At 38.5% G+C, this 122,826-nt stretch overlaps 5 protein-coding genes across 12 annotated transcripts; 3 read left to right on the forward strand and 2 right to left on the reverse strand.

Moving 5' to 3' along the window:
- Positions 1–6,272: 6,272 nt before the first annotated feature.
- LOC148301950 (solute carrier family 53 member 1-like) lies at positions 6,273–15,484 on the reverse strand. The gene is made up of 10 exons (XM_088272464.1): positions 14,923–15,484; positions 13,485–13,644; positions 11,841–12,046; positions 11,043–11,304; positions 9,998–10,365; positions 9,423–9,573; positions 8,661–8,831; positions 8,424–8,593; positions 7,961–8,094; positions 6,273–7,539 (listed from the first exon to the last, which is right to left on the reverse strand). Exons 1-10 carry the CDS (start codon positions 14,989–14,991, stop codon positions 7,326–7,328), a joined length of 1,905 nt encoding a protein of 634 aa, XP_088128590.1. The 5' UTR covers positions 14,992–15,484; the 3' UTR covers positions 6,273–7,325.
- Positions 15,485–17,590: 2,106 nt separating this feature from the next.
- LOC148301951 (trypsin-5-like) lies at positions 17,591–18,903 on the forward strand (the record flags this gene model as incomplete). Its single annotated transcript, XM_088272473.1, has 3 exons — positions 17,591–17,802; positions 17,989–18,235; positions 18,616–18,903. Coding segments are annotated over 3 exons (747 nt in total), but the record flags the coding sequence as incomplete, so codon positions are not given.
- A 571-nt stretch (positions 18,904–19,474) lies between these two features.
- Ubr3 (Ubr3 ubiquitin ligase) lies at positions 19,475–66,851 on the reverse strand. The gene is made up of 27 exons (XM_088272474.1): positions 66,332–66,851; positions 37,198–37,411; positions 36,096–36,224; positions 34,909–35,047; positions 33,650–33,771; positions 33,128–33,269; positions 32,820–33,048; positions 32,553–32,732; positions 31,904–32,474; positions 31,554–31,821; positions 31,309–31,472; positions 30,789–31,231; positions 30,449–30,678; positions 29,886–29,997; positions 29,279–29,466; positions 28,292–28,481; positions 27,060–27,308; positions 25,899–26,023; positions 25,420–25,575; positions 24,747–25,064; positions 24,041–24,260; positions 23,261–23,524; positions 22,268–22,642; positions 21,359–21,567; positions 20,665–20,796; positions 20,442–20,581; positions 19,475–20,256 (listed from the first exon to the last, which is right to left on the reverse strand). The coding sequence occupies exons 1-27, from the start codon at positions 66,546–66,548 to the stop codon at positions 20,139–20,141; spliced, it is 5,844 nt and encodes a 1,947-aa protein (XP_088128600.1). The 5' UTR covers positions 66,549–66,851; the 3' UTR covers positions 19,475–20,138.
- Positions 66,852–70,335: 3,484 nt separating this feature from the next.
- orion (chemokine-like protein orion) lies at positions 70,336–94,066 on the forward strand. Of its 8 annotated transcripts, none has more exons than XM_088272428.1 (9): positions 70,336–71,084; positions 71,217–71,475; positions 82,146–82,287; positions 82,448–82,585; positions 85,871–86,088; positions 86,688–86,780; positions 89,413–89,540; positions 91,659–92,045; positions 92,531–94,066. In XM_088272428.1, the coding sequence occupies exons 1-9, from the start codon at positions 70,795–70,797 to the stop codon at positions 92,886–92,888; spliced, it is 2,013 nt and encodes a 670-aa protein (XP_088128554.1). In that variant the 5' UTR covers positions 70,336–70,794; the 3' UTR covers positions 92,889–94,066. The 8 variants fall into 8 exon arrangements, with proteins under 8 accessions (XP_088128554.1, XP_088128553.1, XP_088128555.1 ...); XM_088272427.1 differs by lacking the exon at positions 89,413–89,540 and adding an exon at positions 87,410–87,534 and having other exon boundaries at positions 70,582–71,084; positions 91,656–92,045; XM_088272429.1 differs by lacking the exon at positions 89,413–89,540 and adding an exon at positions 87,410–87,534 and having other exon boundaries at positions 70,582–71,084.
- Positions 94,067–97,268: 3,202 nt separating this feature from the next.
- Positions 97,269–111,090, forward strand: LOC148301954 (ankyrin repeat domain-containing protein 13D). Its single transcript, XM_088272463.1, has 12 exons — positions 97,269–97,545; positions 100,373–100,508; positions 101,533–101,703; positions 102,437–102,580; positions 103,881–104,058; positions 104,370–104,598; positions 104,895–105,056; positions 105,136–105,253; positions 106,122–106,283; positions 106,593–106,693; positions 106,968–107,047; positions 108,034–111,090. Exons 1-12 carry the CDS (start codon positions 97,447–97,449, stop codon positions 108,245–108,247), a joined length of 1,794 nt encoding a protein of 597 aa, XP_088128589.1. The 5' UTR covers positions 97,269–97,446; the 3' UTR covers positions 108,248–111,090.
- The last annotated feature ends 11,736 nt before the right edge of the window (positions 111,091–122,826 follow it).

The following is a 122,826-nucleotide window of genomic DNA, read 5'->3' on the forward strand; positions in this document are numbered from 1 at the left end:
TAATACGGACAAAGATCTCGATGAAAAGTATCTCAGATTTTGAACAGAAATTCAGGTCACAAATGGACCGAGACCTCGGAGTAGTATCGCAGAACTCGAACAATTTCATGGAATGAGTTAGCCTGAAATGTTATTTTATAAGTGGACATTTCCGCTTTCCCAATTATTTGTTGTTAAAAACCGAGATTCCATCATAATAGGCTCGAGTAATCATGAAACACGAGGTGTTCGCAAAATAATTGCCCCCCCAAATTGTGATATAAGTTGATATTAAGTTAATGTGTATTTAAAATATTTAAATGTTTTACTTAATCTGTGGCCATAATAATTTAATTTCACTTTACGAAATATTATTATTTTCATTCGCAATGAGGTGGTTTCGTTTTACACTTTCGATTGTTTGATCTCATTATTTCTGTAAAACAATATAGTCTGTTAAGAAATATACGTAATTCATTTTTTTCAAGACTACAAACAAAAAATTGTCACATGTTAGAACACATGTTAGAAATTAGAATTTGCGTACGCAAAATCTTACGATTTTGTTACGATTTCATGTTGGAAAACTCCAGGACAGGACAGTACAGTCCATCCAGCCATCGCACGAGACATTCCATTCCGAGATGTCACATTCACACATAGGCCAATAAAGAACAGCACTATAGTGCTGTTCTTTATTGGCCTATATATATATATTTGAAATATATATATTAATAATATTATATTCTACAATGTTTCAAATATAATATATAAAATATATATATTTGAAACATTGATGTAAAATGCAGCATTTATGACTGTCATATTTTTTTTTATTCTCCTTAAGTAGGGTCCTTGCAAACTTTTTGTTTATTTGTGTTATAATCTGTGATGATGATTTGTCCGCCTCCGTAGTGTAATGGTCATCACGGTCGGCTACCATTCTGGGTTCGATTCCCAGGGGGGGTCAAATAAATATAAGTGATTTTTTCACTCTAATATTTATTCAATATTACTCTGGACTGGTACCTGAAGCGGAGGGCTGATCACCTTTCCTTTGTGTATCAACGATCAAGATAACTCTGTGTTTATATAGTGCAGTGTCCTATGCGCTATTGGGGTGCGGAAATTGTGTTATAATCTGTGATGACAGATGACTGACGTATCAGTTATGCACCCGGCAATGGACCGTCCCGCTAAGTGCTAGGAATGTGCATTTATAAAAGGCCAGTAGCCTATCCACCGCGTGAGTATTGGGGAAGATATCGGCACTAGGTTTTCTTAAGGTTGTCTAACTCATCAAGCTGTCTCGAGGACATTACACCATCTCGGAATGCTTATATACATTAGCCCAGTAGTCTATCTTATTGAAGTGACATACTGGAATGTCTCGTGCAATGGCTTCATATTAATAACGCCTCATGTCTTGTGATAGTAGTCTGTTGGTATTCGCGGATGTTTACATTTCTAGAAAAGATCAAGAATTACAAAATATTGCATGGATTTTTGTAATATTTGTACGGAAAATAGCATTACTATTTTATTTCTATTTTGTTGTGATATATGATTACCAAATTTCAGTATCATCGAAATAATGTATAAAAATATCCGCAAATAAGTAATACCATGTATTTTGGGGACTATACATCCTGAGCATACTGCAAAAACTAAACAAAAAAAAAATATCCAATCGAGTCTCAATGTATTGTAAATTCCAAATTGTACTTTTAAGATCAGAATATAGTATTAACCCTAGATTCGTAACCTCTCCTTTGTCAGACCTAACAAATATTTGACATGGGTCTTTTAATCACTTAATATATTTTTAATTCCTACTTTGGATGTCATCTGAGAGATAAAGGGTTACGAATAGTGTACTCTCGAATAGGGCTATCTGCTATTAACCCTTCAAGCAGAATCTAGACTCGAGTTAGTTTTGTCAGTACGCTTGTGATATTTACGCCTTACGCCTTGACGATACACCTTATATAAAGCCAGTATAAATAGTTCTTCGGAGCTATCATTACCATCGCATATTGCCATAAACTTTTATACAATAAAACAGGGAATTTTTTTCTATATTATTATTCTTAGATAGACCTTAACTAATTATGTAAGCATGCTGTAAGGTATTGTTTGACTACTCGTAACGTGTACCGTTTGTGTGCTGGTATAGATAGAAATAATTGTAGGTTAAAATGTTTTAAACATGGTTTAATACGTAACGTTTTATTAATAAGGAATCTTAAAGATATTTTTTTCCACTCTCATTATGATTATAAACTCACATACTCTATTCTCGTTTTAAAATAATATATATAATTGAATATTTCTTTATTGTATTTTAAAAAATAGATTTTAAAAATATTAAATTTAGACTGATTTATTTTTCCGACGGTTTGTAGATAGACGATGTTGTAAAATGCCATACTAGAGGAATAACGCTAGCAAAACGTGGAAGTATGCGGGTAAGTGCTTATGTGTTTGCTATGGAAGTAAGGAGAGAATTCAATTTTATGCTTAGACAAATTATTATACACGCATAAATATAATTATCATTCATCTTTATTATTCCCGAGAATTGGGAAGCTTTTGGTTAAAATATAAAAAAAGTATAAATCCAAGAATCGTGCAATTAAATCAATGTTTATCATTTTTTGTAATGAGAATAGGCATTTCTTTAAAACAGTAAATGTGGGAATACATGTATCGCTGGTTGAGAATTGGTTTGTACTACGTTTGTCCACTTTGATCGAAACGGGAAAACGGTCCAAATTTTCCAATTTTGGATGAGAAATGGTATAAATAATATAACCCAAGTAAATTGTACCTTTGTACGATTGTAGCATTATAAAAGTACACTAGGATCGTAGTTAAAAAGTTAAGTAAAGTTGAATTGTAGCTTAACACCATTCAATGCTATACAGATTTAAATGTCCAAAGTTCGCGATAGCAGGTTATATAAGTCCATCACACACACACACATATACAAGATGATAGGGAATGTTTGGGAAACTCGGTTAACTTAGCACGCATGAGCCACACACTCCAAGTTCCCGCAAGTCTTACACATTTGAGGCATTTTGTAACACCTCGCAGATAACCTGGAATTGAGTATCCACTACATCACAAACATATAACATTGTGTTTCCAACAACCCAGAAAACGCGCGCTCCGCAGCAATGTTCAACACCGGTTGTCTGCGAACCAAGTGGATACATAGCTTTAAACCATTTGATATTAGTATTGGTATAAAATCGTGTTACAATGTCAAATGAACTATGGGTCGCGGTGTACTTTAGTAAGCAAATTAAAAAGGGTCTAATCGCTGGTACAAAGCATTTCTCGACTAATTTTATCATAATTCATGTTGTAATTCCTGCGTTGCGATAGAAACAAACGATGAATAATGGTGTTTAAAAAGTGTTGTTGTTGCTGTGGCAAATTGACCATTTATATGGAAATACTTTTTTAGTGTATTGTGGAAATGTCAATTATTCTCACATAGAATAATAATAATAATGTACCAATATATAATGGTGTTCATATGAGCTTTATTGAGTATATACTACGGTTTCACGGTTCACCAATATGTCCGATACTTGCCTACATTGCCGACATAAACCTTCATTTCCTCGCATAATATCGTATTATCCGGGTAAAGGAACTGTCACAATATCACACAATACATTTTAACAGTCTGAATATTTTAAGAAGATAAAAATAGAATACCGATGTTTTTAATTCAGTATTCAACATTTTTATTGTTATCTTAACAGATGCAAGTCATGGGATGGGAATATGGAAGTTATTGGGATGGCAATATGGAAGTCTAGATATTTACTTAAAATTTTAACAGGTGGTAGCGTTGAAATACATATATATGAGTATGTTTGTATGTTCCCATCCCGAAGAACTTATTCATATTTGTTAAGATAGATATCAATTTTTAAAAAAGGTTTTCAATTCTTGATAAATGTACCGGTGGTTTGTGATGATAAAATTTGTATCCGTAGCATCCTGTACTTCCACAAATGAAGATCCGGGTTCGGTACCTGCCTGAATCCACCTAAATAGTGGACAAACTGGGTCCTAGAACGGCACCTCTTGGGGTGCCTTCTAATGCCTTGGCATTTGCGATCAAGATTACCCCACATACATACATTATAAGATAAACAAATTCGTATTCCATTCTTGTAATTGCTACATTTTATTTAGATAAAAGCCTTGTTGTATCAATTGTCGCCATGTTGACGTGTTTCTGTGTTGATGTGTATATTAGTATGTATATTGTCGGTTTTATATGCTATACATATATGGGAAGGGAGGGATGTAGAAATGAAAATAAAATGTGTAATATTCGTAAAGATGTTTTTGGTCATTTAAAATAATATAAAGTTTTTAATATCTGTTTCAATAACATTTTATATACATTAAATATATTTGTTTATTTATCGAGTTTGTTTGTAAACAATCCAATGTAAAAGTTCTATGAAAATAATTATCAGAAAAGGAAGAAAGTTGTACAGTTTTGTTTAAATTATCTTATATATATATATATATATATATATATATATATATATATATATATATATATATATATATATATATATATATATATATATATATATATATATATATATAATATATATATTCGATGCACATTAATCCTTAACCTGATCACCTCGGTGCTCACATACGAGGATGTAACATTTCTGGAAAAATATGCCACATTTTGAAAACCAAAAATGATTACAATCTGAATACTCCGTCTTGACAAATTCGGGTTTGAATCTTGGGGATATCGGCAGCGCGTAAATGCTACTCCTGTGGTCCATACGCGTATGTGAGCACCGAGGTGATTGGATGAAAAAAAAGTAGGAAATATTTCATTCATTGTTTGACTGTTCCGAGGGAGATATAGATATTCATTTATTTCGTCATATATATATTTCACACAGATCCTTAAAAGTAGGGAATTTCTCTTTGGAAAATTAACAATTTACTAGGGATGATTGGTAAATTTGGTAAAAAAAAAACTACAAGATAGTGCTGTAACTTGAAGGCGTCACCATTATTAATTTCATTCTTAAAACTGACGTGAGTTCAAAATTTTCCCTGACGTGACTGAGGCACCATTTAACCAAAAGAAAATACCGCACCTAAAAAGTATATCAAACCTCATGTACCGTACCATTCAAGGTGATATGGAATATGTAATTAGTTAAAATCACAGATATTTAATTTAACAGATACAAATAAAACAGATTATTTCTTCCAAATAAACGGTTTAATGTTATTGCGGTTAAGTTTTTGACTTGGTCTTTTACCATACTTATCAATCAGCCCGTGTATTCCAACCTACATTTTATCTTTATTTAAGACTAACAAAAAATCTTTTCAAATTCTTTATTTCGGAGTTTTAAATTCTCTTATTAAATATTAAAATCTGTAAACTATTGCGATAACTTTTTTTCAATATTTCTGTCATCAATTAAAAATACCAGATCTTGGACTTATCATAGTTTAAAACTAGTGGCATGATTTTTCATCATGCAAAACTGTAACAAATGCATTTTTATATATTTCCTTAGTTTCTCGCACAAATGTTTTAAATATAATTAGTTTAATTTGTACATAAATTAGTAGAGTATTATACAAAACTGGAGTTGCAAGTTGCGTCATTAGTTAATCCACGGAATGTTCAACTACATAATAATATTCAGAATTCCGGGAGTATTCTTCCACCATCTCCGTTAGTGTTAAAATGCTAAAAATTATAAAGAGATTAAGACGAGGATTAAATCTTATTCAAATGCATTTCTTTACCACTTTGGTGGGTTCAAAACCCATCTACACTGAACTCTCTTTATTTGCACCGTGTTATTATGAAACTGTGTGAAAGGGGAGTTCAGTATATAAATATTCATCGCATACAATAGCTTTTGTTATTGTTGCGCATTCAAAATGAAGACTCGATACTTGTTTTTCAAAATGAATGATTCTTTCCTCAGAATAAAATTTTAGTTATTTTTATTTGAACAATTTTTCAGCAAGCTCCTTAGCCCGATGTGTCCTACTGACCTGTTGAATCAATTTCAAACAATATAAAAATTTATATATTATTTGCATTGTTTGGTATAATTTCATGTAACAATAATTAATTCTTGTTTGAAATATCATATAATAGTCGGAGGAGTCAAAATTCTTCAAAATACTAATTGATACCTTGATATATACACTATGTATCGTGCATACATCTTCAGTTGAAATAATGACAAGTCTCAGTCTCAGTGAGGCGCTTAAATACTTAATAATATCTTATTAATTTTTCAATCCACAGTGAGAGATTGCTACATTTATAAAAATAAAATAAAATCTGAGGAAAGAGAGAATTTCAAATAATTAAAAAAGATCCTTAATTTCTAAATGATAACTTAAAATTAACATTAGCCTTATTATGCGCTTGTGTGCGTATCGCTGATAATCGAACACTAACGTAGAATAGGAGAATATTCCCACTAGTATAACAAATCACAGCGAAGTCCTACCTCCTTAAATTATATATTTTATTGTATAAACTATTCAGAAATATACAACTTAATTACAAATGAAAACAATTTGGTTTTATTTCCTCCCTTACCGCTAGTGTTACCGCTAGTGACTAGCTAACAGGAACATTTGACATTTACAGATCCCGCAGTCGAATAAGGTAATCCGAGAATTTGAAAAATTGGTCCAGGCATTACGATGTACTTTGATACCTTCATTCCCCTTTACCCGATCACTGTGATGTTCACATCTGTGAATAATTTCATGGAATGAAGTTTTGTGCTTTTATCAATAATCCACTTTAACATAATGAATTTAAATTGGGACATTCTCTCAAATGAGCGCATAATCGCAAGTATAATATTTGGCATCGAAGAAAGTAACATTTTACCTCATTTTGGCATAACTTAATACTAAACTCTTCTCGCTTGTGGTATTATACTAAAAGTCGGCAATATTTCTTATATTTCTCTATACATGTAGCAGATATGGGTATAATTTCTTAACCAACTTCTTCCAAAAACTCTTGCCCAATTCAAAGGCAAAGAAAACACATACCTACAAATGTCAGATACCCTCTCTTGGCTTAGTATGTTAGTAAGCGTAGTATTTGTACTTTACGTATCTGCTCCCTATGTGAAGAATATGGATCCACAAACTGCTTCTAGGCTCCTGTGTCGGCTGCCGGGTCCTTTACGCCCACCGGAGTCAAGGACTGTCTACAGCAAACACGCCTTTCATTTGCTAAATCACTCTCAGTGATCGATATAGCCCTATTCCGGTGGTGAGACATCTCAAGCCACTCGGTCCCGGCGCCAGTTGCACGTGGGGGGCCTTGCTTGCCCCGGGCCCCCGTGCAGGGGCTCGCCCGGCAGGTCCATGAGGCGCAGGATGGCCGCCTGGTCCCCCGAGTCCACGGGCGCGATGGAGATGTCGCGCACGGCCCTGAACTTGCCGCAGTTGTTGAGGTGCTCATTCTCCAGACGGAAGAAATTCCAAATGAATCTCCTGGAATATGATGACAATATTATCGACTAAACATATGTCTGTCGTAATAGATACCTTTATATAACAGGTCGCAGTGACGTTGGAAACCTCGAATAGCACTGACCCGTAATCAGTATCAGGAAACTGGATCATGACACTCCGCTTCTAAGTGCAAATGTAAGTCCAAATGAAAAAGTCATGAAAAAAAGATTTTTGTTAGTCTGAATAGCATTATGCCAACAGGTGGTATTGTCCTAATCGGTGTGTCTCCTGAACAGTGAAAAGTCCGTTGTTATTTTCCATTTATTCTCCTTTTTTAAAAAAATCTACTTTCAACATAGATATTAAAGAAAGCTTTGAGAACAGCAAACTGTATCTTAATCATGTTTTCTATAAAAAATCTAACTATATTATTTGTCAAATTAGAGTCATGTGTGTTTACCTGAAGACTTCTAGAACTCCGAGAAGAGTGACAATGGCATCAGCGTGACGGTAGCCGGTTTCTGTGAGAGACACTCCCACCGCCCAGCAGAGCCGCAGCACCAGATCCTCAACCAGACCGAAGTAGTAGAACCACTGCAGCGGGGAACCAAATTATACGTGTCGGTTCATAAAGGTAGCAAAACATAATGAATGGTGTTTTATAATTCAGCTAAGACATCATCTGTGTTGAGGTATCAATAAAAATCTCAATAAAACTGTAATAAATGTTTTTAAAATCATTAATTTGTCTCCTGAATATTTAGGATTTCTGATTCTTCATTTGGCACCTACAGAATTAAAGTATTTGCCATAGACAATCTGAATTCTGCAGAATGGGACATCGTAGAACATGATGCCTGATAAGATATGGGATAAAATAATGTATGATAAGGGATAAAGTAACGTATGTGGAGAGTACTAACAGTGGATGTGTAGACTGTTTCCTGCCGCAGGAGGGGCGTGTCCCCCGGGTCGGAGTCCAGCAGCCCCCAGTCCAGCCGCACGTCCCACACGTACCCCCCGAGTGCCGCTAGCGCCCCGAAGCCCAGCCACACCGGTAGCCACGGGCACCAGCGCTGGTCGGCGGCGCCATCTGCGGACACAAGGCAGAGTCAGTCGGGCCGCCAGACCGCCTGCGGCGCGGGGCGCGTGTCACGTACCGGCGGGGCAGGACGCCACGAGGGAGGCCAGGAGCAGCAGCAGGAAGGAGCAGGCGTACTTGGCGGTGTTGGGCAGGTGCGGAGAGGGCTCTCCGGTGTCGCGCAGGCGCCGCGCGCACTGTACGCAGCGCCACCACGCAGGCAGGGCTGCCACCACACTACTGCCCCATGCTGAAGTTCAACAAAACTCCCGATAAATGATTACTTCAAATCTTAACTTAAATGCAAATCTTATTGAAAATGTTTCTTTATATGACTGGTGAAACGAGAGGGGCAAGTCTGCAATATGGTATATGTACCGCAGGACTTGTGCCCCTCTTCCGTGTCACCACAGATAAATAATCATTCTACATATTGACAGTTGGCAGCCAAAATGGCTAATTTTTAGGAGACGCATTTGAAGCGCTATTATAACCTTGTTCTTTACTTTATTACAAACAAGGTTGCTTTACCATTTTATAATATTCAGATGGAATGAAATTGTTACTTTTGGAGTCAAACATTCTTTAGCTGCGTTCGAAATAAGTTTTCAAAGACAAAAAGAAATGCGACCAATAGTAAGAGACTCCTATCTTTTGCTGAGAATTAAGGTTTGTATCAGTTAAAAATGTGAATTTACGTATTAACTTCTAAAAATAAAATGGGAAGTGTATTGTGTTTATTAATTAATAATTTGGAAAAATGAAAGGATTTCCAAAAGTTTACAGATAATAGGTTTCGGAATTTCTTCAAAGCTGATTTGTTTCTGTATGGAATACTCACACGGGGCGGAAGAGCAGTAATCGGCCGGGAAGAAGGCGTAACAGAAGGCGAAGTGCGCATCCAGGAATACGGGGATTAGGGAGGTGAGCTGCTCCGCCACCCAGAAGTCTGCAAACCCCACATAGAAGAATGGTGCCATGATTATTCTACCCTGAAACATCCATCAATTATACAGTTGTCCCGGTTTTCTCGTATTTTATAGAAAGATATAGACCATAAAATATAGGCTTTTCCGACCAAAGAAGATAAACTTTTCGGGCTAATATCGATCAGTTTAAATATCAATCATGTCAAAATATGTATCAAAAATGTGACACCAATATTGCGTATATCTTCGCAACCGTACTACCCGCTCTCCTTACTTTGGTATTATTGTGTAGAGGATAGAAACCATTACTCCATCACATATGTGACGTGTGTGCAGAAGTTTAACAATGCTTCTAATGCCACAGCATTAGCTAATTTAATGAGAATTCACATTTTATGGCTCTCAATATAAATATGTGGCCGGTTTAGCAGCGACAGGGATCAGTAGTCAGCTGATGGCGATGTCTGAGGATGAAGGGATAGCTCACCAGGACTCGGAGCAGCCAGAAGCGGCTCTCGTGGTGCAGAATGCGCAGCGGGTTGAGCAGGAAGGCGGCTCCCGCGAGGTAGAAGGCGAGCGGCGCGGCAGAGGGTGGCAGGTGCAGCGCGGCGCGGTGCAGGTGAGCCAGCGCGGCCGCGGCCGCCGCAGCGCCCGCCGCAGCCGCGAGCGCGCCCGCGTGCTGCTCCGACAGGTGGCGCCGCGGGTCCAGCGAGAAGATGAGCACGTGGTTCACGCCGGCGGCTCGCCAACCGCGCACGTTGGCCGCCCACAGCGCCAGGAACAGCGTCAGCAGCGCGGGCCCGCGGAACAGGCGCAGGAACACGGCCCAGTCCTCCTCCGCGCGGTGCCACACGCCTGCAACCACACCCTGTTCATCATGCGTCTTCTACCGACAACTTCTAGCTGTGTAACAACTAAAGAAAAAAAGTTTTTTGCAATTAATTTTCTTTTTTGCAAAAAAATTTTCTTTTTTGCAATTTGTACCAAATTGTCCAAGTTTTGCTTCCTAAAAGGAAGCAAAACTTGGACAATTTGGTACAAATGTACAAGAAAAAATATGTTTCAATCGTTCTCCTTTTCTTTTTTGGCTCATTATTAAATATATGTAGGAGGGGTCCTGCCGACGATGACTTACTAACATTTATTTTTGCAGCTTGATCTAACATACTTTTTAAGTCGTATGAAAATCTTTTTAACTCTTTGTTTTAAACTATCTCGAGATGGTTATTTGTAAGTTTCCATTTAAAATCACATCTACCGGGAGACATTTAAAAAAAATATAAGTACAATCTCTCTCGAGGAAACAGCAGGTTGAATTAGTGACCAGGTAGGTGTTACTGCATAATCAATACAGCTGCCTGGTATATTTTATAATGGTAACCGTGGAACATGGATTCAACCAGACCCTGTGTAGGGAAAATTAATAATAAGCCCGAACTAAAACAAAAATAGCGAGTTTAAGGGGGACTTCATTTAATAACATGTTGTATCGAAGTGTTCCTATAGGTTGTAACAAAGGAGAAATGTCGGACCGGAGAGTATGGTGGCGACGACCAGTGTGAGGAAGCAGCCGCTGAAGAGGCCGAGGCGGAAGGTGGTCCAGGGGCCGCGGTGGTGGCCGAGCGGGGGCACGCGCAGGCGGCGCATGGCGCGCGCGCGCTCGCCGCCCTCCAGGCGCGCCGCCACGCACCCCTCTACCTCCGCGATCAGCCGGTCGATGTCCTTGTTGGTGTAGAAGTGCGAGCCCTCCACGTGCTCCGCGCGCCACGCACCGCCCGCCGCACTGCTCAGCAGCTGCGCACAACCACACACTTATTTATTGTAACTGCAGACAGTTGCTAGAATTCCATTTTAAATTGTTGGCTAATATATCCAAAACTAAACAAGGTTATTTGGATTGAATTCTACTTTTATTTACATATATATGATAATATGTGACGCGTTTCATCTCATTAAGACATTATCAAATACTCGGGTGTAAATAATTAGGTGTAGAATTCAATGCAATAGCCTTTTTTCATTTTTTACCCAAAAAAATTTAACTAGTTTATGACTCTTCTTAGTGGATTTCCTTAATTTTTTTTATAGCAGTAACTTTAACCATGAATTCATAACCATCTATACTTTATCGTTTTATGTTGATGTAATAAAATTTCTCAAAAATAAGTGTTTAAAATTATATTAATTAAAAGTAGTACGTTTCACGCAGTTTAAATGTCACAACCGATTTGAAATGCAGAGATTGTGTCGAACTAAAAGTTGGATAATTTCGGTAGAATTTTATCCAGTCAGAAAAGAATCTCACATTCAAAGTACAAAAAATTCCACACCTTATCGTGCTTCTTCAAAATCTTGCGGAAACCGGTGAAGTTGAGGTTCTGGTAGTTCTGCAGCAGCACCAGACTGAGGTAGAACTCGGAGAAGGCGAGGCGCATGCGGCGCGCGCCGCGCTGCGCCCCGCCGCCCCCGTGCGCCGCGCCCTCGCCCATCTCCGACTGCAGACCCGCGTACTTGCGGCTCGCCTCCGCTAGCTTCTCTGCCGGGAGAAACCAGTCGTCAACACCCCGGGTCGGAGGAAGAATGCTAGCAAAATCTCAACAGTTGAGAAGATCTCACAAATTAATCTAATAAGGTTTAAGCGATCACTTAAACCAGCCTATGACGGTCGTAAGCCACGTAAATGCCCAGACTTCCATGGTCTTCTTCATCTATGTTGAGATGTCAAAAAAATATGTAAAAATTAACTCCTAATTGGAGATAATCGAGATTTGTGAACAAATATTTGGATACATTCAAAATATTATAATGTAATAAATCTTCTTCTAACCCCTGTCCGCATATATGGTGCATAGGGCACTGCATCGCATTGACGCAGTGTTATCTTGATGTTTACTTATTTGAAGGCAAGGTGATCTATCCTGCGGTTCAGGGACCAGTCCAGGGTAATATCAATAGAATGAGTGTAAATTCACTAAAGGTGGGACTGACCGGACCATTTCGTTTTAATGTTGCTCGTCGTGAGCATCCGATTACGGATGGAGCACTCGGAACGCTGTACTGACTATACCAAAGCTCGCATCGTAACGTGTTACGTTATGACGAAATGACTCCGGTCAGTCCCCACCATTATATTTATTTTCACCCCCCCCCCTGGAAATCAAACCCGGGACCTCCAGCATGGTGGCTAAACATGCTAACCATAACACCACGGAGGCGGACTATATCTAATAAATAGTACACAGTAGAGAAGGGTAATTTATCAATTACATACAGAAGTTAATATTTGAATTAGGTAGCGTAAGTAGCTTTAACTTTATTTAAATGATCCATTGATCCAAATTGTCCGGAAGTCAAAGCTACTAGTTTTTTACAAGAATAATTTTTCTACGAATAGTGATAATGTTAAATATCTACAAATGTAAACATCCATATGGAATTGATATCCAGGTCAGTAGGAAATATTTGTATTATTATGGTATATATACGAGTACCTATCGCAATGCAATATTTTCATGTCAAGCAGTTTGTGTCCGAATTTAGGAATTAAGTTGTGTACCCCAACCTGACCATAAAAGTGGTACGGTTCGGACCTTTGTTATATTATCGAGTAAACACACCTTTATTTTATTAATTTTAATTTATTTGGGAATAATACAGCTTGTATAATAGTTAGATTGATAATGATAAAAGCCAATTAAATAATTCCACATTTATGTTAAGTATGCTAATAAGTTTAAAATTAAGCGAGAAAAAAAGAGAAGAGAGGGTGGGTGGCTGTGTGTGTGAGAGTGGGAGTAAAAGGGTAAGGGTGTGGTATCAAAAGAATGTACAAGGGTTTCTTACACATTCAGTCGCACGAACCCGACTCCCTCAATCGTGAGTAAAAAGAGGTTTACTTTAAAAATGTTACATGTTGAAATAGTCTTTACTGAAAGAAGTGACTATTGTTTTGATTTGTTGTTAGTAACGTTTACCCGAGTAGAAGGTGTTGATCTTGGCGAGTTGTCCTTCGCAGTTGTGGAAGAAGATCTCTTCGAAGTTGGTGAGGAAGCGCTGCCGCACGGCCGCCTCCGCCGCCTCCTCGGACTCGGGAGGCGCCTCCTCCACACAGCCATACAGCATCGCCTTCATCTCCTGATCACGTCATCCGACTTATTAGCTGTGGCGTATCTAACTTTACAATTTCGTTCAGTCCTACGCATCATGCCAGAGGACAGCGGTCTATCTGTAATCTATTCCCTAATCATCCGGGAGAGTGTGTCACTCCAATGGGCTCTTCTTCGTGTTCCACACTCCATGTACCAGTTAATACAACTCGATATTGTCTCCGCCATGTCTTACATCACAAGTATAACAGAGCGATACGGGGGTATAATTTATGATCTTACTTATAACTTTTTTCTTTTTCATCTTTTTTACTTATTTATTTTTTTTTTTTCTGTTAAAATCAAGTATCTGTAGTTTATATTAACACTTTTAATCTAATTTTACTTCTTATAATATCTATTGTATACTTCCCAGTTCTATGACAGTTGCCCTTTACTATGACCTAAATATAATGTATACCCACACACAGACCATGCCTTTGTGGGATCTTTTTTTGTATTTATATTATATGTATATATTTTTTGTACTTGTGTTTATATTATGTTGTGAAATGCAAAAGAATTAAAATAAAGAAAAAAAAATTATATACACAAACAATAATTTGCAAGTGCTTGTTGCATGTTCTTATTATTTCTTATAAATATGTATTACTATTGTTCTTCTTCTAAACCTTATCCACACCTAATCGTGCGTAGGGTGCTGTATTGCATCCATGCAAAGCTCTCTTAATAGTTTTTTCTTCTATTTTTCTGGTTTAAGATTGCTATAATTAGCTTAAGACCATAGTGTATATTGTATACCTATGCACAGGTAAGCCAATGTGGGATTTTTTGTTTATGTTGAAATATATATAAATAAATGGACCTACTATGGAATGTGATCTACTATGGAAAGTGAAATGTAAATAAAAAAATCCGGAGTGATATAAAATTAATATTAGATTTAAAAATCACTTTATTTTACCCTCCTATGGACCTGAAGCCATGCTTGCGGTAGCCAAGCATGCTTACCACTACACCACGGGGCAGGCAATACAGCAAGTACAGGCAAGTACATAGAATTTACTTGTTTCAGCAGGATTCCATTTTATAGGATTTATACAAACACACAAAACTAAGATTTTCCTGGTATATTAAAAAAATATATACATAACATAAAATACAAAACGTTTTATTTTATAAATCACTGATTTTCCTTGTTCCTACAACATTTTATTATCACTAAATAAATAAGTAATAGAATTAATATTATTTCGGTAATTATGAATGAAAAATAAATGTGTTACAAGTTGCAGACATGATTTACCTCGTAGTTGATATATTGCTTTCTCCATTCGGGAGTAATGTGCGCCGAGAGATGTTCCGCAAATTTCATCTCCGACAGGTGGTAGATGGTAGTCGGTAGTGGTAAAAATGTCAACAAAACAACGCGGCGAAGCGTGATTCTTAAGCGCTATTTAATATGATATACAATCGGATAAATAGCTCGCGGGGCGTGCTACAGCGCCGATCTCGTTTGACGGACTCTGTCGAGTCTAAAATTAAATAGTTACTAGCGAAATATTCACTAAATCCGTCTCAAACGCGATTTATATTCTAGCCATTTGTCTGTCAAAGCACGCCCACGGCGCTATAAACTACCAAAGCTCCGCGGAAAGTGAATAAATACGCGCAAAACTGAAGAAAATGACAGCGATGGGGACAGCTAAATATTTTCCCTCGGAAGTTGGCGTGCTTGAAAACCACCCGAACCACCCCCTAAATGCCGCGCGGACTCTAAAATACCGGCTATTCCATTAGGAATAGCCGGAAATCATAATCTAAATTATGTAAAAAACTACATGCATATTTTCATTTAAAGGGCCAATTCTCGGGAATAAATGTAAAAAGGATATATATAATCCAGATTTCCACTGTAGGTATCTAACTGATATCGCCTTAAAAGCGCGGGAACGATCTGTCAAAATGTAATTTCTCGCGAAATTATATGAAATCAAAACACATTTGGTTCATTCAATTTATTATTAAATCATTGGAAAATAAATCAATAATTGAAAATGTCTAGTATTAAATTATTTAGTAATTTAAGAAAAATGTATTAGTAATATCATTATTACGGATACGTTTTTCTTCGTCTAAATCCTTGTTGCACCAAATGGTGCATAGGGCACGGCATTATATCGACGCGATGTTTTCGTGATCGTGATACGAAGGCAAGGTGGTCCTCCGCTACATGTTATAATATATTATTCCCCTGGGAATCTAACCCGGGATCTCCAGCACGGCGGGCAAACGCGCTAACGACTACACTACGGAGGCGAGCATATATTACACAAATAAAGAGAGAAATATCGGACCCTTTTCTGGCAAATTATTGTTAATGCTGGTCCGCTGCGCTTTAGTACTATGTATATAGTCTGAAAGAAGAATGTATCCTCGGATTACTCCGCAGTTTATGATTAATACCAGATCATGCGTACATTGATTAGTGCAGGAGATCCATTCTAAAGGGAAGATTACCCAAAAAAAACTATTGTTAATTTCATTTCTGGACTTTTATTTCTCACAAATTTGACATTTTAAAATCAGGCGAGTGCTTATTATCAGGAAATAAATGTTTTCAATTATTTTAAATGAATATTCGTTTATTATACCGAATAGAAGTAAAATTAAAGTTATGCGGACTATGAAGTTAGTTGCATTATTATTATATTATTTCCATCGTAATCGACCACTGAATTTTGTAAACAAAATGATTTTATGTAACTGATGTTAATGATAAATAGGTGGGTATTATGAAGATATGATTACAAATAATGATTGATAGCAAGAAAAGGATGTTATGATATTATTATCATATGAAGATAATATCTTCTTATGAAGATAAATTGAATAAATCCTTCAAGTTATCATTTTTGATTAAAAATTTGACTATACAAGTAGATAAAATTACAAATGATAGTATCAGATAATTCTACCAATTAAAAAACAACAGTTTGCTAATATTTTGGCACCATGTTGTCCTTCATCATATTGTTTCTATTCAGCCTTCAATCTTCACTTGGTGAGATTTTTAAAAACATATTTCATTATCCAAATAGCTCGCTATCATCTTCTTTTGAAGGAGTTACTCACCCACAAATGTCTTCCCAGTCAATATAACAGTAATAATAGGGGATTATTAATTGAAAGTCCATATTTAAGGAAATAATTTTAATCATATTTTATTTGTATTCAAATTGTACTCGTAAGTATTTCGGCTCAATACAGGCTACATCTAATAAGCCAAAATACACATGTTATTTTCTTTGTAAATAAATAGGAAATTTAGGCAGATTATCATACAGACGCAGAAGCGTGCACTTGTGGGCTTCGAAATTGACCTTTTCTAAGAAATACATTTAAAAAAAGGTTATGTTTAATTTTTATAGTTGCATTTTAACATATTCAAAGGTTATGTTTAATTTTTATAGTTGCGTTTTGACATATTCAAAGGTTATGTTTAATTATAGTTGTGTTTTGACATATTCAAAGGTTATGTTTAATTTTTATAGTTGCGTTTTGACATATTCAAAGAACCAATTATTTTGCCGACCAGTGATTTTTTTCAAATTAAATTGTCCAAAATTTGAATTGCACTCGGGGCCTCCAAAATGCTTAATCCATCACCGGTGCTGTATGTAATTATATGGGCAGAAAAAACTCCTCAGCTAATGTAAGGTAATACTAGGCTTACCTTACAATGGGCATGATGCATATAAAAGCTTGGTAAAAGTTACATACATGTAAAGCACCCATCTGACAGATTTATCCTCATATTGTTATTTTGTTCCGTGAATCTTCTTTGTGGGTTATAAAATCTTTAGGATAATTGGTTCGCTTCTTTCATAATCAGTCTAAACCCTTTCCTTCAACTCGCGTGTCGGAGATAATTTGGTCCGTGTAATATAATACTTCATATATAAATATGATAAATATTTACATTTCACATTGTTTTCCATTTTTTAGGAAGAGTTCAGCCTTCGGTTCCTGAGGGAAGAATATTTGACGGAACTATTATTGACATCACGGAGTCTCCGTGGTCGGTTTCAATCCATGTTTTTTACGAAGGAACTTCCAAGCTACTGTGCAGTGGAAGCATTATTACTCAGCATGTAGTTCTCACAGCGGCCGATTGCTTTCATCCGTAAGTACCTAGTCGATATACACAGCTCCTACCCCATTCCTAGTGGCGCTTCTGTGGACATGATACGGGTGTTATCAGAAGTAAAGGGTTTCCTAGAGAGTAGAGAGTAGAGAGAAAGAGAGTAGACTTAATATTTGCCACTTTTCCAAGTAAACTCACCTTAACTGGCAAAGTATAATTTTGTAGAGACAGCGATATCAGAGTGAGAGTGGGATCCAAGACTTTGCACACCGGAGGTCAACTAATCAGAGTGGCAAACCACGTCACAAGGAACGAGTCCCAGTGGCCGGACAACAGTATCACCCTCCTACTCTTGGAACGGACTATCGCTCTAAGTTCCAAGGCATATCCCGTCGCATTGCCATTCAGAAATACACCAGTGCCCTATGGATCGAGCTGCTCCATCACCGGTTGGGGCTTCGTTGCTTCTAATGTAAGATATAACGTTTTGTTTTACAACTGTTATATTATGTTATATTATTAAAGCCTGTCTCTGTGTAATGGAGTATAATGGTACATACTATGCTGGAGGTCCGGGCTTTGATTTCAAATCAGTAAGAATCTGGTTAATCTCTCTTTTGTGTGGGCTTTTCATTACAAAGTCAAATTTTTGACAGAATTTGTGAACGGATGTATGTCGGCTAAGCGGTTATTGTAAAAAGTCCAATACGATTAGTTGATGACCACTTTAATAATTAAATGACCCATTTTTCCAGATTGCTTACAATGTAGATACATATCATCTCCGTACTCGGTACGAGCAGTGTATTTTTTGTGTGCATAAAGTCTGTTTAAATTAATTTATTTTTGTAGGTAGTATCGCTGGAATTAAGAAAATTGACCACCGAAATTTGGAATGACCAAGAAATGTGCGAGACATACTCCACGGATTACGTCAGTAGTACATTCTGCGCAGGCGGTATCGGGGACTCCAGTCCGTGTACCGCGGACGAAGGAGCACCTCTCGTGATCCACGAGCTCCTGGTAGGAGTGACAATACATCCTCACGGCTGCCTGGAGAACCAGACTTCTACATTCCTCTCCGTATCTAGCCAAGTGGAGTGGATAGAATCCGTGCTAAACTCTAATTTTACCAACTAAAGTCGACAGTTAATTATTTTGTTATCCAAATATTTATGTAAATAACTTTTCATTTCACCTTTTAACCAAAAATAAAACTATAAAAATAGATTATTGTGTTTATTTATAAATGAGTAAGTTCAAATCAAATAATAAAGGAAAATATTTATCTTTGAAAAAAAAAGAGAAATATTTCAATTTCATACTATTACTGTGCTGAGCCTAAGCGGCTCATTATAGAAATAGGTATCAATTTGTGGTAGAGTGGGTTCCAAACGAGAAACTCTGGCTTAAGAGTTCGCGACACTAACCACGCAACCACAACCTGACATTTTAGAGATAAAAATGTTTTTCTATAAGCTCAAAACTACAAAAATGGATATATGTATGTATGTATCATGTTTTGATTAATGAGTCAATTATCGATTAGCATTTCAAATGATAGATCATCTCTGAGCACACAATCAAGTAGGTTTAGTAAGAGTGTAAACAGGTTTTGAGGCTATTGCTTCTTTGCAATCTACCGACTGCACCACTAAACAGATCATGTTGGATAGGATTAGAGGAGGAAGGAATAAATTGAAGGCAATGAATAAATTCAATATATAATTTGATGCTTTATTTCACATTTGAATTTACAAACTCGAGCCAACATGGCTAAAGAAACAAGTAACAGTGACAAATCCTCGGCGGCAAATCTGGTTCCAGATCTAGTACCGGCAGTTCTCCAATATACTCGGACTAATCTAGATACTGTCGGGTCGCTAGTTCCCGACTGTTATTGTGTATTTGGTATAATACATTACCGTACTACTGTCCATTAACTGCGGTATTATTATATTATCTTTGACTTAAATCCGTAATAATACAATTACAAAATAATAATATAAGCTCAACAATTTCCAGAAAATAAATAGATTTAAAAAAAGATAAAATTCTGTCAACAAATGTAAAGTATTGGAAATGTTAATATAAATACATTATTTACACATAAAACCAGCGACGAAGGCTAATTTACAGAATAAAACACAATGACGGCGTCTGGGAGTCCAGAGTGGAAAGGCCGGAGTCGCATCAGCGGTGTGATGTGACGGCGTAACGGTCGGTCGGGAGTAGAGAAGCTCTATATTAATATAATATTAATTGAAGCGTAAAATCACATTTAATGGGCACCCGTCGGCACGCGCCCGTCGCAATTGATTAATTAATTATTTACCTAGCTAAGCTAATACAGTGAGCGGGGAGCGGGGAGCGGCCTACAGCGAGTCCCGGTGCCACACCCACGTGCGCTTGGTGTGGTCGAAGCGGTGCGCCAGCCACTGCTGCTCCAGCAGCTCGAAGCGGTCCTCCGACAGGTACAGCGGCTTGCCTCGTCTGCAACAACATCGTGTTACATTCTCCACTCAAGTCCCGGAGCTTTCCCCACCTAAACTCCGTACCTCCGGGTTAGGTGGGGATGATACAAATACAGGATGAACAGAAAATCTTAAAATTGACCATTTCAGATACAGAGATGAACTATATAGGATTGATTTTGGACTATTTATAGAATATCTTACTTCAGGTCGCGGTCCTCCTCGTCGTAGTCGTCCAGATAGAGCGACCCCCAGAGGCACGCGCGCCGGCCACGCACGATGATGATGTACGTGGAAGTGACCACCAGGAAGATGCCCGTGCCGCCGCCGCAGTCCACCGAGTGCTGTAACAGGGAGAGCGCGGTGAGAGCGTGTGGGAGCGCGTGTGGGGAACGCGGGGAGCGAGTGTGTGGCGCGTGACACCTACCTGCACCGCCTCGCACACGTCCTGCTGCCGGCAGCACTGCTGCTTGAGGCAGACGACGGTCCCGCACAGCAGGCAGACGGAGGCCTCCTTGGGCACGGCGCCGCACTGCGAGCAGATCCTCTCGTGGTAGTACTACGCGGGAACAACAGAAGACATATTAGACACACATTCACAAATACAAAGCGGACAACTTTCCACTGAAAAGCACTCCGGCATTGGGTAGTGCGTGGCCTCCTTTGTGATATTTTTTGTATCACTTCATAAAGGCTGGAAATATGGCTGATATTTTTTTACTATCACACCGTCAAAAGTAAAAATACACTAAAAAGATGGTAAAAATAATATGAATTTTACATTGTTTTCCAATTTGTATTATCAAAAGAAAGAAAGCGCATAGTGTTTTTTAAGGAAATTATATTTCAACATATCTCCTTCACACTAGTAGAATTTACAACAAATATGAACCCAAAAATGCAAATGTTCCTCTTGTACTGAAAGAGGAGGTAGTTTTTTTTAGCGTGACAAGAAAGATTTTTTTTTATGAATTTCACGGAAGTATAATTAATATTTGAAGTACTAACCATAACTTTACTAATAACTTTGTTTATAATGACAATTTATCTCATTACAGTTTATTGTAATGGCGACAGGTTTCGAAACAAGCGTTATATTAAATGAAAGTGGTGTGACTCACTGTGAAGAGGCGATCGTAGTCCCGTGGCAGTCGCAGCAGGGCGGGCTGGCGCCAGGCGTGGTGCTGCGGCAGCAGGCGGCGCACGGGGCCTGGGAAGCGCGCGCCCGCCGCGCTCAGCTGCTGCGCCCAGCGCGCCACCAGCGCCGCCTGCGCCCCCGCCCCGCCCTCGCCCCAGTGCAGCCCCGCGCCCGCCGTCACGCCCTCCGCGTCTGCACACACAGTACACTCTACACTTCCGCTACATGGGATATCAGGATGCACTACAGGGCTTCTGCCCTGCGGTGCTTCTCCGGGAGACGCCGTGAGGAAATACAACAAGTTACATAACCGAGTTCCTGGGCTGGAATTGCAGTGAAAAGTTGACGAATCGATTACATAATTTGGATAGCATTAACTCTACTGCCGGACTTGTATTTTGTATTATTAACAACCTCGGCATTGGTTACCGGCTGAAGCTCAGTATTGTTAGTCAACACATTTAGGACGGGTAAGGTATTTCTACCCGTTGGGTCAATTGATGCTTAAGGACGGGAAGGGTATTTTTACCTTTTGCGCCAGCAGCGTTTCATTATATGAAAATTATGTACCAATCTCTTTGTTAAGGTCTAAACTATGTGTAAACAATTATCAAATCCCGTCGCCAGCAGTCCGCAGGCGTAAAAAAACACTCGTCCAAAATGTGTAACTCGTACAATGAAAAGAAAATTAACGCTTATTGGTTATTTACCAAATAAAATTACTATGAATAAAATAACTTCTGTGTGAAATTGATGCCCTTACATATGAACTGCAATATATAATATATTTCAGATTATGTATTATCAAATTTGTGAGAATTGGGTAACGTATTTATTATGCGGTGGGTTTTTAAGGCAGCTTTTATGTATTTAGTTAGTAATGGCAAATTACCAGATGGCACGAACTCCAGGAAGCGGAAGAGGCTGGAGAACTCGAGAGCCTCGGAGTGTATGCGCGGCAGGTCCTCGCCGCAGAGGTGGTGGCGCAGCAGCGCGGCCACGCGCAGGTAGGGCAGCAGCTGCTCCTGCACCTGCAGCTCCAGGGCGGGCCAGTCGGGCGCGGGCGCGGGCGGCTCGCCCTCGTCGCCCGCGTCCAGCAGCGCGCCCAGGTGCTGCAGCAGCGCGCGCGCGGCGCCCGCCAGCGTGCCGCCCGGCGCGCCTGCCAGCACGCCCGCGCGCGCTCGCCGCCCCAGCGCCACCAGCGCCCCCCCCACCGCCTGGTAGTACGCCAGGTTGTACAGCGCGCGCACCATGCATGTCAGGTAGGCTGCGGACCAATGGGAATACATCAAATATAGCTTAGTGTGCGTCAGAGAGGTACTAGACATTTGTTGTATCTGTATACAATGCAAACTGTGCCATGTTGTCTTTGATTCTGCAGCTTCACATGTTAGCCAACACTTCATGTCAGATTTATTTAATTTATTGTTATCCACCTTGAAGTCTGTACTTTCTCAGCATTTCTTCTCCATGTTATATAATGGATACATTTAAACATTGTGTTTCACTCTCTCTCACTGCTCTCTGATAATGATGATTTTAGTTAGTTAGTTCATTCTTTATTGATATTGTACATATTTATATTATCTTGTTAAAGGCATTAGCTGTTTTTAAAATAGAATAGTGATGGTTCTGTTTCCACATTCATACAACATACTTCAACTATACAATATAATATGTATATAACAATACAGCCCCACAAGACCCCCTTGCAGTCTTTATTTATTTACTGACACATTCTGGGAATAAGGTTTTTCCCTTTTATAGTAGTAGCTTACATAATGAGGGTAGTTGTCTTCGAGGATATTGAAATGTAGTCCATTTTATGGTTGGAATGACTGAATGAATTTACTGACCACCATCGGGTGTGGACAGAGAGAGGTACCTTGTTCCAGATGAAGGGGGGTCAGCAGGAGGAAGTGCAGCAGCACGGCCACGGGGTCCTTGAGCAGCAGCGGCAGCAGCAGGCCGTCGGGCCCCTCGGGGGAGTCGGGCGCCGCGCCCGCGCCCGCCACCAGCGAGCGGGAGCAGCTCTCCGCGCCCGCCCCCTCCGGCTCCTCGCCCGTGCCCGTCAGCTGCTGCCACCACGGCGCGGCCGACCAGCGCGCCAGCACGCGCGCGTGCACCGACAGCACGTGGATCAGGGGAACTGCAAAACAGAAAAACAATATTCACAAATCCATTACTAATTGCTACTCCTAGGTACGTTCCAACCGTGACATAGGATTAGTGTTACATGCACCATTGTGAAGAAAAACCTAAACTCTGTATGCGGAAAATGCAAATGTAATAACACATTAACAGTGGGAATAAGTGAACACTCTCCTTTTAAAGATCCCTACTTTCTATTTAATGTCAAGGGCTGTACAAAAAAGATTCAAATTAATTTAATAATGAACTAGAGACGCCTTCCATCGAGAAGGGGAAAGTTACATGATCTTCAAGAAAGAGAGAATTTCTCCTCGTGCGGGCAGAAGTTCTCACCTGCAGAACATATCGGTTACTGGCAGTCAGCGTCGAATTAATAAGTCAGATTTATAGTAGACAATACTGACATTATCACACGCTGTCCTCATTTTCACATTTGTTTTCTTCTGACTAATTTGAAAATTGTTAGCAATTAGTGTGTTATGGGAAGAGAATGGGAAGGGGGGTGCGGTCTCACCGATACAGTCGGGTCGGGGCTTGTAGCGCGGCGGCGTGGAGGCGAGGGAGCCCCCGCGCTGCACGAGCTCGGCCTCCAGGTTGGTGCGCGCCACGGAGGCCACGAACAGGAACAGCGCCTGCGGCCCGGGCGCCCCGCCGCGCTGCTTGAAGCGCAGCGCCGTGCTGTTGGTCATGTCCTCCATGGCCTTGCTCATCGCCTCCGACAGCTTGGACGAGCTCTGGAATCACATTTTGTATAAATAAATAATACAAATACATTTTAAATTGGAATCCCAATGATTTATGTAGAAAAAATGAACAGAAAACTAAAATTATATTTTCTAGCATGTGGAATAATTAGGGAAAATAATCTCAAACAATCAAAGACACGCGCCAAATGGATTGGCAGGAGGGCTTCCTGCACCTGGTAATAGAGGGAACAAACGCCCGAGGACGCGGGGACATAGGCTGTTCAACGTATGGGGGAGCTGTGGAGGAAGGTTTCGCATAATGGATCGAAATGGCAAAGGCCGCAGAAGAATCTCACACACCTAAAGTAAAGTTTCAGCTATCATTACTTGGAGAAGAGTCATTGATTCCGCAAGGGTCACAACCTTCAGTAATAAGGAATAAGACGGAGATGTATTGGATATGTCGAGTGTTTCTACCGCAACTTCTATATTCTCTTCTCCGTCTGTGTGTGTTAGATATAAATAAGTACTCACGGGTTCCCGGTGGTGGTTGGTGAGGAAATCGAGGATGTCGGTGCGCAGGCGCCGGGGCGAGGGGGGCGCGGGGGGCGCCAGGCGCGCGGGCGGCGCCGAGCGCCCGAGGCCCGGGGACAGCGGCAGCACGGAGTTGGCGAGCTGGCGGCACACGGGGCACAGGAACTCCCCGCGGTCGATGTGCAGGTTGTGCGGCCGCTGCGGGTTGGTGAGCGAGCGCAGGTACGCCTGCAGGCACGCCAGGTGCACATGGTGCCCGCACGACTGCACGTGCACGCCCCCCTCCCACCCCACGTTCACCGACACCAGCCACGACTCCTGCACACACAGACACAAATTATGACAACTACTCCATTAGTAGAGTGAGAATCTTTAATTTCATTCGTTGATTCGGCAGTCACTTTGTGGTATCTATCCATTTTTTATTTATGTTTGGTAAATACCACCATTTCTTGAAATCTATTGTGACGCATGTTTTGTTGCATCAAATCACGTGTCACAACAGACACTAAGAAAAAGTGGTAATTACTAAGTAAAACCTTAATTAAAAATGAGAATCTTTACTTGAACCGTAGAAGAAGGTAATATAATTGTGCCCTTTGGAATAGTGAAGTTATTCGCAGGATGCTGTGAAGTACTGTAGCGTATAATTACAGTCTCTGTGTGTACTCACGCTGTCGAAGTGCTGGTCCATGTCGTGGTGCCTGCGGAAGTGGTGCGCGGCGAGGGTGGCGTCGCGCGCGGGCAGCTGCTTGGCCCTCTCCGCGTCGCTCAGCGCCAGCGACGCGCGCTCCGCGTCCCGCCGCCGGTGCCCCACCACCGAGCTCGACTGCAACATGGAAGGATCATCAAGGTATAGCATATTACCGATGATGAGTGATACACTCCTAACAATGAGTTCAACAAGGTGCTCTCCAGCATGACCGTCGCTCGGGGAAGCGTCCTGCCCAACACCTTGGCCATTCTCCAGCCCATCTTTTCCCCGCTCCAGACTCAGCCCACTTGATGTCCCGAGACTGTTTGACGAATTTTTACTATATTTACTTTTTGTGTATCATTATCATATCATATTATATTTATCCAAGTCTTTATAAGCGCCCTTGAGGTAGTATTGCGCTATACAAATTATCCAAATAATTATTATTAGTTTACCTGTAAAAGTACAACCAGGCCGATGGGCTTGTTCTCCGTGCTGGGGGAAGTCGTGTTGCAGATGATGCAGTCGTACTCCTTCTCCAGGACGCACTCTTCCTCCTGCCAGTCCATCCCGACTCCTTCTGCAATGGTAACGCGGGTGTGACAGGACGCAGTCAACACAAACCCATTGGAGAAATACGGTGTCAAAGTGAGTTTGGAAGGGTAGCACATCGGGTAAGTGTTTATCTCGCCTTGTATACTACCCTCAACCACTAATATGGCTTTTTTTGTTTTTTGTTTTTTAATTGGTTCATATATATAGAACTTCCAAGAATTTGAGTAGTGTGGTTGTCAATAATGGGTAGAATTGGTGAATGTTACACGTGTGTAAAGTGATCACTTAAATCAGCCTATGACGGTCGTCAGCCCCGTAAATGCCCAGACTTCCATATTCTTCTTCATCTTTGATGAGATGTCAAAAAATAATATGAAATTAACTCCTGTAATTGGAGATAATCCAGATTTTTGTGAACAAGTATTTGGACTCACTCAAAAACTAATATGGCATTTACCAGAGGACAGTTGCGATGCCAGTCTACTGAGCCATGCTAATGACAAATCCATTTCAAGATGTCACCTTTAAACATAATCCGATGAGATACCAGTAAAGATGGCCATTATTACATTTTTCCACTTTTTTTGCTGAAAAATCCTATTCCTGTTCTACCTTCATGTTAATCAACATAAATTTCCTCTAAAAAATAAGGGGTGATTTGCGCTATTATAATATATTTTAAAAAGTGAAAAAAGACATTTTATTTCTTCACTTTCCTCTATTTTATACTGTTTTTCAGTCCTAAGAAAAAAATATAAAAGAAGTTTTACTGTATTTGAAATTTTTTTAATGTGACATGTTGCCAGTGATAAAATATTACATTCGTGGTTGTTTTTTTACATATACCTATTTTAACATCTTAAGAAGATGGTTATGTAAATGTTATTTTGCTGTTTTTAATTTATATAATCTCTAGTAGCTGATGATAAGTTTAGCGTGTAAGTATTTCTGCTCAACACAGGCTAACCTAAAGAGCCAAAATACAGATAAGTCATAAGCACATGCATATTTCATAAATAAATAATGGAATGTACTGCTCGGTGAGGTAATGGGTGTATTACCAGTCTCCATGGCCCGCTTCATGAAGGCGTTCTGCCTGGAGGCGAAGTCCTGCATGAGCGTGCGCTGCCGCTCCCGGGCGCGCCGCGTGCGCTCCTCGCGCTCCCGCTGCTCGCGCGCGCGCTGCTCCGCCTGCCGCTCGCGCTGCCGCGGCCACAACGCCGCGCGCACCGCGCTCACGGCCGCCGCGCACGCCGGGTCCAGCGCGCACAGCTTGCGCAGCACCAGCCCGATGAAGTGCGGCCCGTCACCTGCCACACATACACTCACACATAAAGACCATAATCATTCTACAGTTGGCAGATTATTTTGTAGAACTCCATTTTAATTTATATATTCAATATTAAAATCAAACAATTTTTTATTTAGAATCTACTAAATTATATTTAGTAGTTTAAATTTTAATTCTGTTTTTATTTTTTTGTTTTTAACAATAAAATACACTTTAGTAGACTCTAAAAATTTTCAATTTTCAGTTGTGCATGTTTTCGGAATGTCCAGAGAATGTAACATATCCCAGCAAAAGAGGCATATTTTTTATTTAATATTTACCCGCTACAGGGCAGAAAATGTTGTTTTTGCATTTTGAAGAAAAGGTATAATTTAATATTTTTTTTAAATATATTAAATATTTTTCAAATGGAGAAAAAGCCTTCAGGTTTTACCTAAAAAGGTTTGTTGCACAGTAAAAAGTTCAATAAGTGGCTTGATATTTATTTTTAATACATTGTGATATATTTTTTTTAAAATCAAGTTTTTTATTTATTTATGACGTTCTTAAAAGGAGTGAGCGATATATGAATGTAAAGATGTTTATTTAAAAAAAAACTTTTAACCCTTTCAATGCCCTATGGTATTAATATGGCCGTACCCAGCAGGCCGTGATTTTTTTCTATAAAAATGTGAAAGCTTTTAAAAAGCTGACTGTAATTTTGATAATATCGGTAAATTGTAATATTTTAGAATTTCTTGATCTTTCTAATAGATGTCTCCGTATATTCTAATAAAAAATATCCAAATGGATTTGATATTGGCTCAAACGAGAGATCATTTAGTATGGTCGGCCGGCGAGGACAGAAATGGAAAGCGCGTTAATGCGCTCATCGCAGCAAACCGGTTAAAGAATGAATGAAGTGAATAAATTAAGGTGATGATAGTTTATTTGAATAAATGTTGGATCGCTCCCCTAATTACTCTCCTTTTGTCTAGAATAGATGGGACACCGGGCACTGACCTATCCTGTTCTCGCAGGGCGGCGGTGCGGGGGGTGCGGGCCCCTGCATGGGCTCGGGGGCGCCGGGCGCGGGCGCCTCGTCCTCCAGGCTGAAGCTGTCCAGGCAGCCCGACAGCTGCGAGTGCAGCTTCAGCAGCAGGGAGATGATGGACTCGTTGACGGGGATGGTGTTGGAGTCTCCCGCCGGCGCCTGGAATCACCACAGAGTCGCTCACCACTATACTCTATTCCAACGTGTCACGACTCTCCACAACGGATCAATGATCCATGGGAAAGCAATAACAAGATGCTTTTGTGTTATATCTATAAATTTTCCATTACAACCTATGTACAGTGAAATGTGCATTAATTCAAAATTTCATTTTTTGTTCTCATTCTTCATATGCAAACCGATGTTTTCAAAGTATTTTTATTTTTTTCAACAATATAACAAAAGCAGTGAATGTAATGAAAAAATTTTAATAGGTTAAAAAAATATTTCTTTTCTTAAGTATTTTTTTAAACTTTTGATGTAGTTTTATTTCAAAACGTAGAATTAACCAATTATCGAAAATAAAATTGAAAGTATCAAAGTGCAAAATTTGAATTGCAGTTTTTTGCATCGAGGAGCCTTTCTTTTATGTCAGCGCAATTGGATCATTTTAGTTTTAGTACACAGAAGTCTACACCATCCCAATTTGTGAATGATTAATCAAAAGTTTATGTCGGCACTAATATTGAATAAATATTACAGTGAAAAAAATCACTTATATTTATTTCACCCCCTTTGGGAATCGAACCCGGGACCTCCAGAGCGGTAGCCGAGCGTGCTGATTATTACACTACGTCCAATATCAACATGGACTGGTACCTGAAGCGGAGGGCTGATATCACCTTTCCTTCATGTGTAAACGATCAAGATAACACTGCGTTTATGACACAGTGCCCTATGCACCATTGGGGTGCGGATAAGGGTTTTATTATTATTATTATGTCGGTACTACTCACTTGTATGGGCTTGGGCTGCGTCCGGGGCGCGGAGGCTTGTCGCAGGCGCGGCGGCGGCGTGGCGGGCGGGGGCACGGGCTGCACGCGCGCGTACGGCACACACAGAGCCGCGCCGCCCGCCCCCGCGCCCGCTCCGCCGCCGCCCGACCCCCCGCCGCTGCCACCCTCCACCGAGAACACCATGGACACTGCAACAGGTTGACACTGATTTAACAGGTTGTTTTGTTTTGAAAAGAAATAAGTACATTGGCAACCATCCAAAAACAGACTAGTGATTTTGGTCAAAACGTTTGATACCATATATAGCTGTTTGCAATCAGAGGAAGATAGTACTTGAACATAAAAAAAATAGATGATAATAAAGAAGGGAAAAGAAAAAAGGAGTTTATGGAAGGAGGTAGAGGGAGAAACTAAGGGAGGAGGTTTGATGGACAGTTAGGATTGTAATAGGTAATGTCTCAGACGTTTCTTAAAAGATATTAGAGAAGGTGCATTTTTTACAAGGCGAGGTAATTCATTCCATAGTCTGGCATGTCGCAGCCCTTCCCCAGTGGGCTAGAAGGCTCTGCCTGCCATTACATGCAGAGCAACATTGCGCGGGTGTTACCTTCGTGCGTGGTGGACACCAGGGTCATGTCTCCGGGGATGGCCACGGCCATCTGCGTGTTGCCCCCCTCGTCCGACTCCGCGGGCGGCAGCGCCAGCTGGTACGCTTCCTCCTGAGGGATAGCAGACAGTATTGATCATTTATTTTTAATATTTGTAAACATTAAATTTAACAGACACTAAGGATCATTTCGTAGTAGGAGATTTAGTCTTTGGAAAAAGCTACCAAGAAATGGCAGACGGCTATGTTAGTTTCAACTGTCAAAACTAACAGAGCAAAGCAGATGAGAGCAGTTGTAAAGATACTGCATATGTATATACATCTTCCGCAGATTAGCTATAGAATCGTTTAATAATGGGCAGAATCTTCATTGTTACAAAGTATACTAAGTGACCAACTGACAACCAGCCAATGTCAGATAGTATAGCTTTGATTGTCCAGACCTCCATATTCCTTTTGTATAAAAAGATGCTATATCTCTCGAGACCAAATGTTACATAATATCTAGGTTGGCTTAACACTGACTGGTTCATTCTGCGATCTGACTGTGTGTGTGTGTATACCTGCAGGCTGACTTCGTCGTCCTCCCGCATGACGTAGTCGTGGTGCAGCAGCAGCTGCGTGCCGGGCCCCGCGCCCTCTGCGCCCCCCGCCTCCAGCGCGTGCGGCTCCTCCTCCTCCCCCTCCTCCTCGCCCCCCAGCCCCTCCCCCTCCAGCTCCCCGCCCGGCAGTGGCGAGCGCACCAGCACGCCCGACACGTCCACCGCCTCCGACACGTCCCACTCCGTGTCGCCTGGAAGCAGAACTACCCGTATGAGATATCATAAAGTCTGACCTTCATTGCGAGATGAGAGGGCCTCGAGTCACAGTGATTGGTCTAATTGGTGGTACAGAAACACTTACTGTCGGAGTTGTAGGCGGTGGGGAAGTTGTCGGAGGGCGCCGGCGGCGCGGGTGGCGGCGCCGCCACCAGCCCGATGTGCGTGCGCGCGTTCTCGGCGAGGCTGTCGGAGGTAAAGCTGTCGAGCAGCGCGCGCGGCGTGGCGGGCGCAGTGCAGGGGCGCCACGCGCACAGCTCGCCGGCCGGCCGCTCCGCGCCGCGCGCCTCCAGCTCCAGGTCAGCGGCCGCCTCCAGCAGGTGCAGCGCCAGCGCCAGCACGTGCTCGGGCGGCGGGCGCCGGCGATGCGCCGCGCGGTGCAGCACGGCCAGCAGCGCGGCGTGCAGGCGCCCGCAGCGCACCAGCCGCCGCGGATCCCCGGCGCCCGGCGGCGGCGCCGTCGCGCTCCGCAGCGGCGGCCACAGCGCGCCCTCCTTGCTCTGGGGGAACAGTCCCGCCGACTTGACGCTGGACAGGAAAGGATACAGGTGAGACGAGCTCGGTCAGAGATAGGAAATATATCCGTCGTCGGATTGTGGACTCACTAGGCGGTGAAGCGATCCATGGAGCTCTGGAAGTCTCGGCGGTGGACGGCTCTCTGCAGCACATGCAGCGGATCGTAGTGGGAGGTCCACACCACGGCCTTGGGAGCGAACTGACCCTGCTCCAACGTCTCTGAACCTCGCGGAGGTGCCTTATAATACGAAAGCTGAAAGGGAGGAAAGGACGGATTACGACTTTTCATGATTGGAACGGCAATAGGCTGTTCAGAAAGGCGATGTTGGCTCACCTCCTTGAGGACGGTCTCGAAGTTGCGGGTGTGTGCGTTCCCGGAGCGCTCGGGCATGAGCTCCAGCAGCTGGCTGTGCGTCTTGTCTCCGGTGGCGAGCAGCGTGGCCACCTCGAGGCGCGACTGCGTGAGCTCGTCGTGGCCGAGGTTGCTGCGCGAGCACGCCAGGCTGGCCAGCAGCGTGAGCAGCCCCTCCAGCATGGCATCCTGCTCCTGCTCGCGCGCCGCCGCCAGCTTTACCAGCCCCAGCCACTCGCCGACACCGAACCTGCAACGTATCGGGCGATGCAGGGGGCGCTAGTAGACTCGAGAGAGGGGGAGGAGAGGAGACGAGAGAAGAGAGCACTCACGTGTTGATGCAGATGTCGAGGAAGCGGTGCGTGGGCAGGTGCGCGGCGCACACCTGCAGGAAGTAGATGTCCATGTCGACCATAGAGTTGCAAAAGTTGGCCTGGATGTAGGTCATGGCCTGGCCCTTGATCTGCAGGCCGTTGCGCACCCAGATGCCGCTGAGGATCTCGTAGAAGAGCGCCTGCACGCGCAGCGGGTGCATCATGAGCAGCAGCAGCGTGTCGGCGTCGGGCAGCAGCTCGGCCACGGGCAGGCGCATGTGGCGCACGGCGGCGCACAGGAAGGCGGCTAGATAGCGGTGCAGCGGGAAGTGGAAGGAGGCGCGCATCACCTCCGCGCGCTGCACGGCCGGCGCCGGGAAGTGGATGTCGGCCAGCCAGGCGCGCAGGTAGCGCAGGCAGCACTGCACCAGCTTGCGCGCCAGCGGCGCGTGCTCCGGCCCCGTCAGGTGCGAGATGATGGACCACATGGGGTAGGCCGACGCCTCCAGCTCGCACGAGAACGCCGCGTAGTACGATGACGGCTCGAACTCCACGTGGCTGCCCAGCTCGCGCTCGTTCACGTTCATGCCTGCAACACGACACGCTCGCTCGTTACGCGCTCGCTACCGCCACCGCAGGGGACCGGAGGACCGGGGACCGTACGCACCTTGCAGCATCGACAGGAACTGGAACCACATGTCCATGAGCGTGTCGTCGCGCAGGAACACCAGCGCCACGCTGCGGTGCGACAGCACGTTGTTGAAGTCGGACACCAGCGGCCAGTAGCAGTGCTCCTTCATCACCCGGCGCGCGCAGTCGATCACGTGGTGCCGGTTCTTGTACTGGTCTGGCGGGCGCAAACAGACGGGCGGTCAGATCACTCGCTCGGGAGGGTCGCGAGGCGGGGGAGGTGCGGGGAGGGAAGCATACTGACCGTGCAGGGTGTTGCGGACCAGGATCTTGGTCATCATGAGCTTGAGGGAGATGACCATGACGTGCAGCAGGGAGAGCTGGTTGACCATGCGCAGGGCGAGCGCCTCGTTGGAGAAGAGCTGCACGGACATGTGCACCACGCGGTTGCTCAGCATGTCGGGGTCGGAGGACAGCTCCAGCACCAGCGGAATGCGCGCGTAGTGCATCACGAACGTGCGCGTCAGGTGCTCCTGTAAGGGGAAGGCTGCGTTACTGACCGCCGACATGGCCCGCGTGCGCGGCGGGGAGGGGGTGGGGGAGTGGACGTACCTTGTAGTCCTGATCGGGCAGCATATTGAGCAGAAAGCAGACCACATTCTGGGGGAACTCGTACTTGAAGGTCCAGAAGATGAACTCCTCCAGCAGAGTGCTGTGCGTCATCTTCATGCCGAGGGCGGGCAGGTGCTTGTACCTGTCGACAACATGTCACAACCATTACGCGCCAGTCAGGCCGAGGCAGAGAGACTACTGATCAGATTTATTATTCATATGATTCACCTTTCATTCGGTTGGAGGGAGTTTGTAAAGCTTCCGGGATATATTAAATACCTGTTCTCTGACAGTATAGAGGAGCCTTGTTGTACAAACAAAATTAATGTCAAAAGAGTTTGGAAATAAATGGTGTAAATAGACTTGCAGTGATATCAGCGTGTGGTTTCTTGAAGATCTTATACAATTTTCTGTAACACCACCTTTGAATTTTAACTTTTACCAAAATGAAATCCTTAATTGTTTGAGTCCGCTACTACTAATTCTGTTTATATGTAATGTTTGTAATAAAATGATACTCACTCAGGGGGTGGGTCGGGAGCAGGAAAGGATTTGACGGCTACTTCGTATATGAGGTGGGACATGGACATGTAGGTGCCGTAGTCAGTCTCGGGAAATGGCGGCTCCACCATGTTTTTGTACATCTGAAAGTGGACGCACAAATAGATTGTGTATCAAATATAAATTTTCTCAGAATTTCACAAATATTATTGCATTTATCAGTTTTACAAACTATATTTTAACTGATATTTGCCATTAGTAAAAACAACTACTTTTATTTTTTTTACTATAGTTATTTTGTGGTGTTTTAAATTATCAGCTTTATTAATATTTGGTAGGTGTAGTGATACTTTAAGGCCCAGTATTCGTTACTTAATTTTCTCTAATTCTAGGTAACATTTTAAGTAATTGTTATTTCTTATTAAAACACCACTTTTGCATTGAAAAGATAAGATTTTCTTCGAAATAATTATATGGTTTTGAAAAGAAAAAAGAGTTATTGAAAAGTTCGGAGTTAAAAACATAAAAATATCCCATGTCGGGCGTCAACAAATATGTGACCTCTCGGGTGGTCTCTGGTGGAATGAATTTTGTCTTGCGTTGTATCGCCTTAACGGGAACATAACTTCCAGTCACATTATAACGTCATAGGCAGTATTTAACTATCGGTAAAGTTGTCCAAATAGTCTCTAATTATCTGTGATAATGCCTTTTTCAGTAGCGTATAGCATTTAAGAAGTGTCCGAGGCACATCCGTTTGTTTGCTTGTTTATTTATTCATGGTGTGTTATGGTGCTATTGGTATATAGATGACATTCACCACAATAATAATAAGTGCTTACTATTATCAAGAGAATAATATCACTAACAAGATTTAGAATTGTCCGAACAGGACAAGCGAATATTATAGCCTTTTAATAATTACATATGATTGTTCAGTCAGAAATTTTGACACGAATAGTTATCTTTATCAAATTTCTCTAAATTGGCTACTTACCAAATAATACAAGAATGTAGCTGTTTGTTGACTGTAGTAATTTTTGTAAAACATCAAAATAGCATGTTTAACCATATACTACATAAAAATGATACCGAGGGTTTTTAAAAAAAAGTTCTTTTTAAAAAATGGAATGCGACTTGTGAGTTCCTTGATTCCGGCTGCTGAACTAAGACATGCGATGTTAAGAATTTGAATTGGAATTATTTTCAAGTTGTTGAAAATAACCGTGCCATTGAGCAAAGCCGCTGTAACAGTTTGTGTGGAAGAAGTTTGTGTATACCTGCGGGTTGATGAGAGCTTTGGTCATGGCCTTCCTCATGAGTTCCCCCATGTTGTTGAACTCCATGAGCATGGACACGTAGCCCTCGCACTCCTGCACGGCCTTCCGGTACGTGTCCGAGTTGGACTCGGTTCCCCAGCTGACAATATCGTAACACACATTGAAGGAACGAGTGAGATTAGACATTTGACATAGGACTAGAATTTATTATCAGTTCATAGCAAACAAAAAGAGGGAAAAATCAGTATGACAATACGGATTCATTTTACACACCTAAACTATGCAGACACAAGTCGGCTGTCTAAACTCAAAACACAGTGAGGGAATTTTTTTTGTAGTATGTTTTTTTGCATTTTTGGAATAAGTAAATTCTACTTAGTCCAAAAATGCAAAAAAAACGTACTACAAAAAAATGTCCCTTACTGTGTTTTAAGTTTGGACAGCCAAAGTGTGTCATAAAATAACCTAGAAATTTACAAATACATCTCATCAGAATAAGATTTGGGAATAGTACCGTGGAATAACATAATTAGAAAAATAAAACAATAGTATAAGACCAGTTTTGAGTTTAAATATGTTAACGGACTAGTTACGAGAAACTTCTAAATTATTAAGAAGCAGAAGGAAATTCTAGTGTTTTATTTTCAACAGGTGAAAATATAAACTGTTATTTAATTACATTAGAACTCATTTTATTTACATGACAAATACATACACACAATTTTTATTTTTTCTCTCTCTTTGTAAAATATGCTCGTTAAATGTTAGCATGCTAATTATCACAAGTATTTGTAAAAATGAGATAATTATTGAAAAGAGTGTTTGGGCGTGAACATTGAACAAATGACGAGTGATCTAAGACCACAAAAAATTGAAATAAACATACATTACTATCTCCTATGTTTTTTTTATGGCAATCCTCATGATAATTTAAATACTTTTTTACATAATTTAACTTAATTAGTAAGATTTTCCTCAAAATGACAACAGTACAAAGCCATGACTCTTGAAGTACAAATCTTGTCATACTGGTAGAAAAAACATTAACATCGTGTGTAGGTTGAGTAATATTGTTATCAACAACAAAAAATACAGAAAATTGAATAATAAATAATGAAATAATAAATGATACAGGGGGAAAGTGTTATGGTTTATTAAAGTTATGTTTACGGCGATCAAGTCGGTACCTGTTCTCCCTGAAGTGCTGCAGCAGTCGCAAGATGACGCGCGGCATCATGGCCTCCGCCACGCACATGAGGTCGCTGGGCGCCGGGCTCTTGTTAGCGCAGTTGTTGATGCCGTGATTGCTGCAGAACCTGCACACCGACATAGATAGCCATAAGATAAGGGGAATAGAAACAGCGAAAAAATACAACGCAGAGATTTGAATCGAGTGTTAGCTATAACATTATTCAATTATCAACTAAATAATACGGAAATTTTATGTTATGACACGCACAAATGCTTCTGATGCATTGTGTCAGTTTATTTTTGAACCAATGTAGGGACTATTTCTGACTTTAAGGAACGCCTCCGTGGTATAATGGTCAGCGTGTTTATCTCCACTGCAGGAGGTCCCGGGTTCGATTCCCAGGGGGGGATGAAAATAAATATCAGCGATTTTACACTCTAATATTTATTCAATATTACCCTGAAGCGCAGGAGTGATCACCTTGCCTTCATGTAAGTAACGATCCAGATAACACTGTGTCAATTCAATTGGGAGCAAATAAGGGTTAGAAGACGAATAATTAGTTTCACAAGCTAGTATGCAATTTCGAGTCCTAAACCGATTATTGCATTTCTCCTTTTCCTACCCACCATTTCTTCTCCATTTCCTTTCCCATCCAGAATTGTCCTTCGCTTTTGTCATCTATATCTCGTTAACTACATATCATGGGTATTCTGGCAAAAAACATTGACTTTAAAATCCCTGTTTGAATAATCCACGTGTTCTTTATTTAAAGCTTTTAGCCTGCATAAAATACCCGCTATTAAACTTAAAATTGAATTTAAATATGACATTTCAAATTACTTAGTGTATTTTTCCAGTTTATAGAAAGTTGAAAACTTTATAATATGCATTAATGATATCAAATTTTAATTAGTATAGTCAACATTTCATATTTTCGAGTTTACGTTTTTTGCCAATATACCCTCGATATATTCCACTTGTAAATCCGAGAATATGGAAGGGCGGGACTCGTGACATGACCTCCTTATGATGAGGGATCATAAGGAGGTGACGTGACAAGTTAACAGTGCGGTCGGGTAACGGGGGGCACTCACCCGTCCTCCTTCATGACGGAGGTGTCTCCGCAGTCGCAGGCGCCGCCGGCTTGCGAGAGGAACATGTTGAAGTCGTGCGTGGAGTGATTGCCGCGCCGGAAGCAGTCCCGGCAGATGCTCATGCACGGGGAGATCCCGCACGTGCGGCAGCGGTACGCCACCACGTGCGGGATCCACACCAGCCCGCACTTGGCGTGGTTGTCGTAACTCCGGACTGGAACAACAAACGCATGCCGTGATAATACAACATGATACAACATAATAAGTCATAATAATTCTAGATTGAAAAAAGAAGAAATCACTACTTGTTTTGTGAGTTTTAACTAACTAACTAACCATCACGCTACACCACTCTGTCCTATCCTCATACATACCTGCCGATTATTTCTCGACTCGTAACCTGACCGCTTTCAAGTGGCATACCCGATCGTGGCAAATTTTTACTCGGTTTTCCTCCGCTCCTTTTTCCAACTACATTTGTCTCGTAAATTTATTTTACCGTTTTTCCTCACCTCATTCATTCCACATGTCCAAACCATCTCGATACACATTTCTTAATTTTATCAATAATGCTTATCTCAGCTTTGCATTCCATCCTTATTTCACTTTTCGAACATTTCTCATACATCGTTTTGCCGCACATTCTTTTCAGAGATGGCATTTCGACTGCATTCAGTCATTTGTGAGTTTTGAATACTCCATGTACAAATGATGCCCCTGTGTAAGTACTGTGTGAAAGGCAAATTGAACCATTGAAACATTTCTTCGCAAGAGTTAAGTGGTGTACAAATCCGAGACAATTTTGCAAAGGTAGATGGGTCAAATTTGCCAGTTGTTTTTGTTTGCTCCATAGAACGATTGATAGCGTGTTTGGCTTCCTTGCCATGATATCACTGAGGACGAGGCAAGGCAAGCGCACAACTAATCATCTTCACGCAATTATCCATCAAGTTAGCGCCGCGTCAATTCAATGCGGTGTCATGCAAAAGCAAATGTCAGTTTGATGAGGAAATGGATTCATGCGGTCCAATGTTTATCTTATCGGCACAGCAGCATTCGTGGTACTGTTTTGCAAGATAAAATATCCCAGATAATATCCAAACATATATTAAATTTTGGGTATAATGATAAAGGCGAATGAAAAGGGGAGTAGAAGAAGAGGAAGTTTTGTGGAGCAGTTCAAAGAGAAGGTAGACTTCTAAAATCTGAAAAATAATCGTAGATCTTTTTAAAGACAACTAATGGTGCAGAGGACATCGGATGAAGTCGATGCGGCGTTATCTTGTTTACAAATCAGATAAAAACAAGTTCGATTTTCGTCCAGTCAACTTACAAAAAAATAGTTTGTCATTGCATTGTGATTGTCCAACTCGGGGGCCCCGGGTTGGATTCCCAGGAGGGTCAATATGTTAATGATTTTTCACTCTTATATTTATGTAATATTACCCTGGACTGATCAAGATAACACTGCTTCCATGCAGTGCCCTATGCACCATTGGGTGCGGTCATCAGAATTAAAGGAAAAAGGATCATTTTTCTGTACGATTTTAGGTGAGTTTTTAGGTGAGTATAGGTACTTATGGAAATTAAAACCTCATTTGGTCATCTTTACGATGAAGATAACGCCGCAATTCATCAAAGATCGGCGGTCGAAACTCGCCTCGCCGAGTGAGAAACGAATTCACCGATCGGAATCAATTAATAGACTCGGCGATATGGCAGGAGGTACGAGTACAACAACTCGATATCAGTTTAAGTGGCCGCAATAGACAAAGCATCCAACTCGAGTCAGTCGGCTAAAAAACCGAGCGCTAAACTTAACCTTCGGAAGAGGTCGAAAAAAACCAATATATCTACGTTCATTTATTACTATATTGTACACAATTATTCACTATTTTATGAGCAAACAATTATTTTCTTCGAATATTTCTCATTTTCATCAGTAAAAAATAATAAAACGAATTAAATACATTTTAATAATAAAACTAATTAAATGCAGAAGAAGTGTTTTTCGATTTCGATTTTTTGTAAATATTTAAATGACATTCAAAAATTGATAGTTTCAGAAAACATTTCATTTCAAAGAAACATTAAGTAGCGTGTGTCACACGATAAGCCTGTATTACACGTTCGAATCAAAATGTTCATTAAAACAAGCTGTCGTGTAACTAAGACTCGATGTGCTCTTTTGCGAGAACGAGCTTTTATTTTTAAGCGATGTTGAATAATAAAGTTACTTTTTGGTCAGTATTTTTTTTCAATATTGCGAAAGAAACCACCCGCGTCACTCAATGTTAGCGCGATTATTCAAATAACAATATGTACTACACTAATAAATGCCTTAGAATAGATTTAATATGCTACCAAAAAATTAAATCTTGCACAAATCAAAATAGAATTAATACTGTATAACGAAATTAGTTGGAAATGAGTAATTTTATATATTGATTTTAATATATTTTAAAATTATTATCATACTTTATATTTTTCTTTTTTATTGTACGTTTACCGTTTTAGTGCCGAAAAGCCCGGTCGCGTTTGTAGATAGTTCTATTGAAAATCGATAGTACGAAAACGCTGAACTCTTAGTATTGACGTACAAATAATTCATATATTTTCTTATTATTTTCTTCAGTATTTGCTGTTTTCCGTTTTAAAATTTCATAATAATTGATAATCCCGATAACAAACTAGTTCCGCAATAGTTTATCGGGACTTCATTCAATGTGTTTATGTTTGTTATTTATATAAAAAAAATAAAAATAAAACAAAAACAGAGAATCGCTTTAAATTAATATGCGTTCATTGACCCGCACCCGAAGATAATAGGCCAAACAACCTTTTTTAACAAGTCTCAAAAGAGTCCAGGAAAAATCGTGACAGCGCCGAAGTGAGGATCCCCAGTTTATATTATAAATAAAAGCGTCTGGAAGAACGTTCTACATTCTTACTGTTGCGTAATGTCAAAGGTCAAAGAGCACAAACTCGGAATGCGCCCGATTTGTCTCCGCCCATAATGAGCGGCGCACAGTGTACGTGTACAGGTGCTGGAGCACTGGTCGCTCCCTGCATGTTCACCAGTGACTATGGTGGCGATATTATCTGGATCGGGAGCTCTTCCTCCCAGCTCCGCAGTCGGCTGATAACGTGATATTACGTGACGCGACCTTTACGTTTGCGATATGTTGTCACGTATTCAATTTGCTTTTAAAAAATCAGATTTACGTCACTACCCATGCACCTTACCTTTGAATTTAACTTAACAACTATACTATAGAATAAAATAACAACTAAGCATATAGTTTTTCCACATAAATTTGAAAATATAATATGTGGAAACAACTATATAGTCGTTATTTTATTCTATAATATTAAAAATACTACGGTTTTGATAATAATGTGATCTTCTATTTCTTTCTATTCATTTATCCCTTTTTGATTCCCGACCGAAATTCGATAAAAAATATATCATTTTACTATATCGCAATACATCGAACATTGAGCATCGAGGCCCTAGGCGAGTCACGGAAAATGACAGTTATCAGCTGTTGTCATTGCTGACAATAGGATGACAGTACAAGGTTGAGTTTGAAAGAATTTCGATATAATAAAAAATAAGTCGTTAAACGTCATTATTCAATAAAACAATAACCATTAAACGACACATCTGGGTCTATCCTATTATATTTTAATTTGAAAACATTTTATCCATAGAGGCACTTGTTTAAATTGGACAGTCGCGGAGAGTAGAGTAAAGACAACGAACTTGTCCCGATGTATACACATGTACAACGATATTCCCGCGAATCAGCATTTTTCGTTCCACAAAGCGCTAACTACACATCTTCGCGAAATAATTGCAAGCTGTACCGTCATTTGTAGACAAATTTCGGCACGCAAATTCGCGTTCTCGTAATCGGGGCGGAGGCGGAGGCGGAGGTCCGGAGATATAGTACAAAAATTAGAATTTAAAATGACAGCCGAACGAAAGGGGCAACGGCCCCTTCCTCGACGTAAAATAAGAAAGAGTTTAGAATCCTCGAAAGCGAAAAAAACATGGCCAGTTACCCTATGGCTCGCCCTGATTGCAATTTTAGAGTCATGTCAAGAAAACATTTCTCGAAGATGGTGCTACCGTTTCCTGGTCGATAAAATTTAATCAAATATAAATATCGTTTATATCTTTACCGAGGAAAATAGCCATACGGTGTTTCGACATATCGAGAAGTTAGCGCCAGCCTGTCCAAACGAAAACAAACAAAATATTCACGAATAAATTATTTAGTACCAGTCCACCGAGTCTTCGTGTCATCTCGCGTTGGCGGGTTATTAAATCGATTTAGTAGAATATCACACTCGCGATACCGAGTTACACGACAGATAGGTGGCCGACGGAGCCGCTGGAGACAACGGTCGCGCGGACATGTTCGACTTTCGGGACCGAGGCGCCAGATGATATCGATAACCGATTGAATATTCGAGTACGTTATAACGTATAAGGAAGGCATGTGAATCATTCAATTTACCTCCGCCGACCGCTCGGATACCGGTTTTGGTAGTCTTAGACCAGCGCCATTCGGTATTAACAAATCTACATCGTAACTTGCAGTTTCCTCGAATTCTCGAACGCGCGTTCTGGCGCATACTACGCATTGTTTCGTAACAGAATTCAACCCCTGTTCAGTCCCCGCTACCCACTGTTCTTTTCTCCCATTTGCACCCAAGTGGTGCATAAGACACCGCATCCGAGTGTTAACTCGATCGTGATAAAACGAAAGCGGGGTGATCATTCGTGCGATCCAGATTTGAAGAGATGAAGGAGTGGAATATGTTTGATCGGATGCGAATGACGCGAGTGAACGGGCTGAGGGTAAAGGTCGTTACCGCTATATAGTAAAGGAAATGGAGTAAGAAAACTAGGCAATATAGTTACTAGTTTCGTTTACGAGAGACGTAAATCTCTACTGGAGTCAACCCTTCGAAGAACTTCAGCGCCGGTTATCATTGCTAGCTAATAACGAAATAAATCACAAAGTCCGCGATCGTTTCGATATACATTTATAAAATCACGTACACCGAATGTCAGTGACGTAATTAATATATTCGGCGTTTAATTAGAAGTACGTACGCTTGTGAATATCAACTACTTCCAAGATCGAGCGAGTTTTATTCCAAAGATGAGCGTCAGATGGGAAGTCACGTGTCCTGTGAAGTATGAAGTATCACCCTCTGCCGGGAGCATCAGCTGGCGCCGCATTGTTTACACTTCTCTACCGAATCCCCAATCCTGACTCATCGTGTTGTAACGAGTCGCCCCAAGAAGTTAATATTGTTCGAACAAAAGGTTAAAATTATTTTGTGTATTTATTTTCTTCATATGTACAGGGTATTTCGTTGACTATTATTTGTCGACAGCTTGAATCACTGACAGTGAATAAGTAAATCAGTGGATCAGCGAATCGATGAATCAGTAAATTAGTGATTCAGTTAACGAATCTACGTTTGTGAATAAAATGCTCTAATATTGGGATCCGGGACAGTATATGAACACTGATTTGTATGAACGGATCATTCAAATCCGGTCGTTGATGTTGATGACAACAAAAAAATATTTTTCGTCGAGTAAAGTAGTTTTCTATGCATTTTATACAATAAAGTCGTTAAATTGTAAATTTAGCTCCAACTCGTCATGTGTCGCGTTTGTCGTAGCACATGTTTCATAATAAATATATACAGGTATTTGTAAACTATTTTGGCATAAAATGTAACAAAAACGAAACATTCCACTTTCTGGTCCATTTTGATAATTCAAAATATCAGAAAAAAATCATAAACCGACGAAAAAAAACATCGCGAAACAGGTGACAATGGAACCTTTTTTTCTTCATTTTCGCCAAAATTTACATTTATCAATCGTAATAAAATGTTATTTGAAAATGTACATAATAATCATTTATAGAGTAAAGTACACACCGGCAAGGAGGTGGCTGACTCATCTACTGAACTTGATGTTGAAAAAACCGTCGATGACATCAAATGCTGCCAATGCGATACAACAAGGAAATATCTTACTATCGGCTCCATACAAATTGGGCAATTAAAAGCGTTGATCGTAGAATGAATTCAAATCCGTAGATATTCGTTGTTAGTATGATATAAAATAAATGCTCTTATCGAGTTGTGGCATCTTCGGGAATAGCTCTACAGCGGCGCCGGTCCTCGCTCCCGGCTCCCGGCTCCCGGCTCCCGGCTCCGGCTCCTGACCCGATGCACCATCCGGATGCGGCTAAAGGTTAAAATTCGGGATTCACACCGGACGAATACTTAAAGCTCGGATAAAATTGATCGCCCCGCTTTTGCACTTTACGATCGAGATAGTGTTATCAAAAAACGTCACCATTCCGCGCGAATAAACGAAAGAGTTATGTCTACCAATAAAAACGATCTTGTTCCGGCAGAATCGCACAAAACGGTATGTAGTTTTACACGCGAGCTTGTACGATAAGTTCACCGGGCGAGGGGGTGCGGAGAGGGTGCGGGGGCGGTCAAACACCCCTCGCCCGAAATGTTTATAGGTAGGCTGGCTAGGTCCGCGCCCAGACGGCTCTGCGGCCGAGAGCTCCGCGCGCCCGCCGACTCCGTGCCCGCTGCCCGGCGGCCCGCTGGCGCGGCCTTGGCGCCCCCCACCTCCCCCCCCCCGACACCTGACCTGTACCGGACCAGGTGTCTATGGTGACCGTGATGGACCTAGAGCCTTCCGCGAAGACCCCTTTTATAGTTTGCTCCAGATCCGTGCAATACTCGACTTCTTAGAGAAGTTTTCCGATGCTCCTCGCTGAATACGCTTTTGTTTTGATCTTGTGCTGGCATTCTAAACTTCAACCTTGTACCGAAATGTCCATACAAAAATATAGCAAATCACCTACTATCGCTTTGATGCTTTCCTAAACTTAGGTATAATAGATCCTAAATTGCATGGGTGAAATATTTAAATAAAAACACCTTGGGTAGTAACACAACGTAGCTTTTTCGCAGATATCTCTTTACCTGCGAAAGATATATTTGTATAATTAAATAAATAAATAATAAAATAAAACAATAGAAAAGATTACAGTGAACTGAATTTCATAAGTGTACTATTTTTAAAAACATAATTTTGTTTTCAAAGCTATTGATATTATATTTACAGTATGAAGAATGTTGGAAGCAAAAAATATGTTTTTATGTTCACCTAAGTTATAGACGATAATTCACGATAATAATAAAATAGTATTTTTCTTTGGATCTAATACTATAAAAATATATATTGCGCAAGTGTACGCAAATATTGCGTTTCAATCCGCTCAATCGTCGGGTCTCGCGACTACACACGCAGTTCTCCAGATGTACACAAAATGTATAAACGAGTAGAGATTAGATTTTCCTTTAAATCACACGAGTAATTAAGTGAACAAATGCCGAATAAGATGCGAACAAATTATACGAGATTGGGTAGACATCTAAAAGATGAAATGTAATCAAACGCAGGCACCCGACGTGGGAACGTCGCTTCGGTTCCGGCACATTAATCGGCGCATCCCGAGCGGCGAGTATAAAAACCTAAATCCGCGCATTCATTGGTGATAGGCCGATACAGGATAAGCTCGGCCCGGCAACAGGTGTCCGAGTGTCAAATATCGAGTGTGCCTTGTGCGGGTCACGTGTGACGCGTACACCTCGTGTGTGGGCCACGTGGGTTCGGGACAGTCCTCTCGCTCGGGTGATCTCACCTCTCACCACTGTCCACCGCGGTCAGGTTTACACGGGGTTATTGTGTAATTCTTCGGGAATCCAGAAAGGTCGTATCGGTATCTACGTAAGACTTATTACTATCGGTGATGCGATTGGAAGTGTTCCGGTAGGTACTACCAAGTGTCTCGACTTGCCCATATTTGCAGTCAATAATAATACCCAGTAAATTCTATGCCGCGAACGACATTGTAAGTAAGATTATCAGAGTAAAGAATATTCATTAGCCATTTTCATTATTTTATTTGACGTGTTACTCTTAGATTGCAAATTCCTAAAATCCAAGAGACTGCAACGTACAATAGATATGACTTATACAATTACTCTTATCACGACACTACTAGGATCGAGTCTTTCCAGCCAAAGCTTATCTCAAAATATCATTGGCTTTCTTCTGGGTGAAAATCCTATACAAAAAAGTGTAGGCACTTGAAGTAAAGGAATAAACTTTTCTAAGTATATTATCGATATACATATGTATTTTGTACAAAACCCTTTTATATTTTGATATTTAAAAAAAAACAAGAGTAAAACATATAGGAGTCGAAACTGGAAAATAGTTTTATAGGAACATTTTTTTTTAATTTCGGATGAAATTTAAAAATAAAAGTTCTTATCGTAATGGATATAGTTAATTTATTATTATGTAATATCAACATCTGCAAGACTACAAACTGGAACATCTGTAGTTCTCGAAACTAGTCGTGGTTATATGAATGAACTCAAAAATTATTTATTTTTAAACTACATTTGATCATCAATTATTTGTCGGTGTTTAATTTGCTCAGTCAAATCCCGAAAAACGAAATTTTCAAGTGTTCCGAGGTGGGCGGGTGGGCGAGATGGGCGGCAGGTAGGCACCCATTACGGTGGTCGGTAGGTCGGCACTGTACGCTTATTTGATCAACCGCGCGTGTTTTTGTATTTCTCGTAATTATTAGTGAAGTTAACGTATAGTTAGTTGTCTGGCGAGTGACTGTGTGTCTTTAGGCAATACCGGAATACATGAATATATTACAGTCGTAATACGATCGCCGAGTCGTGCGCTTCCGGTGAGACACGAGTGCGAGATTAATTACCAGTCGGGCCGGAATCCGAGCAGTTAGTCAGTGGCTAGTCGGACTACCTGCCAGGAGCGCCAGGAGTGCCAGGCTACCAGCAACGGGTAGAGACTAAAGGCTGACAGCTCACTCACCCGCCGTATTTATTAGCCGACCGGGTGCATTCATTCAACCCACAATTGTGAATAGTATCAAAATGCGACATATATTTTTCAAAGTCAAGAAAAACCTTTATATCTTTTAATTTAATACAAACATAAACAAACAAAAAATCGGTAATAACAGTACGTGTGGACAATTTTTATTTTTTTAGTTTAGATATGTTACGTTTTTAACCTAGAAGAAATAAAGGATATTTCTTCTAGTTTAAAAACGTTACATATCTCAACATAGATGAGGAAGAATATGGAAGTCTGGGCATTTACATACAGAGCTTACGACCGTCTTAGGCTTGGTTAGGTGATTACTTTACACACGTGTAAAATTCCTGTTAATACCTAGACTTAAGGCCTGTAAATGTCCAGATTTTCATATTCTTCTTCATCTATGTTGAGATCCTAATTGAAGATAATCCAGATTTGTGAACACGTATTTGGACACACTCAAAATGTTGTAAACAAAGGTTAGTTTTTAAAGATATTGACGTACGTATAAATCGTTTTATTTTATTTATTAATTAATTTAATTTTCCGAACAATAATAATGAACCCGTCAAATGACGTCACACGGAGTTTTATAAGAACTCCTAGATTTGATTCATCGAAACAAGAGTAAACAAGAATCCACTTGTCTACCGTCAGACTTGACTTATGTGGTCGTAAAATATAAATCCTAGAACGGCGTATTTGTTCGCGTCATGTTCTTTATGTGCTCATTTAAAACAATTATAAAAGTAGTCAAGATTCGTAAATCAATCGGAGTGCTTTGTTGACATTGGAGTTATTTCGAGGATTGTCTTCTGCCAATCAACCGGTTCCAACCATCCCATCCCAGCTGATACAATAAAAACTTTTTTGTTCAACATTAGTTGGTGTACAATTGATTTCGACATGATGATTTTTACCACTGGTTTTTAGAAATTTTTGGAACAATAAATAGTAAATCGGATATTTTGTTCATTGGAAACGTGGCGCGGATAGAGGGTTATTTCAACTTGAACAGAAAAGAAATATTACATTGGAGAGATTATTGTTAAAAAGCAACATCTTCTGACCAATCAAATACAGACTAGTGATATTGGCCAAAAGTTTTACCTTATATGGCTGTTTGCAGTCAGAGGGTAGATAGTGCTTGCACATTAAAAAAAACATAAATTACATATTACTGTTGTATTAGTTGAGCAACAACTTTACATTTTATTAAATATTTATGAAAAATAACAAATTGATGATAATAAATAAGGCAAAGTAAAAAGGGAGTTAAGGGCCTTCCCTTAAGGAGGTAGAGGAAAAAGCGAAGAGATGAGGTTTGATGGACAGTAAGGTGCGTGTTTTACAAGGAAAGGTAATTCATTCCATAGTCTGGCCGCTTGAACAGAGAAGGAATTATGAAGAATGATGTGTTATGGCGAGGGATGGAAAGTATTTGTAAATACCAAATACTATTTCACAAATCTGGATTATCTCCAATTATAAGAGTTATTTATCATATTATTTTTTCACATCTCAACGTAGATGAAGAATATGATAACAAAAAACTCCTATAGTTAGAGATAATCCAGATTTGTGAACAAGTGTTTGGATACGCTTAAAATGTTTAGCTTGTCATTGTTAGAAACTTTAAAAAAATATTACTAATAATAAAAAAGTGGTTAAAACTTAATTTTATAAAGTTTATAATATGTGCCACAAAGTATCTGCGAAAAACATTCGAGAAATGTCATTGTTAGCTTTAGTTAGCACCGGCGGGTGGCCGTTAGCTGTTAGCTGTTACTCCGGCAGTCCTCCCGCCTTCCCGCCTTCCCGCCTTCCCGCCCTCCGGCGTCGGATCGAGACCGCTCCCGAAATAGAACACGCGACTAAAATGATTTTTATCGAATAATTTTATCCGAGACTAGGCTCGGGACTTGGCAGAGACAACCTGAAGCTCTGCCAAGAAGAGGGGAAATTCAAAATGTACGCTCGGGAGTTCTCGAGTACTGCATTGGCATACATTTCCATTCCCTTCGCGGGCGCGGGCGGTGCGGCGGTACGGCGGTGGTCAGTGCAGCGGCGATTGGCAAAAAGATCAACACACTCGAGGCGCGTCTGCCCATTTATGATGAGAATGCTTCGCATCCCTTGATATATTTTTATTTTGTGCCATTTCTATCAGAAACCCTTATATTAACCTTTTCGTTCCGGTGCTAAAATAAAACGCGTGTTGAGTAGTCACTACACAATAAAAAATTGACGATTTTAAATCAGAAAAATGCGGACATTTATAGCTAATCCCCTTAATTAATTATAAATGAAGTCAAAAATTAAAATAATTTAAATTTATTTGCTGAAAACATTAAAAAAAAAACATCTGGCAACGCTCACGGAACAAGCATGGGTCCACTCTTGTCGAAAGATCAAGAGCTACTGTCGGTAGCCCGCTAGCTAGCCAGAGAACATTGAGCATTGAGCTCCTCACGATTGAACAGTACAAGTTTGCAAGAGTGAGATGCGAATATAGTGTCGCGGTTCCCGTACACTCTTCACGCGCTGTTTATACGGGAATTTGTTTCCAATATTTACAAAATACCTCCGATGTACCCGATAAATTCTGATTATTAATATTATTTTTTAAATCAATGCATACATATGTTATGGAGGAATACCTAAAATCTTAGCCTTGTTTTTATTATATTTATAGAGATACTGTGGTTTAATAACCTAATGAAGCAATGTGTACAAGGTACACAACACCGGGAGAAGGGAGGGTTAAAACAGTCACAACTCGCCCCTGATATATTCTATTATATGCACTGCCGAAAATTTTAGTCATCGGCCGCCTCTGGTAAGTAGGAACAGTCTGTAACGTACTAAATTCCATGTTTTTAATTACCTAACACCCGAGCGACTCTGAAATCTAGCTACGGCTTATGCAACACCGCTTATCGTGACCCTACTTAGGCTTCAACTTTTTAAGTTTTATAGCCCATGTCTACTCGTGAGTGGATTTACTCTTTATGTTTAAACTTACTACAATTTCATTAGTGAAAACTCTAGTCAAAAACACTCTCTATCTCGCTAGAGGCATGAGTTTATAGGATATGAGTTTCCAAAGAAAATTCCGAATCACCCCAGAAGCATGCGTATGCAATATATGGAGTTCATGTGCAAACAGTAGAAAAAACTTTTTTTTTAAATTATCTTTCGATCCTCGGCCCTTTTTCTTCGGGGCTCGCGGACAGGTAACCGGTAAGTAGGCGCTGTATTATGTATATCCCAGGTATATTCCGGTAGCAGTATTGATGAGCGAATGAAGTCATCACTAGCCGCTGCCCGGAGATGTGACAAATCCTTTTGTGTAGATACGTCCATAGTGTCGGGCCGGGTCATCGCCTTGTCCTCCGCGATCCGCCGAGGACCGGGTTAGACTCTAGGCGCGGAAGACGTATCTGCACCAGAGCGAAATGAGAATAATTTGACTCGACAAACGCGCACCATTATATAAATGCTCATTTTTATTAATTTCTTGATTAAATTTGTAGGTACTTCGTACTTCGTTCATACATATAATCGAAATATAAAATTTCGTTTTGAGTAAAGATTCTTATAATAAACCATAAAATGTATAACATTAATTTTATGGTTTATTGTTATTTATTTATTGTTGCTTATTATTGTTGTTTATTGTTGTTTATTATTATTATTTATAAGCATTGTGAGCTAAAATAAATTTGAGCTCACAATGTTGTTATCCGGAGTGGACATATTCGCTGCGCAATGCTCAATAAAAGCAACATTTAGGAGTTTTTCCCGTTTTTTAAATTTTTTTTTTTCAAAAATCACATTTTCATATGGTGTACGGAGTGCGTGGAAGTTTTTGGAATCGTAAGGGAAGGATAATTATCTATAACCTAACTATGAGTATTTCAATGTTTTAGAATTAGTACATACACCCTGATGATGGCAAGGTTCTTGTTGAAACCGGTTGTAAAAAGTGTTGTGTGCCCATAAAAAGTGGTTAAAACAAAGTTGTTTTTTTATAAAGTTTATAAAAATGTGCCACAAAGTATCTGCGAAAAACATTCAAGAAACCATAAAATTGTTTATCGAAGAGTACTGGAAAACTGGTAGAAATATTACGTTAAAATTTAATAAATTGGTCGTAAACAGATTTGACGTTAATCTGGAGTGCGGGACTGATCACTCTGCCTATTTTGTTGCGTTGCCCTATGCACCACTCGGGTGCGTTGTGTCCAGAAAGGACGCGGTATTAGTGATTAATTTGCATGTGCATATCACTCACTGTATGGATGTACTCGTTCGAGACCATTATCATAAAATATAATTATAAGAATGCGCGAGTTAATAATCTGAAACGTACTTTAGAAGCTGTCGGCGTTACCTTTAATGGCGTTTTAATTTACGCAGGGTACCTGCAGTACCTACCTGCAGTACCTACCTGCAGCGCGTACTGAGTGCATGAATCAATCTCGGACTCGTTTACGAACAATATCGTGTTATCGTGTCGTTCATTATGCGGTGGGTTTACGACCTGTTGGGAGATTTTACTAACGAGAGACATATTAGTGTTTTATTTCAAATGCTAAAAGCCAGAATTTCATAAGAAATGTTTCGTTAATAATTTTAGTTTATAGACGTAAAACGTATAAAGTATTATTGTAGACACCATTCGCAAATGCGAATCCGAAAAGCAACGCGTGGCGTCCGAGAGGAGTTTCTGACAAATTTGGGTTTGGGTGGTAATTGGAAAATCTATATTGATTGCGGGATCTATCAAATGTTACAATATTATTTTTAATTGATTTTCAAAACAACATTTTGTACGACACGGTTAATGTACAGGACGTTGAAAGTTCGTCGCCTGAATGCTTGTTTGGCGCATATACCATTTTTTATTGAAAAATGTTAAGTTACGCATTTTAAAGCTAACATACTCGCTTACTAAATCAATTTTCCGTTTATTTATTTGTTTTAATTTTACTTGGTAAATATCACTTTTCCTTAAAATCCAGTATTTCGATGCATTCAGAATTGAACACCGTATGTGAAGAGCTTCGTCTAAATTTTGTAGTTGTACTCTTGGGACGTTGTACGATGAAGAGGAGGTAGAAGCTTACGCAGGTAGGTAGGGCACAACTCTAAAATGTAGACTAAGCTTCACAGACGATGTTAAATAATCATGCTGAATGCATCGAAACACAAAGTGTGGTATTTAACAAGTAAAATTATAATTAAAAATGGATAGATATTACGACAAAATGACTGAGAAATCAATTAATGAAAAGAGTTACTAATATTGCGTCCCCAAGTAAATTCGCCATTTTACTAATTTAGAAGCTTTTTATAACTATTTTTTTTTAAATAATGAAATGATTTAGATTTCTGCCATCATTAGGCACCGAGCTTACAATTTTCCACCAGAGATAGTGTTTTGTCAACACGCGAAATTTGAGCAATGTGGCTATATTGCAAGATTGTATCGGGTAGAATGGAATGTTACACGGTGTATGTTACTCTATCCAGTCATTCACATTCCCATCTCAATAGACTTCTTCGTGTTTGTTGATGTGCCGTCAAACTTTGTTTAAGTTAAACTGTGTGAAACACCAACGAATGCTGTCGGTTAATATATGCAACAAGCTGATCAAATACCATCGTTAATCTTTTGGAATTTTTTGGGACAGTAAATGTTATTCTATTTTATACATTTAACATTATAAAAACTTACTTTTTTCACACGTAGTTATACATATAATCAGTAAAAGTGTATTTCTATCGAACATTACTACACATTTTCTACGATTCTATATTTCGTCGCTGTCATAACTAACTGATGTATCTACATTTCGATAAATTTGACAGGAGAGTCTTTTTATCATTCATTTCACCCGAAATTTAAAGTATGATCCTGAGGAATCAATCAAATATGAAAGGATTTGTCAATACGGTGTAGGTCTATCTGAGAAGGACCACCTACCGATAATTGATAATCTCGCGAACGTACACACTGAAAATATAAACGTAACTAATTTTTCGTTTGAAATGAAGAAAATGTATCGCACATTTCCAGTGGCTGGTTGAGTAAACTCGATTACCATAACACGAGGTAATATATGAACCAAAACGAACGAGTTATGGCAATCTGCCACGTGATCATACATCTATAATCATCGATGATGTTTCACCTACACGAGCATGCTATTTGAATAAGTTCATAATTACACGTACAGGATAGCTAATTGTGGATTAATTGGTTCCAAGTCGCGATGGGCGCACCCTCCGACTGAAGAGTTTTCTCTATAGAGCTGCGGCCAGTTACCGGCGCATACACACGGATCAAGATAATTGTATCTATAAATGAAGAAGTGGTCAAGTGATCGACTGCTTGCAGTCGTATAATATCGGGTCACGGCTAATCCTATACAGTCATTGCAGTTAGTAGTAATGCGACAGTGTCGTAGACATGGGTCGTTCGTGAACGATCAGTTTACTGATTCGTAGATTTGTCGATTTTGGGCTCAAAAGCAAACCGAGGAATATGTAAGGTTTCGCGACAGCAATATCTCACGATTCGTTTCGTCCACAAGGGGACCTTTTTTATAACTTACATTGTAAATTTGTAAAATTATTAAGTCATTTTGAAAGGCGAAAAATGGAAGATAAGTGTTAAACGGAAGAAGTTAGCGCTTTAAATGTCGATTTGTGATCTATCGTTCGATTGATCCGGTCTTAGTGAACGGATAACATATCTATTGACGCGAATCTTCCACCTCTAATATGGTGCCCTTACACGTCGAGTAAATCCTTCGTCGGTCCAAAATTGGAGTTCGTGGCGTCTCGTACAAACTTGTCTCAGCGAACAAATTACTCGAATTCAATTATGTATTAATCAGAATAGCTAATATATTGCAGATTGTTCGCGTATATATAACCGGATAAGGAATTTTTCATTCGGACCAACTATAGGCCGTAGGATTATGCGCAGCTGTTTGGCTTCTGGTAAAATATACAACACTCGACTGCAGCGAACAGAGTAGGTGCACTTTGCGCAGTCTAATCGATGGAAAATTCGAGCGACGTTGACCTAAAAATATGTACAGCGCCAATGGAACTCGGGACGGCTTCTTCCTGCGCCGCTGTAGGGGTGTCCCGTGTGTCCTGCACATTCTACACTACACTACATCGCACGTGCATGGCGGGCAGCCCCGTGGATACGTAAGACCGCTCAGCACGTGGAATTCCATTGTCTAGATGTGGATGTGTTTGGACAACTGCGACAAGTCGGGATCATTATATAGTATCCACCACACGCGCGACAGTGGAGATGACGATTACACGAAGGCTGTTGACTAACCAGAATAGATAACATCTAACCTGCCCGTTCAGGAATTAACAAAACTCATTGGTTATGTCCTCAGCTCATACAAAGTAAATAATGACGTTACATTTATGGTTTCTAATTACAATTTTAGTGAGATTAGATTTTAGGGGTTCATACACATACAGGTACATATTATATTTTTCTTATTTATCCTAATCACACCAACGGATCGCTAACTAAGCGAAGGCAAGATGAAGTCGATGACGAGGAATATGTATGTATACTTATTAACAGTGTATAATTTACACAAGTAAGTACGAGTACGGGTATGCAATCCCAGCTACTTTTAACTAGAGTTCTCATTTTCCTTCCTACTATAACTTCTCCATTTCCTTTCCGACATAGCAGTAAAGTCCTTAATTTTTCTTCCTCCCTCACTTTCGACACCGTAGTATTCCACTAAATGTTCCATTCCTAAATCCAATCTGCAGCGTAGGACTGCAGCGAATCACATCGCCTTTATAATTTAATAATCAAGTTGACATCGCGACTATGCGATGCGGTGCCCTATACACCATCTTGCTGCAGATAGCAGGAGTCAAAAAAAAATATAAAAAAAAACTAATTTCCCTTATGCACGCTCAATAGTGCATGGAGCGATTGCAGCGCACCAGAAAATACAGCGCTATCTTGGTCGCTAATTACGCTAAGGCAAGGTGATCAGTGTTACGCTTCAGTGCCAGTCCGGGGTGCTGTGGGTATTTAACGCTACTTTGTAAAAACAGCCAATATAAATGGCGACCCCTCCGGCAATTCGATCCCCCGCGCATATAGTCTACCGTGTGTTGTTTTGAACCAAACACGCCCACAAAACACAAGTGCAGTAATATTGTTAAAATGCATTATCTCCGACGACTTGAATATCCAGAACAGCTTGAAGCGATGCTATTTATACTTGGAACCCTAACTCTCTACCATCCTTTCCTTGGATCCTCTCGCCCTCTTTTCCCTCTCATTCAACTCCTAAACTGATCCTACTCCCTATACCATACTCGCATTTATCAATTTACGGTTGCATCATAAATATATGCGACATTACAATCATTCATGCTGGCGAACTTTTTTTTTAATTTTTGTATTTTTCTCCTACGTGTACAAGAAGCCCTATCTAACTACTATTTGAAACAGTTGTATAAGGTACGAGCATCACTAGTCTGTTTCTGGTCAGTTGTAAGAGTTGCAATTGTTCATAGCGATAAGCACGTTTATCGTGCAGTTTGGATGCGCCTGCCGTGCGCGGACGGGTTCGGGGGCCCGGGGGCTCGGGGCGGAGCGCCGCTCGGTGCGCACGCCACGTGACTAATTAGTCCCCCGATGTGGGTCACGGAACACGAGGCACGATAAGCGGGCGCGGGAGCCGACTACCGACTATCGAGGGAACGAGGAATATATTAGCGCTCAGGCAACCGCCGAAGGTGGTTCGATGCACCCGGGGCTTTATGGATTACTCTGACGCGAGAGCCGTTACACGGAGAGGGTATCATGCTTCGCAGTCAACCGACCAGCTCTGAAGGTAGGTAGGTACTCGAAGGTAGTGATCGGTCAAGGCTCACGACGGTATGATGACGACACGGCGGAGCGTGAATGGGAACGTAGACTCAGGACAGTTTCGACAGTTCCCAGAGCTTTCGATAATAAATCATCTGTAGATGGCGGCACGAAACACCTTAGATATTTTTATCACTGTAAATATTCACAACTTGTCTGAGAATCGAGTGATGATTATAAAACTAAACATTTGACGCATATACGGTTTTTAGATAAATATGTGAAATGTTTAACACCAATTTATACCAAAAAATTAATTTGTAAATTTATTGAATACAACATTCTCAACCATATCGAGTTATTATATTATTGCGATATACCTGCGCTAGGGCGAATTAAACAAAAAATATGTGCGCAAATTCAAGAAAATACTATTTTTAAGTGAATCGTGTTTACAAACAATTGTTACAAATTCGTGAGTTAAACTAAGTATCATTGTGATACAATAAATTACAAAGTTTTTTTTAATTGATGCAGTTTACATAACTAAATCATGAAAACTCCACTGACCGCCGTCTCTACGCACAGAACAATTAACTTAATTATTTTCTTAATTAGAATGTCTACGCGTACAACTTGATTATTTCAACGATAAAATAAGCTCATTTACTTATCGACTTTACAGAGTTCCATACTTTATGTTTAATAATGTACACCAAAACACGACTTGTGATTCTACTGAATTTATTTCTTTTCGTGACAGCTGTGTCGCCTAGCGGGAGGACTAAGAAAAATGCACTCACTACATCGGCACCTTTAAAAAACTGCACTTAAAAACGTTAAACTGGCTTTTTCGACAATTGATAATGCCCTCGCTACGAGCGTAATGAGCTTTTTGTGCTGAAACTGAGGAACGTCCAGCGGCAGCTAGAAGCAGTTGGCCCTGGCTGTTTGTATGGCCGACGTACAATAACGAGTGCTTAATTTATGCAATTCTTAACATTTGCTGATCATTCTCTTATATACATTGACTATATTACATATGTTAAGTACATGCTTTGTATGATAATAATATTTTAATAGAATTATTGAAATATTTTTATCGTAATAATTTAGGATACATTTTTTCACATAAACAACTGAATGCGATCAGATAGGCACCAACGTTTATCCGAATGAAAGTAAATGTATACTTATTTATTTATTAGATATCAGGATGAGATTCATGGGTGGCACTGTAGCGAGTTGACGCGGTGTTCACTCGATCGTGAATATACGAAGGCGGACATTTACCATGTAATAGCAGAAAAATGAGGAATTGTCCCCCGTGCATAGAAAGCGTAAAGTTGAAGGATTGCATCACCGCGAGATTGGCGCGCGGGATACTGGGGGTTAGTGCAAACGGGTTTGCGGCCGACTCGCTGTTTCGCGAGGGAATTAGGAGAAGCACCTTCAACTCGGACGGCGGTAATAAGTGATACCTAATTACTTGTTATTTCGTGATCGGCGATCACAATAATATAATCCGAGCCGGTGCCGAGTTCATCGTCCTGCGGCCGCGCTGCGGCGCGCGGCGCGGCACCGCACCTAGCGAGAGGGATATTCCGGACATAAAGTGCTCCGAGCTTTGGAAGCGTATACTGGTCGCCACATAAGAAATCATTTGTGTTATATGCAACCGTGTAAATGCAGTAGTAAATCACGCAGTATATCGGCTGTATTTTTACATATTTATAATACAACTTATAAATGTTCCTTTGCCCAGAATCTGTACTTATATCTATTGCATTTTTATATTAAACGCATTTCTCAGACTAAAAATCAGTCGTCTATCCTGGTGCCAATGTTCAAATCAAAACTTAGGGTAAATAATGTTGAAAATAAATTATAAAATATATATATAAATATATATATATATATATATATATATATATATATATATATATATATATATATATATATATATATATATATATATATATATACATATATATATATATGTGTATATATATATATATATATATATATATATATATATATATATATATATATATATTAATATATATATATATATATATATATATATATATATATATATATATATATATATATATATATATATATATATATATATATATATATTTTTTTTTTTTTTTTTTTTTTTTCACCACGGTCACCCTATGAGAGTTTGGCGTTCTTAACTGGCGACAACTCTACTATCCGAGCTATTCTGTTGCTGCCTCCAAGTAATGAGCGGACTAGATGTCGGCGTTCAGACATGCTCTTGCAGAAATTTGACTAAGACAAGATGATCAGTCTTACGCTTTATATACCAGTCCAGGGTACAATATTAAACAAATATTAAAGAAAACACTTGTATCAAAATATTTATTATATTAGAATAAATATTTAGATTTATTTTGACCCCTCTGGGAATCAAACCCGGGACCTCCAGCATGGTAGCGGAATGCGGTAACCGCTACACTGTGGAGGCGGACAAATAGTTACTCAAGCATTACCACTGTGTTTACCAGTTGACATAAATAAAAAGAAGGAGCCGTTGTTTCAATAAAAGTAGGACTGTCATTGGTTTGTGTATTCATTCTTTCTTCTCTACGACGTTATGAGTACCCAGATAGCGCACAGGGCACAGCATCAGACACTCGTGAATACACGCCTCTACTCGTACAAGCTTGTGTAACTTTGTACGAATCTAATATTCGATATCGAATCCTCGTTAATTTCTTTATTTTACCTTTTTTATTTAATTACCTGCTATTACGTTTGGAGGACGCCAATTTCTGATTCAATGTTTATTTTGTATGTTTCATATTTTACTATCATTTCAACGGAATGAATGGAGGCGGTAGGAGAATAGCTGCGAAGACTTTTTTCTGGATATATTTTTATGAGAAGAGAAAACAGTCAAAGGTCTGATAGGTTTGCGTTCATAGTGCGACGATATTATTTCGGGACATTATGCGCCGAAGGAAAATTGGCCCGACCGCAAATGATCCAAATGACTTCGGAACCAAAAGTGGGCGACGCGTGCCGTGAGCGGATTATTAGGGTGTCACACACACACACACACACACATACAGATTATGCTGACCACTCACTAATAAGTCAAAATTAGGACTATTTTACTATTACTGCTTTAATGTATTGCATGTATAAAAAATAAAAATAAAAAGTACAGAATTTACACATTATAAGGGGCCCGATTTGATGTTTTCTATGATATTTTTAGGCACAGGAAAAAAACAGCAAATATTATTACTATTAATATGAATTAAAACGCGATTTATGATTCTAATGAATTTGTTTATTCGTGACACCCGTTTCGCCTTGCGAGGGCATTATCAGAGTAAAAAAAAAACGCACTATTCACACCGTTTGGTCAATAGTCTTCATAAACGAATTTAACGGGGATAAATACATGTTCATTAATTGATTCGGCAGTCATTTTGCCGTAAAATCTATCCATTTTTAATTTAATTTTACTTAGTAAATACGTAAAATTAGAAAAAAAATAAAAAGTTGTATTTACTAAGCATAACTCTTTTTTTTAATAATTAGTTTGTAAGTTTTTTATAATATCCGAATAGACATGTCGACAAAGGGCCATAACTCCTAGATATTAAAATAAAAAAAAATATACAAAAGCGTACAAAAAATAGGTATTGCTCTATCTTAGAAAAATGCACTCGCTACACAATACATGTGTATCTGCCTTTTTCAACATAGTTTAATAAGGCGAAACAGCTGTCACAAACGTCAATCATTTTGGATAAGCATAAATCGTGATTAGATTCATAGATATTGGAATGTATAAAGTAAGTCTAGATTCGATAAATAATGTAGTAACTACATCGCCGTGTGAACCGAGCGAGCCTATCGTATCGACCTTGCGTATTGTGTTCCCGCGAGTCGCGCGATGCGGGCGTCAAGTGCACTCCTCGTGTGTCGAGGGTTCGACTGGAGCGACTGGAGCGACTGTTGCACTGCACTTCCTCGCCGCAGTCGGTCAACTTAATTGCACTTCCGACGGCCGCGGCAGCTTTGGATACAACCATCAAAATCGAAACAATTCAGGTAGTGCCTAATACAGCAAGAAACGTTCAGTAAGTATATGGTAGGTTCGTCTAAACTAGGCCTAAATTTGCCTTTGGTGGATTGTCACCGTTCTAGAATGTGCTAGCCAGTGGCTAGTTGTTCAGACCTTAGTTAACGTAAGTCGTAAGGGTGTACTTTCAAACATACAATTCAGTACGCGACCGACTACGCGAGAAGCCACGCATGTTGCCGCGCACATTTTTAAAAGAATATATATAAAATTAGATTTCTTAAAAGAATATATGTGTATTGATTTTTATAACTCTTTGCCTTTCAATAACTCTTTTCTTGTCAAAACGATATTATTTATTTTGAAGAAAAACTTATTTTTCAATACAAAAACGGTGATTTAAGCACAAAAAATCAATAACCTTAAATGTTCCCTGAGTTTAATGAAAATTAAGTTGCGGACTATCGATTATCCCGCCTTATCTCTCTCTGTGACATTGTTTAGCAAGATGAATATAAAGGGTCCGCCAAATAACTTTTTTTTTTTGAAAATGCTATAAAAAAAAAACTTCGTAGCTTCGGCTGTGTGGCACGTAGCGCCGTCCTGTTGAAACCAAATGTTGCCAATATCCTCCTCTTCAATTTTTGTGAACAAAAATCCGTTCAACATGGCCCGATAACGATCGCCATTGACTGTAACGGCCACTCCTTGCTCATTTTCAAAGAAAAATGGCCCAATTATGCCTCTGGACCAAAATCCGCACCAAACAGTGACTCGTTTTGGGTGTACCGGCTTTTCAATGTATGCGTGCGGGTTTTCTGTGCCCCAAATACGACAATTTTGCTTGTTTACATACCCGCCAAGATCAAAATGAGCTTCATCCGAAAAGATGATTTTTTTGGCAAAATCGGCATCTTCTGTAAGTCGATCGCAGGCCCACTCAGCGAAGCGAAAACGCATTGGATGGTCAGTTGGCTTCAACTCCTGAACCAATTGGACTTTGTATGGCGTCATACCAAGGTCTTTATGCAAAATTCGTCTCAATGATGTCTCCGAAATGTTCAATTGTTGAGAACGACGGTGAATTGATGTTGATGGCGCTTCACGCACACTTTCTGCCACAACATCGATATTCTCGGGTGTACGCACTGTTTTTGGCTTTTCACGCTTTGGTTTATCGATGAGGATGCCAGTTTCTTTCACTTTTTTCACAAGATAACGAACATACGGAGCTGACGGTGCTTCTCTTCTTCCAAAAACCGTACGCAATTTTCGCACACATTCTGCAACATTACCATGATTTTCAAAGTAATGTCGCAATATTTCCCAGCGTTGTTCAAGCGTATACACAACCATATTCGCTCAGCGGAAGGATAAAACTAATTATCTGTCAAATCAGACATGAGCTAAGTGTAACACTTAATGGTAACCCATTCACGAAATAAGCACTAGTTGAAAAAAAAAACTTTAGATGGCGGACCCTATATAAGGTTCGACGAAGAATGATATTAGATTTGGAATCAGCGGATTAGTAATTAAAGCGCGCGACAGCCATTCGCCAGTGCTGTCAGAATAGTGGTCCGGTCTCGTGTCAAGAGTCAGGGTAGATGGATAATTAACATAAAGATAAAAAAATAAACCTGTTTACATTCGATTCCTATAAACAGATAGAGATTCGATATTGTTTTTATTTTATTTTTACATTTGCGAGATTCCTTACGCGAAATAAAAACTCGCTCGGATCATTGACTCGAGTGTATCCAAAAATAATTTTATTGATAGTTCCATATAATAATGTGCGGATTCTCTGAACATGTTTAACGATTAATTTTAACAGATCCAAATATTAACAAATCGGCAAACGTAACAATGAAATGTCATTTTTCGTATTATATGTATTATTTTTTTTTAGATGGGAGTTGAATTTATTATTTACATAGCTCATTTATTATGTATAAGGTTAATAGATTATTAAGTGGAGTGTTAGTGGGAAAAGAAGCAGAGGAAGACCGAGAAAAAGATGGCACGATCAGGTATGCCAAATACTTGAAAGTGGTCAGGTTAGGAGTCGTAACAATCGGCGGGTATGTATGAGGAGATGCATGAACGTGGAAGAGGCGAAGAATGTTTGCAAGGACAGAGTGGTGTGGCGCTCTATTCTCTCTGCCTACCCCAGTGGGGAAGCGGCGTGATGGTTAGTTAGTTAGTTAAGTTTAAGTGGGTGTTTATTTTTTCTAACTTAAAAAAAATTGTTTACTTTTGTTAATAAAATTAATACATAAATTAAAATGGAGTTCTACAAATTAAACGCCAAATCAATTAATAAATATAAAATAATTCCTTCCTTCTTACATACATAAAAACAACCTTCCTACAAACATAAAAAAATTTAAGACTTTAAAATGCTAAAAAATAAATTAAATGACACACAAGGTGGCTTGGTGAGTCTCTGCAAAAAAAAATGTTCTAAATATGTAAAAATTGTGATTTAAATAAATGTATACAAATAATAAAAATTAAAAAATAAATTTTTTTATAAATGTTAATTTAAGAAAGAAAAAATTATAAATCCAATAAAAATAATTTTTAAATTTTAAAACAAGTGTAAGTCCCTCTCCAAGCACAAGAGCTCAGTCTCTTTTTTGTAGAGAACTGCGTCCTTAGTTATAAGATTGTTAGAAATGTTTATAAAATTAATTAAAATTGTAAAACCATTGTAACCATATTAAATAAATAAAATAATAAAAATTACTTTCTTTAAATCGGAAAGGTCTAGGGATCGCTCGTTATCTCCATTTTGCTGCTGTCGGTGGTATTGTTCCACAAACCAATTTGCGAAGCGAGGTAGCTCTCGTTTTTTTGCACCGCGATTATTTCGATATTGTTTTATTATTCAAATGATGTGTTCTCAGTTTTACGTTAGATAAACGCCCGATACATCCCAGTAACTGTGATAACATATATATTTTTTTACTATTTAAATATTGTGTATTATACAGTGGCGTGGCGAGACAGGCCGCGGGCACTATCGAACCGAAGTCATATCCACAAATAAAATATCCATTTTAAAATGTTTAGCCAACTTGGTGAAGTTTTATTATACAATATTATGAACACGTATTTCGATGTACTAAACGTCATTTATATAGAAAATTACAATTTCACAATAGATACATATAAATGGATATATGGTATATATACTACTACTACTACTACTATATATACTACTACCATTACGCCGTTTCCCCGCAGGGGTAGTCAGAGAGGATGGAACGCCACACTCTTCTGTCCTGACATGCACTCCTCGCCTCCTTCACATCAATACATCTAGTCATACATGCCCTCCGATTACGCAGACTTTTGACACCGCCAGATTTTAGGTTCTGATTGATCTGATCGTGCCAAGTCTTTTTCGGTCGTCCACGTTCTGTTTTCCCTCTCACATTCGCCACATATATTTTCTTAGTCATTCTCTCGCTATCCATTCGCTCCACATGTCCATACCATCGCAAAGAGCTCTTCCTGATCTTTTTAATTATTCCTCGTTCAGCCTTACATTCCTTTCTTATATCGTCGTTTTTAATTCTGTCATACAATGATTTTCCACACATTCGTCTGAGGGAGCGCATTTCAACAGCGTTCACTCTGCTTTCATCCTTCCTTTGCCAGTTCCATGTTTCGCTTCCATACATTAGTGTCGGTACTAGCACGCCGTTGTGAACCGCTAGCTTGGCTTCCATGGACATATTCTTATTCCCAATCACTCTGTTAAAAGCACCATTTATTCTATTCCCTGCATTCACTCTTCTCTCAATATCCTTATCCAGTTTTCCATCCCTTGTGAACATGCTTCCTAGATATAAAAATTCTTGCACCTGTTCTAGGGATTCATTGTGCACGATAATCTTGCATTCTGTCAAATCTTTCTCTCTTTCAAACACCATGACCTTTGACTTACCTTCATTCATTGCCAGATCATTTTCCATACATACATCATACATTCTTGACACTATTAGTTGCAAGTCCTCCGCGCTGCTCGCTAGCAGTACGGCGTCATCCGCATACAGCAAGCAACTAACAGTTATATTCATCATTTTCGCTCCGACTCCCATACTTTCAATCTCTTTCATACAATGGTCCATATAGAGATTAAACAACCATGGTGACATTACACATCCCTGCTTTACGCCTTTGGATATTGCAAACCATGATGTAATGCCCCCATTCACTCTTATACTAGCTGTGCTGCCCTCGTAGAGGGAAGCAACTGCTTGTATAAGTATATATATATATATATATATATATATGTATATATACATATATATATATATATATATATATATATATATATATATATATATATATATATGTATGTATATATATATATATATATATATATATATATATATATATATATATATATATATATATATATATATATATATATATATTTGAATGCAGTTGGTAATAGAAGCAGAGGAATACCAAGGAAAATTTGGCATGATCACGTATTTCAAATACATACTTGAAAGTGGTCAGGTCAGAAGTCGAAATAATCGGCGGGTATGTATGAGGAGATCTAAGAATGTAGAAGAGGCGATGATTGTTTGCAAAGACAGATTGGTGTGGCATTCTATTCTCCCTGTCTACCCCTGCGGTAAAGCGGCGTGATGGTTAGTTAGTTTATATACACATATGATTGTTCCGTCAGAAATGTTGATACAAATAGTTTATCTATATAAAAAAATTATAAATGGGCTGGTTACCAAATAATACAAGAATGTAGCTGTACGTTGACTGTAGTAATTTTTGTAAAATATCAAAATTGCCAAAACCATATATCACATGAAAATGATACCAAGGGTCTCAAATTTTAAAAAGCTTAATACTGCGACTAATACGACTGTATATACGAATCTTTTTGAGGTTATGTTTTTGAAACTACTAATTTGACAGGTTTATTAATCATCTGACTACTCAACCTCTGTACTGCATTTCCAGTACCCCGGTGATATTTCGGTGTAAGAAATGTTGCTAATAGTTTCGCTGGAAACGTGACCACTAAACAAGAAGGGCGAGCTCCAACAAGAGGAAGTGATAACAGCCAAGAGATAAGGAGTGCCCGAGGATGGTACAAGAGCGCTCCGAGTGAAGAGATACGAGCTGTAACACCGTAAGGCGCTACCATCCTCATTTCAGAGATATTTTAAGCATAAAGAAAAGATTGTGAATACAGTGAAACCCCTAAATGACATAATTAAATAAACAATGAATGCGGTATTAAGAAGTCAATACACAAGGAGATACGATAGAGTAAAGATACAGTCCACCCAATCTGCATAACCATTGTAAGAAGAATACAGTTTTAGATATAAATAAATGTATAATATTTATTTTAAAAAAATACAAAGTTGAACAGAACCAAAAAAAAAAAAGTTTATTGCATTGTAAATAATCTGTGACCGACTGTTTTATTTCCGTAAGTCAACAATATATCGGAAATAATATATTTTCAGTATCAGTTATTGAATGTGCGCGCAGTAGAATGTTTTCAATCTTTCAAAGGGAATGCGCGCTTTTGTATTTGAAGGTACGGGTAGCGAACTCGCTTCATCAACATCGACCTCTTCTGCTGTATCCGTCAACATGTGTCACACAAGCTTTCCATAGTTTCTAACCCAAATGTTGGAATTATTTCGTCGAATGTAACATAATTGAGAATATTGAGAAAAATGTAAAAAACAAACAAAAATATATCAAATATGCTGCGTAATTCAAACGATGAATGCGGTAAAATGGTAATAGAGAAACGATTGATGAGAACTATTTTTTATGAAATGAATTAGGGGTAGAAGAAATAAACGACACATCCGGGAAAACGATTATTCGAGGAACGATAAATAGAAGTTTCACTGTATTTAATAATAATAGGCAAGGCTTATAAGCATTAATGTTCCAAAAAACATCCGAAGTCTACACAAATACTGTTGCAAGATTCCTCTGCGATAAAACAATAGAATACAAAAAGCACACCTGGTTTTGAGAGAAAATAATCACACTCGAGGAAGACAACAATCAATCATTGAAAGTCTTTGTTAAAACTCTAGCTGACTCATAGTAATACTTGATACAACAAAGTGACTTCATTTTTTCAAATTGTAAAATCACAGATGTTAATCCATTCTAAGTAAGTGGACATTAAATGCTTCTCACTTCTTCAAACTCGATATAATAAAATCAAAATAGAAAATATCATTCCGTAACTCATATTCACACTTCACACAGTGTGAACTAAAGTTAATAAGAGAATGTGTATTTATTATTGAATACTTCTCATTTGTTTTAGAAGGAACAAATAAAAATAAAAAGAAATGACATTTCAATATAGCTACTTCAAATATAAATTTCAATTCACTATAATTATTTTTCATTTATAAAATCAGATTTCTGAACTGTCATAATATAAAATTATTTACAGTGAACTTTATAATATCATCCGTTTCATTCACAATTCTAATTGACACAGAAATAAACTTTTTGTATGTGCATATTGTTTGAATTAGGGGACGGTTCAATTTTTTTTATTATATTTGAGAAGTCACTGACACTTAAAGTAATAATGATTTTTTTGTCCTAACTAAATAAGAAGTTAAGCATTTCATATACATTATATACTTATTGAGATATTAAAATAAATGTTTTCAAAATAAATTGTCATAGGAGTAAGAATTATTATTACACTGCATGAAGGTGCAATGACATCGGGTCGTTTGACCGAGATCTGTCAATACGTAATGGCGAGAGAAATATACAGCAGTCACAAGAACGCCAGTTTACGGGCGCAAGGGCAAAATATCCGCAATAAAACACTTATTTCACTCGGCTAAATACTCAGAATGAAGCGGAAAATGATTTTTAATAATTAGTGTGGGTGGCCCTTATGTCGGATATGTAATATACCTGCATATTGAAGGTTAGGTTCACTGGCTAATACAAATAGCGCATCGTCACTAGTTACGAGGTAAGTTATATCGAGATGGTGCTAGAAGGGATAAAGGGATATGAATCCGCAGTAGAACCGATATCGGAGGTAAACACAGTTATGTCACAACGTCGAGGCGAGGAACTAGGTCTGGCTACAGGGGCTCCGGAGACACGGGGACGGGCAATGGAGCGACAAAGCGGTACGAACCGATGGCGGCGAACTCGTCCGGAGTGCGGCCGCCGGCGATGAGCCAGCGGCACCAGTCGATGGTCTCCCGCTCGTCGATGGCCTTGTTGGGATGCAGCAGCACGTCCAGCAGGCGGCCCAGGTGCTGCGGGGGCCCGCTGGCGCAGTCCGCGTGGATGTAGGCCGCGGCGCCGCGCTTGTCCTTGCGCATGAGGACCTGGGCCGTGGTGCCGGGCATGATGGCCCGTGACCGCGGGGCTATTGACACGAACTATATAATATTTTTTTAAAACTGTCAATCACTTGGACTTTTTTGACACGATCATATTTTTTAACTAGCACGCCCGGTGCTTTAGGTAATGCACTGAAACATTTTATGCATTTCGCGTATTTTCAACATCGCGCGGCACCAATGCCAAAAACCGGCACAACCGACGCGACACAAAAACTAAAAAGATTTCAATTAGAGGCCATCAAAAATGGCATTCCAACACTTCACAAGCGCAGCGAAAATGTGAAATCAACTTCACGTCGATCACTGACCTTCGTTGCCAACATTACGGACACTTACAATTAAAATGTTGCCAGGTTAATAACGTTGGATGCCCATAAACAATAACGAATGGGGCCTATTGAAATTATTTTTTATTATAATATTTATCACTTTCTCTGTTTTATTCTTTCTACGTCTATTCTAAAGGTATAGAAAGTGTAACGATATATTGATATATCAATAATCTACGATATTTACGAACGTGAATTAAAAAATATTGCCAGGATATAGTAAACAGGTAAGTACTTACACTCAAATTAAATAACGTGGGGTATTTTTAGAACAAGTTTGCATCTTTTACAAGGTATTAGGTTCGCGCCGCCCAAGACGACCACTGCTGACAATTCATCGGCTGTTCTCGTCTGAACTTCGGGACGCGGACCTGACTTGGGAGGATGCAAGGGAGCTGGCGGCCGACAGAAAATCCTGGACACAGTTTGTGGACTCCATATGCTACACATAGGAAGCAGATATAGTTTACTAATTTTTAGAACAAAATATTACCATGGACTCTTTCTTTTCTCTCTTCACACCTAATGGTGGGAAAGTCACACTACTGTTTTAGTCCAATAGTTCCCCATAAATATTTTTGTATCCAATGCGTAATTCATGTCGAATTTCTTCATTCCCTCTCTCTCTATCTTATCGATGTCTATACTCTGCTGGGTATTCTTTGTTACGGGCCTCATTGTATTTTTAGTTTTCCTCGACCACTACTCTAATAACGATACTTTCCGTCTATTGCGCAGGATTTTAGGTTTTTTTAAAAATCTAATGTATGAACTTAGAGGATTCTACATATATATGCTACTGTCGAGCTATCCATATGGATAGCTCGGCAGTAGTCCGAATGTCCAAAAATAGTATATTTTAAATTATAAGTATACAATGTAGACCATATTGGTTCATAATGCTTTCCATTCCACTTACTGCATATGAGAGTAAAATTATAAACTGTTGTAAATACTTTAAATACATATGTGACTATCAGAACTGAGAATGAATCAACACATCATGCGATAAGCTCCTATCAGAATTGTGAATAAATAAACACGTCATATAATATGCCCCTAGAATAAAAAAAAACACTAGACAGTGTAACAATTATGGTGATACTAGTAACTCAAAACGTTCCATTTTTTATTTTACTACTTCTTGATTCCTACTCAGAACAGCGGAAATGAAAGTAATAAGGCACTCAGATGGAGGTCACTCAGAGTCAGAATTCGAAATGAAGATATGCGGACCTGTGAGACCGAGGATGTCGTACAATGGAGTAAAGAAAGAAGGAGAGTTTTAGAGAGACCATGTTAACATGTTATGTATGAATCAAGTATCGTTGCGGCTAACACCAAAGAGATGGGACAAACTACCCATCATGCCACTTATCTGCAGGGGTAGGCAGAGAGAATAAAATGACACACCAATCTGTCTTTGCAAACAATCTTCGCCTTTTCCACATTCATGCATCTTCTCATCATACTCGCCGATTATTCCAATTCTTGACCTGACCGTGTGCAAGTATTTGAAATACTTAGTCATGTTTTCCTCAACCACATTCGCCTCATAAATTTATTTTACTATCCTTTCTTCACTCATTCAATTCACATGCCCAAACTATCACAACACACCTTCCTTAACTTTATCGATAATGCTTATCTCAACCTTGCATTCTTTCTTTCACCATTCCATTCCCATTCAAACTATCATACGACGTTTTGCAGCACATTCGTCTGAGAGAAGGTATATTGACTGCATTCAATCCATTACCATCTAGTTAATGTTAAAATACATAATAGCAAATCTGAACAGTATTCCCGTTTCCTCTTTTAGCACTTGAAAACAAGTGTTATAAATAAGTCTCAATGCTAATAAATAAAATTTTAAACTGTTTTTCATTTTCTTCAGCCATGTTTACTTTCTGGGTAGTGCTATGGCCACTACATGTCATTTCCAAAACACTCTGTCATACCTAGGCTACCCCTCAAGTCAGTCCAGCCTCATGTTGACTACAATAGGTGAATGGTCATCAGTGTCATCGGGGCACCAGACTCCTCGGGGTTGGAGCAAGAAACAAGAGGGGTAAATGCTCGCAGACGGCATTCTCAGGAAGTATTTTTTACAACAGGTTAAATAAATATATTCCTCGTCTTGAATATTTATTAAAATCTATAAAAAGCATCACATGTTTTTTGTTCTTGTTTCTCGCCATTTGTGAAATATATTAAAATATTTATTTTTACTTGTCTTTTCGATGTACTTTCGTCTCCCATACTTTTTTAAAACTTTCAAACTTCAGAGACACATTTATAACAGAGGTACTGTAGATTTTTCTTTTTTTATATTATTTTGGCCAGATATGGTACTCAGGAATGTTGAGAAAAGATACATCTGTATATTTTTACCTTCATGTTTCTGTCGGATCAGGGATCTTTTAAAGTTTTCCAATTAGGATGTATCTTTCCAACGTTGGAAATTACGAATGCCATAAAGATATTAAATACTTTTTCTAATGGCTTCAAACTAAGACATTTTGAGCATGGTTGTTGATGTTACCAATTCGATTTTTGTATGAAAATGTACAATGACATCAATAGACTGCCATGTACATAAGTATATCGAAGATATCCAAATATTTGAAAAAAGATACATACACATTTTGACATTTCTTGGATTTATGATAGTGTATAAGGTTTGAGAAATTATTAAACATTTAATAACAATAAAAAAAGGAATTAAAAAATATATACCTTATATGCATGAACAAGGATAAGTTATTCATTTAAAACAAAGAAGTAGTAATTCTATTTAAACATAGATGGCAGTCAAATAAACATAAGTGTCTCTCGAGTTTTGCGTATTATTTCACATACATAGTGTAGTATACAAGTAGTGAGTATTAATTTATTTCCGAATATCGATCTTATAATCTTAAATACTAATAAAATAATCTTACGATCTTAAAATATCAATCTTACATCCGACAGTGTTTTTCCTTGAGGGGGCGAGGGTTCGAAAAACACTGCCACGGTATTCCAACTTCCCAAAAGGCCAAATAAAATATACCCGAATGTAAAATTTCACACTGTGAACTTATTTCAAATATGTAATATACCACTTGCATTCCTTCAGATTTATTTAAGAAAATTTATCAAATATTTTTCAAAAACATGTTATTTTTTCACTGCAATTATAATAATAAAGATTTAGTTGACAGTGAAGAAAAAGGTTTGGTCTGTGTAATATATTTTGCACATCATTTGTCACTCAAATGTTTCACTTTTTATGCGACGTCAGTATATTGACATAACAAAGTTCGCATTTTCTTGTTTCTATAGTATTGTTGTCATATGTTCATGAACATCTCGTGAATGAGCATTTTATCCCGTTTACTCCTATACCTATGAAAATACGACAGAACGAAATAGGTAGTTTCTTTTAAGACTTTTGGCAAGTAAGGGAGAAACGCCAGTCTGCCGGCTAGAGATGAAAAGAGATACAAAAGCTATGTCGCGGTCGTACTGAAGTAAAATTGACTGTAATAGAGTAATACAAACAACCTTGTAAAACGGATCCATTTCGATGTTACGAGTGAAAGCGACGCGGAGAGAATGCTTAACATTTTTGAACTAAATATCCTTTATCGTGATCTTGGTCGGGTGTTATTTTATATGTGTATAATAAAACAAGCGGTATCATTCTGGATATTGTTTAACTCGTTTAAAATTGGACAGTCCTCGGGTCTGGTCCGTCACGGAGCGTGTCGTTCAAACTCGAAAGTTAGGTGACGAGTGCGCGTATTACTTATTATTGTATGTCTGGTAAAGAGTGTTAACCCCTTCACCGCTATAAGTCCGGTTTGTTCTTAAAAACCGGACAGGCGCTGCCGAAACCGACACTTGTATATTTTGGCACTCGACATCCCGGCAGCATGTCTCCGGCCTGGTTTATGGTGCTGCTTGTCGTCTGGGCGCCGCGGCCGGCCCACCCGCTACTGGAGGACATCGTAGACGTGCTGAAGCTGACCAAGGAGATAGGCGAAGGGGTGTTCACCAACTGGAAGCTGATAGCCGGAGAGGACCTCCAAATGCCGCGAGAAAAGAAACTGATGGGGGAGATAGCGCAGCTGGGACGGAACATCAGCTACCTGGAGGGCCTGATACAGATCACCAGCTCGGCGTCCCTTTCTGCGCTTCTAACTCACATACCGCAGTCGACCAGGTGAGACTTTCATCGTTTCTCCTTTTCTTTAGCCCCTATCCGGACCCGTTGGTACACAATGCACCGCATCGTATGGTGTCGATACGGTGTTTATCTTGATGGCTAATTGCGAGGTGACCCGTGTCGCTACAGGTTGGAGCTGCGTCTGCACGAGCTGGCCGACCTCGTGGCCCGCATCACGGCCGCGGAGGCGAGCATGCGCCAGTACTCGGACCAGCGGGACTCCGTAGAGCGGCTGACGCTGGAGAACTTCGCCACGTGGTGCGTGTCGCACGAGCCGGGCGCCATCCCCGGCCTGCTGGACAGGATCCACACGCTCGTGGCGCCCGACCCGTCCGCGCTCGGCCTGCTGGACCGCGGCGTGCTCGGCCTGCTCACCACCGCCCTCCAGGTAACTCACCTTGTCGACACACTGCACCGTGCCCTGGTCGCAAAATACGTGATTTGTGTAACAACATACGAGTATTTGGATATTTTCAGTACTACACATTTAGTTTTTTTGTACGGCTTAGAGTGCGCTGTTCCGTGTCTGTCTGCTGTGCTGGTCGGGATTGTGGAGGCGTCTGTGTACCGGCCAACGTCGGGTTGGAATCGGATCTAGCTGACTAACTGAACTAACTAACTACTAATTCCTTTCACTACATACACCGGGGCACTTCTAGAAAATTTGATGGTGGTTTTATAAACTTGTATTTATTTAGATTGGCAGTGACAGGGATATTGAAAACGTTCAAATGAAAATTCAAAATTAAATCGGGATATAATTTTGTTTGATATTTTCCATAAATTGCGCTAATTAGTTCATAAAAGAAAAACAAAAAATTGCTTTGCAAGAGAAGTTCTGTCAGGAAGCCTAGATGCTTCTGTATCAGATCTGGGAATGCGGTGGGACAGCTTTCAATATGTCCGGCTTGGAGTCGGTTGCGTGCATACAAACGTTCATCCGAGGCTTATCAGCCCTCGTGCCGGTTGACTGTTTATCTGTGAATTTTGATTACTCATCAAGTCATTATCTGAACGTTTTGATAATTATCCCGTAGGAAAACATATGTGCGCTTCATTATTTAACAACTTTTCCTTATGTTACTGCCATTTGGTCTCAAATTTCCGCTTTCACAGCTCTCATACTTCCAACTTTACTTGAAATGGCATCCACATCTTCTTTTAATTCATTAAAAATTAAACGTATGTCTCATAATAATATTGGTAAAGTTCTAACTTCCAACCCTTATTTACTTATACACCCAATGGTGCATAGAGCGCAGCATCGGATCGGCGCAGTGTTTACTTGATATTTAGAAGTAAAAGTAGTGGAAAAGTAATAATAAATTAGTTATTGTTGTAGTTGCACTGAAAGTATCAGACCAGGGTGATATTGAATGAATATTTGAGTGACTAACCTCACGCCGCTTTCCCGCAGGGGTGGGCAGAGAGAATAGAACGCCACGCCACTCTGTTTTTGCAAACATTCTTCGCCTCTTCGCGTTCATGCATCTCCTCGTACATGACCGCCGAATTTTTCGACTCCTAACCTGATCGCTTTAGTGCTTCATTAGAGTGAATAATCACATATTCATTTAGACCCCAGCAATTAAACCCGAGATCTCCAGCACGGTAACCAAACGTGTTGATTAATACACTACAGAGTCGTGCTTCGATAGTCATTATGTTTGAATCAAGTTGCTCGTTTGGGATATGGAAATTGTATTCAGAAATTATGAATGGTTTATGGTTCAAAAACAATCCTCACTAACTGTACATACGGGCGGACTCTCGCACCAATTGGTTCATGAAAATGTCCATAGTGTAGTGGTAATTGCATTTGGCTACCGTCCTGAAGTCCCGGGATCGATTCCCAGGGGTAATAAATCACGATAGATAAATATGTTGGTGAAAATGACTTGTAAATATAAGTCATTTTCACTAACATATTTATCTAATATTATCAGCGGGAATGATCACCTTGTCTTTGTGAAATTAACGATCAAGCTAACACTGCGCCGATATGGTGAAGCGTTCTATGCATCATTGGGTGCGCGGATAAGGGTTAGAAGAAGAAGAAATATGTCAAATGTTTAAAGTAGAAGGATATAAAAAATAAAAACTTAAAAAATGCATATCGCAGACTTGTGATGTATGTTACGAATAAGTTTACACGTACGAGCTTCAATTTTTTGTCGTGTTAATACTGCAGTTTCTTTATTTATTTCTCAAATTTATAAGACTTATTATTTAAACACAGACAAATAAATTTCCAAATGTTGGACTATCGAATAAAAACTTTAAAAAAAAAATCAGTTACAAAAATAGCGAATTGTGCGAAAGTCAAGAGTCGCCCGAATGAGTAAATAAGATATGCAGAATACGAATATGATCTCGGTTGACACGTTATATAACTCCGGTGTCAGGTGAAACGTTTATGTTCAAACCAATGCGATTGTTCAAGGTCTTTTACTTAAAATCACTGTGTATTCAATTATTTTGTAGCATACATAATAATGTTAAACTCTCTGTTTTATTTAGCTTATTGGTATATAAGATAAAAGGGGTCCGAGGAAAGCGGAATGATGTACTTTCCGGATTATGTTCAGTATGTGGAACGTACGAGTGAGGAAAGAACGGTAAAATAAATTTATGAGTCGAATTTAATTGGAAAAAGGAGCAGAGGAAGACCGAGAAAAACATGGCACGATCAGGTATGCCAAATACTTGCAAGTGGTCAGGTTAGGAGTCGTAATAATCGGCGGGTATGTATGAGGATATGCACGAACGTGGAAGAGGCGAAGAATGTTTGCAAAGACAGAGTGGTGTGGCGTTCTATTCTCTCTGCCTACCCCTGCGGGGGAGCGGCATGATGGTTAGTTAGTTAGTTAGTAGAGCTCCACACCACTCTGTCTTTGCAAACATTCTTCTGACCTGACCTGACCACTTTCAAGTATTTGGCATACCTGATCGTGCCATGTTTTTCTCGGTCTTCCTCTGCTTCTTTTCCCAATAACATTCGCCTCATAAATTTGTTTTACCGTTCTTTCCTCACTCATTCGTTCTACATGTCCAAACCATCTCAGCACACCTTTCTTAATTTTATCGATAATGCTTATCTCAGCTTTGCATTCCTTCCTTATTTCACTATTCGCACATCTATCATACATCGTTTTGTCGCACATTCTTCTGAGAGATCGCATTTCGACTGCATTCAGTCTACTTTCATCCTTCTTTTGCCAACTCCCTGTTTCACTTCCATACATTAGAGTTGGAACCAGGACTCCGTTGTGCACTGCCAGTTTAGCTTCCGCTGATAGGTTTTTATTTGCTATAACTGATTTCAGTGCACCATTCACTTTGTTCCCAGCAAAAATCAAGTTGAAAAATGAATATTTCTAGTTGTACTCTTTAATATGTTTGTATAGGCTTTCTCGTATTAAACCCCAATGACCCTCGTCACCCGTGAACTGATTTTTTTTAATTGGATGCACCGGATGCATCTGATGAAGGGTGTCGGGTGCATACAGTTCAAATGTCGCACTAAAGTTAATGCGCGCTGCATCGGCTGTAGCTCTGTACGACCGATACACAACCGTCGATGTTATTAGTACATACCAAATATTCTTCATGCTTACTCGTCACCTCTCATAAACACAGCACACATTGCCATGTGTGCTGTGCTGTGCTGTGCTGTATCAGAGGGGCGACATTTTTTATAAGCAAAAAATGTTTTTACGAAAAATGTCGTCGCTCGCTCCAAATCTAGCCTAGTGTGCTCCTCAAAAAGCTATCTAAAGTGGAATTTACAGAAAAAAAGTGGTAAAAAATGTCATCGACAACTGTACACAACGCGCCTTAGCAGGTGCAAAGAACTCGTAGGTACTAACAGAGCGTCGCCCAAAAACGGGCAGAAACCTTGTACATATTATACGGTTTTGAGTATGAACAAACCACGACTTTAATTTTCAGTATGTGGAACAGTCTCACCAATCTAAATTGATTAATTTTGGAACTAATATTTTCATATCCACGTTTTTAAGTAAAACAAAGAATTGCCTTAATATTGGTAGGTACATGTATTTAAAAAATATATACTTATACTCGTATTTTGTGAGATGTCAAATGAATTTTCTAACCGTGTCTTAAATAAAGGTGACACGGAAGAGGGGCACAAGTCAGTAACATATACCACTGACTTGTGTCCCTCTTCCGTGTCACCACAGAAATAACATAAAAAGAACATTTTCGCGCGCTACGAAATCTGTGACGTAGCAGTCGTTTTCTATTCGCGAAACTCCCTACAATCGTATATACCAATACATACGTACACACTTGGGAAAATCTAACCATACTTAGTAAATGTATTAATTTTAAATCAAACAGATATTTTTAGTCTACTTAGTTGTATTTTATTAACAAAAACAGATAAAAAAATTATTTACCATAGTTAGTAGTTACACGACAGGCGAAGGGACAGAACACGTGACTCGGGAGTCGAGGGGCAAAGATTGTGCCTACATTTTTCAGATTATCCAACGGCTAGCCTTTCGTGTTTTCTTATTTTTAATATAATTATAATGCATTAAAAATTTAATCAAAATTTCAATAAATCTGAATCGCAAAATAATCGCAATCATTTTAAATTTTCAATATATTTTAAAGAGTATACCCAATTTATGAATAGACTCGATTGAACAATGATGAAAACTGAAAGTATATAAAATATTATTACTGAATTTGAGGGCTGCATTTATTTATATACCATATACTAACGAGATGTTTCTCAATTTTAAATTTGCGTTACAGAAACCGACGATTTTCAACCCTCCGCTTGTTGTTCAATGCTCTTTGTTTGATGGCATTGTCTGTCATTCATGGATATGACCTCTAATGACTGTCATTCGTCTCTGGTAGTAACCGATCTGTCAGTTTGTGGGTGGAAGAAATACGAATATGTTATATTAATTGAACGTTTTGTACTGATATTATTTCAAGATATATTAAATCAAGAAATAAGAAAATGTGAAAATGAAATGAAATTACGAAAAAAAACCTTCAATCGAGGTTTTTATGTATGTAATTAGAATCATCGACCAACGTATACGCCACTGTCGCATTTTTTGAAGAGAATCCATTTTAATCATACAAGAATGTATGTACATAACTGAGAAGTATGTATGACATTCCACATTTTTTTTGTTCAAGATATTGATTATACGCATGACACTGTTTTTTAAGCTTCGGCGAAAATCGTTCGGATATTCGAATGGATCATATTCTAAGATTTCCGTCTGAATGTCTAGCTATGATTCATGAAATGGTTCACTCGCACGTTTTTGAAATACGGAAATGTTAGTTTCCAACGTTTAATGCAACTATACAATTTGATGACTCATGTAGAACACTCCAATGTGCCGATTATTGGTTGTTTCAACAGTATTATCGAGGTCACTGTCCAGGGGCGGCCATACCACGTCCGAGTGGTCACTTGTCGAGCCCTGCCTAATAGGTAGGTAGCTTGCACTAGATACAGTACTAGAAGATCTAACAAAATATTAATTGGATTAATGGGGGGGGGGTCTGGGTACTGGAATAAAGTATAGTAGTTTCCAATTGAAATAATTTAATCATGATTCACATGTATAAGTATATGTATATTCTCTATGCAAGTTGTTAATGACTATTTAAAAAAAAAAAAAACGCGACTTTTATGTCACTCGTTTTTGATCTGTCATTGTGGCACGGCATAGATATGCGATTAGAATTCAACACTTGTATATATGGTTAATTACTTTTATTTAAATCCAGGAGTGGATTTAATATGAAATTACTTTCAAGCAATATAAATATGTAGGTAGATGATAATTTGATTAGTTTATTTGCTGAACCTTCAAATATATATTTTTTATTGTACGAGTAGATTGCTTTGTTTATTTCTAGTACCGTCATATTTAAATGCGAACGACACACTGTAAAAATGCATTTAATATGGAGTTTAAAAATAATTCCTGTGGGCGAATGTCGCATGCTGAACAAGTGGTCGTCATTTACGAAATTATTTTTATTATATAAAAAAGCGCTTTTACCATATGTCGTGATTGTGAGTGGGTTAGTGGGTGATATCAGTTCGGATGATGGATCCTGTCATGCAGTCTGTCGGCTAGAAGTAGTCTAACGACACATCACATAATAACCATCAAAAGTTTATGTATTCATTTTAAATCAAACACAGATTTTTTGAGTCTACTAAGTTGTATTTTATTAACAAAACACATAAAAAATTATATTGTGACAATTGTTTCGCCTTGTTAGGGCATTATCAAACGAATGACATTCGTTTGATAATGCCTTAACAAGGCGAAACAATTGTCACAATATAATTTTTTATGTGTTTTTGTTAATAAAATACAACTTAGTAGACTCAAAAAATCTGTGTTTGATTTAAAATTAATACATAAATTAAAATGGAGTTCTACAAATTAAACGCCAAATCAATAAATAGGTACCATCAAAAGTGCTTGTTTCTTCTTTGAAGTCGTACTGTAGGTCACATTCTGATCACACATATAGTAAAATCAAGTTACTCTAAAATGATTCGAGGTGTACATAGTTCTCCGTATGATTATCCGAATGTCCTCATAAATGGTCGTGATTGACCTTTGCAATGTTCCCTAAATTTAGAAAGAAGACAATAGGATAGGTGCTCGTATGTATATATAGAACGATACGACAGAAGCACAGACAATATTTAATCGAAACTTTATACAGGATGCGGATAATCTCCTTCCTATGATGATAAATGACGAAATGTTTTTCAAAGGGCAAAGGACAAGTAGCATGCAGACAGGATACGAGAATACGCTTTACGTTTCTGTCATCTCTGATTCATGACACACTTGTTCCTCTCCTACGTGACGTCAGGCATTATCTCTTTTAGAAGAACAATTAAGACGATATTTGCTATTCAATGTTTATTTGTTAGAAATTAAAAAAAAAACATTTGAAAAATTCTATATTTCCGTTCTTCTTTGTGCCTTTTAGCTAAAAATACATTTTCTGATGTTTCTATTTCTTTCATTTCAAGTAGTTGTTACTTCAAGTAGTATTTTTTTTATAAAAATTAAAATACGTACGTATGACAATTTTATTAGATTCTCGATCGTATTATAATTCATAAAACATTTTTTCAAATGACAAACCTAAATATTATTTATGACTTTCGAACGTACAAAGAAATATATATTTTCTCGGTGTATGTAGCATGAATGAAAGTCTTTGTTCTGAAAGAGAATGAATTAATATGTTTATGGAATCGCCAAAGAACGTCAGAATATTGTCAAACGAGTTCCGCGAATACCACCCACGGCCACGGTACATCGCGCAATTAAACGCATTATTTTTCTTCTTTGTTTACGATTTAAACCAAAACAGAACGAGTTTTGTTTACAATTTTAATCAAAACACGGTGTCTGGCAACGTAGCCTCGCGTACTGGCGTACTGGCGAGCGCTAGTAGGGGACGGAGTATGGGACCAGTAGTCAGTAGTAATTACCTCTCGTCAGTCAGTCAGAGCAGTCGGCGTACGGGGGACCTGCGCCGCGCATCGAACGTCCAGTGCTAGTGTCTAGTGTCTAGTGTCGCGTCCGCGGCAGGTGGAAGGGTGCATTCCGACAGCACAGGGGACAATACTAATAACCTTCGGACAGGTACAAATTCGCCGTTCGGCCGCGGTGAAAGCGTCGCCTTTCTTCGAATTGCGAATCGTCAGACGCAACGGTAAATTAACGAGTAACGAGCTAATTGGTTCTGTCGACAGCGCGTTACCTTCGAGAAGTTCGGCTGACAGCGCGGATCGGGACGGCTGTTATCGCGAGTCGGGAGCGCGGCTATCGCGATACGTGACCCGCGGCGAGCGGTCGCCGAGATGGGGCTCGGGTCCTGGGTGCGGTGGCTCGCGGTGCTGGGGGCGCTGGTGGCGTCGAGAGCGCCGGGGGCCCTGGGGGCCAGGCCCGACGCGGGGCTCGCGGAGACGTGCCAGCTGCGGCTCGAGGCGCTGAGCGCGGAGCGGCAGCTGTGGCGCAAGGTGGAGCACCCGCGCTGGCAGGAGGTCACGGACGCGGCCGCCCCCGGGCCGGAGGTGGAGCTGGCGCGCCTCATGGGCGCCTTCTGCGAGCGCGTGGAGGCCGCCTTCCCCTTCGCGCACGCGCAGGAGCGCGAGCCGCGCGACGACTCGTGGCTGTGGAGCAAGCTGGCGGCGGAGCGCGGCGGCGTAGAACGCCTGTTCGAGTCCTTCCGTCGCTTCCTGCAGCAGCCGCCCGCGGGGGGCCGCGCTTGGGAGGACCTGGCCGAGACGGTGCTGCTGGACCCCACCAACTCCGTGCCGGCCGCGGCCGAGCGCATGCACCGCCTCGTGGCGCACTCCAACCTCTTCCAGCACGCGCTGCTGGGATTCACTCAGGTGGACTTCGTTCTTTGTCCGGCAACCCGTACAATAGATATTCGTTCACCAATCGCATCCACCGGTACCGCGTCAATGCTATCGCGTAAGCAGTGGCGTGCACCGAGTTTTGAATCGGGGTAGACAGTCGAGTTGGGCAAGATGTGGTCATTTAGAAGATTCGCTTCGATGGAACCGTATCGTGGATCAATTAAACGATGGATCCTTCGTCGGACAAAATAGCGTCCGTCGACCGTTGGGGGGAGTGAGGTAGAATTTCGTCGCAAAATGTACAAAACAAAAACAAAATCCAATCAATCAAAAACATATGTAGAAGTAGGATAGGACCTGCTCGTGTACCTAAATGGAATGCAAGTAAAATAGGGTAGGCACTACTCTTAAGGTGGAGACTGACCGGAGCTTTTCGTCGTAACGTAACGTCGTAACATCGCTCGCGGCGAGCATCAGCGAGCATCCGAAACTATGGATGGAGCGCTCGGCTCGCTGTACTGACTGCCTGAATGCTCGCATCGTAACGTGTTACGTTACGACGAAATGCTCCGGTCAGTCTTCGCCCTTATGCCTATAAGAATTTACTCCTCTGCACGCAGGTAAATCTTGCAGAATGAAAAAAGTCATTTTGTCAGAGCATTATGTTCGGAAAATAATATAAGTGCGTAGTTTGTTATTACGAGTATTTTTTAAGATTTCGATACAGTTAAGAAACGTTGAGAAATATATTATATTCGTATATGTATAGATGTACAAATATTGTATAATTTTACCCGTATTGTTATCTATAAATATTTTGTAGATACGATGCGACGGAAGCGGTCACATTTTGTGGTATTTAAATAAGCGTATATTCTTTTATGACCTTTAATCGCAACTTATAAATTTAAAAAATGTGGAAAGGATGTAAGATAACAATGAGTTTTTTGTCATTTTAAAACGCGCGCGTGAAGGAAAAACTGTAGGCAGTTTTATTAATTAGTAATTAATTTTTAAGATTCTCGTCTCGGAACCAAAACTTTCCATTTGAAAATATAATTATCCGATGATATAACTTAAAAGCTCTCGGTTTGTTTATTAGGCTAGGACATATTCCCGATAGCAAAAATTAAATTTTCATTCGTGGTAAATTAAGCCACAGGGGGCATAATCCACTGTCTTGTCTAAATGTCGCCCGTGCCTATTTTTTTAAAAGGGTCATCAAAAAAGATGTCTTAAGAAAAGAAATATTAAGACATAATCACCCTCAAACTCTTAATTTAAAAGACATGGCAGTAACCAAACTATGCTACACTTATGTTTTACGTAACATTTTCGGCATTCATAATTTTAGACCATTGAATGTTTTTCGCCACATTTCAGGATCTGATTGTTTGTTACTTTCTGTCGGACCCACACTTTGAAAAGCAAATTGCACGCATAATAACTAAACAGGGAAACTTATGAAAAACTCATTTAATCGTGACCTGACTTTTCATTAATAGCTTAATAGCTTTCACCTGTTTCTGGTGTCCTAAATATATACAAATTTGGAAAACGTCATCGAGTTTTGGCAGTGATGGGAATAGAAATTAAATAGTTTCGTAAATTTGCTAGTCCCGACTGCAAATTCGATGATCATCGATACTCGGGCACCTCTACGGACCAGGCCAGCACAGCAGACAGACACAAAAGAATACCGAGTTCGTTTCGTTGATTTTGGAGGCCGATTTACTTGTTGGAAGTTGTAAATAGATTTTTCTTGATTGAAACTCTTGGTTTTTTGTATGAATATTTACTCTATTTATATATTTATTTTAGTTAAAGGGAATTGATTATGTCAAATGAACAAAACAAAGGTCAATGTGTATTTGTATTTACATAATACGTTGTTTATTATGGGTCTAAAGCGCTTATTATTATGGTAAAGTCCGGTATTTCTCCTTTATCACGCACGTGCAAAAAGCATTTTTTTTATTCTAGCACATGCATAATGCATTCTGGTGTAGCATTCCTCAGCTGCGATATATGGTAATTCAATTCGTATCACGGTTTTTAAAATGATTTACATATGTTGCAAAATGTATATTTTTTTATATAAAAATGAAATTTCGGAATTGTAAAATGCGTAGTGACTTCGTAATCATATGGGATCCCGATAAATTTCCATAAACACCCGCATAAATTCCCGCTACGCTCATATCTACATATGATATGAGTTGAGATGAGATGCTATGGGAAAAACACATATTCTGTCAGTGTATTGGCGCGTCCGTTTATTTTTATTTGTCGATTGGCCTTTAGGTCAGTGATTTTGGTTGTTAATTATTGAGTACGCGATTTTCAATACGTAAATATATTCATAGAAGGTACATATTATATTATACGTAGCATCACTCATTAAAGAGATGTTCTTTTGGAAACTGGAAACACTAAATTAAAACCCTTTGCGGTAAAGGTATCTCGATGATCCAACTTTTGTACAATTGTACTGCAGCAAATGATCGTATATGTGGTATTTAAAAAAGTAAAAATCGCGTTAGGTCTTAATCTATTTAAAAGAAATTAAAGGTTAGGTTAGGTCGCGGGGAATTTATGTTTTCTTTGAGAAGTAGCTGTGTTATAATGATATTCATGTACGTCAGCAGGATTCCAACACGCACCTGTGCAGCTTGCAGCAGTCTCCTCACCAGCTGCTGTACAACATGTACAACACCATCGCGCTCACGGAGATCAAGGGCTACACCATGATGCAGTTCTCCTGGATGCTGCTCAGGATCTACGGCAAAGGTCGGTTCTCTTCTGACAAATTGTCGTCTAGTTCGATTACCATTTACGTTCGTGAAATTCGAACCATTCTGCGAATGCCTAGAGACCTCGAGATATGACTATCGGAATGTTAGTTCGAGATCCAAGTTGTATGTCGAGTATTATTATTCGAGTTTTTCAGGAAACTTCACCCGAGAATCCTCGCTGATGAGGGAGAGGTTCCAGGAGAGGAGCGCGATGGCTCTCGCCGCAGTGAAGAGTGCGCTGAGTGAGGCCAGTCGGGAGATATGGCGATGTGATCCGCAACACCACGAGGAAGGTAGAACAATACATACTTACTGTTACTTTGTAACTTACTTTTCAGGGGCAGCGGGTAGGTAGGGGGGTATATGTTAGAAACCAAAACGCACTTGGATTTCTACATAAGTACATACGCGTCGACTGTTTAAAAATAAAAGGCGTTTTTGCGCGCCTTTTTTAATTTTCTTACGAATTGCGTCGCAGCGTCTGTCAGCAGCCAAATATGTTCGTTTCCATTTAACTTTCATTTATTGCTCCATACATCAAGAAAAAAATACAGTATCACCTCGTTATTCGGTTGGGAAATAAAGTTCTATCTTTTGGATTTGTTTTTTTTAAACGTCTAACGTTTTTGAAATACATATTTATAAATACGCCAGTTATTATATTTTTACGGCTTGTGCGCAGTAAGTATATCTACACGGAGGGTAATATGTATACACAGGTATATTATAAAAGTAGGTACATAAAATATTGGTGTACCAACTAAATTAAAATACCTACCTATTATTTTTTCAATGTGATTTTTTCGTTTGGGTTAGCTATAGAATCATCAGAGGGATCAACAACCCCAGATTGGAGTGTGATTATTTTATGTGACGACTTGTTAATTTAATAAATTAAGTCGGGGTTATTTTCCAATCAAGAGTTACATGTAGCAATAACCTGCACAGATAAAACATTCGAGGTCGCTATAGACATAAGCATGTACCTTCTATAATACTACACATACGTGATTATAATAAACTGTGCTCATATAGTTGATAATAATTATGAATACATAATAAAATCATTCATTTAAAATACTTGCTCGATATAAAACCAAAATAAACTAAGCGCCAATATATGCCGATAAGAGTTTTCTGACGAACTTATCTGTTGAGCGACAAAAATGGATCTCAGAATATCATACGTTATTGTAAAATATATTTTTTATTTAGCAAATGGCGACTGTGGCTTCGTGTGTATGTTTATTGGAGGGTTTTTGCTATGAAGCAATATCTTCCAACCAACAAAATACAGACAATTTATACTTTATCAAAATATCCTTAAAATGGGTGGGCAGATAATGTTTATATCAATATGAGAGATTTTTTGTAGGGATATAAATGACCAAATCGATGATAATATAAGAAGATAGGCATAGGGAGTAGTAGGTTAAGGTAAGGGGTTGAAGAGAAGAGGAAGAGATAATATGATAACAGTTATGGCTCGAAAATAGGATAAGATAGGAATTAAAAATATTTCTCGAAGGTTTATTTATATATTTACTTATTGTGTTTTGAACTGTAATTTAAGGTTGAGGCAAAGATTCATACACAACAATTTTATATAACTAAATTATTGTCTATTGATCAATGCATTTTTCAATTCACTATTTTTTTTAAATATATTATTTTCTTCTAGAAGTAGTTTTATGTAATAATAATGATGATTTTAATGCGCAGTTTTCGTGAAATAATTACCTTTGGGGGTGCATATAATAACCGTACATTATTTAAATTTAAGAAAATATATCAATCCATCAAATATTAATTTAGATTATTTTTTTATCAAATCTTTTCTGGTACATTGACGGCGATGTAACATTTTTGGCCAGATTAGGTTATGGATGCAGTTTGACATAAAATTTAATTGGCAAGCTTAGCAAAAACTAAAAAGGATGTTACGTTCCATTTATCAATAAAATATACTAGTCGTTTTTGTAATACAATTATTTTTTTTTAATTCGCCTAGTAATTGTTAGTTACGAGGTATTCACACATCATTGTCGATATTTATTTACTGGTGCTTTCATGAGTCATGAGATCTTTAAAAATATTATCTCGTCACGCAAATGTGACATCTGTTGATGTAGTTGGTAAATGCTGTGATGATGTATGGACCGCGGACACAGAGCCATCAGTATAAAGACTTCCTAGAAATTAGCAACTTTTCTTTTGCAAACTATAATTATTATTTGTACTAACGTTTCGTCAATCGTTCATTAAAATACGCAGTCCATTAAAAATAAAAGCGTCAAAATATAAATTCCTTTCAAATTAACCACTAACCAGATGTAAACGTGATTAAATTAAAAATTAAAAATGAATCATCCATTCCACGATTCCATGATTTACCGGAGGATTATTCAGGCGAGTTGCGAGAAATACTTCCTACATTACTCAAATACATGGAAAGCTCAATTAATTCGAAAAACTGTAATTTAAATTTCGGATAATATTTTGAAATTCTGGTTCTTTCAACGATTTTTTATAAAAAAACTTTCGGCGATTTAAAAAAATCTTTAAGGGCATCTCAAGCTTGTCTCGAGCGTTCGAATCAGAATGCGCTCACCCGCGCACGCGTGTTCACGCTAAATTAAAAAAATGTATAAGTATTGGATATTTTTTGTTTTTTACAATAAATAGAGATTTTTTTAACTCCTTACCTTTAAATAACTGTTTTCTTTTCAAAACCATATAATTATTTCGAAGAAAAATTTCAATGCAAAAACGATGTTTTATGAAAAAATAAATTACGTAAAATGCTACCTGGATTTAGAGAAAATGAAGTTGCTACTTATACGAATACTTGGCCTTAATAATCGAAATTTTAAAATATATTTGCCTGAAAATCAAGTCAAAATAATGTAAAAATATATTTATTTATATAAAAAAATATGTAGTTTGACTATAATATTTCTGGATTAATTCATTGCTTTTGTTAGTTTGCTTAAAATATTGCGAGTTGCTTTGAAAACGAAACGCGCTTTTCAAATGATCATAATTCCGACTCCATTAAAAATAAAAGAAATATTGGAAAGAGATATATTTTACGAAAATAATACTTTATAAATTATCCATTATTTTTAATTACTATTTTAATACATTGGGAGAAAAGTACTTTTGACTTCCGTGCAAAAGATCACGGTATTAATTTCTGACTGGGCAGAATAATAAGTTTATTTTTCTGTACTGGTGTTTGAAATGCAAGACTGATTACATTACTTTCTATAATAACAAATGTTAACATAAAATGCTATTTAAAAAATCGTTTCTTGCACATAGTAAAAAAAAGAGTTTTACTGTACACTGAATTTCTTTAAAATGTGATGGTATTGGTCATAAGCGAAAAAAAATCCAATCATATTTCTTAGGAATTATTACTTTAAACAGTACATAGTCACTTGCTGATCTTCATGAATGTACAATATATATTGGAGTGATTTCTACGGATGTCACTCGTAGACTCAAATCATATTGTTTGAGAATTTGATAGACGAACGGATTTGGCAAATAACTTGCGGTTTGGTGTATCGCAGGGGAGACATTTGAGGCTCTCACTCGGCTGCTGCAAGGATACGTGGAGAACGAGGTGGACATGAACAAGGACAACACGTGCCGGGAGAACTGCGCCTACTACACGTACGCCAAGAACACCGGGTGCTTCAAGGAGCAGTTCTGCTCGCGCCAGCCCGCCTGCAAAGGAAAAATACTCAACTGCCAGTACATAGACTCCGATATGTGGATTTGCCCATCGGTGAGTAATATAAAATTATTTTTGTCTATAATAAATGACTCTTGCATATAAATAAACTTCAATTCAAGCTGCAGGTTTGAAATTGTATTACATGCAAATTTTAAATACCTGTCCACATTTAGATTTTCGAGCACGAGAGATAAGGAAAAGAATCCCTATTTTTATATTTTCAGAATGGATTAATTTTTTTAGTCCACGTTTTATTTTCTACACAAACTCGATAATATTGATGAATCATTAAAATCGTTCCACATTACTTTTGTTATGACTTCCTGTTATGGATTTCTTTTTACATATTTATGATCGAGTGTTTTGTAATTGCGGGTTTATCATACTATAATATTTTTAAAAATCATAATGATTGTGTTTATAAACTCCATGCATTTTGTAAACAATTTAAGGATAATATATCTAAGAAAAAAGAATATTGTTATTGAAGCGTAATAATTTATTCAGTAATATAAAACTGTAAAAGATGTTATTGTTGTAAAAATGTACATAATATAAGGTACTTGGGCCTTAATGCCTCTCTATACGCTTGTGTATAGAATAATTGAGTAATGAAAAAGTATAAAATGAATAAATATATATGTTTGTAGCCAAGAAGCAGTACTCGGCGCTACGAGTGGATCGAATATGAGAACAAGCGAGTATTGGGTCGTCGTGGTTCCTGCCTTACTGGAACATCTAAGGTATTAACATTTATTATTATTCAAATCTAGATACTGTATATGGAATATCTAATTTATCTTACCCAAACCTGAATTTCTCAATCGCCAACTCAAAACTTCATTTTTCAAACTAATTTGTTAAAATAATAAAATACGCATATCGAACGTCAATAATAGAAAAAAATATTTAAAATCAGAGTAGTACCAAGCAACTGGTCGATTTAAATAATCTTCTATTTTGCAATACACTTTACTACTCTTTTAAAGTAAATTTAACATTTCAAAGGTTAATTTTGTTGGAAAAATGAAAACATTCCCCCCCCTATTATGATTGGATTAAGTGTTGAATATTTTTACAAAATGTTAGTAATGTTAGTGTAGTTGATATATTGTGTTTAGTTAATGCTTAAAATATGAATAATATTGAACATTTTGAATGCAATAATATCCCAGTGTATGGCCACTTTGAGCGAAAATCAAGGGTTAATTTACATAGATATAATAATGAGTACAAAGTTTCTCGTAGCTAAATACCGAGCATGCAATGTAAAGGTCGAATGGAGTCGGTGCGAGGGTATTGTGTATAAGGGGGGTCGTGTAATATAACGGTCACGTAATGCGGCGGTCGTGTAATGCGGTATGCGGCGCAGGTGGACTCGTGGTGGCGCTGGCTGTTCTGGCACTGCTCCTACTGCATGTGTATGTGCGACCAGGAAGGCCCCGCCTCTCACCGCCACTTCAGTCTGCGGGAAGTGCTCGCCGACACGCCCAACAAGTTAGTGGAGGAACTGCTCATCTCTCCATCATGCACTATACCTTAATGCGCAAGCTTGCTCACGTATTGCAAACTGCTACTTGTACAGTACCTCCAATATGCAAAACTAAATGCAACCGAACAAATGAAGTGTCAGAAATACATTTTTCATGACAAGAACAAACACAAATTATTTTAAAGCCATTTCTTTTTATAGATACAGTAAAACCAGATTATTTCTGCTCTGCTAAACTCTCTTTTAGTGGATATAGTAGGGATTCCCTAAAAGTGTACATAATTCTGTTGCGTTGATACTCACAGCCTTGCGGCTCGATTTATATTATTACAGGACTTGTTGGAATATAATTATTTTTATCATAAATGGCCTTTTTCAATTACCACAGAGTTTAACAGAGATGAAGTAACTTTTTCAAAGAACAATGGAAGTCTGGGCATTCGCAGGGCTTACGACTTTCACAATTCTGTCCTTTATTGAACATCCACATTGCCTCAATTCTAGAATTTTGACAGTTACTTTTGTATCTCAGTTGAAATTGATAGATGCAAAAGCCATCTGTTATAAACTTTATGTAAATAGGAAGAAATAAAGGAGGAATTATATCATTGTAAGAAGGAAACTTCTTACCATGATATAATTATTTCTAAATTCTTTTCACCAACTAGGAGATGCCTGAATTATTAGTAGAATTTATGTACTTCTAAGTTTAACTAATCGATTATTAAACATATTAAATTGTATTCTGAGGGATATCTGATATACATATTTTAATTTATGGTCCTCAGGAGTATTTCCGTTGCTTAAGTGGAACAAAATAAAATAAAATGACATTCACTTAATTTTGAGATTCTAAATGATGATTTTCTAGATATTTTCATTAAATATCCTAACCGCAATCAAAATGATTACTAATTTATGTTAAAATCCAAAAATCTCGAAATTTTCACACAAATTTTTTTGATTTTCTTCAATTGAGTTTAAACCAAAAATGTGTAAATAGGTTTACTCAAAATACCTATCATAAGTACAGAAAGCAGCTCATACACTTAGAACATAATATTAGTGCTTCTTGTAACAAATGAAAATATAAATTTGTATTTGTATAAACCTTTTTAGTTTCTGTGTAATTGTTTTTACTATGAAATCCATCCTATAAATACTCTTTGAGATGATTGGATAACCAAATATAATTCACAATGTAAATCAGTTGTCAATCTACTTCCCTAATATTTCTGGTAGATTATAATTGTGGGCGGCAATCAATTGGTCACAGAGTTGCCATATATAAAAAATGATACGTAGGATAGTTTGTGTTTTTTCAACAGAGTTTGATAAATACTGTTATTTTATTTTTTGCTTGATATATTTCTTTGCATGGCATTGCTTTGTTACAAAGGCTTACAAGTTTTGATTTCTCTTTTATCTGCACAGGGTAAAATGTTTTTACGCTAGTTTAGCAAACCATACAATGTCAGTACGATCCATTTCAAACATCTACACATATATTATTTTAGTTACAATAAACATCCACCAAGGCAGAGAATTGTACTTTTTGTATTTTGTACCATTCGGGTTCAGATAGGGGTCAAAGAAAGAAAGGAGGAAAGTCAATATATTAAAACAATTAAAGCTGCTTTAAAAAGAAACCTTTTTACATTCTTTTGGAGATGGTGTGTTAGACGAACAAGCACTCGGGTGAAAATTTGTTGCACATCTCAACAGGAACAAAATTATAAAATGAATCAGTTTTGAATATGCTTTCTTGCAAATGTATCATTCTTGGTCATATTTCACATGTGTGTGGGGTTGCGCAAGTTTGTTATGGATTGTACACTGCGCTGCGCATGTGTGGGATACAGATAACGAGACGTGTGTGACAGGTGGACTCGTGGTGGCGACTGGACCTGTACCACTGCTCCTACTGCCTGTGCGTGTGCGACGAGCCCGGCGCCACCAGTCACCGCCACTTCAGCATGCTGCCCGCCGAGGCCGACACCAAACTCAACAAGTCAGTATCCTCTTCCACAGCCCACCACCACACAAACACATCACTGCGTATTGGTGCAACCGCGCAACAAGTACAATACCGTGCTGTAAGAAATACGAGGGAACAAAGAGTAAAATGTGTGGCTAAATATTTAAATAACTCTTATGGTTCTTTATAGTATCGGATATAACTTTAGTCTGCTTTTAAAGAGTAGTAATTAGATTGTTTGGCAACTTCACACCCGCATACACTGACCAAAGATTCTGGGTCTTATTCCTTGATGAAGTCAACATTAATGTTCGTCGGGATAGTTTGGTAATTCCGTGTTTGCCTACTGTGTAAGGTGATCAATTTTACCCTTCAGGTACCGGTTTAGGGCTCTAATAAATACTACAGTAAAAATATCTACTTTTCAGTTTGAACCCCTTGAGAATTAAATCTGGGACCACCAAAGGTAGAAAAACGCACTAACCACTACATTACAGGGGTGGAAAATTTTGTGAATCATTATTACCAGAATTTGTGACCGGCTCTTCTTTTAGTATGTACTAATATGGAATTTCTTGACTGAAACTGTAAAAATAATTTTACTATAATTACTCTCAGAATATGTTACAGAATAAATTTTCCTTTTTTTTTAAAGACGGTAAATAGGGATTCATTAATAAGTTAAGGTTTACTAATGACAGCGAATGCTGACAAATGTCAGATTATGTAACATTTCTGGTCATGAAGGGAGCTGATATGGTCACAAAATACATTTTCGGCCCTTTGTGACTTTATCAGCCCTCCTTTGCAAGCAGAAATGTTGCAGATGGATACTATATTGAACATAGATACATTTTGAATTTTTTGTGAGAATTTCAACGCTAATAATATGTAAATATATTTTACTGAGGGCATCTCATAATCAATTCAGTCAATTCGGAGAAACCGAATGATCTACACAGAGCAGGAATGCAGAGATAACAGTATTCCAGCTAACGGTGGTGGTTATCGGATAGAGGATACTAACTTTGTTTTATGTTTCAATGGATTACTCATTCCTGCACTTCCTGTACAGCTTTTACAAATAATATTATCTTCTATTTATTTAATGCATGTATTCAATCTAGTCGCTTGTTAAAGCTTGCAAAATTTGATTGATTTTACAATAGTGTAATATGTATTGCTTTTCATAATAAATATGTACATTTCATCATTAGGTTAAGAAATATTATTACTTTTAAGTTAATGGTTACCAGCCTAATTATGTATCTTAATATATTTTCCATAAAATAATGTATTTAATAAGTTAACATATTTCCGTCTATGTATATTCTAAGACATGCATTCAATAATATATTATAGTAGAAATAATAGAGTTCACTCTTCAAAATACATACTGTTGGTTTTAACTCATGTTCATTAAAATGATTTGGCTGACATTCACAATACAAAATCATTTTTCTTTTTGGCTTTGCTTACTGATTTAATATTATGTATATCGTAAGCATACTGCAATAATTTCATAAAACTTACAAAGCATATAAATATATGTACCTATGTATTACTGACAAGTAATTTTTTTTCAAAATGAACCAGTTGACATCGCTACATACGAGTATTTGTAATGTATGTATCATGCTTTTAAGTCTAAAAACTTTAAAACTTGTATGTGAGAGCATTATCAAAATTGAATTTAAGAAACAACTTTACAAAACTCCAGAGAAATGTACAGTAATCACACAATCACAAATCGAATTAGCCATTTTTTCCTGTATGATACAAACAAAATAAGTATGTATAGCTACATCTTTAAGTATTTAATAATATGTATGCATGTACATATAAACCTATTTCTCTAATTATTTTGTGTTTGATCTTTAAATCATGATTTCTAATAAATTATGTTGCATAACTAATATGTCTGTAAAATTCTTTTAGAGACAATTTTAAATGGATTTTTAATCATTCATGACTAATAACTAGGCTTTACAGTTAAGAGTTTTCTTTTATCTTTCAAGAATGTAACTAAATTTATTATCAAAAAATCTAATTGTCTGTAATATTGCTCTTTTCTATGGTTTGGAGCATTTGAGAACTGCGAAAAGTGTTGACATTTCTTCGTATTAATACTTTTTTATGTTTTTAAAGTAGGGTAGTGACCGGGATCCGCTTCACCAAAGTGAATAAGATAATCCACTTGCAAATAAGCGAAGGAACCCTGTTGCCGCGGGGTAAGATCGACCCGGTCAGTGTTCGTTGGCGGCCCGTCACCCCGTTCTCTGTCGGAGACGCCTCCATGTGGAAGGGCAAGGACTACCACACCATGTCGTACGAGGAGCGCTCCATCGACCTGGACGACCTCGAAGGACCGGAGGGCCACCTGCTGACGGGAGTGCGCCTGAGGAAGGTCGGCAGCCATCTGAACTTTGAAATCCGCACGACTCCATTCAACTTTACTACTGGGAAACTCATCTCACCCAATGAGAAGAGCATGTGGATTAGTAATGATAATACCGACGCTGCTTCACACAAACCAAGGTGAGGACAAATACAATCTGCACATTTAGGCCCCGTTCACACGATGATGGACTGTCGAGCATCTAACTCTCATCTAGCGACACTCCAAGTTGGAATGTTGCTTCTGACTGATAAACCTCTCAATGTTAATTAAGTGTGAAAAAACACTTATAATTGAGTTTTGATACATTTGACACGTATTTTAAAAATTGTGATGTTGTGGGTACGGGTTCCGCCAGCGCAAAACCAATTGAAAAAATGTATGAATTTTTAATGCAGACTGTCTCCATAAATATAAATTTATCATTTTATCTATTTGCTTTTTTCTTTTTATGTAAAATTTTTAAGCAAATTTTAAATTCTAGAATGAGTAAATACACACCCGCATACTTACACACGCACATACCCACAAACCTAATCAGATCTAGGAATGTACAATTGGCTCATAAGAGCCAGAGTTTTTGAATTGTCTAATTTATTTCTTTAAAAATATTTAACGATTGCAGAACCCAGCTGCATTTGTTCAAACCGGATATTCCTACAGAGAACAAGGCGGGCTCCATTCCTGACTCTCACTCGGATCAATACATCGAATTCACTCACAGCGACTTGGACGCAGATGCGGCGCAGACCACGGTGCCCTTCCTCGATGCGCAACCTGTCATCCCTCCGCTCCCCGTACCCCTCTCCGGAGCAGGGTTATACCACAAGGGAAGAAAGCACTACGGGGGATTCGTGGCACCTAAAATCTTCACTTACGATATCTCCAAACACATGGAGCTGGTGTTCCCCGCCGAAGACACATCCGTTACTCCCACAATACAAGAACCAGAAGTACTCGACATACATGACATGGTCAATTAGTGAAATGTGTTACTTCAGAATCAAATAGCGTTACTAAACATTTTGAATGCTGAAAAGACACACAAATAAAATGTAGCTTTTAATCTTTAATATTTTTCACAGTTTATTTAACATACATTGTTTTCCGGTTTAAAATACATATTATATTAATGTATTTATTACTATTGACATTTGTAAAGACTGGAGGTTATCCTACATTTTTGTCTTTTCTCCGGACATATACATATTTTGAATCTGATTTGATGTGTTTTTTTTTCATTATGTAAACAAAACTTTTATAGAAAGAGTTTTTAAAAAATTAAAATTTCATTTAAAAATGCTACCTCCCCTCTGATAACATAGTTCACAATAGTTGGAGTAACAGACTACTAATTATATGAAGGTGGTACTGTAAACATTTAAACCTTTTTTGTCATTTGGATTTAAAAATAAAGATAATTGTCAAATAATATTTTCATTTTTGAAATATGGTAACTCTAGAATAAATTAAGTACACTAAGGGCGATTGTCCACTACCCGGAATTTTACCGTCCGGCAGTCCGGTTTTGAAAAATGAATGCGACTACGACAGTCAGCTAAGATCAAGAGCTCCGATCCGAAGAAAGATGGACAAAAGCACAAGCCAATCGTCATTTTAAAACGGTAACTGACGTGCCGGACGGTGAAATTCCGTGTAATTCCGTGTAGTGGACAAACACCCTAAACATTATTGCCTTTTCATGTTCATACCAATTCACTCGATTTTCGTAATTATGGGTATGCAGTTGAATACATTATTGTGAGCGGAGCAGTGGGGGTACATTGTACTGTGATAATATTAGTTCAGTACCATATTATGTAGATAATAAGAACTATACAATAATATTGTAAATAGTCATGAGGGAGATACTAAGTAAAGCATCCATTTTATAGCCATTAAGAGGTACTTAGTGTTACTATAAAGATGCTTCTAACTAAAAATCTTTAATAAATTAAGTTCTTTTAATAACGATTTTGCGTGTCATCGTGTAAAATTAAACTTATTTGAAAAAAATATTAATTTTTACTATCAGTCATACCAACTGAGCTTTTTTCTGTAAAAAAAATCTATAAATAAAAATATTTGTAATTTTTAAATTATGTGCATATAGAAATAATTGTCAATGAATATTACCAAATAAATAAAAAATTAAAATTTCCATCAGTTTTCACCATTATTTTGTTATGTCAATTACCTATTGTAAACCCTACTACTTTGGTTCAAATCAGTTGTTACAGATTTCTTGAAAAACATTAATTGTTTATTACGATATGTATAAGTAATTAAAAAACTATCAAGATAATAAATTATCTGTTAAACCTTTGAAGAAGATTACTATCGCAATATATTTTGAGTTGCAATGCAGATACATTTGTCTAGTTAAGGCAGATGTCACCTGGTAGGTATCAACATAACTCTATCTTATCATATAACTCTACAAAAAATCTTTTTTAAGATGTCAACAGTATTAAAAATAAATAAAATTTTAAGTAAAAATCATTACAATATCAGTATGTACTCGGTTCAAATAAATTCAGGTTGGCTATTATGCTGTCACAGACGTACGGTGGACATTATGGAGGATGCCGCAGGCTGAGAGTGCCAAATATATAAAGAGTTAAATAAAAAAAAATGTATTGCTAGCAAGAATATTTGATAATGAGGAACTTAATTAGAGATGAGATATTGACAAGTACAATAAGAAGGTACAGATGCAGTAAAAACTTTTGGTTTTGATTCTAATTTTAATAAGCCACCTCCCACTGTTTGATTCCTTGTGAAGTTAGAATAAGTATAACAATTTCAAACTCTACTATTTATTTAATAGTATTTTAAGAGGTATTTAAGTTGAAGGAACATTTTACTTTCATGACATGGTTTCTTTTGATCATCTGCATCGAGTGTTGTAAAGGGTGATTTTTTAGTAGCTATCGGTTTTAAAAAAAAAAAACATAAAATTCAGAGAAATGCATGAAATCTTTATTTGAATCGATAGTACGGTCCATATAATTTAATGTTTGAAGATTATTTCATTCAAATGTTGACCGCGGCTGCGCCTCGAATAGTCCATCCGCTTATTCCAATTTTGGCATACATTGTCCAACATTTCGGCCGGTATCTCTGGGAGTTTAATCGACCCACTGAAGCGGCGATTCGGTCTATTGTGACTAAATTTCGCACCAAATTTACAGTGTTGGACATACCGACATACAGAGCTACCAATGCATCCAGAAAAAGTTACTGTTTGGTGCGGATTGTGGGCTGGTGGCATCACTGGACCGTACTTCTTCAAAAATGATGCGAATCGCAATGTAACTGTGAATGGTGAGCGGTACCATGAAATGATATCCAACTTTTTTTTGCCCAAAATGGAAGAACTTGACTTGCATGACATGTGGTTTCAACAAGACGGTGCCACATGCCACACAGCACGCGAAACAATGAACCAATTGAGAGGCAAGTTCGGTGAACAGTTTATTTCACGTTTGGGACCGGTCAATTGGCCGTCTAGATCGTGCGATTTAACGCCTTTGGATTATTTTTTGTGGGGCTATGTTAAGGTTCATGTCTTTACTAACAAGCCCGCTTCAATTGACGCATTGGAAGACAACATTGAAGCATTTATTCGTGATATACCGGCCGAAATGTTGGAAAGTGTATGCCAAAATTGGAATAAGCGGATGGACCATTTGAGGCGCAGCCGCGGTCAACATTTGAATGAAATAATCTTCAAACTTTAAAGTATTTGGACCATACTATCGTGTCAAAAAAAGATTTCATGCATTTCTCTGAATTTTATGTGTTTTTTTTTTAAAAAAAACCATAGCTACTAAAAAAACAACTTTACTAAGCAGAGCATCAATTGAATGCGGTGCTTTGTACAACACTGCAGATCAAGGTCAAAACAAACTAATAAAAGTAAATACAGTTTACCAGTTACTACGAGTACTTAGAGTAGGCACCACTTCCAACAAAATTAAGTAATTTGAAGAACTTTCTTTCTTTAAAAAAATGTGCTCTTAGTTCCAGAGGTTCTATTAATACACTCAAAGCCTATCTTGATAGTTAAGATTTTGAATTACCTAACATCCAAGAAATCTATTTAGGACTTGAATGAAGGCTCCAGCTTTATAAGTTTTATAGCTTATTTCTAATTGTGAGTGGGTTTAATCTTTATGTTTAAAGTTACTCTAATTTCATGTAATTCATTATTGAAAATTCCAAGCAAAAACATTCGCTACTACTACTATCATCATGCCGTTTCACCGAAGGGGTAGGCAGAGAGGATGGAATGCCACACTCTTCTGTCCTGACATACACTCCTCGCCTCCTTCACATCCATACATCTAGTCATATATGCCTTCCAATTACGCAGACTTTTGACATCACCAGATTTTAGGTTCTGATTGATCTGATTGTGCCAAGTCTTTTTCGGCCATCCTCGTTCTGCTCTCCCGCTCATATTCGCCACATATATTTTCTTAGTTATTCTCTCGTTATCCATTCGCTCCACATGTCCATACCACCTTAAAGAACTCTTCCTAATAATTTCAATTATCCCTTGTTCAACCTTAAATTTCTTTCTTATTTCTTCGTTTTTAATATTTATTATATCTTTCTTATGTCATACAATGATTTTTCCACACATCCATATGAGGAAGAGCATTTCAACAGTATAACCAGGACTCTGTTGTGCACCGCCAGTTTGGCATCCATGGACATATTTTTATTTACAATCACCCTGTTCAAAGCATCATTTATTCTATTCCCTGCATTCACTCTTCTCTCAATATATTTATCCACTTTTCCATCCCTTGTGAACATGCTTCCTAGATATAAAAATCATTGCATTTGTTCCTGCCCTGTACCTGTACAAAAACATTTGCTTTTGATAGAAATCTAAATCTAACAAATAGGTAAGTACTTCAAAATTTTACTATTTTTCCATTGTGAAAACAACCCCTATATCCGAGTTCCGAAGGATCTTTAGCTAACTTCTTATTTATTTTCAGTAATTTTTATTGGTAAACAATAGTCTTGAAGATAGCTGGATATTCTTCAGCAATTGCTCCTTGTGAATATCAAAGCTCAACAAATTTTCTCGGAGTTGGACTTTAAAATGTTGACAAGGATAGGGATAAAATTTCCCCATCCTTGTCATTTCAATGTGAATACCTACAACAGAGAGAGATAAATCAATGACCTTGAAGTGGGAATTTGAATCCCCACTTCAGTTAAAAAGAAATGGAGAATACTTAGTAGAGCGCTATCTTTTTCTGTACCACAGACAGAAGTATTCGATATAGCGTATTCATTTATCAGAGCTTGCGATCCTTAATCTTCATAATCTATGGTTAATCATTCGTGAGGGCTGTCAAAATTTGTCAACTTTCTGTCTGATATGTATTTGGAATAGTGTTCGACTAGTAGTATTAACTGAAATGTTCCCTTTACGGAAATTGTTTACCAGATAATAAATAGTTATAGCGATTAACTTGTTTAAAAAAATATTTATAACCGATACAAAAGTATGCCGTGATGGCCACCGTAGAATATATCAAAACAGAGTTTCCATTGCATTGGCTCGTGTGGAATAATTCGTACGATGAGCTGCAGGAGGAGTTATCCAAGAAAGTGGTAAGATTAACCTGAATTTGTGTTTTATTTTGTAATGTATGTTTTTTCTTCATATTATTACCCCACTAAAGACCGCCATCAGGTAGCAATTTCTAGATTTCTGCAAACAGCTATCTTCATAATAACGTCTCTGTGCAATTACACTATACAAATTGAAATATTTGGTACACTTTTGTTTGTTTATTGTACCATTTACCGACTTCACTCGTTAAATAGTATCTTTCCCCAGTCTGAAGATACATGTAAATGTAGAAAGCGTTAAATGGCAGAGTAAACATGTTAATATGTACCGAGTATTTGATTTTAATTTGTTTAACATACAAGACAATGTTATAAATATTAAATGTAAAATCTCTGCCACTAAAGTATATTAATTTATTTTTTATTCGATCTGTATCTTAGATTTTATACAATGAAAATAATTGAATGTGGTTGTAGTAAAAACAAGAAAAAAAACAATATGAAATCTACGGACAAAAGTTAAGATAACATTTAAGGTTTCACGATCTGAGCTTTTTTGTTGATATAAAATTCTTTGTAAACTTTATTATTTTTAAAATATAAAAGCGATCGGCTTTGTCAAAAAGCATGTAACATGTGTAAAATGACTTCGATTGTTCTTCTCAGATGGTCATTAAATATATAATTTTACTATAAATATATTTTTCATAAAAAAGAAGAAAGCTAGCAATAACCATCGATTTGACGAAGGTAGAGAAATAAGAAATTATACTGCAAAAACAAAGGTTAGTGGAAGATAAATGCACCATACAAAGAATATTATATTCTGGCTGGAGAATTTGGGAGAGTGTTTTGATTGTAGCTTTAATTGCTGTTGAAAGTGGCTGTGGAGAAATTAAAATTGTTGTTATGATTGCTGTAGTTGTAGTAGAACGGCACTTCGAGAAGAGGTAGACTTGACGATAAATTAAGAAAGGTTTTTATTAAATCACTAGCAAGTTGCGCAGTATTTGTAATGAAGATTGCTGGTGGATATATTTTCCGCTCTGTCAGCTGCAATAGCCCACATCTCTAATTAATACTTTAATTAGATTTTTTCTTTTGCATTGTGTTATTTATTGTGTAAAATGTCATTAAATCAATTCATGGCAAATTAAGTATCTTTTAACAAGGAAAAAATATTTGTTACTCCGCGGCAATGTGCAATTACTTCATTATCCGATGCTTTGGGCGAAATTTTGTTATTTATTATTTATTGGTTTTCTATAAAATTAAATTTGGCATAGCTTAGCAAAAATGAAAAATCAATGTTAACATCACACAACTAAATATTTTATTTGAATAGACATTTAAAAATTAATACTGTTTTGCTGAGAAAGTAATAGGGGAGTGCACTCCATACATTTTTGATTACATATCAAAACCTTTTTTTATCAAAAGGATTATATATGTGATCATTATATTATCACTTATCGAGTACATACATAAAATATTTACTTGTAATGTAGACCATTTTTGAAGCATGTAGCATCTTATTAAATTAAACAAAGACATATAGTGATTGTAAGGACAGTTATTTTCTCAGTTGTAAAATAAAAATTTAGTTAAAAAGTTAGCGCTTCAAATATTGATTATTACTTAGTATAAATTGAATGATAATGATGCGAAAAGAAGTTATTACAACAGCCAAGTAGGCGGAGAAGCCGAGAGAAAGAAAGTAGGTATTGCGTGGCTCAAATGTAGCTTTTTGACGGAGGCCTCAGCAGGTGATCTTCTGAATCTTCCTAGTGTTGTGAGTTGTCAGAATTTCATATTCAAAAAAGGGATCGGAAGCATTCTCCATGAATGAGAATATAATGTATGGAATTAGGTATTAGAGTGGAGTTATGAAGTAAGAAGGTAGTAGGGCTTCCTTGTGTTTGGCACCGTCACACGACATTACGCTCTGATCCTTTGCCGTTCATATTGAACCTTTTTAGGCTTCCTGTACTCGTATCTACTTGGCGTATTATTTAATTTTGTACTCCAATCATAATTAGGCTACTTTCAATAATCCTCTAACCTACTCGACCTGTTCCCACAATCCTATTACCTTCGTCAAGAAATGTTCACAATCCATAGGTATACAAATTCTACATTCAACATGTTTCTGATTTCTTCTATACTCCTTTTGAACTAATTTTATTTAGGCGATTACATTCATCCATACTCTCCGAGTGGTTATGGGCGGACATTACTAGCAGCACTGAAAAGTATTTTTTTAAAGTAATTTTTAGACAACTCAATGCGGTATAACATAAAAATGATAATTTTTGATAATTTATACATTTTTGTAAAACACTACCACAAGGGTGCTTTACTGTGATTAAACTGAGAAAATGAGTGGTAGTTATGTAGGATATAAGATCAGTCCACAAACCACCGCTAAGTTGATGCTTTCAATATATAAAGATTAATATTACATCTATGACAGGTGTTATGACATTCTCGGTCAGATGCAGACATGGGGTTAGAACTCCAAAACTGCTTTTGGTATCTTCCTTCCCCACTTTTTTTATTCCTAAGAGGAAACCACTGTTAACCATATTATTAGCGGGATCAAAAATCGTCAAAATTCTCACATTAATTTTTAATAATACCAATAACCCTTACTAATATATCAACAACTCATTTCATTTTATGTAGTTCCGACATTATTCTTTAGGCTCATCTAAGTGTGATAATAAACATGTCAAAATTGCCACTCTGCAAGTCGCAATATGGTACAACAAATGGTCTATTACTAACCATCGCACATTTGTTAGTTGCTTATTTGTACACTTACTTCATGTGCATATATAAAAGTGGCGCATGTCGTCGGTTGCAGCACGATCTGGAGAAGTTGGACCCGCGCGGGCGCACCCCGCTCGTGCTCGCCGTGACCCTCGGCCTCACCCCCGTCACGCGCCTGCTGCTGGACGGGGGTGCCAACGTCAACTGCGAGAACCGGGAGGGATGGTCCGGTGAGTGCCCTATATCTTACTATACTAGACGGGTTCGGCATTAAATATCACATATTATTGTATAGTATCGTCCAATAGGATTATTGTGAAGAGTTCTTTATGGTTGAACTTAATTTTGTTAGTCTTCATAGTGTAATGGTAAGCGCATTTGGCTATCGTACATGAGAGATATGTCCCAGAGAGATCAAAATGAATGTCATTGATATTTTTATCCAGGAGTAGAAACTCAGCTTAGATTAGTGTTTAGTGAACCTTTGGCTATTCTTCTTACCTCCGACTCTTGGCCGGTCATCTAGGAATTTGGCATCCAAATGGTTTGTTACGAATTTAGTGATAGTTTCACTGCTTATTCTACTAACAGGGCATGCTATTTTCTTATTTCTCTCCCCCATATCTGACCACTGTATTCTGCAAGTTGCGCAACTACGCGCGTATATTTGTGTTTCAGGCTGTCCCTAATATTACCTATTTAATATTACCCTTTACTATATATTAAAAAAAAAAAAAATATTACCCTATCCTGAGGCATGAGACATATCAACTTGCCTTCCTGCAATCAAGTATTTAATAAACACTTCATCGATTCTGCTCAATGCCCTGTGCACCGTTGTGTGCGAATAAGAGTCACAATAAACTTGTAGCTAATACGTCGAGAGTTTTGCTACATAATGTATTGTTTCATTAATTGATTCGGTAGTCACTTTGTGGTAAAATCTATCAATGTTTAATAATATTATAATATATAATTTAATAAGTTTTACTTGGTTATTATCACTATTTAGTAAAATCTATTGTGACACGTGTTTTGATGCATTCTGCATCATTTTCAAAGATGTCACAATGGATTTTAAGAAATAGTAGTATTTACCGATTAAAAGTTAAATTAAAAATAATTTATTGAAACTCGATGTCACATCTTCTCGTTTTCCAAAAAATAAAGATGGAATTTTGGCGCCACTTGGTACATTAATAGGAATAAAGAAACGGGTGGGTGTGTTTGTGTAAAGTGTGTGTGGCGTTGCAGTGGTCCAGGAGGCGGTGTCGAGCGGGGAGCCGGCGCTGGTGGCGCTGCTGGTGGGGCGGCGCGACACGCAGCGCCAGGCCGCGCGCGCGCTCGCTGTGCCGCTGCTGCTGGCGCGCCTGCACACCGCGCCCGACTTCTACCTCGAGATGAAGTGGGAGTTCACCAGTTGGAGTGAGTCCCCTCATTTATTTTATTATTATTTCTTTTTACAATACATGTCTTATTTTTTTGAGGAACGTCTCACTCGGTAGAACCCGTGACGAGACGTTCATTTGGACTATAAAGAAAATATTATTTTGTAATTATAAATATTACAACATAAAATAAAAATTAAGTTATGTTAACATAATAAGTATAGCTAGTAGAGTGAGAAACTTACAAGTATGCAACAAAAATACTACGATTTGCTGACTTTATTTAGCTCACACCTCCTTTCCTTTTTTAGTATATGGAGGACAACAGGGTGGTAATTTACTAGAAGATTTTTTTTTTGTTTTTTTTTTGACATCTCTACTAGATGTAGAAGAATATGGAAGTCTGGGCACTTAAGTGATCACTGACACACGTGTAACATTCACCAATTCTACCCATGATTGACAACCACACTACTCAAATTCTTGCAAACTTCTACATATATAAGTCAAACTCATAACACTTAAACCAACCTATGACGGTCATAAGCCCTGTAAATGCCCTGACTTCCATATTCTTCTTCATATATGTTAAGATGTCAAAAAAATTATTTAGAAAAAATAACTCCTAATTGGAGATAATCCAGATTTGTGAACAAGTATTATAACACTCAAAACGATTTAAATGAAATGATAAAGGGGATTAAGAACCCCTTAATTGTTTTGTTTGTGTGGATGTGTCGAGTGAGTGGTGTGTTGTTGCGGTGTTGCAGTGCCGCTGGTGTCGCGCATGTGCCCGCACGACACGTACCGCGTGTACAAGCGCGGGGCGAGCGTGCGCATCGACACCACGCTGCTCGGCTTCGAGGAGACGCAGTGGCAGCGAGGGGACCGGACCTACATCTTCAAGGGACAAGGTGACCATTTTTTTATTTCTTTTATCTTTAAATTCCCAGTCTCCATAAATTGGGATTATCACATTCAATTCATATACAGTGGTGCCTCACACAACGAACTTAATTCGTTCCAGGAGCAAGTTCGTTATGCGAAAAGTTCGTTATGTGAAACGCGTTTTCCCATAACAATACATGTTAAAAAAAATAATTCGTTCTGTAGCATAAAATATGGTAAGATGACATAAAAAAAAGATAAATTTTTTGTTATTATTTTTATTTAGATACATCTAAAAACATAATGAAAAAAACACACATTTTTTAATTTTAAGAAATAATCGAATCTTGCACATCTTCATCCATTTTCCGCTTTTTGGCCGATGGTGCAGTGAAAAACCTGTCCAAAGTCGTTTGTTTCTCTCTTTTCTTCTTTTTGGCTGATTTTATTGCATCCTTGTTTGTCAAAATGGTTAAAATGGTGGTCTTGTTGAGGCCAAACTCTTTGACGAGGTCACACTGTTTTACCCCACATTCACTCCTTCTAATTATTTCCTGTTTCATTTCAAGAGAAATCACCTTCCTGCTTTTTTTAGAACCCATCATATAAAAAAAATGTTGAGTTTATCTTAAAAGGACGACTGCCGTGATACGTGTGCGATTTAATTCGTAATGAAGAACGATTGCTGCGATACGTGCGTAAGTTAAGCGTACTACGCAGTGACTAACGACTGCCTGCGCGGAAGGATGCAATAAATCGGCAGTGATCGTGTGAAGTGGGCGACTTCGTTGTGTGAAGCGAAGTTCGTTGTGTGAAGCGAAGTTCGTTGTATGAATCGTGAAATGAACGAAAAGGAAGTTCGTTGTGTGCAGCGTTCGCTGTGCGAGGCGTTCGTTATGCGAGGCACCACTGTACATTAGTAAGTTTCAATCCATTTAAACAATAAATTGTTTGTTTGAGCTTTGAAAATGATGACATTTAATTTAATATATAATTACTTCAAAACAAACATTTTAACGGTGCGTCTCTCCTAGTCTCCGAGACAAGCTTAAGTTACGTGAAATACATTTTTTTCATGTAACTATATTCTTCTTCTTCTAACCCTTATCCCCACCCAATGGTGCATAGGGCACTGCACCATATAAATGCAGTGCAGGTTCATACCATATGTATTCATTATTATTACTTTATTTGGTGTCCGGTCACGCAACTAAGCCAAATAGTCCGTTAGCTTAATTAATAAATATTTGACTTGTAGCACCCTCTATGGTGTGCTACACCCTCTATGGTGTCAGATGATGTTATCCACTTTGGGGAATGTTGCAGGTGACTCGGCGAGCATGATGGAGCTGGACCACGACAGCCGGCAGGTGTGGACGGAGCGCCTGCCCCCCTCCCCGCCCCCCGCGCCCTGCAGCGCCCCCTCGCCCCGCCAGCTGGAGCACCGGCTCACGGCGCCCATCTCCACCAACTACATCGACACCGACAAGATCAGCTTCGAGAGGTAGCTTCGGCAGCTTCGCATTCACTGTTACTCGGCATAGGGACTCCAAACTCCTAATTATTCTTCTTTTAGACCTCTCTTCTCCGTCTTATTCCTCATTACTGAGGGTTATGACCCTTGTGGAAGCAATGACTCTTTTCCAGTTATCTCTTGACTGCGCTGCACGTAGCGCTTCAACCACCGAGGTGCCTGCTGCTGCCTTAATTTGACTTCTCTTTAGACCCCTCGGGTCTTATTGGATCTCGATGCGGGATCTAACCGCTTAATATTTTGCTGACAGAATGGTAACTTTAATTTTCATCGTATGTCAGGAACAAGAGCGGGATTTGGGGCTGGCGCTCGGACAAGGCGGAGAGCGTGGGCGGCTGGGAGTGCAAGGTGTTCAGCGCGTCCAACGTGGAGCTGGTGACGCGCACGCGCACCGAGCACATGTCCCAGGGAGACAAGGCGCGCGCCCGCGGCCCGCGCACGCCGCTGCACTCGCTGCTCGGCATCGCCGACACGCAGGACCAGGCCGTGCTGCCCGAGGACCAGCTTCAGGTTGGTGGTGCTGCGTGTCTCCACCGGGCTACTTACTTTCCCGGTGGAGACGCGCTCGCTTGTCGGATATCTTGGTGTGAACATGTTCAAAAACGTATAGGATAAACCGCTTTACTTACCGTAAACGATATTTCTTTAATTAACTCTGTTCTATTTATTTTGCATGCTTACTTTAATCATTAAAGAATCGGGTATGTTTTTATTATTTTTTTATGATTTTTTTAATGATAGTTGGACTTTGTAATGAACATTGGAATCCTTTTGGCAGTGTATGGTAATATTTATTTTGGTTGCAGCAAGAGTTTGTGTCGGTGGGGAACCCGTGCAACATCACTCCGGAGGAGTACTTCAGCGAGCAGGACCTGGCAGGGAGAGATATAGGGCGGCCGCGCGAGGTCACCACGCGCATACAGAAGTTCCGCGCCACCCTGTGGCTGTGCGAGTCCTACCCGCTGCAGGTGACACACTGTCCTGACACACCCAACTAGCACACACGCACACGCACCGTCTAACTACTCGTCCCGCTTTGTGTTGCAGCTCCAGGAACAGATAATGCCCATCCTGGACCTGATGGCTTCCATGTCCTCCCCGCACTTTGCTAAACTCAAAGACTTCATACAGATGCAGCTGCCTTCTGGATTCCCCGTCAAAATTGGTAAGTATTCATTGTCAACGGTGAGTGGTACTTACCGGGAATACTACCCGTTCATTTACAACTAGAGCATTATTGTATCCCATCACCGAGTACGGTGATGGGATATTATTCCCCATAAGGTTAACAGGCTTTGTGCAGTTGCTAATCGAACCCATATGTATATACAGAACCATCTTGATGCAATTATTCTGGAATTTTTGGAATGTAACTGATAAATAATATTCAACATAACGCTCTCTCTCTCACTTTCAAATGCAAACGCTCGAGTCACTATCGCAATATGCGGCACAAGCGAGAAGTGGATATATTTTTGGGAATTACATAGGCCACAGAGCTAACTGTACGAAATGATGTTTTTCTTGAGGATTTTTTCTCAGGTATCAATAGTATAAAGACTTAAATCTAAAGATCTAAATATGTATAATTAAAATGTAACTTTGTTTTAAAATCACTATAAATAATTAAAATGTAACTTTGTTTTAAAATCACTATAAATAATTAAAATGTAACTTTGTTTTAAAATCACCATAAATAAATATTTTTTTTACAGTAATATGTAGTGGTATTTACTAAGTATTTTTTTTAATTAAAAATGGATAGGTTTTGCCACAAAGTGACTGCCGAATCAATTAATGACACTATAAATAATTTATAGTAATTTTTAAACAAAGTTACATTTTAATTATAAAATGGAAAATCACAAAGTTAGCACTTCAAATATAAATTATATCTAAATTTGTACTCGGTCATAAAAAATTGAGTTTTGAATCTTGGGTATCGCACTGACACTGATAGTGAATCAGCTCTTATAACTAATATCAGCCCTTATTTTGTTTTAAAATGCAGTTTTTATGATTTATGATTGTAGAGATTCCGCTGTTCCACGTGTTGAATGCGCGCATCACCTTCGGCAACATCTACGGAGTGGACTCTCCCATTCCTCACGTGTCCTGCATCAACGAAGGAGACCGCCAGACTTGCCTCATCGACGACGAGGTGTTTCAGGTTCCGCCGGACTACCGGGTGCAAGGTAACCGACTCTAACCTGACCTCCCATTCTTATATTTCATTTGAAAGTATTATGACTCGAGGATTGAGCCCATTCACGATGAGATAAACCCGATCACTGTGTGACATTTACACTACTCCTAATTATGACATGTTATTATTTGAAACACTTCATTTCTTGAGATACAGATGTATGAGTAAATTACAAAAATTGTGTAGATAGTGATTAGCCAGACTGTTGACGTATATTTACTACCAAACAGTTTGGAATATTGCGTCCGTCGGTACTATGATAATATGACCTATCTGTTGACCCGATGTCTTTGCGTAGGAGACGAGGATAGGAGGCAGCATACGTTTGAAGATGAAGATGACCTGTTGCAGTACGCCATCCAGCAGAGTCTCATAGATGCCGGAAGTGAAAAGGATGAGGTAATTGTCTGTTTTACTCCTATTAAACATTTTTTTTTAAATATATAAAACCATAGTACTTACCTTTTTGTGATAATTGTTTTATTCTATTTATGGTATATGTGCTAAAAACACAGTACTGTCTATGGATTGTCAAAATGTAGTTATACAATACAAAAAGTGATATTTGTCAATGCAGCGTTTGAGGGTTACATTTTTAAAATGTATTCCTAAAAGCAGGACTCCCGGATTTAGGTTGCGGTCAAGTGGTATTGTATAGTGTTGGGTTTTCCAGGTGGATATTTGGGAGGCCCTTAAAGCCCAGAGACCTTCCACGCCCACTATCCTGGGAGACGAAGACCGCCAGCTGCAGAGGTATCACACTTTTCTTACATTTAGCTTAAAATGTCTGCAATACAATGTCCACTAGGTATAAAATAATCATTTTTACACAAAGAATATGTACCTGTTTAAAATAATAATTATTACAAATGCTAAAAAAAATGAAGATTTATTACATTTGGTTGGTGCGTGCCAATGCTGATAGTATAAATGGCGGTCTATGTTCCCTAAAGCCCACTAAAAATTACGTTAAACTTTTTATTAGGGTTCTTCTTTCGACATGCAAGCATTTCGTTTTAATGACTCTTTTAGCCAATTTTAAATTAGTATTTAGTCATAGTAAATATTTTTTCAGCATTTAATGAATCTGGTTTTGTGTAATTTTATCATTTGCGGTAATTCTATTTTGATAAAGAACGGGCTTAAGTAACAACTCTTTTGCTTACAGCTTTATCTCGAGTCGTTATACTACAAAATAACCTTCATTTCGACAGATGTCAGACATGGACAAATAAAGTTTATTCAATATTTTCATGTAAATTTGCATGGTGAATGTGATGTCTCGTAGGGAGCGTCGCTCTTCTACCCCGGGTCTGGGAAGCATGCCGTCCCGCTCTCTCCTCGCGCCGTCCCCCTCCCCCTCCGCCTACCTGCAGGTCAAGTCCTACCTGACCACCGGCCGCCGCCTCCCCCGCGCCTCACCCATCCTCAAGTAGTTTCCCACCCTATCCCCCCCATAGAAACTCTCGCTAAATGTTTCTGAGCCTTCCGACCGACACATGTTCGGTTTCTATTGTCACCGGCTCGCTGATCGCTGATCCCACCCACCATTGCACAAGTCACTAACCAGCCAGAGACGAGCGAAAACAGCCCAAACTATTCCTATGTAATCCCCTTCCATAATTAAGGACTTTACTATAGAGTGGCTTTCGTATATTTTCTACATGTATCGGGTCTCCAGAAAACTGGTTGTTGTAGAATTACTATGTAGGAGTTATAGCTAGTCCCCGTATCGCTAGGGCCATCCAGGCCAGCCTGGAGAGCTGGCGCGAGGCGGCGGGCAGCTCGTCCCCGTCGCCGCCGGCGCGGGGCCCGGGGGCCGAGGAGCCGGAGCAGGCGGAGCAGGAGGCGCTGCGGCGCGCCGTGCAGCTCAGCCAGCGCGAGGAGCGCGAGCGCCTGCACGAGGAGGCGCAGCTGGCCGCCGTGCTGCAGCTCTCCCTCGTAGACAAGTGACCGCCCGCTCCACACTCTACTTCTATTCTTACATTCTAAATGCGGCGAGGAGGTTCAGTGCCTATTGGCCCATTCCAATCCAGGAATACATTTGTTTAAGTGCGACTATGTTCATACCGGTGAATGCGGCATCATCATTTAGAACCTTTATGAGCAAATTCACGTGCATGGCGTAATTGATAGCGTGTTTGTATTTGTTAGATATTAGGAAGTATAAATACAGAACCCCCCCCGTACAAGTAGAACACCAAACAGCTACTCCAAGTACAAACACAGTCTATTATTTACATCGCTTAAACCTTCTCAAAACTGTTCTGGAAACATTGGCTTCGTATTTTGCAACAAAAGTTTGCACTCGGTTTACAGTAGCTATTTGGAAGAATGAAATCAAAATCTTTCCGACCTTTTCTGGCTCAAATACTCGAAAAATTGTCAATTTTTTTATAGCAATGAGAAAAGCCTTAATGTTGGAAATAAAACAAATCTGTTCCAATTATAATCTGCGACAATATTTTTAAAATTAATAATTTAGGTCAGCTAATCTAAATATTTTTTTTATAACCCTTATCCGCACCTGATGGTGCATAGGGCACTGCATCAAATTGACGCAGTGTTATCTTGATCATTACTTACATGAAGGCAAGGTCACTCTTGCGCTTCAGGAACCAGTCCAGGGTAATATAAATAAATATTACAGTGTTAAATCACTAATATTTATTTTCACCTCCCCCCCTGGGAATCGAACCCGGGACCTCCAGCACGGTAGCTAAACACGCTGACCATTACACCACGGAGGCGGATATAAATATAATCCAAATTCAAAGTAATTGTCACCGCCATCATCGGGCTTGATGAATAAACACACAAGTATCTATGAATAATGCTCGCACTAAGCCAAATAAGTCACCGCCACATAAATAGCACTTAAAGAAATATGTTTTACAGTCTATTGACAACATTCAAAACAGACACTGAACTTCCTCATTGAAGGGCCTGCCACAATAATGAGACTACCCCTACTGTAGGACACGCATGTAATAAGAACTCGTTTCAATAAGAATGACATCTTTCGAGGGCGCTTGTTTTAAGTGTGTATTCCATTTTAGGGCTACATTTGAAGAAGAAAAACGTTTTAATGATTTAATTAACGAGCCATATATTGACATATGCTTCATTTTTAACCTATTTAATGGACAATGAATCGCATAATGTACTCGATACGTTCAACATGTTTTTGCTGGAGAGAAGTCATTATTGCTGCAAGCCCTATATCCTGGTATATTTGCAGCTATTCTAATTTATAAAATGTCTACTTTTAACTATTTATTACTCTGATCTGGTCATTATTTTTGTGCTGTAGAATTATAATACCTATTATATAAATGTTACCTCCCTTTTACAAATGATGTTAACTCTGCACACACACTTTTGGTAAAATAACACGAATTGATGTGTATTTATTACAACATTTCATCTGATAAATTAATTTCAATATTGACCTTTGAGCACAGATTTTATATATAAAGTATTTCCATTTTTATTATATTAATTTGCCTACCAAAGTATTTACTCGCTTTAATAATATTTATATTTAAAACAAATATGAATCCTTTGTTACCTTTATTATTACGGGCCAGACTTTGCATTGCAATTTGGAAAATTTCTGAATTTTTAGTTGCTCATTTTTATTTAATTTTTTCCTTCTTACATAAATTAATTGATAATTATTTGTATATTTATGTATGTAAAATACAAGTTAATGATTTTTTTTTTACTTCTAAAGTAAATTTCTACTACTTAGCATCAAATTGTGACCAATAATGCGATAAAACTTTTAATGGTAGGAGTGACACTTGTACTTTTGTCGACATAAATTTTTATTTTTCATCTAAAAGAAGTAAATAATGTGTCATCGAGGAATGAAGAGATCGCCAAAAGTGGAAGGGTCGCTTATGAGAGCAAATATCTGTTTGTGCTGGAGTATCGGGGATGAAGCGTCCCGGCAACTTGGATAAAATGTACCCGATTAATTAATAAATAAGTTGCGGCCAAAATGAACTTTTCCAGTAAACACCATTTGAATTATGTTATTGTAACTAATCTTCCATTTTATTACTAGTATTTTAGTTTTTATATCGTTATTCGAGTAATGATTTCGCATAATATTATCCTCACGAGTTAATGCACCGTTACTTTATCTCCATTATTGAAATATTTTGTTAAATTTTATGAAATACCCGACATATGTAATGTTGTGGTATAGATAATTATTCTAGTTGTTATATTTAAATATCAATTATGTATTATACTTTTTAGCCTTTTTGTATTCACATTGTATTAAATCACATTTGAACAATATTTCCTGTATTGTGTTACTATCGGTGGTATTCTCTATCCGTTCTGTTACGTTAAAAGGTTAAAGAATAGAGCCTTACTGATGCCAATTACATATATGTAAAGCATTCTCAATAACTAAATAAGAATAAGCAGTCTGGTTTCTGTCATTGTTACATCATTCTTTTACAACTATTTTTTCTTTATTTTTTTAAAAATTGTATTTTTGGTACGGCCCCATACATGGCCGCAATTCAGGATAAAGTGGTCTATCTACACTTTTCATTTTCACATTTTTACATCACCGTTCCTTCGTACTAATAAGTTACTATGTAATATTAAATAAATGGATAAATTTTTGACTGTTTACACTGACTGTAAAATATTTGTAACGTTACTTAATATAATAATATTTATTCTGTCCACAAACCCGAGGAATAATTGGATTTGGAAATCTGTTACATCTTGTACATTATTTATATGAAATAAAGTATACTAATGATATTTCACATTTTCTTTTATTTCACAAAAATGGAACATTTTGTCAACTGTACATACGCGTACTGGCCAGAGCACTCTTCTTCTTCTTCTTCTTGGTGGATTAGCCTCCTGCGATGTCAATTCCCAGCTATGGATCCATCTCTTTGGTGGTCTGCCCGGGAGTCGTCTAACATGGGGTTGACCGTACAGTGCGATGTGGGGGAGTCTGGAATCTGGCATCTCGGATGGCCGGAGCGCCCGATGCAAGAAACAAGAAAGCTAAGCTGAGACCTTGCGACGGTGCGGGTATGTATCTATGTTTCCAGCATATTTACAATTCACTCGACTCAAATTCAAATTGAACAGTCGTGCAAAAAGATGAAACGTTATAGACTTCACCCGGTTATACACGAGTGCAAGCTCTCGCATCCGAAAGTTTTAGAAATTAGTAAAAGTTAAGTAAAGAGTGTTGTCAAATTTTTAAAAGCGATGAAGTATGTAGCCTTCCTGCTAAATCATCTTTATTCGTCGGATGTTTCAATGTGTAGGATGAGTGGATGTATAGAGAGTCACCACTACACGCGCAAATGGTAATTCCAGTTGTGTTTAATTATATTACCAGATGTAATCTGAACAGTGTTTACTGAGGAGTATCTGAAGTGTATATCAATTACCTCATGTAGGTCACGGCCAATACAAATACACTGGCCAACTTAGTCTGTCCATTTGTAGCACGATTCCTCAAATCCACGTTATGGACACGATTATCTGCGTAAGATCATCCCAGAAGTGTGAATTTTTAAGTTAATTTTCTTGTGTGTGTTTTTAAGCGAGAAAATGCTTAAAATAATTAATAAATTAGAAAGGAGGAGTGAATGGCTCAACAACTAGAGCTATTCCAGACGCAAGCAGAAACTAAGTACCTACTTAACACACTAAGGATGGCTGTTTTTTACATCTGTGGAGCGCTGGCGATAGGATTCGATAATTCGATAATTGTGCGCATATAGTTTTTAGACCTTAACAAAGAGATTGGTAAATAATAAATAATTCCTTCTTTTCTGACTTAAAAATGCCCTTCCCGTCTTTAAGCATCAATCGACCGGATGGGTAGAAATCTTTCCCGTCCTTAGTGTGTTAAGTATAAGTTTAGTACTTATCGCAAAATGTACTCGAGAACAAAGCACTCATTTTCTTCTTAATGCATAAGTTACACAAGGGAGAACAAATACGGATGCTTTCCCATCCATAAAACAGTAATGTTATTCATCCTTAGTTTCTTTCACTTGTTCATGTACCCAATATGTTCAGTTCCTATATCCAAGAATCTGGAGCGAACAACAACCTGAACTGAACACCTTAAAAAGCATTCAAAAAAGGAGAAGTTGGTGGTATCTGATGATAAGGGAAGGAGTAAAAAAGCTTTGAAGTAGTGATGATATCTATATACATTTAAATGATCGTTTGTTCAAAATCTTAAATCTAAAATTTTGACAAATTCAAAAAAGCGCGTTGTCATATTTTTTACCTGTGAACAGCATTTTTCAACTCGATGGCAGCGCCACTTGTTTAAGCTAACAATAACACACGCAAATCTAAATATTGCTCATGACTAAAAGCGTGCTTTTTGACAGCTGCAAAAATATTGTATATCCACAAGCATTGTCAAACTAAATATTGATATGGGTGCTAGCTCTCTTATTTCTTTTCCATATAACCAGACTGAGCCGTAGCAACGCGTGGCCGGGTACATCTTATAATTAATAAAAATCGATTTATATAAACTATTCGATAATTTATATTTTTGGCTTTCTGAGGAAAAAACTGTCGTCACCGACGCCAATTTGGTTTTCGTTATGTTTCATTTCATAATAAATCATAATATGAAATAATCGTTGCTCTTTTATAGAACGGAATACCAGAAAACTCGTCTGTAACGGAAAGCTGATCGCTCAAATATCCGCGAAGTTGAAAATGCATATTTCTTTTTAAAATTGAAAATGTTAGTCGAAGGTCCTAAATAATAGCGCACGATGTCCGCTGACCCGCCGTCTCCCGGAAGGGTCACGGCCCTCCGCCGCTTCCTGCTTCCGGCGAGCGGGGCCGCCCTATCGACCCGCCCCGCGCCGTCACGCGTGCCCGCAGTGCCCGCGGTGCCCGCTGTGCCCGCTGTGCCCGCTGTGCCCGCGCCGCGAGCCCCGCACACAATACAACCATGCCCGGGAAACTGCTTTCCAAATTTAGAAAAATATCTAGGAAAAACGAGATTGCGCACGCTCCACAATACAAACACACAACATTTCGCAGGTACATACATACATATATATATAGCACTAATGGATAATTGCGGCTACATCCCTCACATAATTCACCTACCGTTCATGTATCGTCGTATTCCACTTAAATTCCACTTAGAATGGGTTTAACTAATTCTTACCGAAGTCTGCTTAAATTGATGACCAGTGAATTTGTAGAGATCGTCTATAAATCTGTAAGAATCACCAAATATATATATATATATATATATATATATATATATATATATATATATATATATATATATATATATATATATATATATATATATATATATATATATATATATATATATATATATATATATATATATATATATATATATATATATTCATATGTATTTATAAATAAATATTAATACATATCATAAATGCACTATGTTGCTTTCATAAGTTTGAATGAAATTCACTAGGAATGCGCACATAACTCGGAATCAGTGTCAAAATTTGACATTTGTACATTATTTTAATTTAGAGCATATGTAGTATTAGCGAACGTGTTCGTCTCGTTAAGGTTGTGTTCCTATGGTTGGCACCTAGCTTCATGACAGCGTGATGATGGAGGGTCACAGATTGAATAAAGAAAAACATATTTTGAATAAACTTAAACATTTTATAACATATTTTCATTTTACATTTGTTCTTTTTGTATTTACAGTTTTAATAAATCATTCACAAATTGCAGTTTTGTTTTCTATATGTCCAGCTAGGAAATGCCGCCTTGTCTTTGTAACGACCGCAACAGTCGCAATTATTATTATCGATTGATTAAATAAATGAATAAAAATATGTAAAAATAAAACAACTAAATAATTTTTCCCCATTTTAATTTTATTTGACCAGTGACCGGATTTTGTCGTTACCGACATCACCAGACTGGTGGTGAGCTAGACAAAATTATTATATTCTAAAATAAGGACAAGATATGATGAGAACCATGCTTTTATGTAATTTTTCTGACAAAACGAATTGAAATATAATTAATTTAAGTACATACTGCATTATAATATTGGAAGTGACCAAGAGTGTCTAGCTCGAGGCGAATGTACGTTTGTTTGTCGTTTGTAGGAGACTACGGTGACCATGCAATACTTCGTCAGATGGTTTCAATCGTGCAGTGTGGGGAACGAGGGAATATTGAAATAAGAAAGCCATTTAGAACTTAGAGAATAGTTTTATTGATATCACATACGAGTACCGATCTGATGATTATGTCAACTCTTGAGGAAGTACAGCGATACGATCCCCTCGCAGGTGTCTACTGGTCTCCGGTCGGGACAGGCTGGCCCGGGACCGGGACTGGGACGTCCCTCTCGCTCAGTGACGTGACGCGAGATATAATAGGACACCATATTACCCTACCTAACGAGTCTCGGGGCTGGCGGCCTCACTGGAGACAGACTGCGGAGCAGAGACGGGCAAACGTGACAACCTCCGTGCCAAACATACAACTGGTCCGCGATAAACCAACCATCGTTATATAGGGATTGTAGGAAAACAAATTCAGCATCACCCACCCGACTTACGTCTTTATGCCTGTTACGAACTCCCTACTTGAATTTATGGACTGCAGAATGTAACTTCATTTGATTTTTTTAAAAATAAAATATACGTAGCAATTAGCGTTTTCATCCAATAATATACACCTTCGTATTCAAGTAATATAAGTATTCAACTTTAGTTTTACATTTTATAAGGAACAGAAGTAAATGTAATATTTTATCAAGATTGTCATCATTGTGCGAAAAAGTGTTAATTGTTAAATAAATAAATGTAGTGTACCTTGTATATTTTATTTTTACTTGCATAACTAATAAATCCATGGAAATTTAATTCCATCAAAGAATGTGAATAAATTACCTCAATCTACGTAATTTTATTTCTTCGTCTCTGGAGTCGGAACCAATTACAGTCGCTTCTTATTATTAGAATTATTATTCTTACTACTTCCAACAAAGGGATAATTGTTGCTAATTCAAAATTAATAATTTTTTTAAAAGCGCAGTTTTCACACTTGCGACAATTCTAGAAACAAATAATTCGATCGTCGTCATTTACTATCAAATTAACATAAATTTTCGGATTTGTATTTTTTTGCGATTTACGTGAATTAGTCGCTTTTTACGTAAGTCGGAGTTGTACTGTACTCTTGCATTTATTTCCTCTGATCGAGAAAAAAATAATTAATAACAATAATAAAACATCGAGTAAAACTTGGTCAATTAAAATTGTTATTCGGAGTCAAGATGGACGATCTTACGTTAACTTGTAGCGCTAGGTCACGGCGACATAAGTTTTGTCAGCAATGCTTGTGGGAGCACTGCACCTTGTTACTTCCTCCTCTATATTGTGATGATTCCTTCTCGTAGACTAGATTCCATGTTCGGCCTTTAGGTCACGATACACTGTAGATGTTTGATCGCAACAAACCCGATTGCCCCTCGTCGCACTGCCTTCAATTTAGTTTTAGTAAATTTAAAACATTCAGTACATATTTGGCCTAAAAATTATCCTATTTCATCATATAATAATATTATGATATATATTACACTGGGCAGCGCAACCTTCAGTGACGTGGTTGGCTTATTTACAGGGAATATTAAACTTCTTTTAATAATATTTGTTTGTTACTTAACTGTAATTTTATATATACAACAGAACTAATGAAATGATTTCATTTCGAGTTAAGCGTATACAGGAAAACCTCGCTTCACGCGAAATCTATTTTAGCAAAAATCAATTTCATTGACACAAAAAGCGTTGTTTAATGTATTTATCGAGATGATGATTGTCAAATGAAGAATTTATAAATCGGTAATAAATTACGAGTCAACAAAATCCTATTCTGAGGGCATTATTATTATTTAAAAATTTAAAAAAAAGTTTATTGATTTTTTAAATTTGTGTATCGTTAAAAAAAACAAAAATGGATGCAAAATCCTATTTATTCTGCTCAAAATAATTGATATTTGAATGAATCAATCGTTGGATAGGGAAAAAAAATATTTTTATTATTTTTGAATTAAGGACTTTTTTATTTGTAACTCGGATATAACTTACATGTAGTGTATTTTGTCGAATGAGTATCATATTGTACGTGTTCGATTTAAGCGATTTTGCTCAGCGCGGTGTATTTACGGGCCGAAGTAGCCGCGTTAAACGAGGTTCCCCTGTTTTGTAACCATATTAGTACTATACACCCGGGCAGGGTTTCTCGGCACTTCCTTCACAAACGATCAAACGAATGAATGAATCGATACAAAAAGTATAACTTTAACAATCAAAGCTAATTAAACACAACAAACAATATCGGATTCAACATTTTCTTTTGACAATATTCGTGGAAACAATAACGTTATTCAGTTCAGAACACAGGAACTCAGATTTTGGACAAAATTCTCAGGAATTTCATCGGGACAAAGATAAAGATAAATGAAATTCAAATCACGAATCAACGAAAATTTTATTTGTACTCGTATTTTTTTTGTTTGTCTTTGGAGGGCAAAATCAAAGGTTGTTTTACCTTCGATCGTTAAACTTCGTTTTAATCAGTTGACAAAATATTAGTTTATAAACACAAACTCCGCCTTAATGAAAATCGCCAACTGCTCAATTTGAATTCCTGTGTCCCGAAAATTTCACAAATGAACTGAAGGGATCAGCGATATTAGATACATAGATTCATATATATTCACAATTATCATGCAACGCTAATACAATAGTTACGTAACAACGAATCCTGTACACAAATTCATAATAATATCAACTGTTTTCCATTAAAAGGAATGATTACATAAGAGAACCGGGAAGTTCGTCGCGATGACGTCACCGTCCCCGTCGGCGGAAGTGCGCAAACAGCGCGCAGTGACTCGGGGCGGCGCTCCAGTGCCGGGGTCGCGAGTGTGTCACTTTCTACTCGGGGCCGAGCGCCGACCCTGTCCCGGAATACGCTCCAGGAGCAACATTCTCCCGCTGTTCCGGAATGCGGGGAGGGGCGGGGTGACCTCAGGCGGCCGAGTCAAGGCTGAGGGGGCGGGGGCGAGGGGCGGAGGGAGCGCCGGGGATAGGGAAATCAATACTCTCGCAAGCTGACTACTCCAGTCGCTCCAGTCCTGTGTCCTCCGCACTCCGCACTCCGCACTCCGCACTCCGCACCGAGTCCGCGCTGCAGGGAGTTGCTCTGCAGCCGTGACGAGAGTATGTGCCGTACGTACAATCGGCGTACTTATCCATTTCTTAATTTTAGCAACCTTTGTTCACACAATGATACATAGTGCGTACTACACACTGCACACTCTACACACAGTCCAGTCGCTATATACTATACACGTAGTCCGGTTACTATATATTACGTAAAATGATATCGTATTCAAATTGGATTGGATGAATGGAAATTAGATTTTTTTTAATAAAAATTTCATTATTTTAACTAGGACAGAACAGGGTTGCAGTCGCGAAATCCGGTTTAAGACTACCAATGAGCTCTTTTAATTGATATAAAATAAACACTGCCGTACTTCAAAAAAATCTATTCCGAAAATCCACAGTGATTGGACTAGAGCACGCACGCTTTAAAGGCGAGACTCGCCATACCCAAATGAGAGATGCGAACTCTAACAATTGGATTGAATAAATTCTTTTAAACGAACATAAAATCGAGAGACTGTCAATACGACATTTTTAAATCTAAATAAATACGCGAGATTAGACGGTTTACGCTGTATATATTTTAAACTACCGCGCAAATACGAATGTTTTATCGATGACGGAAATGAATGCATCGCTCTCTAAAGGCCACTAGAACTTCCGAAATTGGAATGTTTAAAAGAAATCGAATTTTATAAAAAAATATAACAAGCGTTATTCTTTGTAAATATTATCTTCACTTCTGACGAGATTTATTGATTAAATTACGAATTAATTTTACTCAACTACTCTGGGAAAACTGAATTATATGTAAAGTATTTAAATAGTATTTTATTATTTGAAAAATATATATTTCGATAGAAAAACTATCAAAATCGTCTGGTTCGCGGAAGAAAAATGTTACTAAGTATGTGTACCAAATAAAAATTTCAACAAAAGACATTTTAAATTTTCTCGCGATTTGTAAACTTTCTTCAAAATCGATTTACCTCAGTAGTGATAATACTCAACTTTCTAGACTTTGGTCTTCCCGATGAACCCTGAACGACACAATAAGCATTCCACCCGGTCGCGGTCTACTGGACTACCACAAATTTCACTACCTACTTTTCTGTACATCTATCTATCTCGCTACTCCTCTTCGCCGACTGGGTGCGGTCTCGGAGACCTAAGACATCGACTGTCTCGGAGACATGTACATCGACTCCTCCCGAGTCACTAGTGTCACTAGTGAGAATCCATTAGGACCTACCACCGTCACGCCTCACGCCTTTACGCGAAATAAAATCAACAAACAGGTACAAAATGAAAATTAATTTTACATAATTCAGGAACTGGAATTATAATTTATGGAAAGTTTTCAATACCAACACGAACATGATATACATATTATATATAATGAGAATAAAATCCGCGGGGATTTCTTATTTTAAGGCTAATTAGAATGCTTTTCGATCCTCAAATCTTTAAGTTGAGCTCGCACATCGATGTTTGTGTGAGAATTTCACGATTTGGTTCGCTATCCTCGATAATTGATCCGAAGCTAATAAGATGAAAGGACACTGATTTCAGTGTGAATTCGTCACAACGCCCAAATTTCAGCTCAACCTAGTATAGCGATATGTGCGAGTGGAATGACGAGCGGAGTGGTGAGGGCAGGGGGGAGGGGGGAAGAAGGGCGCTCCAGAGGGGAGGCAGGCAGCTACTTTTTCATAAAATTGCCAGAATTTTTGTGCCAGAAAAGTGTTCTAGGTTTACCGACCGAGTTTCCCGCTGTACAGTGTACGTAATATTATTATATAGGATTGAGTAGGAAGGAGATGCAGGTGTGTGGGTGCGGGGGAGGGGGAGGGCGGGGGAGGGGCGGGAGCGTTTCGTATAGGGGCATACACACAAGACGTAAGGGATGCCAGTTTAAATTAAATCTCTTTCTTATCAATATTAAGTGGCCTATTTTGTCGGACAAAATTCAACCGGAATTTGAATGATTCTCCTAAGAAATGTAATATTGTTTCTTACTATCCAATCCCTGGTACGTTTATACCGCACATCTATACCGCAAAATCTTCTATCTGGTTCTATTTTGAGTAGCTCTTGAACTAAGCGAGATGATGTCGCGTGAAGATATTCAAGGTTTAGGGTTTTATAATAATTTTATTAGTTTCTGCACTAGGTCTAAGTTTTGCTGTATAATGAAATTGACTATATCTGAACTATTCTGATTCACAGCTCGAGATGTGCACCCGTAAGGCTGTCATTACATTTCATTATTCGACAAGTTTAAACGTCGAATGGCTTTGATGTTTTGCATTAACAAAAAAGGACTTGTAAAATTCTAAAATTTTAAAAGTTAATACCATTATTAAACATTATATTGAGAGGCAAACTACGTATAAATGTAATTTAAATTTTTCCTTTTCGGTTATGAGAAAGTTTTGATAAACTATATACTCGTATACTTGATTCGCGATTGAACAAACTTCCTCTCATTATCTGTAGTTTTACTATTTGTTTAGCGCTGAAGATTGCTACGCCATTACACGAAGGTTAATATGTCAGTGGCAACCCTAGTGCAAGTATGCGTGTTAGTGTGTGCGTGTGTGTGTGTGTGTGCTGTGTAGAGCGTAGTGTAGAGAGTGGAGTGGCATCACCGTCTATTGATTTTCCCGCGCAGCTGAGGTCGCCTGCGGGGGGTGCGGCGGGGCGGGGGGGAGGGGCGGGGGGAGGGATCTCCTCCCGGGCGGGAAGGAAGAAAAGCTCGGATATTAAATCGCGGAAATTGTGTAAAGAATTCTGTAATAACATTCCGCACACAGTGGAACGGTGTGCTCTCGATGGCGCGTGATGTTATTAGCCCGAGGCGAGGGAGAAAGGAAAACAAAGTTCGCAGTTCGTAGTGAATAATTCACGATGAACCCCTTCTGTTTCGGTCGCGTGTCGAGTAGCCGTCCACTGTCCGGGCTCCCGCGGCTGGACTTTCCCTAAACTTTCCTCGTAATTCTGGTGGCCGACTTCCCTCCGCAAACGGAAACTTTATAACCGGACGTAGTTTCCTTCGAAAAACTTACTCCGTTACTGAAAACTTTAATTACATTTTATTTTACGAGCAAACGGAAGGAGAGAAACGAAATGTATCTTCCTCGTTCGGGGAAACGTCGTGATAAACTAGCGTCTATTAAGACGCTAGTTTAAATGATGTTTTAAAAATGTGTCCGTAGAATTATATACGGACACATCTTTTTGTAGTCCATACCACTAAGATCGATGAAATTAAATTGAAATAAAAATGGTTTATACGAAAACTGCGATTGGAAAGAAAACACAAATTCGTTTCCACTAAAGTAGTCAGGGAGATGGGGGCGCGCCCGGTAAGGCCTCACCGAATCCCGAGCTTTTGATTGTGTCTCGTAAGATTACATACGAACAACGACCGAAATACGGAAACCTATTCGCTTTTAAAAGTATTCACCTCACGGTCTTAATTTCATTAGACGAACACGTGTGACGAGTCCCGCGTCTGCCTCCGCTGTCACTTTCCATCTCTATCAGCCGGAAGAGCTGTCTCCGGGAATTAGCAACTCGACGAAATGAAAAGAGACAACTTATTATCTCTGCCGAAACCGGGAGGTATTAGAAATGGGTAGTAAATTTAATCTCGAATCAGCCATCGCAAAAAAATGAAGACCATGGGGAAAGTAAAATGACTGTCACATTTTTCAAAAATCTACAAAAAGTACACGACAGACTGGCGCTGGCGCCATCGTGTTGCGGGATAGAGCCGTGACTGCGAGACTGGATCGGGACTATCGGTGGGGTTGAGTCTCGTCAATTGTCGAGTAAATTCGATAAAGTAAATTGGTAAGGACCAATACACGATACACGGACAATTTAGGGAGAAATGCCGACAAAATGCCATTAACTCCCGATCATAATCAACTTTTTAAATTTACAGCGTACAAACTAGGCTTGCTGCATAATACGTTTATTCTGAACGCTCTTTCTCAAAAACATTCACTCACTACATAATAACAGATAACACTTGCTGTGTTATCGTTTTTCTATGCAGCTTCATAAAGCCAAGGCGGAACAGCCGTCATAATTATTAATAATAATGATCCACGGTATTGTAATGTATTTCTCATACTTTTCCAGCCTATTTGTTATCAGTCTTTATTATAGAAACTTCAAGAATCACTTGTTTTTTTTATTTTTTTTATTACGATATTTTAAAATATTCGTATTTGATGCAGCAAATGATTGCAAACTGAACGCTAAAGCGTTAAAAAGAGAGAAAGTTTTGTTAATTTTTTATTTCCAATTCTTACTGTAATCCTTACGTGATATTAAGCGATTTTTCATCGCTAAATGAGTTTGTAATCAACTGACACGATTTATTTTGTTGTAAAAAAGCGTTTTCTTCGACGAGGTTGTTTGACAATCGTTTATTTTCTCCACGTGGTCTTCAAATATATTCGTCTAAAATTGGCAAAGATGTAACAGGCATTTAGATTCGGATGCAAAGTATGTCTAGGACACGAGCGCACGGCCAGAGGTCTCGTCTCTATAGAAGAATGGGGTGCAGTGTGACGAATCGCGTCATTCTGAGCGCTGCGCTGCTAACGGTGCTAAGCTATACTTTTATGACTAATTAATGAACAACAAAAAAATTACGAGACTTGCGAATAAAAATGACATTTTAAAGTAAATTACCGACAATTTTACGACTGGCCACATTCGAAGCGAGTTATTTACGGCTACCCTAATGTATTCTTTGTTTGAATGTCAGAGTTTCTATAAATTATGTATGGAATTGTGTCAACATATCGAGCGGAGATTTCCGGAATGACGTCATCCGAAGGGAGGAGGTTATAAAATATTTGGGAGAGCGGAACATATTAAAGAATGTCTCCCTTCTGGATAATGGCCGTAGCAGGGGCCGGGGGGCGGGGGGCGGCGGAGTGGGGAGGGGGAGGTGAGTATTAAAATATTAAAATGCCAGAAACATGTGACTCCTGGGGGAGGAATACACACACGAAATAAAATGTCGACTCATGCGCCGGGCCATATATTATATATAATATTTAATATTTTCCTTAGAAATCATGGCCTGGTTTAAAGTAAGAAAATTTATAAATAACCATTTAATGACTGTTTGAAATATTCAACTTTTCTTATCTTCAATAGGTACTACCGCGGCGCCGCGAGACGTGGAACGTGCGACTGGTGAAGTTGTGTATTTTCATTTAACGAGTGATATACTTTTGATGTTTACCGGCAGTTTACAAAATAAATTTGATATTTACG

Source organism: Brachycentrus maculatus, unplaced genomic scaffold (assembly GCF_059751285.1).
Source record: "Brachycentrus maculatus isolate JH-2025_06_01 unplaced genomic scaffold, ASM5975128v1 h1tg000498l, whole genome shotgun sequence".
In the NCBI taxonomy this organism is placed as follows: Eukaryota; Metazoa; Arthropoda; class Insecta; order Trichoptera; family Brachycentridae; genus Brachycentrus; species Brachycentrus maculatus.

What these genes read in the sequence shown, in the direction of transcription:
- LOC148301950 (XM_088272464.1), bottom strand. Translation starts at nt 14,991, where the DNA reads ATGAAATTTGCGGAACATCTCTCGGCGCACATTACTCCCGAATGGAGA. An exon ending in TCTGGCTGCTCCGAGTCCTG is followed by an intron (nt 9,574 to 9,997) that starts GTGAGCTATCCC and finishes TGGATGTTTCAG; the next exon opens with GGTAGAATAATCATGGCACC. An exon ending in CGTGGCGTCCTGCCCCGCCG is followed by an intron (nt 8,594 to 8,660) that starts GTACGTGACACG and finishes TTGTGTCCGCAG; the next exon opens with ATGGCGCCGCCGACCAGCGC.
- Ubr3 (XM_088272474.1), bottom strand. Translation starts at nt 66,548, where the DNA reads ATGCCCGGCACCACGGCCCAGGTCCTCATGCGCAAGGACAAGCGCGGC. An exon ending in CTCGACATCTGCATCAACAC is followed by an intron (nt 31,822 to 31,903) that starts GTGAGTGCTCTC and finishes GATACGTTGCAG; the next exon opens with GTTCGGTGTCGGCGAGTGGC. An exon ending in ACGACGAAGTCAGCCTGCAG is followed by an intron (nt 29,998 to 30,448) that starts GTATACACACAC and finishes GCTATCCCTCAG; the next exon opens with GAGGAAGCGTACCAGCTGGC.
- orion (XM_088272426.1), top strand. Translation starts at nt 70,795, where the DNA reads ATGTCTCCGGCCTGGTTTATGGTGCTGCTTGTCGTCTGGGCGCCGCGG. An exon ending in ATATGTGGATTTGCCCATCG is followed by an intron (nt 86,089 to 86,687) that starts GTGAGTAATATA and finishes ATATGTTTGTAG; the next exon opens with CCAAGAAGCAGTACTCGGCG. An exon ending in GCCGACACCAAACTCAACAA is followed by an intron (nt 89,541 to 91,655) that starts GTCAGTATCCTC and finishes ATGTTTTTAAAG; the next exon opens with TAGGGTAGTGACCGGGATCC.
- LOC148301954 (XM_088272463.1), top strand. Translation starts at nt 97,447, where the DNA reads ATGGCCACCGTAGAATATATCAAAACAGAGTTTCCATTGCATTGGCTC. An exon ending in AGGAGTTATCCAAGAAAGTG is followed by an intron (nt 97,546 to 100,372) that starts GTAAGATTAACC and finishes CGTCGGTTGCAG; the next exon opens with CACGATCTGGAGAAGTTGGA. An exon ending in GCGAGTCCTACCCGCTGCAG is followed by an intron (nt 105,057 to 105,135) that starts GTGACACACTGT and finishes TTTGTGTTGCAG; the next exon opens with CTCCAGGAACAGATAATGCC.